The following is a 144,179-nucleotide window of genomic DNA, read 5'->3' as shown; positions in this document are numbered from 1 at the left end:
AGCATTTCAAGCTTAAACTTCCACAGCTGGTAGTTGGTATTGTTGAGCTTTGCTATTGTAAACGTCATATCTGAAGCACTTGCCATCTTTCAGTGAATTGGTAGGATTGTAAATGCAGCAGTTACTTGCTTGTAGTTTTCCTTTTTCCAGTGTCTGGAGCTGGGCCCATAACCTGTTGGTTATGTGTTAGAGAAGACACTGGTAGTGATAGCAGAATTCAGACTTTACTTGTGTGGCTTAAGTTGCAAACATACAGAGCACATTTCTCAGCAGACATATTACAGACTCATTACTTCCTGAAGAGATGATAGAGAAGAGGAACAAACAAGTTTTCAGATATACACAACTAGTAACCTTTAGTGTATAGTGCCATCTACTGGTCAAGTGATATTAACACAGAATACTGTATATAGTACATTATAGTACATGCTGTTGCATTCCCAACACTCCAAGAAACTTTGGTACCTTCCCATAAAGTTCTTCTACCACCTCTCCACATAAAATTGGGATTGATGAAGCAATTCGTAAAATCACTTCCAAGAGATGGAGAATGCTTCAAATACTTGGTCACCAAGTTTCCAGGCCTGTCGGAGGCAAAATTGAAGGAAGGTGTGTTCGTTGGACCAGACATTAGAAGGCTTATAGTTGATCAAGAGTTTGTCAATACCATGACGGATGCATTTAAAGAAGTCATACAGAAATTTTTAGGCAATAACAAAGATACTCACTACAAAAAGATCGTCAGACAAATTCTGAAAGCATTTCAATCTTTAGGTTGCCTGATGAGTTTGAAAGTGCATTTCCTCCAGTCCCACCTTGACTACTTTCCTGAAAGTGTGGGAGCTGTGAGTGAGGAACAAGGTGAACAATTCCACCAAGACATTAAACAGATGGAAAGGAGATACCAGGGAAAATGGAGCATTACAATGATGGCAGACTACTGTTGGATGCTTCAGAGAGACATTCCAGATGCTACTCACAAGCGCACCAAGAGGAGCCTCACAGGGAAGAAGAATTGAGTTTAGTGTGTGTAGGTGAGCTCATTTCAGTTCAAAAAAGGATTTTCATGAAAAAGTTGTAATAAAACTTTAATTTTATAAGTCTCTTTCCATTTATTTTGAGGTATTGCCTTATTTAACATAGTTACCTAAATTGTCAGGAAACGTGATGTCCTATGACAAAATGGAGGTAGTTTTCGGATTCAGCACACCAAAAAACATAAAGATTACGTGGAATAACCAAAACAGCTCTTGAAAAAAAATTTTTTGCAGACCTGTGTATTTTTTACTTTCAGCTATAAAAAATATATAGTAAACTCAAAGTTAGTTATAAATTTAGGCCAAAATGTATTCTGCTACATGTTTTTGGTAAAAAAAAATCCCAATAAGTGTATATTGATTGCTGTGTGTGAACGTTATAGCATCTACAAACTATGGTATAGATACTGCAATTTACACCATTTTTTTTGCTATACAGCGCTGCGCTAGTTTAACGGACAATAGCGTGGTCATGCAATACGGTACATAAATGAAATTTACAACCTTTTTTTCCCACAAATTGAGCTTTCTTTCAGTGGTATTTGTTCGCCTGTGCGTTTTTTATTTTTTGCGCTATAAAAAAAAAGGCTGACAATTTTGAGGAAAAAAAAACAATATTTTGGACCTTTTGCTATAAAACATGTCCAGTAAAATAAAATGTAAAAATCAAATTTAGTCATAGATTTCTGCCAAAATGCATTCTGTGACATGTCTTTGCTAAAAATTAATTGGTTTACATGAAAGTTATAGCGTTTACAAATGGCGGGAAAGATACTGGGATTTAAATTTTTTTTTATACTAATAATGGCGGTGATCAGCGACTTTTGGTGGCGATCAGTGACTTATGGCGGCGATCAGCGACTTATGGCGGGACTGCGGCGGACATTCTGACACTGGTGGGGGAACAGTGCAAAAAAAAAAACCACTGACACTGTACTAATGGCACTGGGGAGGAAGGGGTTAACTTTATTATTCAGTGAAAGGGTTAACTGTGTGAGTAGAGTGTTTTACTAGGGGGCGGGGGTGTGTACAGCAGGGAACACCGCTGATCGGGAGAGATAAACTCTTCTCTCCCAATCAGCCTGTCAGGAGCTGTCAGGGAACTGACAGAGAGCAGAGCTACTGCAGCCCTGCTCTCTGTCAGTGATTGCCGCTAATTGCCGGGACACAGCCGATCGGCTGTGACCCGGCGACTGACATCCACGGCCGTGATTGGCAGGACAGGTAGGGCGGTGGCGCGCCTCGCGCGCGCCCCCTACCTGTTTTCAAAACACACGTTTTAAAACGTGGTTTTGCCCAGCCGTGCTGCCCTGCCAACGTATTTCTACAGTGGCTGGGCGGCATGTGGTTAATGAATGTGGTGAAGCTTTGCTAATTTCCATCACCCAATCATGTACAAGCAAAATACGTTTTTTTTTTTTTTTTATATTTTCCTTGCATCTGATTGGGTATTCTTTACAAAGTGAAGCTTTACCGCATTTATTAAGCTCCCTAGCGGTCTGATTATGTCCATATTTCTGTGCTCAAAGCGGTACTTTTTTTGCATGGAAATATGTATTTTTTTTATTGTAATTTTTAGGAATAACTCACTGAAATCTGTCCGAACAAGACTCTAGTAAACATCCCGGGTATGTTGAAATTTGAAACACAAAGTCATAAATTATAATTTAATAAATAATCATAACAAATAATAATATAATAATAATAAATTTAATTAAATAATATATTCAAACGAAAAACACTGAAATGTGAAATAGAGCGTCAAGTTCGCACATCGCTGAGCAAAGTCGCAGAATCGTTTTCAGTGTCTGATGACGAATTTCCCCACAAGTCATTATCACTCAATTCTGCAAGTGGTTCTCATTTACTATCGCTTTTCTCTAGCTCTCTTTTGACCTAAAGGGACGCTTTTTGGACGCCATGGATGTTTCTCAGTTTCAAGGCAGAAAGAACAGTAATAATGCAGGCAGGGCACAGGACAAAGCACTCGGGACAAAATGTATGTGAAATGGTTTGGTACAGCAATGTTTTACTATGTGATTTTAGTGAATTTAGTGAATGTCACTTTTACAATTTTTAAATTTCCCGCCAGTTACGTCCCCCATACGCCACGACGTCGCAGGGGACAGAACCCAGAAGACAGATGCCGTCATCGGTCAGAGGACATTGCAGGGAACACTGCAGGAGGGACATCGTGGGAGCGCAGGACAAGGTATGTGAAGAAGAGATCATGGAGCAGCACTGCAGGGTATTCCCGAGTGTAGCTCGGGACTACCGCTTGTGGTGCTGAAACTTTACCCCGAGCTACACTCGGGAATACCTCCAGGGAGGTTAAGTTCACCTCTGGGAACATGTTACATATTCCACCCATTTTTACATTTTTAAGGTGGAACATGTAACATGTTTCCATAGCTGCAGCCATGCCTGCCGCCCTCCCTCCCTCTGACAGATAGTATGGGGAGAAGTCTCCCTGCACTATCTGTCAGATTTGAAAACAGTGCGATCGTGCAGAGCTCCACCCACTCGGCCACATCATTCATTCATGGACCTCCGTGAATGTATGAACTGCAAATCCTGGCAGCCTTAGCGGCTGTGCAGCACCGTGGTAGTTAATTGAAGCTTCCTGTCAGAATATCTGCTCGGCTGTACATCCCGTACAGCAAGCAGATATTCTGACAGGTCTGCGGAGACCTGCATGGCATCAGCGATCTACTGATCACTGGTGCAATGCTTTCCAGGTTCCCTAGGACAAAAATAATAAATGCACATTTTTTTACCTGCAAAAAAGTGTGCATTTAATATTTTTTGTCCAAAAGGTGAACGTATCCTTTAAGCTCTTGGGAAGATGAATGCACTTGAAAAGTGCACAGTCTTTTTCCCTTTAGTAAATCCACCCCATATCTTCATTTGAAGAAGAAATACTTGTTGGTTGCTATTAGCATACACTTAATTTCTGCTCTGCGTTTCTTTCTTCTAGGAAAGCAGGACAATCATAATGCTTTTCTGTGCTGCAATGCACAAAATTCAGTTATTGGGAAAGTGCCAAATAATGTTAAAAAAGAAAGCTTGCCTCATATCTAAAGAATAGCTAGCAAACAATTAGGGATGTTTTACAATAATGATACTCATGGACCTGTGTCTAGACCATCACAGTAAACTGGTCTGACACCCAGTCTTTTTACTTCGGAAACCTGGTGTTCATGATGTGGCGGCATCCCACACAGAGAGTGTGCCAGCCTGTGCTATGCCCAGGCGCCCCTAGGTGGCAGTGCACCCTAGGCAGCTGCCCAGTTTGCCTAGTGAAAGCACTGGCCATTAGTGGAAGGCCCTTCCTTAAAAAAAAAAAAATCACATGATCAGTCTCAATGTTATAATAATAGTAAAATTGCTGTTGAAAGAAGTCAACCAATTGCATGAGCAGGATATTACATGTGTAGAGGTTTCTGCACAAGGTTGCCACGTGAATTTTTTGCAGCTTTGGAAAAGCATAGCTGGGTGCAGACTGAAACCAAAAAGTAATTCATATTTGTTATACTAATGTTTTTATTTAAAATGGAATGCACCTTTAAATATCAACTTGAAGGGATAGTCTCTAGCTCATTTTTAAAATGTGAATAAATATTGCACTCACCAAACAAAGTGAACATACTTTAACCATTCATAATCATGAAAGGAATGAACCCACATAAAGATAAAAGAAAACAAATGTTGGTGCACAAAAGGGCTTCATGACTGCTCCTAAAATAGGTATAGGTATTTTGTATTAGTCCGTAAAAAGTCCTTTAAATGTCCATGTGGTCCTAAATAGCCTCAGTGGCAGCCATCCTAGAGCAAACCAGCTCTGTATTAAAATAGAAAGAAGAAAAGGAAGTGCAGTATTAAAAGAAGTACTTAATACCACACAGTTAAAAACACTCACAAGATGAGGTGAAAATGATCTCTGATCACAAACACAAGAAGGGAGAGCCCACCGCCAGTCATCCACCTCCTGCGGGACCTGCCGGTGTGTATCCGTCAGCTGTAGATGGAAAGGAGAACGTATCAGAGACCGCTTCCAATACAAGCATCCTGGTGCTTTCTCCTTTCCATCTACAGTTGATGGGTACACACCGGCAGGTCCCGTAGGAGGTGGATGACTGGCTGTGGGCTCTCCCTTCTTGTGTTTGTGACGAGCGATCAATTTCACCTCATCTTGTGAGTGTTTTTAACTTTGGTCTATTAAATATTTGTTTTAATACTGCACTTAGGAGGCACTTCCTCTTCTTTCTATTTTAACCCACATAAAGCATACCTTGATGTTTGGCCCTCACTTTGTATGTTATACACTAGAAATGCTCTCCAGGGAATGGAATATTCTTCCCCTTTGTGAGTGGTAGGCATGGTTCTGATATCACATGCTCCCATTTATTACACACTCACTAGTTCAAACATTCATACATTCATACACAGTAGGTGAGTATGTTTGTCATTCATGACATCCCCTCATATTTACCAGACTTCCATGTATGCATTCCTAGTTTGAGTGAAAATACAACCCCTTTTGAACAGTATGACAGGCAAGAGACGTGAACTTGCCTCCTTTTAACTGTCACAGTCAACTAAGGAAGGTTGTTTACAGGAGGTACGCAGAGCAACACCATGGATCCCTTGGTATCGCTGAAATCAGTAGGTAGGAGGGAAAACACGTGCATGACCAAGATGGAATCTGTGCGCCATGGAAGTACAAAGGTGTACATTATATTTTATTATTATTATTATTATTATTGGAAGATTTAATTTTTCAAAAATGTTATGTTACTTTATTGACCACTACTGTGCAGAACTAATTTCTGTTCTGAAGAACGGTGCATGTTCCCCGAAATGTGTCAGGTGGTACTATTATTCACTTGAACCTACGGAATTCCATGATGGACTTGCTTCTGGTTCCATGGTTTTATACATTAAAATATTCACACTGTCTTTGTGAGTATAATGTATCATTTATCCTTTATTAGAGTGCTTGAGGTGATGCACTAGATATATGTGCCCATTGTGTTTTTGTGTTGTTTGTCAAGATAGACAGTAACCAGAGGCAAGGTTCACAGTTCAAAGCAGAGGTCAGAGAAGGCGATGTTCAGTTAGAACTGGAAAGGGCTGGCAACAGGAAGACAGCAAAGAAGACAGTAGAAGCACAAGGGAATGTGTAACTACACTCTGCAGTAGGTGTGACACAGGTGTGATGGCTATTTACATAGGCTGGTCACCAAAAACCACAAAGCATGTAGTGTGAATACCAATATATAGGCATCCACACATAAGGGAGAATATCAGAAATGGCTTTATTTTCCCACCAACTCCTGTCAGTGCAGGGTTCTTCTCTGTGCAGAAAACGTTAAACTATCCAAGACCTTTTGAGGTAGCTAAACAGGAAACTTAGAATGCAAACGGAAATACGGTATCTCCTCAAAACAACCCAACAAACGTCAAGATTCTAAATAGAAAAAACTTTCAACCCTTGAAAGCACTAATCATAAAACAATTCCAAGAAGAATCACATAGCCCACCCACTAATACATTCACCCCGAACCTCAAATCATGAATAAAAAACCTTCAAATAATAAGTGTCCATACATAAATAGTCCCAAACCATATAGTCACTCAAAATTCTGACTAAGTAGTGTCCAGTATCTCAACAATCCAAAATGATGAAGACAGATGAATATATCCCACTTATATATATCAATTCTTTAAGGTGTTGAACCCCTCAAATGGCTTCCATGAAAAACCTCAAATAAAAAGAAACTCAAAATAGTGTATTAACTTAATTACTCATCTAGAAATTCACTCCATGCGTGCAAAACGCAGAAAAAAGTGCAAAAAAAAACAAATTTTTGAAAAAAGCAAACAACACTTGTGCCAAATCAGTGATGTGCTTCACTCAGTGCAAACAACTCCAGTGGTGTAACACTTCCACTAAGTAAGGCATATGTACCCTTACCAGAGATAAAAAGAAAAACGCTGTAAAATATCAATTGAAGGAATCAGCAGACCGCTTACTCTCCTCTCCTCCACTCCTGAAGCGTATCGCTATAATATCATCCCCTCATGGTAACCCGTAAGACCTTTCCACGGTCTCCAGGCTCCAAGCAAGATTTATATGAAAAGATGATAGTAATTCCATATACCACAAGAACTTTAAACTTTAATATATCTGCTTACATGAGTAATTAAGTTAATACACTATTTTGAGTTTCTTTTTATTTGAGGTTTTTCGTGGAAGCCTTTTGAGGGGTTCAACACCTTAAATAATTGATATATATAAGTGGGATATATTCATCTGTCTTCATCGTTTGTTGAGACACTGGACACTACTTAGTCAAAATTTTGAGTGACTATATGGTTTAGGAAACTTAGAATGTTTTATGCCATGACCATGTGTTAGCATATGTCAAAGGTTATCCTCTACTTTGTTTGTTGTTTATCTACAGTGTGACATCCCATTCTTGGCAATTTATTCCAATTAGTTATGCTGACAAAGCTGGTAATGTCTGTTGTCCAATAATGTATTTACTTTCTACACTGTATAAATACAGTACCTCTGTCAGAGAACAACTTTTAGATCTCCTCTCCTGGAGAAGGTCCTTACACGAATATGCTTCAATAAATATCTTTCTGTTCACCCCAAGACAATGTATGGCACCTTACATCACTGTATCAATTATCGAGCCCTCAACAAAATAAAGATTATTATTATTATAATTATACAGGATTTGTATAGCGCCAACAGTTTGCTCAGCGCTTATATATAACGGGAGACAATACAGCAACAATACAGTTCAATACAAGAGGGATTTGAGGGCCCTGCTTCTCAGAGCTTACAATCTAGGAGGGAGGGGCTAGTAGTACAAAATGTAGTAACTGTGGGGGATGGACTGGTTGGAAGAGTAGAAGATTCCAGTATTAGCTGAGGGCAGGATAGGCTTCCCTGAAGAGACAGATTTTCAGAGATCGCCTAAAAGTGAGCAGAGTAGGCGATAGTCTAATAAATTGGGTTAGAAAGTTCCAGAGGATGGGGGAAGCTCTGGAGAAGTCCTGGAGATGAGCATGGGAGGAGGAGACAAGGGAGCTACAGAGTAGGAGGTCTTGCGAGGAGCAGAGAGTACGGTTTGGGTGATATTTAGAGACAAGATCGGTGATGTAATTTGGGGCAGAGTTATAAATGGCTTTTATACGTTATTGTTAGTGTTTTGAATTTTATCCATTGGGCAACAGGAAGCCAGTGGAGGGATTGGCAGAGATGGGTGGCAGATACAGAACAGTTAGTAAGGTGGATGATTCTGGCAGCAGCATTCATGATAGACTGAAGAGGGGATAGCCTGCGATGAGGTAGGCCAATGAGGAGGGAGTTACAATAGTCAAGGCGAGATATAACAAGGGAGTGGATAAGTTGCTTAGTGGTTTCCGAGGTTAGGAACGGGCGTATCTTGGAGATGTTGCAGAGGTGAAGTCTACAAGATTTGGACAGTGATTGGATTTGGGGCTGAAAGGACAGATGGGAGTCTAGGAGTACACCTAGTACCCTGGCATGAGGGGAGGGACTGATGATTGTGTTATTGATCTTGATGGAGAAGTCAGGGGAGGGGGCACGGGCTGGGGGGAATACTAAGAGCTCAGTTTTGGAAAGATTGAGTTTGAGGAAGTGGAGTGACATCCATGCCGATATGTCACATAGTAGGATAGTGATGCAAGAGGAGACTGAAGGGGTGAAGTGAGGAGTAGAAAGATAGATTTATGATACCCAACAATTATCTCTCACTGAACTGTTCAGTTGCGTCCAAGGAGTTTAGGTTTTCTCTGAGTTAGATCTGTGGAGGGCTTACAACTATTAAACTCACATCTGCCCAGGAGATGAATGAAAAATAGCCTTTAACATTCAGAAGGGGCATTAGGAGAATTTAGTCATGTCTTTTGTATTTTAGTAAAGTATTTAGAAATGCTCTCCCTGTTTTTCAAGAATTTGTTGAGAACATCTTTTGCCAATACATTCTAGTATTTTTCCTCCATCTCTGAGTCTCATTGTTCTCCTCAAACTACAAGAGGACACTAATTACATTTTCCACCAAACTGGTTACATAATTTCTTGACGCCATAATTTTCATGTTTAGCCCTATTTTGGGGATGGCTATGAGTAATGGTCCTCACCAAATAGGATATTGCACTAAACCTGCAAGTAAATATGAACCGGTGCTCAGTGGAAGAATGGGTTAGATAATAAAGTCGGCAAGGACCTGTGTGAATAGAGGGAATTACCTTCCTGGGAAATGAATCAGTAATATAAACAAAGTAATTGGGAGCAGAAAAACTACTACAACCTGAACACAACATTAAGCATAAGTATATACTGTTTATGTACAACAGTATAGAAATAAATAAACAAGCTTTATATAAGAAGCAATTAATATTAGTACAAACAGGTATTATCAGCAAAAGGGCCAATAGAACTCCTGAATGTTGCAATAAATTCCAGATGCAAGGCCCTGTCTTTGTATCAGAGACCTGAAGACAAGATCAGAGGTCACAGATAGATCCTCTAACTGCTGTCTAACCAGTCTGGAACTGAGCTTCTCACTACCATAAACTGTGGTGTGGCACTGGAGCTCAGAGTAGCCTATCAGAGCCATCAGATGAGTAACTATGCTCTAGCCTATGCTGGTTATTGAGCCCTAAGCTAAAATTAGCTATAGAATCCTAGACCAGAAAGGATAGGGTTACCTAAAATACTAGTAGCTGCATATAAACTAAAATAACAGGATCTTCACAATAATCATTCTTATCTGGGCTTTGACTACAAGGGCCTCTTCCCCACAACCCTGACTGGTGGTTGTGAAGGTTGGTGGGAGGGGGGCGTATTGGAATCTGGAAGCCCCCTTTAACAAGGGGCCCCCAGATCCTGGCCTCCCCCTATGTGAGTATGCAGTACATGGTACCCCTACCCATTAGCAAAAAAAAAAGTGTAGTGTAAAAAATTGACAGAAGACAGTCTTTGACAAGTCCTTTATTGAAAACAAAAATTAAAAAATGTCCCTTGAAGCAGATTAACGTAATCATGATGCCCGCCGCCACCACCTACCCAAAAAAAGAAAATAAAATCCACTCCACCCTCGACACTGACTCCCACCATCTGACAGCTGCACCGCGATGACAGTTCTTAAATAGGGTGATGACCCCTGCTTCCTTGTGACATCATCATGCCCTGTGATTGGCCAAAGAATTGCACCTGAGCTGTGGTCAGGTGCAATGCTTTGGCCAATCACAATGCACTGTCAGGGCATAGTGCATTGTGGGGCGCTGTGTTCACACGAACGGCCCATGTTCGAGTCGAACTTATGAGTCGAACATGCAGCCCATCATTAAATCTGGCCACAAACCCCCCCCCCCCCCCCCCCACAGCTCCTGGTCTGGTCCTTGGCACAGGAGGTATCTTATTCAAACATCATCAGCTTGTTCCTTAGTGCTTGTGATAGTTTCTCCTTGCTGATTAAGGGCGACAGTATCTTTACTTGTTTGTTCTTGCACATTTTTTTTTAACAGATTCCTCTACTGTCTGTTACCTGCCCTGACTTGCACCACTTTTTGATAGACCCCTGCCACCATTTACAAATGTGAGGAAAAAAATAATACAAAGAAAAAGTTTCTTACCTCAAACCAGGCTTTCAGCACCCTTTCTTAGGCAAGAATAAAACCACTCAGCCTTCTGGTAGGATCATGGGAAAACTTAGAATCCCAAATCTCACAAGAATGTATTCTTGCGTTGTACTGTGGATTAGAGCATTTTTGTGTTGTTTTTAAGAAGAGAGGCGTTATTTTATTTATTGCATCAACTTGCATAGCACTATCGATTTACATATATAGTATATTGTACATTCACATCAGTCCATAATCCTCAAGGAGTGTACAATCTCAGGTCCCCAACTCACATTCATACATACACATACTAGGGCCAATTTACCTACCAGCATGTCTTTGGAGCATGTTCTCCCCAAGCAGGCACAGGGAGAACATGCAAACTCCGGACAGGTAGTGCTGTGTGTCACGATCGCGGCGTCAGACCCCAGACCTTCTCACCAAACTCGTGACCGAAGGACTAGCCGATCTAAAACCGCGATGTCACGTGCTTAACAATGCCACACCCAGCTGCACCCTGCACAACGATTTTCCAGCTATTTGGACCACAATCAATGTACCGGCAGCCTGAGCGATTGTTACTGGGTCAGGTTAATTACGCAATTAACCCTTCACACTGCCACCACCTCCTTTTTGTACAGAGAAAGAGGAAACTCGGCGATATCAGGTATAACACTATAATGGTTGAGGTAATCATCTGTAAACCACGGTTATACAGATGGTTAAACAAACACAGTAGCATTCTCTTTAGAGGCAGGAATTCGTAAATTGCAATAAAGCGCTATAGAAACAGTTCAACACTTTCAGAAGGAAAGATTTATTACTAAAAGGTCAAACGGGTGCAATACAAATATTTACAGAAAAGATGTAACTAAGATATATATATAAATACACAGAGACCAACAGCACAGCAAAGAGATATCAAAGAGAGTTGAAAGGGTTAAGGTACTTGCCAAAGTCCTGGGTTAGCAGATCCAAGTTTCAGAGCAAAAGGGCACAGGTCTCCCCAGGTGGTATTGATGTTAAAATGGGAGACGTCTTCAACTTACACTCTTAGGCCTGACAGCCTATTTTGTTGTCCACAGCAAGGGGTGACTCTGAAGTCAAGGACCAATACCCCGTTTAGGGCGTGTAGGTATGGGCGGATACCTCAACTAGAGCCAAAATCTCCCATAATTCATATTTTGGCCCATAACTTCCCATCTGCAAAAGTGACATTCCACCCGCAGGTAGATTATTAGGCAGACACGTCTGAGGATTGATTAGATATGAATTATGAAATTATGCACTGAACGGTTCATGAGATCTATTTTTCGGCTTTCCTATGTATTCGAGACAATGCGAGTGACCTACCAAACTGTTTGCCTTCTTGTGGCCAATCTGATAATAGGTCCGGTTTTTATGTAAGTCTCTCATATTCCAAGATATGAGACATAGGGGAAAAATGGATTTTAACAAAGGTTATCTGATTCTGTCACCTACACTAAGTTAGGTTTATTAGGTTGGAATCTCTTTCAACTCCTGGGAAAGCTTGCCTTATCTCTTCTGAGGTGTTACAATTTGCAAGTTCTTTGGACAGGGAGGCCTTGGCTCCCTTGGGGGGCTTTATAGCTCCTATGACCCTCCTGTGACATTCCTAACTCACACACATACTGGCCAAATGTCGCTGGGCCTCTCTGAGAGGGAAGGGGGAAGAATGAGGGAGAAATATGTTTGTCAGGATGGTTAACCCCTTTGCCAAGATGGAGGTTGAAGTCAAAATGGTTGAACCGCATCCATCTCTGGGTATACGCTGTTACACTGTGGTTGGGATTTGAACTAACGGCCCTAGTGATGCTAGGCAAAAGTGCTAACCACTTAGTCACTGTGCTGCCCTAGGCTATATTGAAGTTCCATAACTAAGTGGTGCACTAAGTAAAAGTTTAGTACTGTGGAAAAATTACAGCTTATAATGATGATATTATTATTATCATCACCATAATTTTTGCTGTAGAGACTTTTGTTGATGTTAGGAATTATAACAAGATCAAGACTGCTCTTAGAGACTATAACATTAAAACTACAGTCAGAGACCCAGTGTCCCAGGTTACTTTAGCTCCGTCAGTAGCAAAAAAGGAGAAAGGGGGTAGGAGGCAGAGAGAGAGGCAGAGAGAGAGAACAAAGTGTTATCACAGAGCAGCCAAGATCCGCATTTACTAAACAAAAGCCCAGAGCCTTGTGTACAGTACTAGCAGACATAAATATCTGAAGGTCAGGCATGGACTGTAGAATACCCAGCAGAGGTTTGGCAAGAGAGGAATAGGGGCCCTTGGAACACACTAATAGAGTGGGCAAAGTGAGAGGGTCTTCAGGCTTCATTCATACACGCACTGAACCTTGTATAGCGTGAACAGCAGGTTCTTTATCTTTCTGGAGTAGCATGGAGCTGCCAGTAGACAACCTATAGAAGTGAGTGAAGATGCAGCAGCTGTATGAACTCATATGCACAGCCAAATTTGAAAGGAACTCAGGGATGAGTGCACAGCCCCAACTCACACTGTCTGGGCCACACACAAGGCAAAATTCAATTAGTATATAGCAAGAATAAAGTTGGTTCAGCAGGGAATGGTTGAATTTGGATACATGTGTGGCCGTGTCTGCCCGAAAGAATTTGATTGTTAAATTAACTTTTGTCACACAGCTTGTTGGAAAATATGTTTTGATCAGCAGTCTGCAGCTGCTGATCAGCGTGTTCTGACAGCAGAGGGTCACCCTGTCAGAAGACAATGTCTCAATGGGCAGCATTATTCTATCTACCTCTCCTGTGTGGATGAAGTAATCCAATCATTATTTTTTTTCATTTAGCCTGCTGAAAGAAACCTACATAGTGAAGTTATGTTTAAGGACACATATAATAAGGATATTTCATATATACAGTCAGGTCCATAAATATTGGGACATCGACACAATTCTAACATTTTTGGCTCTATACACTACCACAATGGATTTGAAATGAAACAAACAAGATGTGCTTTAACTGCAGACTGTCACCTTTAATTTGAGGGTATTTACATCCAAATCAGGTGAAAGGTGTAGGAATTACAACAGTTTGCATATGTGCCTCCCACTTGTAAAGGGACCAAAAGTAATGGGACAATTGGCTTCTCAGCTGTTCCATGGCCAGGTGTGTGTTAGTCCCTCATTATCCCAATTACAATGAGCAGATGAAAGGTCCAGAGTTCATTTCAAGTGTGCTATTTGCATTTGGAATCTGTTGCTGTCAACTCTCAAGTTGAGATCCAAAGAGCTGTAACTATCATTAGGCTGAAAAAACAAAACAAACCCATCAGAGAGAAAGCAAAAACATTAGGCGTGGCCAAAACAACTGTTTGGAATATTCTTAAAAAGAAGGGTGTCACTGGTGCAGATGGAAAGTTATAGGCCAAAATATGAGTTATGGGAGATTTTTGCTCTAGTTGAGGCATCCACTCATATCTTCACGCCCTAAGCGGAGATTGGTCCTTGACTTCAGAGCCACCCCCTGCTGGGGACTACAAAACAGGCTGTCAGGCCTAAGAGTGAAAAAGTGGAAGACGTCTCCCATTTTAACATCAATACCACCTGGGAAGACCCCTGCCTTTTGCTCTGAAACTTGGATCTGCTAACCCAGGACTTTGACAAGTACCTTAACACTTTCAACTCTCTCTGATATCTCTTTGCTGTGCTGTTGGTCTCTGTATGTTTATATATATATCTTAGTTACATCTTTTTCTGTAAATATTTTTATTGCACCCGTTTGACCTTTTAGTAATAAGTCTTTCCTTCTGAAAGTGTTGAACTGATTCTATAGCACTTTATTGCAATTTACGAATTCCTGCCTCTAAAGAGACGCTACTGTTTGTTTAACCCTCTGTATAACAGGCCTGTGTTATGACTGTGTTATACAGACGATTATTTCAATCATTATAGTGTTATAGCTGATATTGCCGAGTTTCCTCTTTCTCTGTATAAAAAGGAGGTGGTGGCAGTGTGAAGGGTTAATTGTGTAATTAACCTGACCCAGTAACAATCACTCAGGCTGCCGGAACATCGATCTGTGGTCCATTAGCTGGAAAATCGTTGTGCAGGGTGCAGCTGGGTGTAGCATTGTTACGCACGTCACATCGTGGTTTTAGATTGGCTAGTTCTTCGGTCACGAGTTTGGTGAGATGGTCTGGGGTCTGACGCCGCGATTGTGACAGAAATCACTGCAACTTTTGTGTTCTGCTAGTGTGCAACAGGGCTAAAACGTTGCAACAATTTTATTTTTACTCTACAGGTCCTCTTCATTCATCAAATATATAATGCTGTGGGGGTTTAAAAGTGATATTAAAGGGATAAATAACAAACATGCCATACTTATGCTCTGTGCAGTAGTTTTGCACAGTGCAACCCCAATTCGCCTCTTCTCGGATTTCCCTCTGATGCGCCTGACCCCATGCTATAGGGCATTCGAGCAGGTTCGCTCCTGATCCACTGCTCTGCCTGTTCATTCAGATGCAGATTGTGGTTCGTCCCTGCCCCCGCTCTTTCCTCATTGGCTCACTGGCTGTAATTGACAGTAGCGAAGCCAATGAGAAGGGAAAGAAACCAGAAAGCCACTGCCTCTAGTGCACATCACTGGATCAAGATGGGGCTCAGATAAGTATTAGGGAGGCTGGGGGGCTGCTGCACGTAGAAGGTTTTTTACCTTCGTGCATAGAATACATTGCACTCCAGCCTTACCATCAGTCTTGCACAGTTGTACAGGCCCCTCTTCTGAACTGAAAATGCTCTGATTTCAGAGCTTCTCACAATGTGCATTACAAACAAGTCAAACAAAGCCCACCTCATTTCCCAGTTGAGGACATCCAGTATAATCTAGCCTTTCCTCCCCAAATTTGCTGTCCCCGATATGCCCTTTTCATACACTGGATTTCAGTTCTTTCAATTGTGGATGCTCATCATCTCATGTAGGTATTACCTAGGGCGGTCAGCTGTCAGAAACCTATCTACAGCTTCTTCCATCAGCCATGCCCTGCAGTACTGCATAGAGAAGAACAAAGATCCAATGATGACATCACTGGGTCTAAATTAAGGAGCATTTGCATGTTGATGATGGGGGCAAAAAGATGAACCAAGGAAAGTAAAATAGAAACAGAAAAAAACTTAAAGTATAACTAAAGGCAAAACTTTTTTTTTAGTTTTGGATAGAGTAGAGAGGGATTAGAACACCTGTCAGGTTTTTATTGTTGTCTGTGCCGTTATCATTGAAAGTAAAAGAAACTCCCAAATTTTGGTTGTCCCAAGAAAAGTAATAGAGGGGAAATCTTCCATTAGGGACACTAGTTCTGGTGACCTGGGGGTCCCCAAGAAATCCCTTAATCTGCAGGGAATCTTTTGGCTATGGGACTGGAAGTCAAGGGAAATACCCGCAATGGGACACAGGTGGCGAAAAAAAAAAATCTGACAGGGGACAGGGGTTATAACTAGAGATGAGCGAATTATTCAAAAATTCGATTCGGCTGATTCGGCGAATTCGCGGAATAAATTTGATTCGAGTCGAATATATTCGCTGCGAATTTAACTTATAAAAAGGGTGTTTCTAGGGTTCAGAGAGCCTTTATATTAGTGCAGAACACTGTACCTTTAATTTAAATGCCCTTGGAGTCTGCTGGGGAAGAGAAATAATACTGTCAGTCAGTATGACATGCAGATGAGTGCCGTCGATCTTAGAATCACCGCACACTTCACTCATTTGGGCAGTCACGGGGCCAAAACCAGAGTGTGGAGCCACAGTGTGGCGGTGGAGGCAGCAGCAATGGGAGTCCATACAGCACCCTATGAAAAAATGGAACCCACCAGCAGTGTGAGGAGACCTGAAAGTGGCACATGGCAGAGTGTGGCGATGGAGACAGCAGCAATGGGAGGCCGTACAGGGACCCATGACACACTCTGGACCTGGCAGCAGCATGAGGAGGCGGTACAGGGGCCCATGACAGATTACAGGCCTGGCAGCAGCATGAGGAGTCGGTACGGGGACCCATGGCAGATTACGGGCCTGGCAGCAGCAATGGGAGGCCATACAACACCCTATGACAAAATGGAACCCACCAGCAGTGTGAGGAGACTTGAAAGTGGCACATGGCAGAGTGTGGCGATGGAGACAGCAGCAATGGGAGGCCGTACAGGGACCCATGACACACTCTGGACCTGGCAGCAGCATGAGGAGGTGGTACAGGGGCCCATGACAGATTACGGGCCTGGCAGCAGCATGAGGAGTCGGTACGGGGGCCCATGGCAGATTACGGGCCTGGCAGCAGCAATGGGAGGCCATACAGCACCCTATGACAAAATGGAACCCACCAGCAGTGTGAGGAGACCTGAAAGTGGCACATGGCAGAGTGTGGCGATGGAGACAGCAGCAATGGGAGGCCGTACAGGGACCCATGACACACTCTGGACCTGGCAGCAGCATGAGGAGGCGGTACAGGGGCCCATGACAGATTACGGGCCTGGCAGCAGCAATGGGAGGCCCGTAATCTGCCAGCACTCTATGACAAAATGGAACCCACCAGCAGTGTGAGGAGACCTGAAAGTGGCACATGGCAGAGTGTGGCGATGGAGACAGCAGCAATGGGAGGCCGTACAGGGACCCATGACACACTCTGGACCTGGCAGCAGCATGAGGAGGCGGTACAGGGGCCCATGACAGATTACGGGCCTGGCAGCAGCATGAGGAGTTAGTACGGGGGCCCATGGCAGATTACGGGCCTGGCAGCAGCAATGGGAGGCCCGTAATCTGCCAGCACCCTATGACAAAATGGAACCCACCAGCAGTGTGAGGAGACCTGAAAGTGGCACATGGCAGAGTGTGGCGATGGAGACAGCAGCAATGGGAGGCCGTACAGGGACCCATGACACACTCTGGACCTGGCAGCAGCATGAGGAGGCGGTACAGGGGCCCATGACAGATTACGGGCCTGGCAGCAGCATGAGGAGTCGGTACGGGGGCCCATGGCAGATTACGGGCCTGGCAGCAGCAATGGGAGGCCCGTAATCTGCCAGCACCCTATGACAAAATGGAACCCACCAGCAGTGTGAGGAGACCTGAAAGTGGCACATGGCAGAGTGTGGCGATGGAGACAGCAGCAATGGGAGGCCGTACAGGGACCCATGACACACTCTGGACCTGGCAGCAGCAAGAGGAGGCGGTACAGGGGCCCATGGCAGAGTGGCGAAGCGTAAGCAGCTTAAATTGAAGGCCATACAGAGGCCTATGTTAAAAATAATAACATGTTTGGGGCATGATTCATGGCGGATTTAGTCAGTTGTGTCAGGAACTGGTGGTTTGAAATCCAGACTAATCCACGCCTGATTCATTTTCACAAACGTGAGTCTCTCCACACTTTGGGTGGACAGTCATGTCCTCCGCGGAGTTACAATACCTCCTGCCGCACTAAACACGCGCTCCGATGCCACGCTACTGGCCGGGCATGACAGCCTTTCAAGGGCAAATTCAGCTAGTTGGGGCCAAAGGTCAAGTTTCGTTGCCCAGTAGTCAAGGGGATTGTCTACCTCGGTTGGCAGGATGCTGTCCAAGTAGGCCCAAGCCTGTTGTTTGAGGTCCTGCTCCAGGTCCACCTGATGCTGCTGCTGCTGCGGCTGGTTAGTAGTTTCCTCACTGCGCTGGTGAAGAAAGCTACTCATCATCGACTGCAGACTGAGGCAGCCGCTGCTGGTGGAGCTGCCACTGCTCCTACCACCCCACCCCTCCCCTGATGCCATGGCAGCGGAACGCGAGCGCACAGGGCCCACAGTGTCTGAGGATGGACGTTGGCGCAGAAAGGCAGAGACCAACTGACTACATAGGTGGTTTTTATAGTACGTTATTTTGGCCTCCCTCTCAGCAGGTGTGAAAAAGGCCACCATTTTTGAACGGTAGCGAGGGTCCAACAAGGTGGACAGCCAAAAGTCATCCCTCTGTCTGATGGTTATTATTCGGCTGTCGCTACGCAAGCAAGCGAGCATGCTATGGGCCATTTGTGCCAAGGAATGCGAGAGACTCCCTGCCTCCATCTCCACAGCATACTGCCACGGTGCGTCTGGGTCCTCCGTCTCCTCCTCCTCCTCTACCAGATGCTCCTGCTCCTCCACTCCTGTCCGCTGAGTGGAAAAACCACCCATTTCACTCAATAATTCCTGAGCACCAATGTCCTCCTCTACCTCCTCCTCTTCTTCCTGTCCTGCCCCCACAGGGGTCATGTGGCGTTGAGATCTGTGCGCCACGTCTACCGCACCCTGACCAGCCATTGTTAACAGCATTTGTTCCAGGACGTGCAACAGCGGAATGACGTCGTTCATCCCATAGTCCTGCCGACTCACGAATAGCGTGGCCTCCTCAAAGGGCCTGAGCAAGCGGCAGGTGTCACGCATGAGCTGCCAATGGCTGACATCTAAGTTACACAGGGGAGTACCTTTATCCGCTTGTAACATCAGGAAATCGGTGATGGCCTTTCGCTGTTCGTAAAGGCGGTCTAACATATGTAGGGTTGAATTCCACCTTGTTGCAACGTTGCAGATCAGGCGATGCTGTGGAATTCCGTTCTGCCGCTGCAGCTCAAGGAGGGTGTGTTTTGCGGTGTAGGAATGGCTGAAATGCATGCAAAGTTTACGTGACATTTTAAGGATGTCTTGCAGTGGGATGGTGGATTTTAGGAACCGCTTGACAACCAGATTGAACACGTGAGCCATGCATGGCGCATGGCACAACCTTCCTTGGCGCAGAGCAGACACCATGTTCTTTCCGTTGTCGGTCAACATGGTTCCGATTTTCAGTTTGCGCGGAGACAGCCATCTGTCGATTTCTCTGTTCATTACACTCAGAAGTTCCTCCCCTGTGTGACTACGTTCGCCAAGGCATACCAGGTGCAGCACAGTGTGACACCGTTGCGCCCTGCACATGTGATATGCCGGTTGGGTAATGGGACTTGGCACGGGGGTGGCGGCTGAGGACACGGCGGAAGAAGAGGTGGTAGAGGCGGACATCTTTGCTGGACCAAGGACGTGCAAACGTGGAGGCAAAAGCGGCGTGACCTGTCCAAGTTGCTGGTGCGGCTGTGCCGGCACCACGTTCACCCAGTGGGCCGTAAATGACATGTACTGTCCCTGATCGTAGTTACAGCTCCACACGTCGGCGCTGCCGTGCACTTTGGCAGAGACCGACATGCTCAAAGACTGGCCCACCATCTCTTCTACATGTGAATGCAGGGCTGGCACTGCCTTTTTGGCGAAGAAATGACGGCTTGGCACTCTCCACCGCGGCGCGGCACAAGCCATCATTTCTCGGAAAGGTGCTGAGTCCACCACTTGGAAAGGGAGGGACTGCAGCACCAGCAACTTGGACAGGAGGACGTTCAGCTTCTGCACCGTCGGGTGCGTGCTCGCAAACTGTTGTCTCTTGGAAACGGATTCCAAGAAAGACTGCTGACGGAATCCGTGAAGAGGAATAGCAGGAGAAGGAGCATCTGAACGAGCGGAAGATGCCAATGAGCGACAACTCCCCTCAGCAGAGGTGTTGGAGCCTTGACTGGCTGATAGAGGGCGATTTACGTCGGGTGATGGAGCAAGTAACGGAGCGGGTGATGGAGCGGGGGCTGGGGCAGGCAGAACCGCCGTATCTTTATCACGGTTTTCCCAGGCCACCGAATGGCGACGCTGCATATGCTGATGCAACGCTGTAGTCCCAACATGGGCCCCCTGGCCACGCTTGACTTTCTGGCCACATAGTCGACATAAGGCTACGTTTACTTCCTCGGGCGGCTTGACGAAAAATTGCCACACCGCCGAGTAGGAAACTTTGCCCCCGCTATTCCTCACTGGCTGACTGCTACTTCCTCCGTGCACACCGGCACCACTACTGGCCGTGGTGGTAGGCTGCAGTGGAGCTGGTGCTCTACTCCGTGGCCGTTTGCCTCCACTGACACTGCTGCGACCCTGCTGCCTCCTGGGCAACCCACCGACTGTTTTGCTCGCTGGCAAGCTGGCACCCTCTTCTCCTGATGATGCGGAAGCAATAGCCTGATGACGACGAGGCTGCCAAGTGCGATCAGCCTCATCATCATCAATTAGGGTCTCCGCCTCACTACTAGCCCCCTCGGCTGCGTGTGGGTCAGGAGACAGACCTGTCTCTAGACCGGCTACCGAGCCACTCTCCTCGCCAGTACTTCTTCGCCTGGCTGCTGAAGAGGCGGATGTCTCCCCCCGTTCCTGACCGCCCTCTGTTAGCTCTTCCTCACTGTACAGTGGGGCTGAGCCCACAGCATGCGATACTTCGCTTGGTGAGGGAACACCAAAGGACAGGGGCAGGTAGAGGACACGTGATTTCAGTGGGCTTGCTCCCGGGCCATGCCAACTAACGGTTGTGTCTGACGTACCCACCGACCGTTGGCTGTAGGTGTCAGAGGTGACCTGGGAAGAGGAAGACGACCGAGCCAACCAATCGATGACGGCAGGGTTGTCGGTGGAGACACGACCGCTGGATGACACCGGGAGCACTGGCCTCTGGCTGCGACTAGTGCTGCCTCGACCCCTTCCTCTGCTGCCACGTCTGCTCGCTCCTGAAACATTGCCTCCTCTGCCACTCCTCTGCGTGTTGTCTGACATACTCTTTAATTCAATGATTCTGTGTCCCTGAGTAACGATTCTGTGTCCCTGAGTAACGATTCTGTGTCCCTGAGTAACGATTCTGTGTCCCTGAGTAACAATTCTGTGTCCCTGAGTAACGATTCTGTGTCCCTGAGTAAAGATTCTGTGTCCCTCAGTAACAATTCTGTGTCCCTGAGTAACGATTCTGTGTCCCTGAGTAACGATTCTGTGTCCCTGAGTAACGATTCTGTGTCCCTCAGTAACGATTCTGTGTCCCTGAGTAACAATTCTGTGTCCCTGAGTAACAATTCTGTGTCTGTCCCTGAGTAACAATTCTGTGTCCCTGAGTAACAATTCTGTGTCCCTGAGTAACGATTCTGTGTCCCTCAGTAACAATTCTGTGTCCCTGAGTAACAATTCTGTGTCCCTGAGTAACAATTCTGTGTCCCTGAGTAACGATTCTGTGTCCCTCAGTAACAATTCTGTGTCCCTAAGTAACAATTCTGTGTCCCTGAGTAACAATTCTGTGTCTGTCCCTGAGTAACAATTCTGTGTCCCTGAGTAACGATTCTGTGTCCCTCAGTAACAATTCTGTGTCCCTGAGTAACAATTCTGTGTCCCTGAGTAACAATTCTGTGTCTGTCCCTGAGTAACAATTCTGTGTCCCTGAGTAACAATTCTGTGTCCCTCAGTAACGATTCTGTGTCCCTCAGTAACAATTCTGTGTCCCTGAGTAACGATTCTGTGTCCCTGAGTAACGATTCTGTGTCCCTGAGTAACGATTCTGTGTCCCTGAGTAACGATTCTGTGTCCCTCAGTAACGATTCTGTGTCCCTGAGTAACGATTCTGTGTCCCTGAGTAACAATTCTGTGTCCCTGAGTAACGATTCTGTGTCCCTCAGTAACAATTCTGTGTCCCTGAGTAACAATTCTGTGTCCCTAAGTAACAATTCTGTGTCCCTGAGTAACAATTCTGTGTCTGTCCCTGAGTAACAATTCTGTGTCCCTGAGTAACAATTCTGTGTCCCTGAGTAACGATTCTGTGTCCCTCAGTAACAATTCTGTGTCCCTGAGTAACAATTCTGTGTCCCTGAGTAACAATTCTGTGTCTGTCCCTGAGTAACAATTCTGTGTCCCTGAGTAACAATTCTGTGTCCCTGAGTAACGATTCTGTGTCCCTGAGTAACAATTCTGTGTCCCTGAGTAACGATTCTGTGTCCCTCAGTAACAATTCTGTGTCCCTGAGTAACAATTCTGTGTCTGTCCCTGAGTAACGATTCTGTGTCCCTGAGTAACAATTCTGTGTCCCTGAGTAACGATTCTGTGTCCCTAAGTAACGATTCTGTGTCCCTAAGTAACGATTCTGTGGCCCTAAAGTCTCTGTGGCCCTAACTCTGTCCCTAATACACAGAGGTCTGTCTCTCTTGAATGACCGGAGGCTAATGGAGAATTCTAAGATGGCCGCGATTTATAGCTCCACCATTACACAGTGCTGGCTGGCTGGCTGCTGATTGGCTAATGCGATCACATGTCATGAATGAATGCATTATGGGTCAGCGCGCCTTGTCTGCGCGCCTTCCCAGAGATCCCCGCTCCGTCGCCACACATGTCACCGCCATTTTTGGGAAAATTCGATTCGTGCATCCGAAGTTTGCTCATTTTCGGATTCGGCGCGAATCGAATATTTCCTAATCTTCGAAACAAATTCCACTTCGTCATGTTCGATTCGCTCATCTCTAGTTATAACTGTCCCTTGCTCTTTGAAAATGAAAAAAAAATTGCCTGTAGTTCTACACTACACTGCATCTAAACATCACAAATCAAAAACACTATTTCATTAATTTTTTGTATTCAAAGCAAACTCCCACACCCAGGTCCGCATGCTTTAATTTGTTGAAAAATCACTTTGAAAAACACCCCCTCTAACATTTCTGGCTGTGGCCAACCTGAGTAAGGGCAGATAAATTTACTTCCTGGAATCTGTAATCCATCTGCCTTAGCTGAGAAAGCCCCTTCTTCTCTCCTGAAGACTCCTGGGATGTATGACATCATTTGCCTAGACACAGAAACAAGGAAGTAACTGAAAAAGTGTAAAAAAAAGTTTAAAACAAGTAACTGTAATATACTTTCCTATCTATTTACTATTGCCAGCAGCATAATGATTAAAAATAGTCATTGTTGGTTGAGAAATCATTCAAATGATTTTGAAAGACAGATTAGTAACCTGCAGGACAAAAAAAACCTGCTGAACAACCATGACCGCTATTACCGAATTATTTTACGTAGTATAGTATAACTCTGAAAGCATGCAGCGCCACAGAGACAACCAGACCCAACCACAAAAAAAAAAAAATAAACAGACAAAAATAATACAAAAGGGGAATAAAGAACACCAAAAATGGGGGACTGCTGACACTGGGGGATTGGCTGTCCCTGTGTAATCAACGGTTCTTTGCTGTTGATGTAGCGGCTGTCCTGTCTCTTCCCTTCTTCAGAAGCTCTTGAGAAACAGAATGCAGAGGACAATGTCACACAGACAGGGCACTGTTGATTTCTAGAGATTTTTTCACATCAGTCCCTGCCCTCAGTCCCTGCCCTCATGAAGCTTACAGTCTAAGGTCCCTAGCTCACATTCATAAATACACATACCAGGGCCAATTTAGACAGGAGCCAATTAACCTACCAGCACGTCTTTTGTGTGTGGGAGGAAATTGGAGTACCTTGAGTAAACCCACACAGCAGCAGTGAGTACGTGCAAACATGCAAGTAGTGCTATGATTGGAATTCAAACAGACACCCCAAAGGGCTGCCAGGAAGAAGTGCTAACCACTTAGCCACTGTGCTTGCCCCTCCAAACTCATCTCTATCTGAAATACAGAGTCACACAGTCATTCACTGTCCCTAAGCATACTTAAACAAAGGGAAGGGATGCTAGTGATGTTAGGCCCCCGTTGACTAAATATGGGCATGTGTTCATATAAGAGCAGAAATGTCACCAACATTCCATCCCTTCATTTAATTGTGCTGCAGGGTAGTGAATGACTTGTGTTTCAGATAACTGGACTAAAAAAAGAACATGACTTTTAAGTTCGGATGAACATTTGAAAGAGTTGGCAGCACATCTCAGCACAGAAAACATTTGTTTTTTTTGGAGGTATGACCCACAATATCATGCAATAGTGCATTGGGTAAGACTGCAGTGCAAGTGCCTTGCCTAAGTGCATTGGGGTGTCATTTAAAATGGCGCACTGATACACATAACCTGCGTTACCGCAGAAGGACAGTGTGATCATATATATATAGTTTCTGCAGATTTTTCAACCAACATGGACTATTCATCAAATGGCAAAAATTTCAGCAATGCATCCAACTGTCATTTACTGTAGATGTACAATATAAAATGGCACATGCTACAACTACAGAAATATTCCCAATATTTTTCATATTTATTTAGAGAGTAATTACAGACAAAACTAATGGGGAAGGGTCAGGACTTCTGATGGGTTTTTATTGCTGGTTGAAGATACACCTTAATACATTCAGGGCTAAAAAAATACCTGTAACACTGGACAATGTTACTGAATTGCAGAACTTTCTTTGTCCATAAGATGGCGTTGTATGCTATACCTTGCTTGGCAATGATTGGGTTTACAGGTTGCAATGGAGCAGTCTGGGAAATGTAGTCTTGAAGAAGGATTTCAGCTGTAACTTTCTCTGGGCCACAACTACAAGTCCCATAAACACCTGGTGCATTAGGGGTAAAATAAAAAGCAAAAGCTCAGGAAGGAGCGGAAGTGCGTCAACTGGAGAGGAGAGAGAGAGAACTGTGCTGGCTGAGCTGTGTGGTGCTGAGCTGTGCAGTTTCAACCTGTGCAATGCCCAGGGAGAGCACAGATTGCTGTGCTTGAAACAAGAGGCTGATCCAGAGAGGGGTTGAGTCGCCATTGCATTGGCTGCTTTCTTCAGTGCCACTGTGCAAGGGGACCCTCCACCATACAGAATACTTGCTACCATCAGAGGACTGCCTTGGAGGAATCCAGTGAGAGGGTGTCTGACCCATATTCCAGTTAAAACCACCTGTTATATTTTATTTATCGCTAATCCACAGCCATTTAAGCATACATAGAGCATAAAGCTAAAGCTCTAGAACACTGACTTTACTATGCTTCTCAAAGTAATTCTTTGCTATAAGCAAATTGTGTAAAAAAAAAAATACTGATCACTTCCCCAAAGTAGCACAAAGTTACTATGGTAAATCTATACTACTTTGGTCATAGTGAAATATGAAAAAAAAAATTAAAAAAAAAAGAGAAAAAAATTTAATAAAAAAAAAATAAAAAAATTTGTTTTTAAAAAATTATTAATTTTTTTTTTGCACTGTCACAAATCAGTGTCCCTGATCACCGCCATGCCAGTTATATGATGACGCTGTACTGCACTGGTGACAGTATGTAAAAAAAAATAGTGAAAATCATTTTTTTCTTCATTTCCAAAAAATTATGACAAAAAAATGACAACTTCAAAAAACTCGCCATGCCTGTTATGAAATACGTCGGACTGTCTACTTTGCAAAAAGGGGTTGTAGCAATTGTACGTACAGAGTTGGATGCAAACCTCTATTTTGCCAAAGGCCCTCCATCTTGTATCATTTCTACTCCAAATCAGCTTCCCCTCTCTCTCTCTGTTGAGTGACACATGGTCCCTGTGTGCTGGGTTCAGAAGTGCACAGGCAATCAGGCACAGCGGGACAGCTTCAAGGTTATAAATCCCAAATTAGCTGGTGCCCGGGTGTCTGTTAGCTTCTCAATCTGAAATAATCGTAAAGCCATAAACCAGTCCTTCACTGGGCTTCAAACACATTCCTAGGTAGCCGTAAAACAGGCCTCACATTTAAAACCCACTTTTCCCTATAATTTCATATCTTAAGGTAGGAAATAATTACATAAAAATAAAGCACATATTCGGATAGCTCAGCTTAATGCGAGTCGTCTGATATTTTACACCCCTGGATTACGTATACAGGAGAGCAGAAAGCCATATAGTTCTATCTGGAATAGTGAACTATGCCATATTTGATGTCTGGACATTCGGAATATCATTCTGCAGATTATCCTACCCATGGATAGAATGTTACATCTACCTAGGGAAGGTTATTGACCCTGGTATAACTTGGTAGAGATTTTGGTTCCAGCCTGAGTCCCCTGCTTAAAACACCCCTCCCCAAATGAGGCGATTGGTTCTCTGCTGTAAGGAGACACCCTGCTGAGTTCCCAGAAAAAGGCTGTCAGGTTTGGAGAAGTTGACGAATTCTCCCTTTTTAACATCGGAACCAACTTGGGAGACGGTACCCTTTTGCTCTGAAACGTGATCTGCTTAACCCAGGACTTTTGGCAAGTACTCTACCTCTCTAAACTTCTTTCTGTTATCTCTTTGCTGTGTTATTGCTCTCTGTGTATATATATATATATTATATATATATATATAATATGCTGCATCTTTATCTTTTTCTGTAAATACATTTATTACACCATTTTGACCTTTTTAGTAATCTTATTTTCTGAAAAGTGTTGAACTGTTTCTAAAGCTCTTTAATGCAAACTAAGAATCCCTGTCTCTGAAGAGCACTACTGTGTGTTTTTAAACCTCTATATACCTCTGCCTGCGGTGACAGTGGTATACAGACGATTATTCAAACATCATAGTGTTATTGCTAATATTGCCGAGTTTCCTCCTTCTTTGTACAAAAAGGTGGTGGTGGCAGTGTGAAGGGTTAATTGCGTAATTAACCTGACCCAGTAACAATCGCTGCCAGGCTGCTGGTGCATCGATTGTGGTCCAGTGAGCTGGAAAATCTTTGTGCAGGGTGCAGCTGAGCGTGGCATTGTTACGCAAGTGACAGCTCGGTTTTAATTTGGCTAGTCCTTCGGTCACGAGTTGGTGAGAAGGGCTGGGGTCTGACGCCGTGATCGTCACAGGGGTCATTTGGGGGATCTCTGTACTGTTCTGACATTTTTGGGCCTCAAGAAATTAGATTGGCCATCAGAACTTCAGGATTTATCAATGTTCAGATATATCCCATAGTTTGTAAACTCTATAACTTTCCTACAGACTAAATAATACAGATTTGGGTTATTTTCACCAAAGAAATGTAGTAGAATACATCTCGGCCTAAATTTATGAAGAACAATTATTTATTTGAAAACTTTTATAACAGAAACAAAGAAAAATGTGGGTTTTTTCAAAATTTTCGGTCTTTTTTTGTTAATTTAGCAAAAAATAACCCCAGTGGTGATTAAATAACACCAAAAGAAAGCTCTAGTTGTGTGAAGAAAATGATAACATTTTAGTTTGGGTACAATGTTGTATGACCGCGCAATTGTCATTCAGAGTGTGAGAGCGCTGAAACCTGAAAATTGGCCTGGGCAGAAAGGGGTAAAAGTGCCCGATATGGAAGAGGTTAAAATGGTTAATAAATAATTAAACCGTTTTTTACTGTGTGAGAGGGAGGGAAGGAGAGGGGACCTTGCAGAGGGTGAAGTGTCTCTGAACAGAGGTTTGGTCCACTTCCATCACTTCTCCTCATAACTTGTGTGTGGAGGGGGCGGGGCCGGGCGGACCCCCATTGGTGGAGTGGAAGCCTCTCATTACCATGTGTATGTAATGTGTTGTAGTAGAGCCGAGCCCCGGTGAGGAGAGGACTGTCCCTGAGGTGGAGGGGCGGGCTCTGCTCTTCTATCGGCACATACGCCGCTCTCCGCACTTCGTCTACTGTACCGACCGGCTCTCCGGACCACTCACAGCAATGCGGAGCTCCCGCTGGATCCGAGTCCTGTGCCTGCTCACTGCGCTGGCCATGTCCGCTCTCTTCTATGGACAGTACTACACATCGCTGGTGACCTCCGAGAGGTAAGAGATGGGGGGAGGGACAGGGGGGACCGACCGCACTCCGTACAACTCCTACCAAGGGGTGATGGGGAACTGTACTACTCCGTACAACTCCTACCCGGGGGGGTGATGGGGAACTGTACTACTCCGTACAACTCCTACCCGGGGGGGTGATGGGGAACTGTACTACTCCGTACAACTCCTACCCGGGGGGTGATGGGGAACTGTACTACTCCGTACAACTCCTACCGGGGGGGGGGTGATGGGGAACTGTACAACTCCGTACAACTCCTACCCGGGGGGGTGATGGGGAACTGTACTACTCCGTACAACTCCTACCCGGGGGGGTGATGGGGAACTGTACTACTCCTTACAACTCCGATCATGTACTGAACTGCCGTGTACACGAACCGTACTTCATCATCAGTGCATCGCCAAACTCTGTACACTCCTAGCATGGATGGACTTTACTCCGTGTACTACTGTACTCTACATACTCCGTGTATTACTGTACTCTACATACTCCGTGTATTACTGTACTCCATGTACTCCGTGTATTACTGTACTCTACATACTCCGTGTATTACTGTACTCTATATACTCCGCGTATTACTGTACTCCATGTACTCCGTGTATTACTGTACTCTACATACTCCGTGTACTACTGTACTCCATGTACTCCGTGTATTACTGTACTCTATATACTCCGTGTATTACTGTACTCTACATACCCCGTTTATTACTATACTCTACATACCCCGTTTATTACTGTACTCTACACACTCCGTGTATTAGTGTACTCTGTATAGTCCATGTATTACTGTTCTCTATCTACTCCGTGTACTATTGTACTCTATATATTCCGTGTATTACTGTACTCTATCTACTCCGTGTATTACTGTGCTCTATCTACTCCGTGTACTATTGTACTCTATATATTCCGTGTATTACTGTATATACTCCGTGTATTACTGTGCTCCGTGTCTTGCTGTACTCTATATACTCTGTGTATTATTGTACTTTATGTACTCCGTGTACTATTGTACTCTATGTACTTTGTGTATTAGGGCTCGTTCACACTTGGCTGTTTTACCAATGCTTGCCAAACGCCCCTATAGCGTTTGGCAAGCGTTGGTCCGGCGTTTGCGGAGTGTTTTTTAACGCTCGGCAAACGCTCGGCAAACGCCGCATGCACGGTTTAGTGGCGGTTGCTAGGCGTTTGGCGAGCGTTAATAACGCCCCACAAACGCCTATAATACAGTTTGAGTGGTGTTACCGCTCCGCAAACGCCCCGCAACCGCGTCGCAACCGCACCGCAAACGCCGGCCGGGCGTTTGCGGAGCAGCACCATAGAGGAGAATGGGAGGCTTCAAAGCCTCCTGACTCGACCAGAGGCGTCCGTTTTGCCGCGACGCAACACGACGCGATGCAAACGCTCCCGTTAGAACAGCACCATGTGCTGTAATGTGCAGAATTGGCAGAGGCGTTTGGGAAGCGGTAAAAACGCTTCCCAAACGCCTCTCTGCCGCCTGCACACAACGCTAGTATGAACGTAGCCTTACTGTACTCTATGTACTCCGTGTATTACTGTTCTCTATATACTCCTGTATTACTGTATTCTATATACTCTGTGTACTATTGTACTCTATATACTTTGTGTATTACTGTTCTCTATATATTCCGTGTATTACTGTACTCTATATACTCCGTGTATTATTGTACTCGGTGTATTACTGTACAATATATACGCCGTGTATTACTGTACTCTATATATTACTATACTCTATATACTCCATATATTATTATACTCTATATATTATTATACTCTATATTATTGTCACTTCATCATCTCCTTGTATATATATCACTTTTAGCAGTTTCTTACACTTCAACTTTTATATAATACTTTTATCCCCATTCATATATATATATATATATATAGCTTTTTTTCTCAGAGAATAGGTGCAGGTACTCCCCCTTTCTGAGTCACCCCTTGTCTTTTCCCCCTACCCACCTCGGAGCACTGTCCTTGGTTCCACCCCTCACCAACCTCTGAGCACCGTCCCTTGTTCCACCCCTTACCCACCTCTGAGCACCGTCCCTTGTTCCACCCCTTACCCACCTCCGAGCACAGTACCATGGTTCCATGCTTTACCCACCTCTGAGCACCGTCCCTTGTTCCACCCCTTACCCACCTCTGAGCACCGTCCCTTGTTCCACCCCTTACCCACCTCCGAGCACCGTCCCTTGTTCCACCCCTTACCCACCTCCGAGCACCGTCCCTTGTTCCACCCCTTACCCACCTCCGAGCACCGTCCCTTGTTCCACCCCTTACCCACCTCCGAGCACAGTACCATGGTTCCATGCTTTACCCACCTCTGAGCACCGTCCCTTGTTCCACCCCTTACCCACCTCTGAGCACCGTCCCTTGTTCCACCCCTTACCCACCTCCGAGCACCGTCCCTTGTTCCACCCCTTACCCACCTCCGAGCACAGTACCATGGTTCCATGCTTTACCCACCTCTGAGCACCGTCCCTTGTTCCACCCCTTACCCACCTCCGAGCACCGTCCCTTGTTCCACCCCTTACCCACCTCTGAGCACCGTCCCTTGTTCCACCCCTTACCCACCTCTCAGCACCGTCCCTTGTTCCACCCCTTACCCACCTCCGAGCACCGTCCCTTGTTCCACCCCTTACCCACCTCTGAGCACAGTACCATGGTTCCATGCTTTAGCCACCTCTCAGCACCGTCCCTTGGTTCCACCCCTTACCCACCTCTGAGCACCGTCCCTTGTTCCACCCCTTACCCACCTCCGAGCACCGTCCCTTGTTCCACCCCTTACCCACCTGCGAGCACCGTCCCTTGTTCCACCCCTTACCCACCTCTGAGCACAGTACCATGGTTCCATGCTTTACCCACCTCTGAGCACCATCCCTTGTTCCACCCCTTACCCACCTCTGAGCACCATCCCTTGTTCCACCCCTTACCCACCTCCGAGCACCGTCCCTTGTTCCACCCCTTACCCACCTCCGAGCACAGTACCATGGTTCCATGCTTTAGCCACCTCTCAGCACCGTTCCTTGGTTCCACCCCTACCCACATCCCAGTACAGTGCTCCATTTGCAGAATACAGAACCAAGTATCATTTGAGGTGCAAAGTAATTTGTATGACGTGGTAATGATAACAAGAAAAGAGGTAAAATAGATCCCCTGCAGCCAGCAACAATAGATCCCCTAATATCAATGTAGACCTCCCCAGCAACAAAAGACTCCCCCACAACAAAAATCCCACCCAGTGACAATGGAGACCCCCGCAGCCATCAACAGTAGACCCTCCAGCACACCCTAGCACCCCTTGCCACTACATATGTAAGGCACTGAAGGTACTGGAGCTGCATTCCCCTGTGTTCCTGAAAAACAAAAAGTGTGCGTGCGTGTGTGCATGCGTGTGTGCGTCTGTCCCTATCTATCACTTTCTTACACTTCAACTTTTATATATCACTTTTATCCCCATTCAACTATTATACATCACTTTATCATGATTCTACTATTATATATATATATATCACGTTCACGTGTTTTCTTTATTATATATCACTTTGTTACAATTCAACTAATTATTATGTATCAACTTTTATCACCATTCTACTATCATATAGTATTTTGATTCTGCTAATATATATGTCTTCATCATAATTCCTTTATAATGTATCACTTTATCACCATTCTACTATTTATGTATAACTTTATCATGAACACACACACACTTATTATGTATATCACTTTGTCACCATTCTGCTATTTTATATGTATATCACTTTATCATGATACTACTGTTACAGTATATACTGTGTCTCCTTAAAATTCCTCTATTATATATAACTTTATTATAATTCTACTGATATATATCAGGGAGTGAAGAGAGTTTGGTTCCAACATGCTCTGATCATTACCATGGCCAGACATATTGTTTTTATTCTGATCAATGTTATTTTAACATGTTTCTAATAAATTACATTTTAAGATGTACTGTATATGTGTGTATAAGCAGAATGCCTGAAAAGTCCCATCTAAGCATAAAAATGTATACTTACAGATTTAGCCCTGGTTCACACCAGTGAGATTTGTCATGAGACCTGACAGTTCAAAATCACATGCCAAGCCACACCCCATTTGTGGCAATGGAATTGTTCAAATCGGTGAACTCAAGTCTCAGTGACTTTGAATGAAAATCCTGTACTATTTCTGTGCGACTTCATTGTAACTTGCTTTGATATCTGTTAAATGAAGTTGCACAGAATGTCAGCAAGCTGCAGTGAAATTGCACTGAATGGTCGGCTTTGAAGTTGCGCTGAGTAGCACAGCTTCAAAGCCGCATCAGTGTGAATAGGGCTAATAAATGACATTTAACAGATTTATATGTGCGTATAAGCAGAATGACTGAAAAGTCCCATGTAAACATAGAAAAGTATATTTAAAGATTCAGGGATGTTGGCATTCATAATTTGAGGTGTGACCACCTACTATTGTTTTTCTGTTATGTGTTCCTTTATCACTATTTTAGTATTGTATATCACTTTATTGCAATTACGTTATTATATATTTATATCACTTTATTACAATTACGTTATATATATATATATATACCACTTTATTACAATTACGTTATTATATATATATATCACTTTATTACAATTACGTTATTATATATATATATCACTTTATTACAATTACGTTATTATATATATATATCACTTTATTACAATTACGTTATTATATATATATATCACTTTTTTACAATTACGTTATTTTATATATATATATATATCACTTTATTACAATTACGTCATATATATATATATCACTTTATTACAATTACGTTATTATATATATATATCACTTTTTTACAATTACGTTATTATATATATATATATCACTTTGTTACAATTACGTTATTATATATATATATCACTTTTTTACAATTACGTTATTTTATATATATATATATATATATATATATCTCACTTTATTACAATTACGTTATTATATATATATATATCACTTTGTTACAATTACGTTATTATATATATATCATTTTATTACAATTCCACTATTATACAGTATATCTCTTTATCATAATTCTTCTATAATATATAACTTTATTATAATTCTACAAATTTATATCACATTTTCAGTAATATACATCACTTTATTACAATTCAACTATTATATACTGTATATATCACCACTCTATGTTTATATATCACATTTTTGCTATCATATATAATTTTACTGATACGTATCACTGCAGACATATGCCATAAATTTTCTGCAATGCTTAACATATATACTATACATTCACATCAGCCCCTGCCCTTAAGCAGCTTACATTTCAAGGTCCCTGACTCACATTAGGACCAGTTTAGACAGGAGCCACTTAACCTACCAGCATGTTTTTGAAGTGGGGAAAGACACCCACACAGGCAGAGGGAGAACATGCAAACTCCAGGCAGCTAGTGCTGTGATTGGGATTCAAACCAACAACCCTAGTGCTGCTAGGCAGAAGTGCTAACCACTTAGCCACAGTGCTGCCTATAAATAGCACTCTATCACAATTTTAGTATTATGTATCAATTTTTCATGATTCTGCTGTTATATCGTATATCTCTTTACCATAATTCCATTTGTTTATCTAATTCTGTATCTGTGTCTCAGTTTTTTCTGTGTATCCCATTAACAAGATTATACTTCCTTATCCTAAACCTGGGTACACATGGTTTGTTTTCTTTCCATTCAACCAGCAGGCTGAGAAAAAAAACAGTTTCTGGCATCCACATAAAGGTAATGCAGGAATCTCTCCTGATGTGCTATTGTATTCTGACAGGAGGACTCCTCCGCTGTCAGATATACTGATTACAGCTGCAGCCAATTGGCTGCAAACCGCTGATTGAAGGAGGTTTTCCAGCAGGACTGTTCAGCAGAAGCCAATCCAACAATCGGCTTCTGTCGAACCGGGAGGGCTACACACAGATCACAACTTGGACCATCCCTGCTGAACCAGCTGACTTTGGATCTGTGTGTACCCAGCTTTACCTATCCGCTTATCACATTTAAACTTCCTAAAACTATTGTCATGTAAGAACGCAAATTAAAAAGTTTACATACAAATGAAAATGCTAAGTGAACAAGAGACTGAGGCTCCATGCACACTAGAGTTTTTTTAAGCTCCTAGAAGCTTTGATTAGCATTCTCTTTTCTGCTCCCAGAAGCTAAATAGTGTCCATATGTGGCCATGCGTCCATGCACACTACTTTAGACTGTTATCATTTTGTGAGCTTCAGCGTCTAGGAGCAGAGAAAAAATGTTTTTGTAAAGTTTTTTGGAGCGTTTTTTAGGCAGAAAAAAACAATAAACGCTACTAAACTGCTCCTAAAGCTTTTTTCTAGCTTTTTAATTGTTTTTCCTCTACATGTACTGTAAAAACACAAATAAAACGTTAAATGCTACTAAATTCTTCAGAACAATACAGAAACGCTATTAAAACAGTACTAAAATCGCTATTACCAGCGTTTTTTTTTTCCATCATTTTTTGAGTTTAAACAAAAATGCTAGTGTGCAAGGAGCCTGAAGGAGGGTTCCCAACAAATAAATAAACAAATGTTGTTTAATTTTTTTTCACACAGAACAGGAATTAATGAATGAAAGCTAGAATAGTAGCTTTCTTCTATTTATATAGCACTGATAGTTTACACCAGTGCCTGCTCTCATGGTGCTTACAGTGTAAAATACATGCATTCTTACATAAACGGTATTAGAGCCAATTAACCTACCAGCATATCTTTAGAGTGTAGGAGGAAACTACATGCAAAGAGAACATGGAAACTCCATGCAGGTAGTCCTAACTTAAGAACTGTACTGGGGTCTGCAGCATTGCAGGGCAGAAGTGCTAACCACTAAGCCACTGTCAATATACAGTGAATATACAGTATAGTAAGCACCATTCTTTCAGTTTTGCAGAATCCTCGAAAAAACAGAACACAGCCACAATCTCCCTGTGTAATCCGCAGGAGTGAGCTATCACATTGATTGTCCTGTCCTGCACAGTACAGGAGGCAGCCAGGTGATGCAGAGGCAGCATGTTACCCAGTACGTGTGTCTATGCTAACACTGCTGCAGCTCATCTCTTCTCTTATCACAATTTCACATCCTTATCTATCCCTTTATTGCAATTCCTTCCTCAGGTATCACCTTATCACAATGTCACTTCCTTACCTATCTCCTTATCACAATGTCACTTCCTTACCTATCTCCTTATCACAATGTCACTTCCTTACCTATCTCCTTATCACAATGCCACTTCCTTACCTATCTCCTTATCACAATTCCACTTCTTTACCTATCTCTTTATCACAATTCCACTTCTTTACCTATTTCTTTATCACAATTCCACTTCTTTACCTATCTCTTTATCATAATTCCACTTCTTTACCTATCTCTTTATCACTATTCTACTTCTTTACCTATCTCTTTATCACAATTCTACTTCTTTACTTTTCTCCTTATCACAATTCCACTTATTTATCTATCTCTTTATCACAATTCTACTTCTTTACTTTTCTCTTTATCACAATTCTACTTCTTTACTTATCTCCTTATCACAATTCTACTTCTTTACTTATCTCCTTATCACAATGCCACTTCTTTACCTATCTCCTTATCACAATGCCACTTCCTTACCTATCTCCTTATCACAATTCCACTTCTTTACCTATCTCCTTATCACAATTCCACTTCTTTACCTTTCTCCTTATCACAATTCCACTTCTTTACCTATCTCTTTATCACAATTCCACTTCTTTACCTATCTCTTTATCACAATTCCACTTCTTTACCTATCTCTTTATCACAATTCCCCTTCTTTACCTATCTCTTTATCACTATTCTACTTCTTTACCTATCTCCTTATCACAATTCTACTTCTTTACCTATCTCCTTATCACAATTCCACTTCTTTACCTATCTCTTTATCACAATTCCACTTCTTTACCTATCTCCTTATCACAATTCCACTTCTTTACCTATCTCTTTATCACAATTCCCCTTCTTTACTTATCTCCTTATCACAATTCTACTTCTTTACTTTTCTCCTTATCACAATTCTACTTCTTTACTTATCTCCTTATCACAATTCTACTTCTTTACTTATCTCCTTATCACAATGCCACTTCCTTACCTATCTCCTTATCACAATTCTACTTCTTTACCTATCTCCTTATCACAATGCCACTTCCTTACCTATCTCCTTATCACAATTCCACTTCTTTACCTATCTCCTTATCACAATTCCACTTCTTTACCTTTCTCCTTATCACAATTCCACTTCTTTACCTATCTCTTTATCACAATTCCCCTTCTTTACATATCTCCTTATCACAATTCTACTTCTTTACCTATCTCTTTATCACAATTCCACTTCTTTACCTATCTCCTTATCACAATTCCACTTCTTTACCTATCTCTTTATCACAATTCCCCTTCTTTACCTATCTCTTTATCACTATTCTACTTCTTTACCTATCTCCTTATCACAATTCTACTTCTTTACTTATCTCCTTATCACAATTCCACTTCTTTACCTATCTCTTTATCACAATTCCACTTCTTTACCTATCGCCTTATCACAATTCCACTTCTTTACCTATCTCTTTATCACAATTCCCCTTCTTTACTTATCTCCTTATCACAATTCTACTTCTTTACCTATCTCTTTATCACAATTCCCCTTCTTTACTTATCTCCTTATCACAATTCTACTTTTTACCTATCTCCTTATCACAATTCTACTTTTTACCTATCTCCTTATCACAATTCCACTTCTTTACTTTTCTCCTTATCACAATTCTACTCCTTTACTTATCTCCTTATCACAATTCCACTTCTTTACTTATCTCCTGATCACAATTCTACTTCTTTACTTATCTCCTTATCACAATTCTACTTCTTTACCTATCTCTTTATCACAATTCCCCTTCTTTACTTATCTCCTTATCACAATTCTACTTTTTACCTATCTCCTTATCACAATTCTACTTTTTACCTATCTCCTTATCACAATTCCACTTCTTTACTTTTCTCCTTATCACAATTCTACTCCTTTACTTATCTCCTTATCACAATTCCACTTCTTTACTTATCTCCTGATCACAATTCTACTTCTTTACTTATCTCCTTATCACAATTCTACTTCTTTACTTTTCTCTTTATCACAATTCCACTTCTTTACTTTTCTCCTTATCACAATTCCACTTCTTTACTTATCTCCTGATCACAATTCTACTTCTTTACTTATCTCCTTATCACAATTCTACTTCTTTACTTTTCTCTTTATCACAATTCCACTTCTTTACTTATCTCCTTATCACAATTCCACTTCTTTACTTATCTCCTGATCACAATTCTACTTCTTTACTTATCTCCTTATCACAATTTTTATCACAATTCCACTTCTTTACCTATCTCTTTATCACATTTCCACTTCTTTACCTATCTCCTTATCAAAATTCAACTTCCTTACTTATCTCTTGATCACAATTCCTCTTTTTTTCTTATCTCTCTACCACAATTCTGCTTCTTTACTTATCTGTCTATCACAATCTCACTTCTTTAGCTATCTCTTTATCAAAATCCCACTTCCTTACCTATCTCTTTATTACATTTGCACTTTTTTACTTATCTCTTCATCACATTTCCACTTCCTTATGTATTTCTTTATCACATTTCCACTTTTTGTTTTACTTATCACTTTACCACAGTTCCACTTCCTTGCCGTTCCCTTAATTGCTTCATTGTCTTGCTTTTCCCATTTGTTGAGAGAGTATTGTAAGAATTGACAAAGTTGAACAGCTTTACCTTGTCCAAATAAAGCCTGGTACACACTAGCAGGTTTTTTGTTTTCATTCATCCCAGCGGGCTGAACGAATAAAAACTGCCGAGCTCAGGAGGAGCCGCTGTACTAACAATCCGATGTTAGGACAGCGATCTCCCTCGCTGAGCTATTGTGTTCTGATAGGGGGATGGCACTACCGGCCTCGCCAGAACATACTAGTCAGTATTTTCGGTCATGCCCCTTCGACAGGAGTTGGCCTCTGTCAGATCGGCCGCCGTACATGACGTTCCTCAATGCATTCTACTGGTAACACTCTCCCACACCTTCAAAAGCAAGCTTGCTGTGGAAAGGAGACATGGGATTCTCCATTTCATGGTGGTTCTCAAACATAATTTAAGTACAATTCAAAAAAGGAAAACACATTTCTTGTTGGCTAATGGACTATGAGTATGCTTGTTGTGTGTACAGATTACATCCTCTGCTAAAGATCATCACTATTTTTTTTTTCTATAGCATTTTTTTTCTCTGGGACTCAAAGTACTTTATCTGCTGTTTGGGGCAGATGATAAGGCAGCAATCTCAGGGGCACTCAGTAAAGCTTCTTACTAGGGTCATTTTAGATACTGTAGGTCGGGGGGGGGTCAAACTGGTGGCCCTCCAGCTGTTGCAAAGCTACAAGTCCCATCATGCCTCTTCCTTTGGGTGTCATGCTTGTAACTGTCAATCTTGCAATGCCTCATGGGACTTTGGCACAGCTGGAGGGCCACCAATTTGACACCCGTGCTGTAGGTTATATCAGCATGTTTGAGTGTGGAAAGAAAGAGTATTACCATGCAGACACAGGGAGAAATGCAGTTAGTCCTGATCAGAACTGGAACTGAAGGCCCTTGTGCTGCAAGGCAAAGTGCTGTCCACTAAAACACGTTTTTCATGTTTTCTGATGATCATGGATGAGCAGCTCTTGTTGGATGATTCTGCAAGCTATCAGAATTTATTAGTTTTACATTTTCAGTTTTGGATAAAGGGAATAAAGGTTAGAAAAGACATTCTCAGTGGGAAGACATTCTCAATGAGAATTCACCTTCCATGGTACCTGCCTAGTTCAGGGCCAGTGCCACTTGGCAGAGATGGCTGCATGACACCAAGGATATTTTTAGCTGTCTGTAAGGGTGGCATTTTGAATGCCCCTGTAAGGAACATTCTTCCCACTGACCACCAATGTAAGAGGGCATTCTTCCCACTGACCACCAATGTAAGAGGGCATTCTTCCCACCCACCACCAATGTAAGAGGGCATTCTTCCCACTCACCACCAATGTAAGAGGGCATTCTTCCCACTGACCACCAATGTAAGAGGGCATTCTTCCCACCCACCACCAGCGTAAGTGGCATTTGTCCATTGACCTCCTGATGAATTAATTCCCCTGAAAATGATTCCAAGGATTCTTCTGGAGTAATAAGGTTGTGTTGTTATTATTATTATTATACAGGATTTATATAGCGCCAACAGTTTGCGCAGCACTTTACGATATAAGGGAGACAGTACAATTACAATACATTTCAGTACAGAAGGAATAGGAGGGCCCTGCTCCTGGAGCTTACAATCTAAAGGAAGGGGGAGGTGATACAAAAGGTGATAGCTGCAGGGGATGATCTGGCGGAGGTGATTCAAGTGGAGTTCTTAGGTGGAGGTGGGGTAGGCTTCCTTGAATACGTGAGTTTTCAAAGATCGCTAAAAACAGACAGGGTGGGGGCTGACCGGACATACTGTGGTAGGGAGTTCCAGAGGACGGGGAGGCTCTGGAGAAGTCCTTGAGGCGAGTGTGGGAGGAGGTGATGAGGGAGCTAGAGAGGAAGATATCTTGGGAGGAGCAGAATGGGCTATTTTGGCGGAATCTGCGGATGAGGTTGGCAGTGTAGCTAGGGGCAGTGTTGTGGATGGCTTTGTAAGCTGTGGTTAGTATTCTGAATTTTATACGTGTTAGAGTGTCTAACTTTTTATTTGGTGTCTATCAGGAAGATTTCCCTTCCCTTGCTGTGAAAGAGACAAAGCAAACATGAGTAAAAGCCCCTCCCAAACAGCTGTGATCAGAACAGGTGTCCATTGGCAGATGCAAAGTATCACCAGCAAACCACTTGTAGAAACACAATAAATAGGACGTTTGTCTGCCACCAAAAATGTTTCAGGTGCAAAACTTTTCTGTTTGGTGGCAAATAAATATCCGGTTTATTGTTTTACTACATGTGGTGTGTTGGTGATACTTAGTATTTTTGAACTGTTATACTGATGGTGCCAGTTGTCATTTCACACAAACTCTCTATGATGCTTAGCTGTAAGGAGTACACTGGACCTTATGGACATACGGACCCATTGAAAGATTTCCCCTTAATTGGGTTTCTCAGCAGTTTCTTTACTGGTCATTGGGACACACAGTCATAGAGACACAAATTTCTCCAACAAAGACACTGATTTCTCCAGCAGAAACACAGACAGCAATAAAAGTGATCACTTCTCTTTTCTTACTGTTTTTGAATGGAGACTTTCAGCAGTCTCTACATGGATGGCAAACAAAAGCAAGTGTTTCAGAGTGACCAAAATGTATTTTTCTGAACAAAAATGGCCATTTATTTCACTGGTTTGGGTTCTTAAAATAGTTCCTCTGCTCATGCTAAAAACAAATAGGCCCCATTAACATCTGAGTGTTTTGTAGTGCGACGCTTTAAGCTCTAAGATGCTCAGGGAGAAAAAAAAAAAAATCAGTGCATTCCTATGGTAGTGGTTCTCCACTCCAAAACACCTGAAGCTCAGAAAAGTTTTGGAATTACTTTTGTAGCTCAATCTGGACAGATTGGTGCATTTTTGGTATGTTTTCCCATAGAAATGTATTGAAACGCTCAAGTTTTATGTGTGTTTTTTGCACATGTTGTCAGACGTTAAGACGTCATTTCCAGGAACCGTGTGTGCGTTAGTTCTGGTCAACAGATCTCATTGACCGGCATCTCACGGAGGCTGTTGGAACCCACAGGGATTTACAGTGATTTCTGGCAGTGGTGACACTTCGTTTTTTTCTATCTACCTCCCGTTGGCCACGGGATTAGGGTCATCCATCGGTGGATGCTGTCCGGCACTGTCAGGTTCAGAACATCCATGTCTGTAAGCAGCCTCCTCTCTGGAAGTTTTTAATTATGATCAAGTTGCTTGGTCCTAATAATTGTTGCATATGTCATTAATCTCTTGGGCTCTGTTTATGATACTCCTGCACTTGGAACGGCGCTCCTTGCTGATCTTTGTAGTACTTTTCCATTTAGTTTTCATCTGGTATCTGTGAGCTTCCTTCCCTGTGGTGTTAAGCAATAGTATTCTAGGGCAGGGGTGGGCAACTGTGGCCCTCCAGCTGTTGGTGAACTACAAGTCCCATCATGCCTCTGCCTTTGGGAGTCATGCTTGTAACTGAGTTTTGCAATGCCTCTTGGGACTTGTAGTTCTACAACAGCTGGAGGGCCACAGTTGCTAACCCCTGTTCTAGGGACATCTGTTTGAGTGCCCAGTTGCTCTGTTTTCTCAAAAGAATACATCACTATCTTTCTACGCTTTTGGGAAATGATCAACATCCAGCAGTTTTTTTGATCTACCATCTTATTGGTTAAAACTTGTATGATACAGATATCCTTACTAGAGTGTGACAAACTGATGACTAGTAATAATACCTCCCGACTCCCCCCCCCCCCCCCTTCATGTTCAGGTTTTTTAAGTTATACATTTTTGTTTTTTTCCAGAACTGATTTTCCTGAGGGTCATATAGAATGGACCTCTTGTCCCAGCAATGGCTCGTCCCCTGCTGATCAATGTAGGACAGTTTTTAGCAGATTAATGTCTTTGTTACATCTACGGCTCCATCAGACAAGTGTATTCCAGTACAGCATAGCAGCAAGATTATGTTTCAGCTCTATTAGGCATGGTACATGGTTACACAGTAATTATATAGCAGTACCGTATATTGAATAGCTACAGTACAATACTAGTAGGATTTGCTAATCAGTAGCACATTTGTGTTCAAGGTATATCAAAGATATGATAACATTGGCTCAGTCATTTTCAGCCTGTTGACTATTGTTGCATGTGAACCTTAGCATGTCAAATGTTAGTTCGTGCAAAGTATTGATACACTTTGGAACACTGCACAGTGTGTAAAGAGTTTATTCACAATGGAAAGGATGATGTGACACAAACTATGCCTAGCTGAAACTTTTTGGCTGTCAGAATACAATAGCACAGTGGGAGAGATCGCTTGTGTTAATGCAGCTATCTGTCATTTTTTTTTTTTCCCTCAACCCGCTGGTTGAATGAAAAAAAAAAAGATGTATGTGTATACCCTGCTTAACTGCTCTGCTTTATTCCATAAATACTTACCTCTCACCAATCCTGCACTGTCCCAGCTGTAGCACCACTCCTCTCTCTTCCTCGGTTTGCATGAGACTCTGAGAGCAAAGGGAGCCGAAGTCTGCTGCTGCTGTCAGACATCGGTGAGGAGGGAGCAGTGGGCCTGTCTTGCTGGCGCTGTGTGTGTCTGAGGACGCACACAGCACAGCTCAGGAGCACTTGCAGACAGATCCTCCCCTAGCAGCTGTCTTGCTTTGGGAGCACTCGGAGGAAGAAGGAGAGGACAGTCCCTGTGGGGGACTGCCAAAAAAGGAGATAGGTGAAGACTCTGTGCAATATCGTTGCACAGAACAGGTAAATATAATCCCCTTTAAGGTAAAAAATAACATTAATATCACTTTAATGTCTATAGGCACCCTACGCTGATCTCACATTGTCCCAATCATTCCCTCCAGTCTGTAATTTCATTTCTACCTGCAGAAACAAGCCACAACTCAATTGAATCCCCCCTAGGATGAATATGTGGGGCATGGAAAGCATTGTATGTATATAGTTCAGTCAATCAGTCCTTGTAATCCCTTCCGATCTGCTTTGCTCTTGTAAAGCCTCCTGCAGCTATCGTAACAAAACCCCAGGACAGATTTTGATCATCATTACCCAGCAACAATAACCAAGGTGATGTTTTCTTCACCCTTGTCTCAAAGCTACTACTAATATTGACACTTCAGCCTCTCTACTACCTGGATTCTAATTTCACAGCTTAGTATTCATGAGCAATGCATCTACAGCAGCAATTCATTGTAAAGAAGGCAGATCTCAGACCACATTGAGGATGAACAATATCACCAGTGCAACTGCTGGCGTTTTGCACCGTCAAATCCTCCCAGAGATCTAGTATTGGTTACACTGTGCATTTACTATATACAGTGAGGAACAGAAGTATTTGAACACCCTGCGATTTTGCAAGTTCTCCCACTTAGAAATCATGGAGGGGTCTGAAATTCACATCGTAGGTGCATTCCCACTCTGAGAGACAGAATTTTTTTTAAAAGATTCAGGCAATCACATTGTATGATTTTTAAAGAATGTATTTGTCTTGCATTGCTGAACATAAGTATTTGAACACCTAAGAAACAGCAAGAATTCTGGCTCTCAAAGACCTGTTACTGTGCCTTTAAAAAGTCCACCTCTACTCCACTCATTAATCTAACTTAGTAGCACCTGTCTGAGCTCTTTAAAGACACCTGTCCACCCCACAGTCAGTCGGACGCCAACTACTACCATGGGCAAGACCAAAGAGCTGTCAAAAGACACCAGAGACAAAATTGTGGACCTCCACAAGGCTGGAAAGGGCTACGGAGCAATTGCCAAACAGCTTGGTGAAAATAAATCAACTGTTGAAGCAATTGTTAGAAAATGGAAGAGGCTAAAGACGGCTGTCAGTCTCCTTCAGACTGGGGCTCCATGCAAAATCTCACCTCATGGGGTATCACTGATGATAAGAAAGGTGAGGAATCAGCCCAGAACTACAAGGGAGGAGCTGGTCAATGACATGAAGAGAGCTGGGACCAGAGTTTCAAAGGTCACTGTCAGTAGAACACTACGCCGTCATGGTTTCAAATCATGCATTGCACGGAAGGTTCCCCTGGTCAAGTCATCACATGCCCAGGCCCATCCGAAGTTTGCCAGTGACCATCTGGATGATCCAGAGGAGGCATGGGAGAAAGTCATGTGGTCAGATGAGACCAAAGTAGAACTTTTTGGTCTAAATTTCACTCGTGTTTGGAGGAAAAAGGATGAGTTGCATCCCAAGAACATCATCCCTACTGTGAAGCAAGGGGGTGGTAACATTATGCTTTGGGGGTGCTTTTCTGTGAAGGGGACAGGACGACTGCACTGTATTAAGGAGAGGATGAATGGGGCCATTTATTGTGAGATTTTGAGCAACAACCTCCTTCCCTCAGTCAGAGCTTTGAAGATGGGTCGTGGCTGGGTCTTCCAACATGACAACGACCCGAAGCACACAGCCAGGATAACCAAGGAGTGGCTCTGTAAGAAGCATATCAAGGTTCTGGAGTGGCCTAGCCAGTCTCCAGACCTAAATCCAAAAGAACATCTTTGGAGGGAGCTGAAACTCTGTGTTGCTCAGCGACAGCCCCGAAACCTGACAGATCTGTGTGGAGGAGTGGGCCAAAATCCCTGTTGCAGTGTGTGCAAACCTGGTCAAGAACTACAGGAAACATTTGACCTCTGTAATTGCAAACAAAGGCTTCTGTACCAAATATTAACACTGATTTTCTCAGGTGTTCCAATACTTATGTTCAGCAGTGCAAGACAAATACATTCTTTAAAATCATACAATGTGATTTCCTGAATTTTTTTTTAAATTCTGTCTCTCAGAGTGGGAATGCACCTACAATGTGAATTTCAGACCCCTCCATGATTTCTAAGTGGGAGAACTTGCAAAATCGCAGGGTGTTCAAATACTTCTGTTCCTCACTGTATGTTTAGGCTATCTTGATTTGATTATGTACAATGAATAAATACTATTACAGAATCAAGCTTTCATAGTACTGCTTTATCATCGCCGTGTTTGTGCTGTAAATAAACAGATGCCCCTGGCACTGAGTTGCTGGCAGAATGGCACCTAAAATGTCATTGATCTGCATCTAAGACCCCATTCACACCTGAGCAATTTTTTGCGTGTTTCTTATTATTTCGAATGGTGCCCTTTCCCACTTGAGCGTGGGGAAAAGTAAGTGATGTTTTTTTTTCAGTCAGAATCTCACATTTTTGGCAACATAGACTTCATTTGGAGTTCGTAAAAATGCACAACATTTTTTTTGGCACATTTTTAGCACCTAACAACCAATATTTTCCTGCTAGCAACCTCTAGCCTGTGAACTAAATAGAGGATTCAGGAGTGGATGAATCCTGGATGCACAGGCTTTCATCTGCCTTGCAAGGACCCACAGAGACCTCTACAGCCCCAATTATGTCCAATTCAAGAATCATTGCAAGAGGCAGAGGCAGGAAGAAATAGACATAGGCATATTAGACATGGCTCAGGAGGTCCCATATTAGTAGACACCACAACATTGCAAATAAAAATCAGGAGCAGATACAAGGATGACAACCACATATGGTGTCACAGATGACACTGCTCTTTGCTGGCCAAAACAAAAACATACACATAGAAAGAACATGTTTGCATGTGAAAAAAAATTGCGTTAAATTTTCCTAAATTGCTCATGGTCAATAGGAGCCAAGGCTGCTTACACACTTTATTGGAGGTTGGATGTACAGAAAAGATGTAAACAATTGTATAGGGTTGTAGATAAGGTAAGCTCAGATGCTTATGAGGGTACTGGGTAGGAGATTTGCATATTGGCTGGATAGCAGATAAAGGTGTTACCTAGTTAGATATTGAAGCTTCCAGTTTTTATCTATATACTACATTGGGTCTGGATTTCTGTCAAATAAAATGATAGTTTAACCAGTTGCCCTCTGCCCTATAGCATAAGTACTGCTGCAGGGAGCCAGGACTACGCAAAATTACACACATATATATGACTTGCATTTCCAGGTAGGGGACCTGCGCGCATGTGCCGCCCTACCCATGCCGCTATTGGCAGAGATGTCAATGACCGGGTCCCAGCCAGAGATTCTCGTCCAGCACTCTGCACAGCAGAGAGATACAAAACAGCATGTCTCCCTAGTAAAACACAACACACAATAAAACGCACACAGTACAACACACACAGTACACAGTAAAACACACGCAGCACACAGTATAACACACAAAGCACACAGTAAAACGCACACAGTACAACACAAGCAGCACACAGTACAACACACACAGCACACAGTAAAACGCATGCAGTACAACACACACAGTGCACAGTTAACCCTTTGATCGCCCCAGATGTTAACCCCTTCCTGCCCAGTGTCAGTGTTTTTATTAGCACTGATCACTGTATTAGTGTCACTGGGGATGTCATTGGCAGTTAGTCAGTTCCCCCCAGTGTCAGAATGCCCGCCGCAGTCCCACTATAAGTCGCTGATCTCCACCATTACTAGTATAATAAAAATTAAAATTCCAGTATATATACCGCAATTTGCAGACGCTATAACTTTCACGTAAAACAATTCATTTACATGTATTGGGATTTTTTTTAGCAAAGACATGTAGCAGAATACATTTTGGCCTAAATTTATGAAGAAATTTGATTTTTTTTTTTTATTGGATATGTTTTATAGCAAAAAGTAAAAAATATTGGGGTTTTTTGTTTTCGAAATTGTTGGTCTTTTTTGTTTATAGTGCAAAAAATAAAAAACGCAGAGGTGATCAAATACCACCAAAAGAAAGCTCTATTTGTGGGAAAAAAATGACATAAATCTCATTTATGTACAGCATTGCATGACCACACAATTGTCAATTAAAGTAACACAGCACTGTATCGCAAAAAAATGGCCTGGTCAGGAAGGGGGTAAATCCTCTGGAGGGCAAGTGGTTAAATACAGCCGATTTTAATATGTAAAACCAAATTTTTTTTGTATTAGATTGAAGAAGGATTAGAAGCTCTGCTAAGTTTTTATTACTGTGTCCCTACTGGGGATATTAACTCTCACAATGTGTCCTGTGACCACTGCCACCAGTAAAGATGAAGAGAAATTGAAAATCTTATAGCTGTCACCAGAACAAGAGGTGGGGGTAAATTTTCCATTAGGGATTTATTTTCCAATCATAACTGTCCAAGAAGGGAATTCCCCCCACTTTCTAAAGATATTGAGGCTAATTTAATAAGGTAGTTGAAAACTCTATGCAAGATTTAGCTTCTTTGCTGCCAGTGCTGTTTTTGCATTTTTTGCACGCATCTTTAAAAAATTATTTTAGGCCTAAAGATTGCCTAAACTTCCAAACCATTATATATTTTCTGAAAACAGACACCCTAGAGAATAAAATAGTAGTAGTTGTAACTTTTTATGTCACACAATATTACTGCAAAGGTGTAGGAAATGCAAAATTTCAGTTACAAATACACAAATGTTAATTTTAGGGCACACAAACACAAGAAAAAAATTTTTTTGGTAAAATATAAAATATGAGGTTGTACCAAGTAAACAGATACCCAACATGTCAAACCTTAAATTTGCTGCGCCGGTGAATTGGCGACAAACTTTTGTACCCTATATTTTACATAGGCAGCACTTTAAAAGCCCCATATAGGTCATCAGTTTGGTGTTACGGAGGAGATCTGGTGCTAGAAATATCGCTCATTCCAGGGTGCATAGCTATATGTGTGTATCACAATCAACGTTTTCATGAGTAGATGCCCTGACGTGTTCATTTATGTTCATATGTGGAGGTGGGGGGGGGGTCTCAAAAAATTTTGGGAGGGATTTTGTGTTCTTGACTGTAACATTAATTTTTACAATAAAACATTTTTGTTTTTACTCTTTTTACTTTGTTTTTACTTTATTTTTCATCATATAGGGCACAAAAAGGTCCCCTATGTCATGATTGTTTTTGGTTACAGGTTCTCTTTAATGAGACTCTGGATGTCTCCCTTGTGCTCCACTGAATCTAATGCAGTATGATCTGCTGATCTATTGGCCAGGGACACTGACATGGGGACCTGGAAGTGACATTTTACACAGTGCTTTTGCGTCAGCAACAAGGAAGGGAGGAAAGTGGATGTGTGTGCACTCTGCTCCCTTCCTCTACACGGTGGCACCCACTGTCCCAAGCCCACAGATGGGCAAGCGGAGCACGGGATACCTGCTGGGGGCGCGTGGGGGAAGGGGGCTGCACAATACCAGGGGTGTGTGAAAACAATCGGGCAGCAGCGCAGCCTCCAGAATGTTTCCATCTGACAGGCAGGAGTCTGCTTGTCAGATGTACGCACAATCCTGGTTGCTGCAGCCACCGGGAGTGTATGTAAAACCTCAGCGCTGTCAGGTCCATACAATGTATGGACTTGGCAGCGAAAGGGTTAAACTTAATTTAGACTTAAATTCTTTAATCGTGAATGTCTGTGCACATGACTGGGTATTCAAAGTGAGCTTACAGGTACAGTTTATTGTGAAAAAATTCTGAACTCATTTAGTACTCATTCACATGGTCTTACAAGAATATACAGCTTACAAAGGAGCATGATTTCAGATTTCAGCACTTGGGTGTCAATGACAGGCTGACAGATGCCATGGCTGAATGCATTTATCTGCAGATACAAGTGGTTACATGGTTACAGGGACAGATAAGAGACCAAGATGCAGACAGTTTGCATCTAGAGTGTCTCAGCCATCCTTGTACAGACGTAAACATTTAGATGTGTGTACAGCTGTGGCATTTGTCAGCCTGTCACTGACTGGTACAGGCAGCTGCCTGTGGCTGTACACAAACACCTGGAACTCCCAGGTGAAGATATCACACTCCTTTGCATGCTTTACAGCACTCTGCAGCCATGTGAACTAGGCGCAGGTGAATCAACCTCTTGCTCTCGCTTCTTGTTACATCTGTAGGACAGGAAGTTCAGGGAAATCTCCCAGACAGGACACAGACAGCAAAACATAAACTGAACTGCTTTAGGAGTTCATAAAGCGGAACTCTAGGATTTACACTTATGCTTAAACATCCTGTCCTGTGCAAAATTAATTTTTTTTGCACCCTATTGGGTATTCTTTGCAAATTGAGTTTTGAACTAGTTTCACCCTATTCACTAAGCTAAGTGAAAATTCCCTTGGCAAAATGAACTGACCCTTGTTCTTCGAGAAATCAACCCCATGCACTTTAAGGCTCAGCACTCACGTGTTGCAGGGTTCTGAGTTTGAAGCTCATCATGTACAGTCTCAACACAGAATTTGTGTCTGTATGTAGTTTGTGGCTGTAATTGCATGCGTTTCTTCCCCAAAATAACCTCTAGTAGATTAACTGACAGTTGACTAAACTGTATGTGTATACATTTATGAATGTGATAAAGGATCAGAATGTACTCCGTAATGTACTGTGAGTCAATGCTACATAAATATGATGAATTAGAGTCATGTCAGTAGAACATGCTGAGCAGCTCACTAACTAGTCCCTCTTTTGCAGACAAACAAACGAAGCACAAGACTGGCTGGAGCGTCAGAAAAACAAGTTGCCTCAAGATACAGTTCTAAAACCTGCTTGGGAACTTACTAGGTATGTCATGCTATCCTTCCCTACAGCTCTTTTGTACTCTAGTAAATAGCTGCAATTACAAGCTTAAGTGAAATGAAGTTGGTTTCTTTTGATCAATAGGATATACACTATTTGTTTATCAGAAAAAGGGATGTAAACAGAAAGGGCATTAAAGTTTGCCATACATGACTTCATTTTCTCTCGCTCATCCTGCAAGCTGAACAAGAGAAAATCAGTTGATTCCTCATCCACGATAAACAGGGTAGATAGAGGAATCTCTACTGCTGGCTATAGTATTCAGCAGTTGCAGCAAACGTGACAGCCTGAATTCAGTGGTGCCGTCAAACTGATAGGATGCAGTTATTGTTTGGCTGGTAATTTTCCACCTGGCTCAGTTGGTTTTTAAAAACAAATCAACTTTTCTCAAGCCCGGTGGTGCTTGCAGGACCGAACTGTATTACTAGCAGACTCAAACTGTATTTGGGCAGCCTTAGAAAGGTGCCTGTTTTTTTTTTTTTTTTTAATTTAAACTTTTAGTTGGTTTTCAATACAGAAGGAACAACCAGACAATTACAAAAATATTTCACTTATACATATACTGTTTACCCCATTAATAACCCCCTCCCCACTCACCCTTCCCCCAAACCCGTCCTCCCCATCCACATCCTCCTTCCTAATCTGTTTCTTCTCCCGTAATTATCTATCCATATCTGACATTTCTCTCTCTTGGATTCTCCATTCTTCTGATTTCGAACTTCCCCCTCAACGCCAACCAGTTCTGTATATCTTTCAGAGGTTTTAAATTTCAACCAACTATACCATATTTTCCTAAATTTTTCCATTTTATCCTACTCCATGTGATATAGCTCCTCCATCCTATAGATATTTTCAATTCTATTTATCCATTCATTCATTCTTGGTGCTTCAGGAACCTGCCGAAACTTGGGAGTCAAACCCTTAGCCGCAATGATTAAGTGATAAAGTACTCTATTTTTGTATAGTTTCACTGAGGGCTCAAAGTTAAAAAATAAACACTTCCACGGGTCTCTCTGTACAGTTATCCCACATATTTCTTGAATATGTTGTATTATTTCCCTCCAGTAATTCTGTATTTTTGGGCAACCCCACCATATATGTGCCATTGTACCCCTTTCTCCACATCCTCTGCAGCACAGAGGTGAAATATCTACTTGTTGCCTGTGAGCTACGTTTGGTGTAGTATACCATCTAGCCATACATTTATAGTTCATTTCCACTGTGCTCATATTTGTCACCTCATGTGTTAATTTAAAAACTTTATTCCTTTGCTGTGCTTTCAGTTCTTTTCCAAGCTCCTTTTCCCATTTTTCCAAGATCCCCGGAGAATCAGTTCCTTCCATAGTCATAAGGATCTTATAAATCCTCAGGGTAACACGTTTTGGAGTTATTTTTTCATTTAACAATTTTTCAAATGGTACATACGTCCTCAGTGGTTGTGGGAGACTTGAAACAAAATGGTTTCGTTGATAATACCGCCACTCATCAAGCATGATAAATAAATCTTTATTCTTCTTTAAGTTTTGAAAAGTGTGCAATTTAATATATCCTTCAAACGTGCATTCTTATCCTTTATCCATTTCCTACTAATATTGTCCTTCCTTGGGGGAAAATACTCCGTCCCCACCAAGGGAGTCAACACTGAATTAAATTTCCATCCTTTTTGACTATATATTCTGTCCCAAATACTCAAAACGTTCCTTGTCAGTGAACTGATATTAACATCCAATGTGCAAAATTTATGTGGTATCTATAAAATCTTCCCTAACTGTGCCTTACTTAAAATCCCTTCCATATTTACTCATCCCTTCCCTTGTGAATTAAATGTCCAATCTACTACTCATGATAAAATCACAGCTAGATAATAATTCCTCACGTTAGGTAAACCTAGGTTTCCTATTTGCCCATATAAATTTAGTAATCATCTTTTTTATTATTCCAAAAAAAGACCCTGGAAGGTGAACCAGGAGCATGTGGAATTTGTACAGAATTTTTGGCATTATCACCAGATTCATCCCGGAGGCTCCACCCCTTGAAAGTCTCCTCAGCTCTTCCTTAATTTCATTTATTAGGGGGATATAGTTTGCCTGATATATACCTTTTATTGAGGGGGTTAATTTAACATCTTCTCTGACAATGAGAGATTAAAATTTTAAATTTCTGATTTTATCGGGTTTATTTAAGGTTTGATAGCTAAGCATACTGTTTTAATACCCTCATTAAGTTAGGCAACGTTATTCTAGGATTAACAATATAAAACAACATATCATTTGCATATGCGGCTACCTTACGCTCCACTTTTATCTTTATTCCCGCTATAGCTACAAACTTCCTTACCCTCTCCAGGACAGGTTCCAGAGACAGTACAAACAGAGAAAGGGGGCATCCTTGTCTAGTACCACTGTACATTCTAAAAAACTGAGAAAGAGATCCGTTAACCTTGACCGCCGCTGACAGACCATTATACATTCCTTTTATCCATTTTAGCATTTTGGGCCCTATTCCTAGTGCCTCTAGTGTATCAAACATGAATCCCCAATTAACCCTATCAAAAGCCTTTTCGGCATCAATCGATAGAAGTATTGCCAGCACTTTCTCTCTCTTGACTCTTTGTACAAGCATCAAGGATCTCAAACCATTATCCCTACCTTCTCTTTCCGGGATAAAGCCCACCTGATCCAGATGTACCCATTCAGGCATCAAGTCCTTCAGTCTTGTTCCCAACACCTTAGCATATAGTTTAGTGTCTATGTTTAATAATGATATAGGCTTATAACTGGCACACTGTGAGCTATCCTTCCCTTCTTTTAGAATAATCGTTATGTGAGCTTGTAGTGACTCCTCCCTCATTTCCAACCCCTCCCCTAGTGCATTCATATATCTACACATTTTAGGGACAAGAAGATCTCTAAATTTTTAAAAATATCCCACTGTATATCCATCTGGCCCTGGGCTTTTACCTCCAGCCGTATTAAGGCTATGTTAATTTCCTCCGGGGTGATAGGTCTTTCGTGGCTCTCTAGATTTTCTTGCGCTAATCGTGGCAACTCCACCTCACTTAAATACTTCTGTCTAATTCTTTTCTTTTCCTCTTCCATATCCTTTGATCACTAGTGCTCACATTGTCAAGTTCACTATAGTATTTTTGAAACCTCCTAGCAATATCAAAAGGTAGCATACGCTATTTCTCCTTTCCCATCTAATTTTTTCTATAACATTTTTAGATTTCTTGCTCTTTAACCTTAATTAAGTATTTTCCAGGCCTTATTCCCCCACTGGTATCTTTCCTTTGAAACCCTATTAAATATCCATCCTTAACCTTTTCTCTAGTTCAGGGTCCTGTATGAGCATTTAATTTAATCTCCATATAGTTGTTTTATCTTGACCTCCTCCTACTTGTAGTCTCATCGTGACAGGAGAATGATCAGAAATAGACATGACCTCTATGTTGGAACTAACCAATGAATCCAACTATCTATACTCTATCATTGTATAGTCCAGTCTTGAATACGAACCATGCATATGAGAGAAGACGGTATAATCTCTTTCTGTAGGATGTTTCACTTGATATTTATATAGTAAGTTCTTCAATAATTTCAATTTCCTACCCCCTTCTCTCTTTGTACATGATGACACATCTGGCTGAGGGTCCAAACACAGATTTGACTTCCCTTTTTCTGATTTTTTTTTAATTCAGAGAGTTTCCTTAGCACCCCCTCTAATAATATCACTGGGTTTTTGTTCGTACAATAAATATTATCTAGTGTATATTCCAATCCTTGTAACTTTCCCCTGAGAAACAGAAACCAACACTCTGGATCTTCCAGTCTAGCTTCTAGGGAAAAATTAAAATTTTTTGAGAGCCTGACTGAAACTCCTTTGGCCCCTTTTACTGGTGAGTCAGCATAATACCACACTGGATAATATTTCGAATATAATTTAACATTTGAATCTTGAGTTAAATGTGTTTCTTGAAGAAATGCTATTTCTATAGAGTATTGATGGATTTCCCGCCGAGAAGAGCCCGAGGAGAGAGCGAGAAAAAAAAAAATTTTCACTCTCTGCAGCCCACTCCCCGCCACGTTCCCCTACTTCTTCTTCTTAGATACCCACTGCCACCCTCCATGGAGTGATGGGTGATGATGCAAATACTACCTAGCTCAACAAAAGTCGATTTAAAAATCCACCAAGCCAAGTGGAAAATAATTGGCCTAATAGTATCTGCATACTATCAGATGCAATCACTGTTAGACAGCGCTACTGTATTCAGACAGCCACAGGCGCTGTGGCTGCTGAAAGCAATGCCTAGCAGTGGAGATTCCTCCACCCACACTGTGAATCCATTGATTTTCGAGACATGAATGGCTAGCCCCAATTTTTGAAAGTATAGCCGTGTATGGCTAGCTAAGTAATATAAATAAATTGCAGGACTCTCAAATGGCTTTGTGAACTCAGTAATGTGTACATTCAGTTGTATTTTAATATTTTTATCGTTAGGCCTTGAGTACACAGGTGTGGTTCTTTTGTGTTTCACTTGTGTTTGAAGCACGATCAGTCGTAGGTTAGCAGATTTTTATTTATCTCAATAGGGAAGTGTGGTTCACAGTTCTGAGGACAAGTTTGACCTTGTATGTAAGGTATTATTTACACAACATGCTGCCCTAGGATGATGTCCTTTTGTACATGTCCTGTTCCAATGTCATGTCAATATTGTAAAAACTGCTGCTAGGTAAGGTGGTTCTGCTTTACATTCCTAATTAATTTTATATCTTAACTGAATACGTTTCCAAAGATGTAGAGGTGGGAAATAAAATTAGGGAAAACTTAAAGGATAAGTTCACTTTATAGAAAAGAATAATAAATGCCCATTTTTTTTTGCAGGTAAAAAAAATGTGTATTTACTTTTTTTTTTTCTTTTTGAGCCTGGACAGCATTGCACCAGTGATCAGCAGATTGCTTGTGCCATGCAGGACTCCTGCAAACCTGTCAGTATATCTGGTACATGTGACAACAATCTCCCGTATTCTTCATATGTCTGGGCTATGGGGTAGAGTGACAAGACGGAAGCCTTTTCTTACAAAGAAAAACGTCCAAGGCCAGCTAAATTTTGCAGTAACATATCTGAAGTCTCCCAAAAGCATGTGGGAAAATGTGTTATGGTCTGATGAAACCAAGGTTGACCTTTTTGGCTATAATTCCAAAAGATATGTTTGGCAAAAAACAACACTGCACATCACCAAAAGAACACCATACCCACAGTGAAGCATGGTGGTGGCAGCATCATGCTTTAGGGCTGTTTTTCTTCAGCTTGAACCTGTGGCCTTAGTCAAGGTAGAGGGAATTATGAACAGTTCCAAATACCAGTCAATATTGGCACAAAACCTTCAGGCTTCTGCTAGAAAGCTGAACATGTTTCAGCATGACAATGACCCAAACCATACATCCAAATCAACAAAGGAATGGCTTCACCAGAAGAAGATTAAAGTTTTGGAATGGCCCAGCCAGAGCCCAGACCTGAATCCGATGGAAAATCTGTGGGGTGATCTGAAGAGGGCTGTGCACGGGAGATGCCCTCGCAATCTGACAGATTTGGATTGTTTCTGCAAGGAAGAGTGGGCAAATATTGCCAAGTCAAGATGTGCCACGCTGATAGACTCATACCAAAAAAGACTGTTGTAATAAAATTAAAAAGTGCTTCAACAAAGTATTAGTTTAAGGGTGTGCACACTTATGCAGCAATATTATTTTAGTTTTAGTTTTACTTCCCTCCACCTCAAAGATTTCAGTTTGCTGTTCAACTGAGGTGTACAGTTTATAGGTTACATTAAAGGTGGAAAAAGTTCTGAAATTATTTATCTTTGTCTAATTTTTTTACATCACAGAAACCTGACATTTTAACAGAGGTGTATAGACATTTTATAGCCACTGTATAGTGGCAATAGGGGTCCACGCAGGGGCCAACATGGCTGTAATCATAATGTGTCAAAAAGAATCTTGATCCACATAGTGGTAATACAGTAGACAGCTGAGTGTACTGGTACATCTCAAAAGGAAGAGAATGCACACCCGCACATCATGGTAGCAGTTGTATAGGGTGGGGCTTAAAAACTTTCAGTTGAGGAAACTTAATTATAAAGATGGAGCTGTTTGACAAAAGACCGAAAAATATTGTAAGGTATTGTCCCTTTTCAATATGTGGGTTAAATTCATGTGGGGGCTCCTGGAATGTGAAACACAGGAGTCCCAGTATGGAGCTTACCATACACTAGCTCCAATAGAAAAAAAAGAGGGGAAATAGGAAGGAGAAGGAGAGAGAGAGCAGAAAGAGGTGGGGGGGGGGGGGCCTTTCGCCACGGGATGTTAGCAGATGTCCTCCTGTCCCATCAAAAACAGGGAAGAGAGGAAGGAATTTCAGGAGGAAGATAAAACCTGAGCGTGCAGGGATCACAGGGGAAGTAATCAAGTTTTAAAATGGGATACCGGTTGGTAATCTTGCCAAGGCTGCCAGACAGAGAAAATTGGACATGTTTGTCTTCCAGTATGGCCGTTAGCTTTTCATTAATTAAAAAGCCGTGAACTGTGGACTTGATCTCTTCAAATTGAAGACCGGTGTCCTCCATGAACACTCTATGGTCTGTTTTGTGGCCATAAAAATAAACCTGATTATGTTGCGCGAGCACCTGGGAGACCCTGTGATCTATTGGAATAGGAGGGCCTCACCTGGATTTTTCTGCAGATTAAGTTGTGCAACTGAGTAAATCATATTATAGACACATATACATAGTCTCTGGGCCACCGGACAAGACCACCATATGTGGTTCATTAGAGCCCACAGTCTTACAGCTTCTGAAACAAAAAGCATCGTAGCCAGAGACATATTTTGATATGCATGTGAGGGTAAAATACCAGCGGGAAAGGACCTTATAGGAATTTTCTAGGGCCTGTATGTTATGAGAGCATTTTGCAACTGATTGCCAAATTGGCACCAAGTCCTCTGGTGTCAAAGTTTCCTGAAGGTCCTTCTCCCAGCACAGTACACAGGTAAGGATTCAGAAACATGGTTTCGGAGAGGTTTGTAAATAGAGGCTAAGGCTCCTGTAGTATTAGCAGATCACTTGCATAACAATTCGTAGTAGTGGCCTAATAAAATGACTAAGCTTTAAGTAGCAAAACAGCTCATTTGAGAGAGTCTGCTAGTGTTCCTGAAATTGTAGGAAAGAACGCAGGCCATTCTCTGTCAACATTGAGTATATGGTGGTGAAATTATGTACAATCCACCACCTAAAAGTGGTCTTGTCAGACTCCCCAGGAGGGAAGAGTGGACAGTCAAATATCTGCAATAAGGGGAGATGAGGGAGATTAGGCCTGCCAAGTATTTGCAGGAATCTCGTATTTTGAGATATTACTGCGGCAGACTCAGTTTTCCGCATCCTCCAGCTGGTTCTTTAGTTGGTGGAGTTCTACTTGGATCTGTTCAATATCATTTTCATGCCCGTCCAACACAGTTGTGGCATCATCCATTCTGTGTTCCAGGAGAGCCTCCCGTTCACCCACCTCCTTCACTTTCTGCAGAAGCTTGCTGGGGAATTTGCGAGAAATCTCTGATTGAAAAGCAGAGGGAAATTGATTGAGGCTGTCCACCGATCCCACTGAGAGACAGCCGTATGGTCACCTAGCCGGTGCCATCAATGATTCATTTTTTTAATTCAACCAGCAGGCTGAACAAAATAAATGACTTGACTCCCCCTTATCCACATCATGCTACTGTGCTTTTGTATTCACTAAGTATTATCTGCTGTCCTTCTATAATGTCAAGGGTCGAACTTGAGACTTCCTTTATCAAAGTTGCTCACTATTGCAATAGACCACCCCCCCAAAATTGATATGTAAGTTCGTTGTCAGGGCTGTGGACCGTGTAACAATGCTTCAGTCTGGTGACTGGCCACTGGCTATGAATGTAGGAGAAAGCGTCATATACCTGGAAGTACCATCTTTTTTTGCAGGGACAACTATAGGATGGTGGGAGAGTGAGAGAATGTACTAGCACCAGGTCACACCTGACTACCCAGTGATCAAATACATGTTTACTTTAAATCTAATAATGAGCTGAGTTGTATTAGCTGTGTTGTGTCCATTGCACTCACATCAGTAGTAGAACATTATATATAATTATACACACCTCCTCCCTGATTAGGTATCTGCTTAGTCATGATCATTTTGTCAGGGGCTGCCCTGGAGATTTTTTACTACTACAGCTATGATTTTGTGTGTTCTGTAATTGAAGCAGCTTAGATCAGCAATTATATCACATTAATGGCTATGTTTTACCCAAACATTAGTATATAAAGTATACTAGCCTACTAAACGATAAACATAACTGTTAGTATATATCCTTATGTCAAAGCACAAGATATGCTGTCTGTCTGGGGCAGATTTACTAAAGCACTCAGAATCTGGTGCAGCTGTGCATGGTGGCCAATCAGCTCCTAACTTCAGCTTGTTCAGTTAAACTTTGGTAATAAAACCTGGAAGCTGATTGGTTTCTGTGCAGAGCTGCACCAGATTTTACACTCTTCAGTTTTAGAAAATCAACCCCAGTGTGACCACTGTATGTCAGAACACATCATCTGTCATTATTTCTGAGCACTCCATGTACTCCAAGTCCTTAACAGAGAATATTATGTGATTGGTGTGCCACTGGAATAGCGTGCAGAGCGATCAGCATGCCTCAGACAAAGTGCTTCTTGTGCTCAGAATGTCATTAACAATGTGCTTCATCTGCTTAGTATTTTCCTGGAAAAGGGTGCCAAGTGTTCAACATGTGCCTGGAAGAGAATTGTGGTCAGCCTATCCCTGATAGCAGGTTTTTGTCCCAAACAGAGTGTAGCGCCTGCTTACATGACCCTAGAAGAGTGCTCATTTTTATTTTAGCTAAGTGCCCAGCATGTTCCTGTCAACAGTTCTCAATGTGGTGTCTCTTATACTCTGTATGTCCCTGGCAGAGGGTCACTAATTCTCAGCAAGGGCACTTTTGCAGTGCTTCTTGGTACAGTGTCCCATGGGTCCAGACAATTATTCCCAGCACACAGGTTCCTGGAAATGGTTGTAAGGTATGTAGGTACTGCAGAAAACACAGGCTGGGGACTGAAAACTACACAGATTAATGTCAGCACACCAGGGATCTTTAACCACTTGCCTACCGGGCACTTATACCCCCTTCCTTACCAGGCCAATTTTCAGCTTTCAACGCTGTTGCACTTTAAATGACAATTGTGTGGTCATGCAACATTGTACCAATATGAAATTTTTATCATTTTTTTCTCACAAATCGAGCTTTCTTTTGGTGGTATTTACTTGCCACTGTGGGTTTTATTTTTTGCGCTATAAACAAAAAAATGCAAAAATTTGAAAAAAAAAGTTTGTTTCTATTATAAAAATTTGCAAACAGGTAATTTTTCTCTTTAACTGATGTGTGTTGATGAGCCTGCACTGACAGGCAGCACTGATAGGCGGCACTGATAGGCAGCATTAATGAGGTGGCACGGATAGGCGGCACTGATAGGTGGAACTGATAGGCGGCACTGATGATGGGTACTGATAGTCAGCACTGATAGGTGGCACTGACTGGCGGCACTGCTGGGCTGCACTGATGGGCACAGGTGGGTGGCACTGATGGACACAGGTGGGTGCCACAGGTGGGTGGCACTGGGCATAGGTGGGTGGCACTGCTAGGCACAGGTGGGTGGCAGTGCTGGGCACAGGTCGGTGGCATCGCTGGGCACTGGTGGGCCGCACTGCTGGGCACTGGTGGGTGGAACTGGTGGGTGGCACTGCTGGACACCGATCATCAGGGCACTGATCATCAGTGCCCTGATCATCAGAGCCCTGATGATTGGTGCCGATCCCTGCTCTGACAACTGCCGGTTCTTGGCAGTACTTTCCCCACATTCTGACAGCGTGAGGAAAGTGTATCCGAGAACCGGCAATTGCATTTCCCTGTGATCAGAGTGTCATTGGACACGGCTGATCACGTGGTAAAAAGCCTGTGTGATTGGCCTTTTACCACATCACGTGATCAGCTGTGTCCGTAGCACACAGCGATCACAGAGATCACCGGGTGCGCACCCCAGGGGGCGCGCAGGAGGGCGCGTTCTGGGAAGACGTCATATGACCCCCTCCCAGAACTGGCCGGCCGCTGGGTAGCCATCATACGGCTATCTGCAGTCAGCAACTGGTTAAGTAAACATCTAGAATTTTATTAAATGATCACAATACAGTGTAAGGTAGCGACTGATAGTCCTGCATTGCCTGAAATGTTGCCTCCTTATGCTGTGATGTGATCAGTTGACAAAATTTCTATACATTTTCTCAGAGATCCCTGGTGTGCTGAGAACCGATCTTTTAAACAGTGTCCCATAGGGTTAGCATGCCAGATTGTCCCCTGTGTAATGGTTGTGCGCATTAGGCACATGAAAGCTGTAGGTGACATCCATCTTGTTCAGATCCCAAGTCTCCCATGCCATTTTGTCAGAAGAGAGAAATGACCACAGTGACTTTTTCCTTTCTCCCCCTCCCACCTCCTTTCAGCTCATACAATCTACAAAATCTAACCCCCAATATACATCACAGGGCCCATACATATGTCTGACGTAGCCGCTTAAATGACCAGAAAGTTACCTATCATTGGGTTGGAAGTCAGCAGAATACACATCAGTTATGGACTGTTTATCAGCCAAGATGCTAAAACTTCAGCATATTCCATCATTCATGAAATAATGACAGCACAGCCACAATATAGACATATTTACCTCCCTTATTGGGTAGCATTTTGAACCCAAACACCCCTATGCTAGTACGTATCAGAGTGGATTAGGCCTCCACACCCCTCCTATGAGAAATAGATATCCGAGACCTATCATATCTATATCCATTTTGAAACAAATTTCATGCTGAACAATAATCTTCATAGTAGCAGACTGTAAACAGTAGGTATTCAGAAATATTAATACTTATAAGAAACTGTATTTGGGACTTGGTCATAAACATGGTGACCCCCAGCACCCACCCCCTAAACTGGATGATTAGTCAGATGGTCTCTGTCAACACCCCTTTGATACCACAGAAAAATGGAATGTCAGGACCTTTTGACAGCTCTTGTGTACCATCAAGCAAGGAACATCTGTCAAGTTATGAGAGCCGATAACACCTTGCTTATTGACTGAACTCTGCTAAAACCAAGGACTTTGCAAGTATTCTTCATTTCCAGCTCCTTTTTAATTCTATGTTGCTTTACTGTCACTTTGTTTCTTTTTAACACCCTTTTTCTGTAAATATTTTATTTGCATCATTTTGACTTTTTCCTTATTAAACGCTATTTTGAAAAATGTTGAAATTGCCTCTAACTGTGCTAATGCAAACTAAAAGAATTCCTGCTACTGTATATGATAAATCTCTGAGTATACCTGTCTGTGGTGACCGTGTGTGCAGACGTTTATTTTTAATAGTTGTTCTTGCTAATATTATGAAGGGTTGATAGGCCCAAGCTGTCTGGAGGCAGTTTGGAGTTTGGAATACTGGGAACATTTTTTCTAGTAACTTGTAGTAACTTGAGGTACTGAGGGTAGTTTTGTAGTAATTTGTAGTAACTTGGAGTACTGCGAGATTTCTCGGGGTACTGAGGGTGACTCGAAGTACTGGGAGTGATTTGAAGTACTGGAAGTAACTTGAAGCAACTTATAGTATTGGGAGTATCTGTGAGTAATTTTAATAACATTACTGAATGGTAACTTGGAGTATGGAGTAGTAACTTACTTGGAGAACTGAATAGTAACCTGGAGTACTGGGTAGTGACTTGGAATACTGGAAGTAACTTAGAATAACTTAGAGTACTTTCAGAGGAGTGCTGGGAATGAATTGGAGTGCTGGGAGAGACTGGGCATGCTGGGAGTATAGTATTTTGAGTAACTGGAGAGTAATTTAGAATAACGAGTAGTAACTTGGAGTACTGGGCAGTAACTTGGCTACTGGGTAGTGATTTGGAATACCGGGAGTAATCATAAGTAATTTAGAAAAACTTGGAGCACTGGGAGAGATTTTTGGAGTGCGGGCAGTGATTTATTTATTTATTTCAGGTACTTGTATAGAGCTGTCAATTTATGCAGCGCTTTACATATGTATTGTACATTCACATCAGTCCCTAACCCTCAAGGGGCGTACAATGCAAGGTCCCTAACTTACATTCATACATACACATACTAGGACCACATTAGACAGGAGCCAATTCGCCTACCAGCATCTCTTAGGAGTGTGGAAGGAAACCGGAGTACCCAGAGGAAACCCACGCAGACACAGGAAGAACATGCAAACTCCAGGCAGGTGGTGCCATGGTTGGGAATCGAACCAGCGACCCTAGTACTGCCAGGCGGAAGTGCTAACCACTTAGCCACTTTGCTGCCTTGGAGTAACTGAGTAAATTGGAATAACTTGGAGTACTAGGGAGTGACGTGGAGCACTGGGATTTACTGTGAGGAACTGGAGTAGCTTGGAGTACTGGGGAAAACTGTAAGTAGAGTACCAGGAGTAACTGTTTGGGACTTATTACGAAAAGCAGGTGCGAGGGTAGTACAAGAACACTAAATTTCAAATGAGCCAACTTTTCTAAACTGCACTCGATACTACAAGATATTAAATGGGATCAAATCCTAGAACACAGAGGAAAAATGGGAGTGCTTTAGGAAGATATTAAATAAAGGTATTATCCAGTACATTCCAATGGGCAATAAATATAGAAGAGCTAAGGGTAAACCTGGGTGGCTAAACCATAATGTAAAAAGTAAAATTAAAGAGAAAAAAAGGCCTTTAAAAAATATAAAGCCAGAGAGCGCATGCGCGGCTGGCTGGATTGGATGCTGTGAACACCACTCCGCACCTTCCCGGAGCATTAGGTGGGACATGCGGCACTTCCTGCCCTCGTTTTACCAGCCCGCTCACCCGATCAGCTTGAGGAGTAGGTGGGGGACCTCTGATGCCCACCCAGCCGGCTGGAAGATCGGCGGGCGGCGCCTGCACTGCCGCTGTAAGGAAAGGATGTCGATGTTTCTTTTTTCGCCAGAAAATTCGATAAACGAACCGTCTATGGCCTGCAATACCACCTGGAGAGTATTGAAAATAAAGTTGATACTGTCCACAGAGTGTCGCAGAATTCTACCAAGATTGAGGACTTACAAGATCGCCTTGAGGAAGCTTATACAAAGATAGATGACCTTGAGAATCCTGCCCGCCGCTACATCTTTAGAATTAGAGGTCTACCAGAAATAGTTAAAGATATTGCTACATTTTCCCACTGCCTCATCTTGTCAGCGGTTCCGGATACTGACAAAATTCACACAGAGCTTGACTGCATCCATAGAGCTCTGGTCCCCTTAAAGCCTAATGGACCCCACGAGATGTAATTGTCAAGCCTCACTTCAGAATTAAGGAAGCAGTGATGCGCTATGCCAGGGAACATCCCGATTTGGAAATCAACAGACATAAGATTTTGCTGACACTTTAGGCCTGGTAGGACTTTTAAGGGGAACCCCACCTTCCACAAAACGGGGAAAAAGTGCGAGGGGCTCCCTGTAAAAGCCATACCAGGACTTTCAAGGGGAACCCCACCCCCAAAAAATGGGGGGGAAAAGTGTTCGGGACCATAAGTGAAAAATATCGAACCCATCCCTAAAAAGGAGGGGTATAACAGGGATGACTGTATTGTTAGTAAGACACAACAGGATGTACCCTTGTGGCTAACAGGCTGTGTCCAAAAAAGACTAGAAAAGCTTCACACAAATAAATCAGGACCGGGTGGCTTACACCTGAGAGAACTTAGGTTATAGCCAAGCTGTTATTCCTAATTTTTATCAACAGCATACTGAAAGGAATGGTACCAACTGACTGGCGAAAAGCCCACGTGGTACCAATATTCAAAAGGGGCAGAGATATATTCCTGGAAACTACAGGCCTGTCAATCTAACATCAATGCATGTAAACTATTTGAGGGGATGATAAGGGACTATATGCAAAAATTTGCTGAGGAAAATGGTATCATTAGATTTAATCAGCGTGGGTTTATGAAAAGCTGTTCTTGCCAAACAACCTGTTAACATTGTATGTGGAAGTGAGCTGCCATCTAGATAAAGGAAGGCCTGTAGATGCGGTGTTTCTGGATTTTGCAAAAGCTTTTGATATAGTCCCCCATAGAAGTTTAAATTACAAACTGAGGTCTGTAGGTGTGACCATAGGGTTTCTTCTTGGATAGAAAACTGGTTACAGGGGCATGTCCAAAGGAGGTGATAAATAGCATGTGCTCAGAGTGGTCTGGAATGGTAAGTAAGGCTCTATCCTGAGACCAATTCTGTTTAATTTAACCATAAACGATATAGAGGCTGGAATTAATACCTCAGTCTCAGTGTTCTTCACAGCAGCATATAGAAACGTTACAAGAAGACAATAAAATAATGGAATGGGCAACTACATGGTAAATGAGATTTAATGTTGAAAAATGTAAAGTACTGCACTTGGGAACTAAAAAATATGAACGCAAGTTACATGCTAGGGGGAGAACCTCTGGGGGAATCCAGGATATAGAAAGATCTGGGGGTTCTAGTAGATCACAGGCTCAGCAAATGGCATGCAATGCCAAACTGCAGCAAGCAGGATATTAGCATGCATTAAAAAGGGGATTTACTCCAGAGATAAAATGATAATCCTGCTACTTTATAAAACTCTGGCCACATCTGGGGTATTCCATCCAGTTCTGGTCACTAATCCTTAGGAAGGATGTGCTGCAACTGAAGGGAGTCTAGATAAGGGCAACAAAATAAGGGGACTGGAGGACCTTAGTTAAGAGGAAAGACTACAAGTACTAAACTCATTCTCCCTGGAGAAGAGACGCTTGAGAGGAGATATGAGAACAGTATACAAATACCTAAATAGTGATCCCAGTGTAGGCAGTAAATTATTCAGTCTCCGGTAGTATAAGAAGACATGGAGACACTCAATGAAATTGGAGGAGAAGTGGTTTAACCTTAAAGTGGTTGTAAACCCGAATGCTGAATACTGTCATCCATAAATACCTTTGAGTGCTCTGTGTCTGATCGCCTCTTTGTGAAGTTTTTCTGTCACTTAATTTTTGAGATGTAGCCCTCCAAAGTTGTTCCTTTCTGTGGGCGTGGTGGCAGTCCGGAGCTTGAGAGGCATAGTAGTGATGTCACCGGAATCCCCTCTACACTCTACACGCCCTCATCCTCGTGCTCATCCATGGCATAGTGGTGCACACTGTGGGAGTGCTGCCTACGTCCCCTGACGAGTTCTGTCCAATCAAACACCTGGATCCCCACCATCTCCCCTTCCACAATGCTGAGGGACAGCTGCAAATCAAGGTGCAGCAGGAGGAGGAGGAGAGAGAGAGAAAGATCTGTGCATGAGTGCACAGGAGACATGGACACTTCTCGTGCTAGTGCATGAAAAGTATTATGTAGGCTGTCAATCAAAGGAGAGGGAGCGTGGCAACACCAATTTATGGCCTGTGACAGTTTTGTTCAATGAGGGACAAAGGAAAATAGCAGAAGGGGGGTATGCATTGTCCTGCTGTGCAAATTATTATTATTATAGAGTATTTATATAGCGCCAAAGGGTTTGCTCAGCGCTGTACATTAGAATGGGTAATGTGATTATCTAAATTATATTTTTGGGGTTTACAACCGCTTTCAGCTGTGCAAGGGGTTTTTCAGTGCTAGGGCTGCTAGGATATGGACCTCCCTTCCACAATTGGTGGTGTCAGCAGAAAGTATTGATAGTTTAAATGACTGTTGGACATGCATCTTAGTGAACACAGTATACATAGATATAGGAAATGCTTCACACACCCACACAGGTTGCACTGGATGGAATAGTGTCTTTATTCAACCTTACCAACTATGTAACTATGTAAAATCTTTGCAGGGTGCAACTGAGAGTGGCATTGTTACAGCATGACAGCTCAGGGTGAGAGTGGCCAGTCCTTTGCAACGAGCTGGTGAAAAGGCAGGAGTGAGGCACCGCGATTGTCACACCTTGTGCTTAGCGTTTCCTGGTACAGTGCTTCATGTGGTCAGGACAGAGCATTTTCTGTGCCCATAATGTCCCTTACAGAGTGCAGAATGTGCTCAAAAACATCCTGGTGTCAAACTGGCGGCCCTCCAGCTGTTGCGAAACTACAAGTCCCGTCATTTCCTTGCCTTTGGGAGTCATGCTTGTAACTGTCAATCTTGCAATGCCTCATGGGACTTGTAGTTTGGTAACAGCTGGAGGGCTGCCAGTTTGACACCCGTGTGTTAGAGAATCCCATGTGTTCAGTATACAGCTTGCAGCGGGTGTCTACCTTTCAGCATCTCCTTATTGCATGTATATATCTGACAGTAATTCCGTAGGCCAGCTTCTTGGGCACCATGTTTGATACACCTAAGAGCCATTTTTCCATAGAACTTTCTTGACAAATATTTAACATGGTTGACTGCTAGGTCTTTCCTCAATTGTTCTCCAATTGCTCGGCTTGGTCCTGGCATGCAGAATGTGATAACACACATACATAGGCAATTTGTTTACATATACTAAGGTCAATTTACACCTACTAGCATGTCTGTGGAATGTGGAAGTAAACTGGAGGAAACACACGCAAACCTAAGAAGGACATTCTAAACTCTTTGCAGATAGTGTGCTAACATTGAAATCAAGGACCCCAATGCTGCATGACATAAGTGCTAACCATTGAGCCAATGTGCTGCCCATCTCCTTAATGCAATGCTTCAAATGCTCAGCATGCCCCTTCCAGAAAATCTTATATGTTAACCTCCTTGGCGGTATGATTCTTCCCGATTTTTTGTGCTGAAAGCGGTACCATTATTTTGCATGGAAATATGTAGTTTTTTATTGTAGGCTGTAATATTTAGGAATAACTCACTGAAACCTGTACGAACAAGAGTCTAGTAAACATTCCGGATATGATAAAACTTGAAACACGAAATCATAAATTATAATTTAATAAATAATCATAAAAAATAATAATATAATAATAATACATTTAATTCAATAATATAATCAAACCAAAAACACTGAAATTTGAAATACAGAGGCAAATTCACACATCGCTGAGCAAAGTCGCAAAATCGTTTTCAGTGTCTGATGACGAATTTCCCCACGAATCATTATCACTCAATTCTGCAAGTGGTTCTGATTTACTATCACTGTTCTCTAGCTGGTCTAAAACCGCTTTTGAGATAAAGGGACGCTTTTTGGACGCCATAGACTTTTCTAAGTTTCCAGGCAGAAAGAACAGTCAAAATGCAGGCAGGGCACAGGACAAAGCAGTAGGGACAAAATGTATGTGAAATGTATTGAAACAGCAATGACAGCAAAAATGAATTTTTTTTTAAATTTCAAATTTGCCGCCGGTTCCGGCACCCGTACGTCTCGACATTACAGGGACCGGAACACGGAAGCCGGATGCCGGCATTGGGCGGAGGAGATGGCCGGGGACGCTGCAGGGGGCACATAGCGGGAGCGAAGGACAAGGTAAGAGCTGCAGGGACTCCCTGAGCAACGCCGCATGGTAAGCCCGAGTGTAGCTCGGGGTTACTGCTTTTGGTACTCAAATTTTACCCTGAGCTACACTCGGGAATACCGCTAAGGAGGTTAAGTGTGATCCTGGACATATTACAGAAGGGGATGTACTATATGTTCCAATCCTAGTTTTTCCTGGCTGCATGACAATAATACTTTTTACCACACAGATGTTATTGCTGCAACTCCTGCTGCCATCCTGCAAATCAGAACTTGTAAGAAACACATGTGGTACAGTTTTTAAGAAAGAGTGTTGCTAAAAAGCCATATAGTATAGCTTAAAGCAGTAGTAAACCAAAAAACTAACATTTAGTATATTACAGCTTCCCAATTCTTAAATGTGGTGGCTGCATTAGTTTTTCTTTTTAGTCTTTTTTTTTCTTCTGTTTTCATCTGGTCGTCCAGCCAATAAGTCTGTTGTTTTTCAAAAGAACAAATTCTCTTCCAGATGTATCAGTTAACAGGGATGGAACTAACCATTCAACACTGGCAGGGGTTCTTAAAATGATCAGCTTGTAGTTATTTATGGAAAACCTTCATCCCAAAAGGGGAAAAAAACTGTTTGCTGTAACTGGATATAAAGTGTTAGAGTTTGGCTTTAATTTGTTGGTGTATTTAAATCTTCTAGTCCATCTAACACTCCCCTCCTCCCAGACTGACAATGCTGCTGTCCAAAGGTGCTCCTTAATGCAGAGTGGGGGGACACTCTAATACAGGAGGTGTGTTACTGGCCAAATCACCAGGTGAAAACACTGGGGAAAAAGCCTAAAAAGATAAAACTAAGGGATCATGTACTCTGCAGCTCCTAAACTGACATTCAGGAGCTGTTCAGTGGTTTTTTTTTAGCAGCCCCTGAATGCTCCCTAATGTTTTCCTATGTATCCATGTACACATAGTCATGTACAGTAATTTACAGGCAATTGAGTTTACAGTAGTTTTTTTGAACGCACCAAACTTGCATTCAGGAGTAGATTTTACTGATGTTTCAAATGCCAAACGTGCGTAAACGTGGTTAACGACGTTTAGAAGCGTTTTTTAACTGTTCCATGTCCAGATGCTGTCCAGAGCCTTTTTTCATCATCAGAAATGCATGCAAAGCGTTTTCCATGAATTCAAATGGGCCCAGTATACCAGCGCAGCCAGTTCCAGGTTTCGCATGAAGGAAAAAATGGTAGAACATGCTGCATTATGCTCATGATGGGATCCATAGTGAATACAACCAGAAAAGACAGGTCATCTCAACACATACTGCTCTCTCTGCTTCTGCTCTCTCTATTCCTCTTAAAATGTCTGAAATAGTTATTTACTATTTTTCAGTGCATTCTGGGCATTTGGGAAGGTCTCTTGAGGTTATCTTTTAAAAACGCTTCTAAATACAAACGCATATAAACGCACCTAAACGCGGTATGCAAACGTGGCTAAACTGGCGTTTTTTAACCTAAGTTTTCCAGCAGTCAGTTTCCATCGTTCACAAGAGTTTTCCAAATGCCCCGTGTACATGAGCCCTAATGCAGCCACCACGTCTAATGATTGTTAAGCTGCAATATATAAACTTTTTTGTTTTATAATGCATAAAGCATGGTAAATAGAGTCTGTTTGGGGAAACTTTTTTTTTATCACAGAATTTTTAATTTAATATTAAGGTAACATAGGTAACAAGATGTCCTACCTGCAGCTAGCTTTTGCCATGTAACCACCTGCTTCCATGTTCAAAGAGATTGTCAGAACGCTGTAGACATATTACAGGAGACTGTCAGGCAGTACATTAAAAAAATACAATGAAAGTCAAATTAGTTTGCTGAACCAGGTAGCAGAGTAGCCAAGGTGGCTGGCAACAATATAGGGACTACAAAACTGACACATATGCGTGGTGATACAATCAGATAGGTGCTGCCAGGGGATTCTGCACTGCAGAGCTGTGCATTGGAAGCAGCTGAAGGCTGGCACAAATCACACTGATGCTTTCCCATGCATCCCCTGTGCTTTGTCATGCGTTGCCAAACAACGTGCTGAAATGTAGAAATGCACTGGGAAACATCACTGGCCTCTATGACGCCTTCCTTGCTTCACTGTTTTACAGTGAAACAATGTGATAGCACCTCTCTTCTTGGCTCTCTTCATAATAAAGTAAATGACATCATGCTCTGGGGATGCTAAACCTTTTCCCAAAGGTATTCAAGCGCTGGCATGCCTCCCCCCAGCACTTGCTCCTACCTGAATAGATAAGTTATACACCTGGTAAAGATCATGCATTTCTGGTATGCGCCCTTCAGCAATATCTATCAGTACCCACACAGCAGCCATAATTCCATTTGGAGAGTGCTTGTAACAGAAGAAACTTATACACGGTGTAGTGCAACCTGTGGAAGTTTTCATAAACCACTCATGTGGGGAGTCCAATTGTACAGAAAATGTATCCAAAGGTATCCGTTATCACAGTCACTCTACTCTTTATCAGCGATTTCAGTATTGTATGTAGTGTGACATCAAAATACGAATTAAATCATATGTCACTACATCCGAATACTATTAGTACATAGATCCCTGCTACCCAGCCTGTGGCTCTTGGCGCTTTTTGTTTGACCCTCTGGCCCCTGCAGACAATAGTCTGTGTGTTTACCTTATGTATAGTGAAGGAAATAATTATTTGATCCCCTGCTGATTTTGAATGTTTGCCCACTCACAAAGAAATGATCAGTCTAATTATCGAATGGTAGGTGTATTGTAACACGGAGGGACAGAATAGCAACAAAATTTCAGAAGAAATGCATGTCTAACAAATGATGCACTGATGTGCATGTTCATGAGGGAAATAAGTATTTGATCTCCTTCACAAAACATGACTTAGTACTTGGTGGCAAATCCCTTGTTGGGAATCACAGAAGTCAGATGTTTCCTGTAGTTGGCCACCAGGTTTGCACACATCTCAGGAGGGATTTTGGCCCACTCCTCTTGGCAGATCCTCTCCAAGTCATTAAGGTTTGGTGGCTGACGTTTGTCAACTCGAACTTTCAGCTCTCTCCACAGATTTTCAATCGGATTAAGGTCTGGAGACTGGCTAGACCACTCCAGGACCTTAATGTGCTTCTTCTTGAGTTTGGCTGGCCATAAAGCCAAAGATTTTTTTTGTTCAGCCTGCAGGCTTAAATGAAAGAAATCCAACAAATTTCTCCGGACATGCTAACAGCACAGATCTCCCGCTTCAGCGGCACCAGCTGTCAGAATATCCTAATGCTCCTGGATTTGATTGGATATAAGAGCTGTTTGGTCAACAAAGTCCTGCCCAGCTTCTTTTATTTTTCAGTTGAAGTTTGTCAGTCATAATGATGCAAACAAGTTACTATTACTAGCAAGGCACACAGTGAATGACAAAAGTGATTTTTCCCTCCTGTTAGCTGGGTGTCTCATCATACAGCGGAAGCAAACAAATGTTACATCACTTCCAGTTTCAACACAAAACATGTCACTTTCAGTCCTCATGCACACTGGACATTTTTACAGCGGCTGTTTTTGGCTTTTGCCGTTTTTTTCTATAGCCAGTAAACTCCCCAGCATGTTATCCTATGTGTCCAAGCACACATAGACTGTAATCGTTTTTTGGCTGGAAAAAAAAAACAGAACTAGTGGGTGTCTAGAGGAGTTTTTTTTAGCTGTAAAAATGCTCCAACGCTGAAAAACACGTCAAAACGCGGTAAAATGCTGCAATCCAGCATTTTTGGACTTTTTTGACGCACTAAAAACCTCAAATGTAGAAAATGCTGGAAAACACCGCTAAATATGGCAAAACGCTGCAACACGCTCATGCAAAAACGCTAAAAAAAGCTGAAAAACTCGTTTTGTAACTTGACTTTACACAGCTAACGTTACCAGCTTTATCAAACCGCCCCGTGTGCATATATATATATACACATACATACACACAGTGGTACCTTGACCTACAAGTGAATTAATGTACGAGTTTTCCGAGGTACGAGTTGTCACTCGGTCGATTTTTTGCTTTGTTACGCAAGCCAAAAATTGAGGTACAAGCTCGAGACACTACTGCTAGATGGCGTAGTGAGCAGTGACGCCACCGCATCCCCCAGCCTCCAACACGTTCTCTCGTTCTCTCCACGTGTTCACCTCGAAGAGTAAACACTGTGATTCGTTGTGCTCGCGATTTCTTGCTTTGTGCTTCATGTTTTGTGCGAATTCCTTCTTCTAACTTTCTTGTAACCATGTCTCCTAAGAAAGTAAGTGCACTTTCCAAAACAATTAAGTTTAGGGATACGTAGTGTACAGTAGTGATAGCAAAAAATTAGTCTTCCATCCTCCTCCGTCTATCTCCTCTACCCTACACCTCTGCCAGCATCTTCGTTAGCTCAAGTCGTCTCATCTCCAAGGTAAGTACACTGTATAAAACCTTATTATATCTTTACATACTCTTTCTATATGTTTTATTATACAATATTTGTTATTTAGAAATGTATTTTCCATATTTAATAACATGAAACATAAAAATATGGGGTGGCATTTTGAGGGTTGGAACGGATTAAGGGCATTTTAAACGAATTAAACTTGTAGGTCAAGGTACCACTGTATATATATATATATATATATATATATATATATATATGTGTATATATATATATATATATATTTTTTTTTTTCTGTCCATCAGTTTGGTGATGTTAAGGCTCTTTATATCAACAAAGTTGACCACCACTGCCACACAGTTTAAATGGATGATTGTGTATCTTCTTGCCTAATGCGCATAGACACCTGGGGCTGTAGATCCTAAAAGAAGGATGTATTTCCTTGCCTTGGAGCCAAAGCTGACCACCTCATGTGGTAAAAACACAAAGGTGTTTGTTTACCTGATGTTTAACCAGGAAATGAGTTATATGGTGACTACTAAAATGAACCCTTGAATGAAGCTGATGACCTACTGAGTTGTGTGTTTTGTTGTGACCAGGGTGCCTTTGCTACCTGATGGTTTGTTTTAGCTTTTGCTATCTGCTGTTACTTTGTTTCTGACTCAGAAAACAAAAGGTTTATAAACCTCAAGGATGGGATGAAATCAGTCATTTGTAATGGATTTCCAAGGATGAGCATCAAAAGCAATGTAAGAGATAAGCAAACCTGGGCATATTAATCTGATCGTGTGATGAAAACTACTATGAACAAAGGTTACCTGTAAAAAAACTGCTTGTTAGACAGATCAGAGATATAGACAGTTGAATTTTTATTAAATCCAAACGCAACCTGAAAAGTTGGTAGTTAGGCTTGTCTTCATCATACTTCCCAAGCCATCTATTTTTCGTTCAGTGATTTTGCTGACCCTAGAAGGCTGGTAGAGGTAAAATTTGACATTTACAGGAACTCAAGATTTGCATATTAGTCAGTTCCCAGTATATGTAGATATGCTGTTTGTTTTGCTCCTGGCTGCTGAGTGCATTTAAAGTGGTTGTTACAGGCTCAAGGTATTTTTCTAACTTCGTGCATTCTATCCATGGATGTAAAAAATCTGTGTGCAGCAGCTCTCCCAGTACTTACCTGAGCCCCATCGCAATCCAGTGTTGTGGACGAGAGCCTCGGCTCTCCAGGGACTCTCCCTTCTCATTGGGTAAGACATTGGCTCCCACTCCTGTCAATCACAGCCATTGAGCCAATGAGGAGAGAGAGGGGATTGGGGGTGAGGCACAGCTCTGTGTGTGAATGCATATGCAGGGCAGTGGCTCAGGGGCGAGCCTGCTTCGGTGCCCCTGTAGCAAGCTGCTTGCTGTTGGGGCACTCAGAAAGAGGGAGGGGCCAGGAGTGTTGATGGGGGATCCAAGAAGAGGAGGATCAGGGCTGCTCTGTGCAAAACCACTGCACAGAGCAGGTAAGTATGACATGTTTGGATTTTTTTTTAATGCTTTTAAATCACTTTAACACGACTGTATATTTTGGCAGTGAATCTTGCATTTAGATGCAACTATTCAAAAACTTTTATAAGTGGAGATTTTGCCCTCAATTATTTCTTTTAACGTGGATCTTTGTGTACCCTGAAAAATATGTGAATTTTTTGGCTCATAAACATGGACGTTTTCATGCATGCGCGAGTCAGCTACATGCACCAGTTGCAGCTACCCAGGCACTGAAAGGTTCTGGGATTTTTAAGTTAGATATTTAAATCCGTACAATTGTTCTTGAGCATTTATCTTAAATTTCTGCTGAAAAAAATCTCAGAGTACGTCCTGGAATATGAGAGTGCCTAGGTCCTCCTGTGCCTACAGCTTCATAGTGGTATATCTGTAAAATTTAAGGCACCACTGCCTCTCACTGCTAGTCTCAGGAGATTTGGGGTGAGATTTGGTTACTCACTGTTCTCCTTGCTGGAGGATTTGACCTGTAGAAGCAAACCCTGCCTTTACCAAGATGGCTTTCTCCACAGAGAGACCATGCAGTACAAGGCTTGATAAGTCAATGATTGACAAAAGATTATCTGCAAGGAGACTTTTTCTTTGCTCTCTACCTGCCTTTTTTTTTAGCACAGCTTGCAAAGTTTAGTTCGTCCTTAAAGTAGACCTTCATCCTCTTTACTCACTTTCCTTCATACAACTGCAGCCCCCTTATCTCTCAAGTCAGAATTTTTTTTTTCGGTTGGGGAACACTTTTCCGCACTTTATGGATTCTTTCCCCTAGTTAAGAATTACAAATTTAGGAGAGACGTATTTAGTTGCCCTCAGCCTCCTGGGATACTGATGTCATGAATTCCAGGAGGTCTTGCAATACTTTGCAGTGTATGAACCACCGCACGTATTTAGGGGGCTTGCTGTCTCTTTTCTGATTCTTGCAGCTGACCCCTTGAAGACATGTGCATGCGTGTTATCAAGGGGCTGGCTGCAAGGACCCAGAAGCCAGGCGACTCTTGATGATGTCAGAGATGATTGGTGTAAGACCAGGTGAGCAGTGGATCAGCAGATCCCTACAGAAGAATGCTGGATTTATTGATCGTGTGAGTGTGTTTTTTTGTGCATAAATCAGGCAAAACAGTATTTTTGGTGCATTTTTTGGCACAGTTTTGTGTTTAACCACTTGAGCTCCAAACGATTTTATTCCCTTCTTGACCAGGTAATTTTTTTCTATTTAGCACTGCGCTACTTTAACTGGTAAATGCACGAACATGCACTGCTGTACCCAAATTTTTTTTTTCACACAAATAAATATAGCTGTTTTGGTGGTATTTGATCACCACTGGGTTTTTTATTTTTTATCATTAAAAATTAAAAAAAGACCAAACATTTTGGGAAAAAAACAATAATTATTACTTTCTGTTATAAAATATGTCTAATAAAACAATTTAAAAAATCTAATTTCTCCATTAATTTAGGCCAAAATGTTTTCTGCTACATGACTTTGGTGAAAAAAAAATCCACATAAGCACACATTAAATGGTTTGTGTGAAAGTTATAGTGTCTTCAAACAATAGTATACATACTGGAATTTTTGTTTTATACTAGTAATTGCAGTAATCAGCGACTTATAGTGGGACTGTGATAGTCTGGCGGGCAATCTGACACTAACGGACACTGACTGGGAAGGGGTTAACATTTAGGGCCAATCAAAGGGTTAACTGTCTGCCTAACAATGTTTACTGTGTGTACTGTATGCTGTTTTTACTAAGGGTTGTGACTGTTTTTACTCCATGCTTTGCAGGGATAAAAAAATAACTTTACATTGCTGTCTGTAAAGACCCTGTGTTTTTACCAACACAGGGCTCCCTTCTGTTATTTTCTCAGACAATCAGTGGGTCCCAGCCATGTGAACGCTCCCTACCTGGAAATTCCAGATCAAGGACATGTATGTGATTTGGTGCAGGAAAGCCGTCGGCCTGCAGTATATCTGCTTGGGCCACTCAGCAAGCAGTTAACAATCAGTCATTGCAAGTAGGCTGTTCGGAACATAGAAATATTTTAGCAATAGTGCCTGCTGTCCCTGTGACATTACAATTGGCTAGAAAAAACAGCAGCTTTGTAGGTTATTTATATAACAACAAAAAGGAAAGGTTAATAGGCAATGAGATCAAACAAATGTAGCCATTGGAATTTCCCACTATACCCTCAGGACGTGAGCATTCTTTCCTTTACTCTATTTAGTCACAGTGACATCTGAGTTCACACAGTTGGCTGGATGTGCAATAAAGATATCTGAGGTCAGAAGTTATTTGTTTACAGGTACTTATATAGTACCATCAATTTACATATACCTCGGTTTACGAATTTAATTCTGCAGGACTTTTCATATTGTGAAAAATTCGTAAATTGAAATGCAGTTTCCCATAGAAATGCACTGAAAAACAATTAATCCGTTCTGGAGGTCAGAAAAAAGTTAAAAAAAAAATCTTTTATCTGTTCAAAACACTTTATAAAGTGCACTTTAGAGGCATAAATACTGTACAGGGACATGATTAAAAATTAATTTGTAAATGCATTCAAAACCAATTAATCCGTTCCGGAGGTCAGAAAAAAGTAAAAAAAAAGTCTTATCTGTTCAAAACTCTTTATAAAGTGTAAAGGCATAAAGGGACATGATTAAAAAACAATTCATAAATGCATTGAAAACCAATTAATCCATTCGTATTGGGAAAAAATTTGTAAACTGAGCCATTATTTTCATTTGTAAACTGAAAATTACGTTAATCGAGGCGTTTGTAATCCGAGGTACGCCTGTATATATATATATTTTCTACAGTCACATCAGTCCCTAACCCTCAAGGAGTGTACAAACTAAGGTCCCCAACTCATATTCATACATACTAGGGCCAATTTAGACAGGATCCAATTAACCTACCAGCATGTCTTTGGAGTGTGGGAGGAAGCCCACACAGGCACAGGGAGAACATGCAAACTCCAGGCAGGTGGTGCCATGGTTGGGATTTGAACCAATGGCCCTTGTACTGGCAGGTGGAAGGGCTAACCATTTTGCCACTGTGCTGCCCACTAACACTTCTAAATTTACCCTGTCCCTGCAGGATACAAAGATGCTAATGTACTAAAGTGGAGATTGCTCATCCTATAGAAAACACTTTATTAAAATAAAGGAAATTTAAACCCCAATTGAGTGATACTTATTTTGCTCAGATGCAATTTTTTTGCACTTTTTTTTAAATCCTTGTTCATATAAGTGTGCTTCTGATCTTTGCCAGCCTCTTTCAGCCACTTCCTGCCTATATGCACTCACTCCAGCACTGACTGCACATTATTGCTCTGGACCAGCTACCTGATAGTGACAACAGTGGACCTTGCAAGTGTAGTATGTGTCAGCATGGCCATCAGTCCCTCCCCTCAAGCCAGAGTACTTGGTGTCATCCTAGACTCCAATCTGTCCTTCCAGCCCAAGGTCCATTCGCTGAAAAACTCATGTAGACTTCACCTCTGCAACATCTCCAAAATACGTCCGATCCTAACTCCAGAAACTACAAAGCAACTCATTCACTCCCTTATTATATCACGCCTCGACTACTGGAACTCCCTCCTCTTTGGCTTACCTCATCGCAGGCTATCCCTGCTTCAGTCTATCTTGAATGCTGTGGCCAGACTCATCCACCTTACTAACCGCTCCGTATCCGCCACCCCTCTCTGCCAATCCCTCCACTGGCTTCCGATTGATGGATAAAATTCAAAATGCTAACAGTGACGTATAAACCTGTTCATAATACTGCCCCAAACTACATCACCGATCTTGTCTCCAAATATCACCCAAAACGTACTTTCCGCTCCTCACAAGACCTCCTACTCTCTAGTTCCCTGGTCTCCTCCTCCCAAGCCCGTCTCCAGGGCTTCCCCCATCCTCTGGAACTCCCTACCACAATCCATCAGACTATCACCTACTCTCCTCACCTTTAGGTGCACTCTGAAAATCTCTTCATGGAAGCCTACCCCGCCCCCTGCTAATTACTGAACTCCTCCACTCTTCCTACCACTCCATCCCCCACAGCTATTTCCTCCTGTACCACTAGCCCCTCCCTCCTAGATTGTAAGCTCCAAGGAGCAGGGCCCTTGAACTCCTCGTATATTGAATCGTATTGTTACTGTACTGTCTTGTGTACTGTCTCCCTTTATAATGTACAGCGCTGAGCAAACTGTTGGTGCTATATAAATACTGTATAATAATAATTGTAGCCTCAATCAGGAGAACTTAACAGGGTGACATTGGAGGACCACAGTTGTCACACTATAACAGGAAGTGCCGAAAGAAAATGATTGAAAATTATTTGGCATTGGCTGGGAGCGCTGATCGGAAGCCTATTGTCAGACCTTTTTTGGTCATGCCCCTATCACAGAAGCCAGCGAGCTGGACAACTTCTGTCGGACCTTCTGCCATACACATGGGACGAATGTCGTTTGGTTTCTATTGAGCTGGCTGATGCCACATGTGTGTACTAAACTTAAAAGGAGCCAGAAATTTTAGAAAACTAGTAGACTTTCAAAGTGCACTTATCCCGTTCGTCTCTTTACACAGGAAAAGTGCACTTTGAAAGTGATGTATAATTACCAAGATCTGACACCTGGTAATTGTTTACATCCTGCCCAGCAATCCTCTGTCTCCTGGGTAATCTGTCTTTGTCTCTTGGAGAGAGATACACAGGGAGACAACACTGACTTCAGCAGCTGATCGAATAAAAGTTTTCAATAGAAGTTGATCTACCCATCAACTTCTGTCAGGGAGGGCAGTAGTGGATTGTGATAGACAGTCCACGTTTTATTAGATGATCAGTAAAATGACAATTTTACAGTCTTGCTACTTTCTGCTTCTTGCTCTTTAAAATTCTTTACTCTCTGGTTAAACAATCAGATATAGGTTGACAGAACAATGATGATTATTAAGATGGCGCCTTCATGCGGAGTCTCACCGTAGGTGACTCATTAGGAGAAAAGTATCTTTTAATGTAAACAACCCCCATAAAAGGGAATGAGTCTTTTTGGGGATAATGATTGGAAGATATCAACACGGATGGAAGAACACGCAGAAACCCAGTGGACTTTTCACCCAATCAATGTATATGTTTTGCCTGCATCATAAGCCCTATAAATGATACTGTTAGTTCCTCAATAAAACAGAATTTTAGGAAGTTGACAAACTGCAACAGTGTCAGTGTCTTTCTTCCACGTGCACGTAATTCTATATTAATTTGGCTCACTGGTAGATCACGGTAAATGGTCTGTAAGTGACCGAGTCCAAAACAGGGCAAACACAGATGGAAATTTGGCCAGTTCAGCAGAAGTTTCAATCTGTGTGTACCCAGTTTGGGGACTCTCTGTCCACCCTTTAATGTGATGTCCATGTGACGGTGCTGGTGTATGAATGGTCAATCACAAAGCACCAACGCTGTTTCATGGGATTTCTGGAAGTGTGTTTCTGTACATGCTGTTCTATACATAGAAGTTATTTCTGTAGACAGAACAATGGGAAGAGCAGAGGGAAAGTGAGAATGAGCGGCTGTAGGGAACGACATTAAGATGAACCTGCTACTTTGCCCAGCATGGAAAAAGCACAGCTTCACTTTAAAGCAAATCTGTTACTAAGCAAGCCATACTTGTAAAATGAGACTGCAGATACTTACCTTTCCCACTGCCTGAACCATCAGCTGTCTTTATTCTCATGAATATCTGTAGACTATGACCAGTTTAAAAAGGAGAGTAGCCCAGAGTATTGGATTAACCTGGAAAAATGACATGGGAGAAAGCACTTGTGGATGAAAGTGAAGTTAATCCATTTTAATTCTATATATGAAAAAAACTTAATCTTATTCTTCCAGATTTAAATTTTTATTCTATTTTAGTTTTTGATATTGTTTTATAATCGGGAAACAAAAAATAGAAAACATTCAATTTTCCATCCTAACTCCACAGCTCGCCTTTCCTGCTGGTTTTGTTATTCAGTGTCCTAAGTGCAACAGCTATCAGCCCAGTCCTCCACCTGTTCCCCCTTGGTTTAATCCAGCTCGCAGACGCACAGCAGAACAGAATTCCTAACAGATGGGTTTCATAACTCACCCCCTTCTCATTCCTCTCTTCCAAATGTCACACATCTAAGTCTTGATGTCCCCTCTTAAGTTACCCCATAACATGTGTCTACCAAGCGCCCTGCCAGATCCCTGTGTCTTGCCAAGCCTGCCACCTTTTATCTTTTTACAGGGCTCAGATATATTGACATGTCATTTCCTCAAGGCCAGCAGAATGTGACACTAATAGTGTCAGAAATGTGGGCAATGTCAATACTTTTCACATAATATTGTACTAGCTAGACACATTGGGATAATGTCAGACTCAAATGTACATACATTGGACAACTTGGAACTCAATGCCTGACAAGTCTTATGTGCTTATAGTTAAACTATTATAAAAGAAGTATTGGGGCAGACATTTTTGTCCTCATTCTGAAAATGCTAGCTGCTTGGCTATCATACTGATACTCTGGCTTCAGTACTGTAAACTGAAACATGTATGCAGCTCAGAACATTTTCTTGGCTGGTGAGCAGAGCAGGGATACATAAAGGGTTTTCAGGGTGATATGATAAAGTTGTGTCATGATAGTGATATTGTTGGAATTATTATAACGTTGATTATTATAATTGCAAGTTGTTTTTGATTGATACTTAAAAGATGTTTTATGCTTTGCAGTGATTTCTGGGGAGGCCCTGGTCCTTTGACAGCATTAAAAAGATTGGATGGAAGCCTGAATTCTCCAACCAACCAGGACAAGAAGAAATGGTGCGATTCCACAATCAGATAAATTCTTTGTCTTGTACTATTTCACTGTATTCAATACAAACTAAGACATACATGTCTGTTCCTTTTAGGAAAAGTGACATTCAGAAGAATACAGCATTGCCAAACTTGGTGACAAAAGCCAAGGTGAGTAGTACCATTGAATAATGGTGATAATTTTACATTGATGATGTTAAAGCATATCTAAACACAGGAACAACCATTTGATGTATAGCAACTTACCAGTCTTTAGGTTTGGTGGCTGGATTGGTTTTCTTTTTTTTACCTGGTGATCCTGGCACTTAGAAACTTCCTGTCGTAGGATGACAATGCTCTCTCACTGCACTGTATCTATGAAGGAGAAGTGTTGTCACCTTAGAACAGAATACCTCCCCCTCTCCATAACATAGGTGAAAGGTTTTCTGTAGTCCATACATCAATAGTGTCAGGGTCCAGATTTGAACCTGGGACCTCGGCAGCATCTGGCCGTATCTCGTCTTGCTGTGCCACCCGCGGTGCTAGATTGCCCCTGTCTGATCCTTCAGACAATCTTGCTTTGTACCTTGTTTCTGGTGAACCCTAAAACGGTTTCTTCCTCCAAAGAACTACCTGGTTTAACCCATGTCCCTGCACTTCCCGTTTGCCAGATTATTTCTTTATTGCTGCCATCCATATCTTCTCTATTATTGTTGCTGACTTTTGGCTTGTTCTACAACTATTCATCTGCTTGATCCCAACCTGCAACCAATCATTACCAACTTTTGGCTTGTTCCCGTGACTACACTTTTGCTTGATCTTTACCTGCTACATCTGCTGCCAGACCTCAGCTTGCACATCTCCTGGTGGGTCAACCTTGAGGACCGTGACCTGGCACTAGCATGCAGCAAAACCCATCCCCACTATCAGGAGCTCTGGTGAAGACCAGTTAGTGCTTAGACCACACACCTTGGGTGAGTCAGCATCATCCTCCAGGGTAACCTAGTCCTGTACTTGTCCTTCTGATTGGTGGGAATCCCTCTACTGCTATAGGTCCTGGTCTCCAAGCCTGACCCCTGTCTGTGACAAATAGGCGCTGTAGCAAACTATTCTCCAGTAGCAGCCAAGGTTTCCAGTCATTATTTCACCCTTTTCTGCACTGTTTGTGGTGTGGTTTTATCAAGAGGAGTAAGTCATCACATGAGCACTTTATTGAACTGTATTAATGTTTTTTGTACTTTTTGTGTGATTTTTGTAATCTACTTATAATATTTATGTTATTTTAGCGCTGCACTTTTTTTTCACAAGGTAGGAACCATCATAACTTCTAAAAGTGTTGAAAAGGCAGAGAGCATAGGAAGTTACCAGCTTACAAGATTTCTGGCAGGATCTACAGGGTTTTTTTTTCAGTTATTAAACATTTAAAACAAAATTCAAAACATGCTGTACACCAATATCATCTTAAAAATGCAGTTAGCCTTATTGAACAAGTAAGCTACAGCACACACTGTAAGCCTTCCACCTAAGGCCACCCCTCTAATGCATTTCACCCATAGTAGGACTTAAAGCAGTATTAAACACAAAATATAATATATGGCAGCTTACCATTCATTTGATGAGGTGGCTGCATTGGTTTTATTTTTTAGGCTTTTTCCTTCTGTTTTCACCTAGTGATCTGGCCAGTAACACACCTCCTGTGCCTCCACTCTGGATGAATGAGCACAAGGGGGCCCATTTGGACAGCAGCATTGTCAGTCCGGGGAGAGAGGTGTGTTAGAAGTACTAGCAGGTTTAAATACACTAACAAATTAAAGCTGAACTCCAGGGTTTACACAAATAAATAAAAGCTGATCATTGTAAGCACCTCTGTCTGTTTGTCTCATCCCTGTAACTGCAAGAGAGCTTTTCTGTTGAAAACCAACATGCTTACTGGCTGGATCACCAAATGAAAATAGAAGACAGAAAACCTAAAAAAGAAAACCAATACAGCCATCACACCTAAGAATTGGTAAGCTGCAATATAATAAATGTTTGCTTTTGGGTTTAATACTGCTTTAATCATAGAGATCATTCTCTATGGTTAGGTCCTGCTGTGGACGAAACATGGTAGGGGGTGGCCTCAGGTGGAAGGTTTGCAGTGTGTGTTATATGACGTTTGCTTGTTTAATAAAGCTAGCTGGATTTTTAAGACATCATCGGTGTGCGACCTGTTTCTTTTGAATTTAGGTGCGATGTGGATCATGAATGAGCTCCTGGGCTTCAGCACCTGGCTGGTTCGCAGGATAGAAGAGAACATGGGTAGCTTTGGAGCAGTGGGACCCACAGAGATCGCCTAACCATTTGTAACAAATTGTTTTGAATTGTATACTTAGACCAAATGGAGCAAATAAGAGAGGTTGTTAGGGATTACATATATTTTAAAGTGCAGCAACTTATAGCGATCACATTTCAGCAGTCCAACTGTTTGGACAACACAGGCAATTTCTGTTTCCGGATTTTGGAAAAATTGCGCCCACTGTGTTAAATCTATACATGATGTTACAGATTCAGACAGTGCTTGCAATAATCAAGTACTAAAAGAAGGCTCAGTAGTGAACTGTCAAAAGTCACAGATACTGGTGGCTTCAGTTTCAGGTCTAGGTAACTGTAAGGAGCCTTTGAAAGGAGAGCCATTACAGGAGGGAGAAGAACTTTGTTTTCTGTGTTTATCACTGGCAATTCTCATATCTGCCTTTATAAGTAATAACAGACCTTTTGTCTTTGGGCAGATTGAGAGATGGTCTGATGTACTGAATTCAGTATAATAACCCACACACATGCCTGTATAGGTCAATAGTCAAAAGCATCTTTTACTTTACCTGTTACTCTAATCTGAGTGCTGGTATTTTTACCAACAGACTAGTGTCTTTGTGGCAGCCTGAGTGAGCATTCTCAAGGCATGAATAAATGGACATATTAAAAAACCTTGCCCTTTAGCTGTGGATTCCTTGAGATAATTTGGCGCCAGGATTGTCTGCATGCAGTTCCCACCTTCATACCCCAATACAGTAAATCTAGGTACTTGCATGGCCAGAGCATTCTTGTCTCTAGTACATAATGGATGTTATTTACTAAAACTTGAGAGTGCAAAATCTGGTGCAGCTGTAAATGGTATACAATCAGCTTCTAACTTCAACTTGTTCATTTAAGCTTTGACAATAAAACCTGGTAGCTGATTGGTTTCTATGCAGAGCTGCACCAGATTTTGCACTCTCATGTTTTAGTAAATAAGCCCCACTGTGAGCTCGTTGGTTCTGAGCATATATTGATGTCTATGGCCAGCTTCTGACACAATGCTTTTCTATTGAAGCCATACCAACTCTTGTGTCTTACACACTTAAACTAATTATAATAAATATGTAATAAACAACTACAAGATTATGTCAGTGATGAAAATCTACTGATTCATCCAAGACAACTTAACTGTTTTATACAAAATGTGAGCATCTGATTTGCTGGACATCCAACTAGAGAGATTTAGAGAGACATTTAGGGTTTTTTTTTTAACAAAGCTGGAGAGTGCAAAATCAGGCTCACTTCTGCACTAATAGAGGAGATAGGGTCTTCTGAGTGTTCTGATCCTTTGGACTCACTGTTAGTAATCCTCGAGTCCTTTGTCTCCTGGATGGAGGTAGCATTCGGGCGCAAGGTGAGCAAAAAAGGTCCCCTGCCATTACGTGTACAGTTTTCTCTGTGTGTCCAGAGGATGCGATCCCCCATTCCTCAGATAGTGAGGATGATTCCTTTGCTACTGTTGCTGTGCGGGAAAACTCTCTGGTGGTCACGCTTATTACCTCAGTGTGGGATACATTAAAGATTAAGGGTTCTTCTGGGGCTGCCAAGGAAGTCACTTTCCCCTCATTCTATTAAGATTTTTCCTTACCCCGCATATTTGGATACATTTGTCTACAAACACTGGAAACGCTCAAAGCATCCTTTGTGGTCCCAAAATGTTTTTCAGTGCATTACCCCTTTGAGAAAGCCCTTTTGAAGAAGTGGACCTCTCCTCCTGTTGTGGACCTTCCCATCTCTAGGTTGAACAAGACAACCAAGATACCTGTGGAAAAGTCTCCTTTCTTAAAGGACCCTAAACTATGTTTATGATTGCTGGCTTGGCACTGTGTCCAATTTGTTCATGACCCTTACTGATTGGGCTAAACTCTTACTGATCCAGATACTTACTGATTGAGCTAAACTCTCACGCCATGGTTTGGGTAAGGAGCAAGTGTCTCTGGTTTATGTGGAACTGGCAGACCACATGGTCCAGGGCCTAAAGTATGTGTGTGGCACGTCTATGGGTGCAGACCCATTGCTTTCCAAGCTCTCTGTCTTGGCGGTAGTGCTTTGGCGAGTTCTTTAGCTCAAGTGTTGGTCTGTTGACCAGACATCTAAGAAAGCTCTGACAGACTTACCCTTCCAGGGCGAATATCTCTTTGTTACCACACTGGATGACACATCATTAAAAATCTTACCAGTGGAAAGAATACAGTACCTGTATTCATACCCCTTGAAATTTTCCACATTTTGTCATGTTACAACCAAAAACGTAAATGTATTTTATTGGGATTTTATGTGATAGACCTACACAAAGTGGCACATAATTGTGAAGTGGAAGGAAAATGCTAAATGGTTTTCAAAATTGTTTACAAATAAATATCTAAAAAGTGTGGCGTGCACTTGTATTCAGCCCCCTTTACTTTGATACCCTCTCTCTAGTGACTTTGGTATCGTCTCTTCAGGCCAGGAAGTAATTTCTCCCACTCCATTGGACGATGGTCATGACGGATGCCAGACTGTCTGGCTGGGGGGATGTCCTGGAGCTTTTGGCAATCAGGCTATATCTGATCAGGATCCATGTGGACAACGCCATGGCAGTGGCCTATGTCAACCAAGAGGAGTTCAGTGGCTGTGCTGAAGGCCTCACACATTGGGTGTGTTGAACTTCATGTGCCAGCTCTCTCCATTGTGTATATTCCAGGTGTGGTCTACTATTCCAGGCGGACTACTTTAGTTGTCATATGCTGGATCAGGGAGAGTGGTCTGTGCACTCGGATATGTTTAATCAAATCTGTCTGCAGTGGGGCACCCTGGATATGGATTATCTGGCATCCCATCTCAACGGAAAGGGGTCGAGGTTTGTTGCAAGAGCAAAGGACACCCTGGCATACATTTATGCATTTCCTCTGCTTAAGCTTCTCCCTTATCTCCTACACAGGATAGAAGCTGAAGGGATTCTAGTCATTCTGGTGGCTCCTGATTTGCCACATTGACCCTGGTACACCAATGTGGTGAAGCTGGTCTTGGACCTTCCCTGGAGGCTGCCTTTGTGGGCGGGTCTTCTTTCCCAGGGACCAATCTTCCATCTTGCTTTACCATCACTGGCTTTGAGGGCCTGGCTATTAAAATCCAGGTTCTAAGTGACAGGGTTTGTCGGGTTTGTGATCTCTACCATGTTAAGGGTGCTTCACTAAAGGTTTATCATCGCACTTGGAATGCTTACATCTCGTGGTGCAAGGATGCTGGTGAGCATTCATGCTGCATCTCAGTGGCATGGGTTTTTGCTTTTCTCCAACAAGCGGTTAAAGCTTTTTTTAAGTATCATTGAGGGCCAGATTTTTGGGCTTGCAGTTTTCTTTCAACAGCCACGCAAATCTTGATTACTACTTTCATCCAAGGGGTTTGGCATGTGGCCCATCTGGTGCATTCTCCATTGCTGCTGTAGGACCTGAACCTGGTTCTTTTGGTCCATCAGCAGCCTTCTTTTGAGGATAGTAGTTTCTTACAGGTTGCCTTTTTGGTTGCTATCACTTCTGCATGTCGTGTGTCAGAGCTGGCGGCGTTGTTTTGAAAGTCTCCTTATTTGGTCTTACACAGGGATAAGGTGATTCTCCGCCTGTGCACATCAGGTGGTTTCTGGCTTTCACCTGAATGAAGACATTGTCTTGCTTCCCCTGTGTCCACACCCTTCGCATGCTAAGGTGCTGCACTCTTTGGATGTAGTCTGGGTAGTTCACGTGTACCTGTCTGCTGAAGCTTCCTTATGGAGGTGAAATTCCATTTTTTGTGATTGTGGATGGCAGTTGGATTTGGCAGACATTTGTTCAGACTTATGCCATTGGAGTCGAGCTCCTCCCTTCCCCATTAGGACACCAGTGCGATTAGTGCCTCCTGGGCATCCTGACATAAAGCATCTGTGTCTCAAGTTTGTAGTGTGGCTACCTGGTCATCTGTTTACACTTTTACAAAGTTTTACAAAGTTGGCATGTTTGGATGTGTGTTTTGTAGGCAGCTATTCGAGGGTTCTTGTTCCTCTTCTGAGGGATTCTCGGGAGGCTGTGTGTTTTCTTTCTTTTTTCCACCCCTCATTGGGGGAACTGCTTTGGAATATCCCTATGATCGAGAATAAGAAGAAGCTGTTTCCATCAATGAACATAAGAGAAAACAGAAATTTTTGTTACTCACCAAAAATGTCTTTCTCTGAGTTCATTGATGAACAAGCACCCACCCTTCTATTTGGTTGTTTTTTGCTTGTACTGTTTTGAGCAGCCTATAGCAGAGAGGTGGTTTATTTTTATTTTTCTGAATAGTGTCCTACTCCTGTAGAAGGTGCTATAAACGCTATGGCTGAGAATAATGTCTGTAGATGATGCCGACTCACCCAAAAGTGGAAGGTAGTGCTCTCAGGACCAGGGGCGGACTGGCCATTTGGAAACTCGGGCACTGCCCGAGGGCCCGGGGTCAGTAGGGGGCCCCATGAGATGCCCCTGGTATCTTTTTCATAGGCTTTTTTGAGTTTCCATGCATAATAGGGGGCCCCATGATCCCCTATTGCCCGGGGGCCCCATGAGTTGTCAGTCCGCCCCTGCTCAGGACCAAACGCATACAGTAGAAAAAATTGCCAGTGGGTAGAGCCCCCTGGAAAAGCTGTCCTCAGGAGAACAGTCTGCGACCTAAAACATCATGTTTATTGATATTGTAATAACAAATGACCTGCAGTTAGAGCACCCTCCACCTGATACTTGTAAAAACAATGACAATGTTGCCATGAGATTAAAACACCCGTACCGGGATCCCAGTCAAACCACACATGCACATGCAATCACCATACACTAAGCAGGAATGCCAAAATGGAATAGCATAATACCAAAGAGGTCATGTAATTATGGATGGTAAGAATGACTGACATATCATAGAGGGCCTAATGGAGAAAATAACAAGATCAGCAGCAAAAAAAATCATCAAAATCATCAAAAAATCCCCAGTTCAGAGATGTATCCAGATAGCTCTGATATATAGATTGATCACCAGATGGCCCAAGTTGAACCCTTAGGATAATGGGCGTGAATGAATGTGCAGTGAGGCTATATAATGCAGTATGACAGCCCAATCAGCTATGTCGGTGGCACCGCCCGGGTTCGGACTTAGGGCAATGATGATATAGCCTCATTGCACAAGGGAATTTTGTAGGTCTGGAAGAAGCTGGTCACATGACAAATATTTCCTCTTGATTTTTTTTGTTTTTATTCATTTAATTGCACTTAAATTTTTAATTGCGTTTTAAATTTGTAAGTTTTTTTTTTTATAAATATGCACTGTATTTTTTTTTTTTTCAAAGCAGCAGCACGGCTCTGTTAATCCCACGCCATTGCTTCTGGCTGCTAAACTGATGCCTGCATTGCCTTTATGCTATACGTAGACTCTTCTAGACTCTGTCCTGAATTCTTTTATCACTGCCAGTACACAGTCAATGATTAAGGGAGAGTTGTGTACCTCTGAAACGCGTTGGTTGCACTCTTCAGAATACATAGTAAAGATCAGCTGAATTACTAGCATGTTTCTGCCGACTCATTCTGTCTCTGCAGTAATGTTGCAGTGTAGCATCCAAGTGCATCTAAAGAACAATAATGTGTGCATGTGTGTTGCAGCTTACCATTTCTTGTGTTAACTACAGTAGTTGTTTTTTTTTTTCACACTTTTTTTTCACCTTTTGATCCTGCCAGTAACACAATTCCTGTCATGGAATGACAATGCTCACACCTAGGACAGGAAGTGTGTTGAGACTACAGAACGCCTCCCCTTACAGTCTTCTCTGTAACATGGGAAGAGGGTGTATTGTAGTGAACAAAGACAAATGGGGACAATGCCAACTGATAACAGCAGAGTCAAGTGTACAGGAAGTTCAAAGCTCACAAAGTTTCTGACAATCTACAGGTATTTATTTTGCACTTTTCAAACAGATATAAAAAAAATGCTTCCAATGGTATATTTAACAGACCAAAATGGAGCAAATACAAGAAGTTAATTGTCAGGGTTTAGATACACTTCTAACTCTTTCTGGCACAGTCAACAATTATCTGCAGCGTCCAGGCACAGATTTGTGAGTTTTCAACTCCTTGCAGCATTAAAATGTAATACCTGATATCAGGCTACAATGAAAATTATGAAAATTGTTGATTTTCCACTGCCAACTAGCATGGAGTATTTGTCCGTTCTTCAAACATCCTCAAATTACTACTTATAGTACATCCAGTCATAAATATTTTTACATGATTGTCTGGACAGAAATGAAATGTTATCTCCACTTGTCATGCATTTGTCTGGAACACTGTAGTGATATAATTGTTTCAGCTCTTCAGCCAGGCTGAATGACATGCACAATTAATGTGGGACATACGCTGAAATTATCTACACTTTCAGACATTCCAGCTCTTCTGGTCCACTGATTCAAAGCATCTGTGACCTTCGGACTCCAACAATTGCAGTTTTGGCAGATTGAATATTAATCTAACATTTCTTGCAGTGTAGTGTCACGGCTTTGAAGCTTTCCACAGAAAAGAGGTAAAAGTATCACATCCACATTGGGTTACAACCTCATGTCAGTGATGCATGATGGGAGAAGCCATGGATAGGACAGGTTAGAACACCTGCTCTGCTCACTATTCTTCCCTATGAGATGCCAGCATCAGCTTCCACTCTACCACCTCCAATCTCCATAGGGCCAAGCTGAGTTTGCAGGACTGTAACCCACTCTGCAGTCCTCTCATCCTGAGAGTGCTTAGATTGCATCTGGTTGTCCACCCACTTCTCAAGTCTTTGGCCATTCTAATGCAGGCCATAGACGGGTCAAAAACCGGCCGTTTTTAAGAAAAAAATTAAAAATCGGTCATTCAATAGGCCGACGTTACCACCAACGGTAAAAAAAAAAATCGGCCGATTTTTGTCCCATCTACGGCCAGCATTTAATTACTTCTGTCCCTGCAAAGAGCTCTGCTATTATATTTGACAGGAAAAAGTATTGCGGTTGCAACAATGTATCCATTTGTATCCATTTCGGATACAGATGTTTTTATTCGGATACAAATAGATACATTGTTGGAACCACAATACTTTTTCATGTCAAATATAATAGCGGACTGGAATTCTTTTTCTTCTTCTTCCTCTTCCTCCTCCTCTTCTTCTTCTTTTTCTTCACGGCTAATGCACAGATTTTTTATCGGTAAAAGGATCGACCGATTTGCCTATCATTGCCGGGAAAATCGGCAAAATCGGCAACTTCACTGATAAAAAAAATGTGCCAAAATCCCGAAAAATGGCCAATCAATTAACCCACTAACGGTGCGAAAATCGACCGATTTACTACCCGTCTATGGCCTGCATAAGGGGTTGACATGTACATATGTGTCCATTTGTAGAGTAAAAGCAAAACTCTGAGGGAGTAGTGTGATGACCCCAGTCTTGCCAGACTTTTTATTGCCTGTTAGGGGTTGAGTTAGTCTAAAATGTACGTTCGCTCAAAACTGAAAACTCCAATACTGTCGGGGTTAATCATATGACAAATATATGTAATCCCTAAAAGTACATTTGTTTTTTGCTTCTTTTGGGTGTGGTAAAGGGATATTAAAGGAAACAGCTCCCGCTACTTTGTCTGTGCCCTATGAGGAGGGAGAGAGATGCTGCTTTCATGCACATTGCTGGATCAAGATTAAGTTCAGGTAAGTATTAGGGGGAGCTGGGCAGGGGGGATCTACGCACAGAAGATTTTTACCTTCATGCATAGAATGCATGAAGGTAAAAATGTTCAGCCTTTAGAACCACTTTAAATGTACAACAGAGGGCCCATTCACATTTAGCCTCAGTTCACGCTGCTGTGACTCCATTGACATGCAGATTCCAGAGCGACTTTCATGCAACATTAGAGTCTATTACTTTATTTGCATTGAAGTCACATCAGATTAGTGCAGGAACCTTTTTAAATGTTGAGTTGTATTGATTGGAATGGCCACCATTACAATTTATGTGTTTTACTTGTCATGTGACAGTTGCAAGTCGCATCAGTGTGAACCGGGGCTTAAGCAGTCTATTGTGGTGCTTTAATGCACATGTGTTAGGGCGCATTATGGTACATGTTAACATGCAGTGCGCTACGGCAGCCTGTTTGTTATGAATGGGCTGCTAACCCACCACAAAGGATGCAAAAATGTGCAGAACTCTTTTTTTAACAATGCAGCACACTCCAACACACAGTATATGCATTGTGGTGCACTATGGTGAATTGTGCTCTGCTGTACAGTGCAGTGTGGTGCTGTTCACAATGAATGACACATAGGGGTTGATTTACTAAAACCGGAGAGTGCAAAATCTGATGCAGCTCTGCACAGAAACCTAAAAAATAAGCTTCCAGGTTTTTAATATCAATGCTTAAAGGGGAGCTACAGTCAGTTTTCTGAAAATTAAATGTTAGCAGCTACAAAAACTGTAGCTGCTGACTTTTAATAATCAGACACAGCGCCAGCATCCTAACCACTTGCGCTCCTGAGGATTTACCCCCCTTCCTGACCAGGCCATTTTTCCTGCTACGGCACTGCGTTACTTTAACTGACAGTTGCGCGGTCATGCAACACTGCACCCAAATCAAATTTATGTCCTTTTTTCCCACAAATAGAGCTTTCTTTTGGTGGTATTTGAACGCCTCTGCGTTTTAAATTTTTTGGCGCAAAAAAAGACCTACAATTTTGAAAAAAAAAAACAATATTTTTGACTTTTTGCTATAACACATCCAGTAAAAAAAATTTTAAAATAAAATTTCTTCATAAATTTAGGCCAAAATGCATTCAGCTACATGTCTTTGCTAAAAAAAAAAATCCCAATATGTGTAAATTAATTGGTTTCCATGAAAGTTATAGCATCTACAAATGGCGGTATATATACTGGAATTTTTATTTTTGTTTTACCAGTAATGGTGGCGATCAGCGACTTATAGCGGGACTGCAGCCATTCTGACACTAGGGGGGGGGGGGAACTAACTAACTGCCACTGTCATTCCCAGTGACACTAATACAGTGATCAGTCCTAATAAAAAGCACGGACACTGTACTAATGACACTGGGCAGGAAGGGGTTAACATCTGGGACGATCAAACGGTTAACAGTGTGCTGTGTGTGTTTTACTGTGTTGATAAGCTGCTTTGTATTGCTCTGCTATGTAGAGCAATACAAAGCAGTCTGTTTGTGCTGACAGGGAAGAGATCGGTGTTGTTTACATACAGACCTCTCCCTTGTCAGTTCCGCTGACAATCACCGAGTCCCAGCCGAGAATTGGTGGCCTGGACCCAGTGATTGACATGCCGAGGAGCCAATAGTGGCACGGGTAGGAAACGCGTGCACCCCCTACCCAGGAATGCAAAATCACACATATATATATATATATATATATATATATACATACTTCTGCTATAGGGCGGTCAGGTAGTGGTTAAATGTGGGCATCCGGCTGTTACAGTTGGGTGCCCACTGCGCATGTGTGAGCGGTGCTGCGCATTGTAAATGGTCCCGCAGTTTTTTGGGACCTGCCACGTGTCCCAGAAGTCTGCAGGGAGGAACAGGGGCAGGAGAATTCCGCTTCCGATCACCTAGGCAGTCTAAGCAGAGGGGGGAGTGGGTCCCTTTCAAAATTAGGTACCTGCTCCCCAAAAGTGCCAATTCTTTACCCGGAGTATTGGAGGAGGCTGTAAAACGGAACTTCCCTTTTTGGGTGGAGCTCAGCTTTAATTGAACAAGCTGAAGTTAGAAAGTGTTTGGCTACTATGCAGAGCTGCACCAGATTTTGCACTCTCCCGCTTTAGTAAATCAATTGTGCAATTCTATGCATTGTAGTGGCACGTAGTAACACTTGCGTTGCTACAAAGCACAAGTGTGAATGGGACTTGAAAGTGTTTTGTTATATCTGTTTGATAAGTTCAAAAACCTGTTGATCCTACCAGATATCTTGTAAACTGAGCTTAGTGAGCTGCACTCTTAGGCACAAAAAGTCGAAAAGTGAACGTTCTGTCGGTTGAAAAACTAAAATGTCACATACGATTTTTAGAAACAAAATCCAGCATGTTAGATCAGGCACTTCTGGTTGCAATACGAAAATCGCTTGTTGCAGCTGCCACACTAATGATGCAAAAAACGAATGACCAAGAATTGTTTCTCGGTTTTGACTCCTCTATAGCCTGCTTTACATTGTTTCTAGCTATTGTTGAGGTCTACAAAAACTGACTGGAGGCAGGCACTGTTGGACCAAGAATTTTTTCCATCCGGCTTCTTTGATAAAAGTCAATAACACAATCAGCTTTTGTTGAGTCTGGTGGTGCAGACAGGGTAACCCAGGGAAGGTATTTCTGCCAATTCAGCAGGTATCAACTGAAATTCGATCTGTGTATGGGCAGCTTTAGAATGGAAATAATTTGATTCCTAACACCTCATTGAACGTCTGCTGTATGAATTTGGAAAATAGCATGACAGTCCAGGGACAACTCATGGGGCCCCCAGGCAATAGGGGATCATGGGGCCCCTGTGTCCTTGCCCAAACTCAAAAAAGCCTATAAAAAAGGTACCAGGGGCATCTCATGGGGCCCTCTACTGACCCCAGGCCCTCGGGCAGTGCCCGAGTTTCCAAATGGTCAGTCCGCCCCTGCGACAGTCAAAGATAGCATTGTCCTACATATTGTAAGTCATTTTCATATATGCATGAAGAAAAATATTATCTTGGACAAACAATTCAGTGGTTTCCCAGGAACTCCGTTGAATGCAATAAACATGTCTTTTTTAACTACAATAAGAATGAGCTGTATTTATTTTTCTCCTTTTTTAGACTCAGCTCCCTGCACCGGCCTGCCCCAACAATCTCCGTACTCAAGTGCAGGAAACTGCTTTCAAACAATTGTTCAACTTTGACATCCCGGTACTAATGTGGGACCGTCATTTAATAGAGGAGAAAAACCTTACCCAGAAGCTACCGCCATATGGATGGAAAAATCTTTCTATAGAAGGTAATCGATCAACATTTGTTTAGTTTGTCTATCAGGGTAGCTTAGGAAATCCATTCTCGCAGGAGATACTGTACATTTTTACCCACCTCTGATGTGCTGGGATTTCCTCTGAACAGTACAAATCTCATTTCTTACCCATTAAACTCCACATAAACAGCTAAATGCACAGTGAATTATTATACATGCCAAAGTATTTGTTACTCTGTTCAGCCAGTTGTGTGATTCAGTGACCATAACCAGGACTCGGACCTCACTTTTCTTCATTATGTAATACAGATTGGTCCACAACCCACCCTGGCCTGCTGATTGGCCCTTGAAGGGGCAGTAGTATATAAGGTCATCCCTGTGCATTTTCATCCTTAACCATGTTTAGGCAGTACTGGGCTGTACAACAGAGAGCGCTGAACCTCCCGGTTTGAGTGCTACTGTGTACTGTGCAGGGGATTTCAGAATGCTAAAACCAATTTTCCAGTACTTGTCATATTTAAAAATACATTTAATATTTCTTAAAGTTGAACTCCAGGAAGTTATAGGAAGCATCAATTAATTAATGTTATGTATTCATTGAGAAAAACACATTAATTGTACAGTATTTCAATTGCAACGTATTTAGATGTAGGAATTTGACTTGACTGCAGCCTTGTGAGTAGCAAACACTCCTGTGTAACACAGCCAGCTGCGCTGCGAGAAGATACTGTCCGATGTACAGCTGAATGCCGCTAATCAATGCCCTGTACATCAGCACTCTGGGAAAAGGAGGGTCTGTAGTTAGGGACAATCCTGTGTCCTGCATTCACATGTGCTGATAAGAAGAGAGAACAGAGTGACGACTTCATCAGTCTGTTGCCACTTCATCACTATCCAGTCACAGGCTGACGACAGGAGGTGACATGGCTGTGTTGTTTAACTGTAGTAGAGAAAAGTCAAGTCACCCGGCTGGATGTGCTATGTGTCAGAGCTATATAAATCTCAGGACTGGATTGACAGAGACACAATTGTTTTGGCAGGCAAGTCAGTTCTCATATATGTTGTGCAACTGTGGATTTAGCTGTGTGCCTGGAGTTCAGCTTTAATGGACACATAACTGCAAGTCACATAACTTGTAAGCAGGATACCCAGGACTCTGTCCTCGGACCAGTTATGTTTAACCTTTTCATAAAGGATATAGAGGTTGGTATAAATAGTTCAATCTCAGTGTTTGCTGATCATACAAAACAGAGCAAGGCAATACTTCACAAGATATAAGGGTTACTAAAGACAAATAGACTGTGCACTTTGCAAATGCAGTTGTACTCTGCAAGGGAATTTGCTCCAGAGCTTTGTAAATGAGATGAAGATTCTCTTTGCAAAGAATACCCAATCACATGCAAGGAAAATAAGAACAGCAAAATCAACCCCATAGAAACTTTGCAAGAAGACCTAGATAAAATAGAGTGGTTGGCAGCTATATGAGAGATGAGGTTTAATGTGGAAAAATGTAAAGTAATGCACTAATAATATGTATGCAAGTTACACGCTTGACCTCTAGGGCAGGAGCAGGCAACCCTAAAGAGGTAGAGGTCTACCTGAACAACATGGAAGAAGTCAAAGATCACAGAGGCATAGTGTCGCCTCCTCACACCTGATTTCGACCTCTACCGTGTCACAATTGCTTGCATTATGCAACAATCCTGGGTTTAAATCAGGTGATGAGGAGGCAACATATCACCTCCTCGCCACTTTGTGAATGAGCCCCCAGCTGCAATCAGCAGCAGCACCTATAGGGCTCATTCACATGTAAAGTTGGGGGGGGGGGGGTAAAACCCTATGGTTGAGTTGCAGTTTTACCACCCCCAATCCCTACCCCCTTTAGCTGCTGTAGCAGCAGCCACAGGTGTACACATTCATCAGCAGGAATTTGCTTTGGTGGGTGCTACTGCCTGCCAACCATGACTTATTCAAGTAAATGGGGCCACTCTGCAATCACCCTGTAACTGTATGGAGTTTTGGTGCGCTTTCAGAAAGTGTGCCAAACCTACAGGATATAATAAAAGTCTATGGCTAAACGCAGCAAATCCGCAGGAAAGCTGCTGGTACACTGCACTGCACCCGTGGTGTGGGTAAACCGCAGCACATCAGTGTGAAAGCAGGCTTATACTATTATGCCCAGTGTATTGCTTCACACTGACCTAAAGATCTCTTTTTTTCCTGCTGCCGACGCCACTCTGGAGACCACTAGCTGGGATAAGAGGTGGAGTGCAGTTGGTCTCACTCCACATGGAACAGGAGCCGGCACTACAGAGGAGGCATTGGCTCATGCAGCTCTTGCTCCCTACTACAGATCCAATTTCTAAGTAGTCACTTTGCATAACACTCTGTTTGATGGCAAGTGGATGGCGGGTCAGCAAGCCCAGAACATGATCTATCAGACACCTGGCTGCGATCTACTGGTTGCTGACCCCCGTTCTAGGGGAATCGAGAATATCTAATATCCTAGTAGAGGACAACAAGGTTAGCAGACTGTTAGCATGCATTAAAAAGGTTATTTACTCACGAGAAGAACTATAACTCTATCACTTTACAAAACTCTGGTTTGGCCACATCTTGAGTATGTCATCCAGTTCTGGCCACCAGTCCTCAGGAAGAATGCGCTGGAACTGGAGAGAAGGACAACAAAGCTAATAAGGGGACTGGAGGATCTCAGTTATGAGGAATGGCTACAATCACTAAACTTATTGTTCTTGGAGAAGAGACGCTTAAGAGGGTATATGATCGGAATATACAGATCTTTGAATGGTGACTCTAGCATGAGGAGGAAACTATTTAGTCTCATAATGAAGACAAGTGGCCACACAATGAAGTTGGACAGGAAATGGCTCAATCTTAAATTGTGTAAGGGGTTCTTTACTGTTAGAGCGATAAAGATGTGGAAACCCTTCCAAAGTTGGTGGATTCAGTGTGGAGTGCAGATAAATTCAAAAAACTTTTAGATTTATTTCTTAGCAAACACAATGTTCAGGGACATTGGAAATAATAGAAACGTAAACACACATGCATTGAATTGGATGAACTGGTGTCTTAAGTTAATCTTGCAGACTATATAACTATGTAACTAAATCAGGGGTGCTCAACCTTCTGAAGAGCGAGGGCCACATAAGTGATTTGGTAACCAGTCGCGGGCCTCAATGAAATTAAAATGGTTCCCATTTTCATTTTTTTTTATTTTGCTATTTTAAATAGCATGATCAACATTTTCCTCTTGCAGCCGCTGAATGGCAGTGGGAGAGAGAAGAGGAGATGCCGGCTTTCAGCGGTTGCAGGAGGAAAATGGAGAGGATCGGTTCCAGTATATACTGCCCCTCCTTTCCAAGTGTGAAACAGAATGCAACAGGGAGGCTGTACAGACCCCCTGGAGCATGGGTTAGGTTCGCCATTGCGACCCCTGATGCTACAACAGTGGTTGAGGTGGGAGGTAAAAACACGTCTCAACTATGGGGTTTTACTGCCCTCCAAACTACAAATGTAAACAAGCCCTTACTGTCCCGAGCCCTCTATAAGGCTGCTTTCACACTGATGCACTGCGGTTTACCTGTACTGGGGGTGCAGTGCAGTGCACCTGCGGGTTAAGTGAACTTTGACTTTTATTATATCTTGTAGGTGTGATGCACTTTAGGAAGCACACCCAAATTCCTGCATTCAGTTAGAGGTGTAGGGCCACACCAGAGGGGTTTGAGGGCCACCTGAGCTAAATGATCTTCTTTATGTCTGCATTGAGTTTTGCAGTAGGAATGACAACTAAAGCAGGGAAAAACAACTGCTATCTCAGAGTTCATGTATTCTGTATGCAGGAATTTAGGGACCATTATCCCCAAACCAGATGACTATTTTGAGTGGCCTGGTCTATGTTCCATAGTCTGCTGGGTTTATAAGGGTCACTAATTAGAAGGGTGCTGAATTCTCCCAGTTCTAAATTTCTGAGGCTCCCATAACCTTGGCTGAATTCTTCATTTGCTCTAGTGCAGGGGTGTCAAACTGGTGGCCCTCCAGCTGTTGCCAAACTACAAGTCCCATGAGGCATTGCAAGATTGACTGTTAAATGCATGACTCCCAAAGGAACAGGCATAATGGGACTTGTAGTTTTGCAACAGCTAGAGGTCCGCCAGTTTGACACCCCTGCTCTAGTGTGCATGTATGGCATTACATTGGGCAGGAGTGGATGTGATTTGGTCCTTTCCAACAATGTATCACAGTACTAGACTATTTCTCCATCAGAAATACATGAGGTCCCTATAGAAGAATGTAGAACATGATTTTTCTAATTTTTTTCTACCTGGTGTCTCTATTTTGAGTGAGTCTGGGCCATCCACCAGTTACAGTAAGGCAAAAAATAATGCAATCCTCTCCCAACACGGCACATACAATACGAATATAAAATCCATATATATCCTTCCTAATGTGAACTTTTTATACAGTCTTGTTTGATGGTGTTATTAGCTCACTGACCCTTCCCACTTATTCAAACCGCTTGCACTTACACATTCATTTAATCGGATCAAAGTACAAATTCCTAACAGACCTCTACCACATCCTAATGTGTAATATTATCCTGTTGACACCAACACAAACCCAGAGGAGAATCCATCTTCAAATATGGAGACAGCAGAATAAGACTGTGACATTTCAGTAGAGCATATCAGATCTGTGAAACAATGACATTACTTATTTTTGGTGGAACCACCCGCTGAAGCACACAAAGTTTCAGTATCCTAAATTCCCTGCGGTGGAGAACACAAAAAGCTGTATTGTGGGTGTTGGAATTAAACACATGAGGGGAGGATAATGTGCTGCGCTGCATTTTACTGACACTGACAGATGTCACTAGTTCATAGAGTGGTAACCGATATAAACTGCACTCAAAATGTTAGGAAAAATTATTGCATTAGCTATTATAACCTGGGAATTATCACATAAAAGTATTTTTGTGTAATTCACAATTTTCAGAGACCATAGTATTAATTGGCACCTTACATAGTTACTAATGGCTCAGTTCACTAATGAATATTGCTTGTGATATTTGGATCATGGGACTCATTTGATCCAAACTATCGCATGTGATATTGAAAAAGTGAATTTACGATCAGTTTATGTGGTATTTACTGCAAAAATAACAAATGTATGGTAAATACTGCATAAACTGACATTCACTTTTCTGATGTTTATCAGCGAGCTTACAAATGAAGAGGCCATACATAGTGTGATACTGTAGGATTAAAAAAACTAGTAACACATGGTATTAATACTCACATCTAAATTGTTCAACAAAACATCCAAAATATCGTCAGGGAACTACAACAGTGAGTAGCAAACACTGCTGTCTGTGTCTAACACAGCCAGCCGCACTGTGAGAAGACTCTGTCCGATGTACAGCTGAATGCCGCTAATCAACACACACAAAACTTGACTCCACCCTCCCCATAACAATTGCCAAATCAGATACAAAAAATATATATATAAATGCATACAAAGTAAATATAAAATCATAACATTTCATGAATATACACAAGGTGTAAAAAAAGAATACATTGGTGAATACTGGGCATAAAAAAGAACCCAAATGAAATTTATGTCCTTTTTTTCTCACAAATAGAGCTTTCTTTCGGTGGTATTTGATTTATTTTTTGCGCTATAAGCAGAAAAAGACTGAAAATATGAAAAAAAAAAACAATATTTTTGACTTTTTGCTATAAAACATATCCAGTAAATAAATTTAAAAATCAAATTTCATCATAAAGGTTGGCCAAAATGCATTCAGCTACATGTCTTTGCTTAAAAAAATCCCAATACCTGTAAATTAATTGGTTTATGTGAAAGCTATAGCATCTACAAATGGCAGTATATATACTGAAATTTGTTTTTTTTTTATTCTAGTAATGGCGGCGATCAGCGACTTATATAGGGACTGCAGCCGGCATTCTGACAGGGAGGGGGGGGGGGGACTGACTAACTGCTATTGACATCCCAATGACACTAATACAGTGTTCAGTTCTAACAAAAAGCTCTGACACTGTATTAATGACACTGGGTGGAAGGGGTTAACATCTGGAACGATCAAAGGGTTAACTGTGTGCTGTTTTACTATGTGTGCTGTGTGTGTTTTACTATGTAAACTTGCTGTTTGTACAAGCAATACAAAGCAGCATGTTGGTGCTGACAGGGGAGAGATCTGTGTTGTTTACACACAGACCTCTCCCCTGTCACTGTTTCTCGGCGATCACTGGGTGCCAGCGGGGAATCTACAACCGGGACCCAGTGATCGACAGCTGTAGCCGCCAAATGGCGGTGCGGGTAGGGTTGCGCACGCACACACTTCCTACCCAGAAATGCAAAATCACATATATATATATTTATACGTGATTTTGCACAGCCCTGTCGCCCTGGTTAAATAGAGTCAGCAGTTTACGCAGCGCTTTACAACATCAAAAGCCCCCTAAAGGTCATCAGTTTAGGATTACGGAGCAGGGCTTGTGCTAGAATTATTGCTCTCACTGCAGCGTGTGCGGCAATATGTAACCTGTATCGCAATCAACGTTTTCATGCATAGGCGCCCCAGACACGTGCGTTCACATTTGTACGCGTGTAAATGTGGGGTGGGGGGCCTGAAAATTTTTATGGGAGGACATTTTATGTGCTTGAGTGTAACTTTTATTTTTTGCAATTAAATAAAACATTGTTTTTGCTTAACTCTTTTTCATCACATAGGGGACAAAAAGTCCAATAATAACACTCTCCTGTAAAAACAATATACAAATACTTGCCAAGCCTAGCAGTCACAGACCCAATACCATTCACTATTGGTCTACGTGATGGCCTAGTCAGGTCTTTATGGATTTTAGGTAAGGAGTATATAATGGGGACTCTGAAAATCAAAGTATAGAGATAGGTAGCCTCTTTTGGGGTTAAAACCTTCTCCTTTTCCCCTTTTTTTGCCAATTCATTTCTTTTTCATACATTTTTCTATTGAAAATTACCACTCTCCCCCTTTATCTGCTGGTCTCACTACAATAGATTTTTTTCCTTTGTCTAGGTCACTAATACCTTTCTCAAGATAACCTGGATTATCATACTTTCCAGGCCAGAGTTTTTAATTCTTTTGGTACCATGCCTTTAAAGGCTTCCACATAATGATTATGGCTAATCTGGGGATTGAAAGTGGATTTGTGTTCTCAAACCACCATGTACTCCATTTTGCGCCACCACCTCCCTCTACGTGCTCAGTAAAGGATTTCCCAAAAAGTACTTTTTTTAGGTTCAATTTTCTAAGATAATTGTGAGTGCCAACATAAACCTCAAATTTGTCCAGAGGCTTTCTGGGTGTACATTTGAGGCCCATATTGAACATGTTCAGTTTATGTTTATTTAGGCTAGCCTGACTAAAGTTAAATATTCCACTCCTTGCTGTGATTTGTTTCTTTCTACTTGCCCTATACCCCCTGTATTTATTTTTGGTCCCCATGGGTCCTTACCCCGTGTTGCCATATTCCCGTCTTTCTCTGTCCTGTCTTGGTGGTCCTCCTCCCCAACCATTCTTCCCACCTGTGTGCATCCAATGTATTGTGCTTGCTAATCAGGATCTCAAGATGTATGCACAACATATAAACATTGTTCCTGTTTTTTTACTGAGAAATTATTTTAGCTGTTTGAATTTTGACTTATTCCTAAAGCTTGCCATAAACAGTCTTTTTTTTTTTTTTGTTCAGGGAAAAACAAACAGATTCCTCCAACTACACAAATGAGGTGGATGTAGGAACCCTCCCTGCCAGAACACTGTTTTCTGATAGCATGACCCAATGCTCTCAGAATACATCGATCAGCCACAAACATTTTCCAGTTTGTCTATTTGAGAGAGGTCGATCTAACGATTGACTTCTGTCATACAGGGAGGGCTACACACTGCTAAACTGTCCGAATTTCAATCTGTCTATGGCCAGCTGTAATGTCTTGTAGAACAGTTGTCCTGCAGGCAGTCTACTAGCTGGCCACGTTTCTGCTGGGGTTTTGTAATAACCGAGACTTAAGGTGGCCATAAATGGATCAAAATTTGGCTGGTTCATCAAGGAGCGACTGAATTTCCATCCATCTATGACTGCTTGACCGTTGAAGAGCAGTCAATCCAAGGAACAGCAGCTCTCAGAAGGGCTTGTTGGAAGTGTTTTGCTCGATCAGCTGCAGCACTGATCAGTGTATTTTGATGGTATGCATAGGAGCCCCGCTATTGGAATACATGGGTACAGCAGGAAAGATTCCCTCATGCACCTTGAATAGGGGAATCAGTTCAGTTTTTTTTTAATCAAAATAAAAAAACATTTTATGGCCAGCCTTAGTAATGATTGAAATTGAAGGAAATAAACTTGACACTGTCTTAGCTGAGCTGAGGTCATGGAAATTGCAGCATGACCAATTGATCTCTGCAAAAAAAAAACTTTTTACAACAGGCTGTTTACAAGATTAATTATTCCACATTTATTTATGACTCCCCATTTCTGCAGTCCAACAAAATCGATTTGCTTTGCAAAATGTGTAAGACCTGTATCCTAGCCCTTTGTCTGTATTTCTGCTTTTCTGATAAAATAAATTAGAATATATCTGTTTTACATAACTGGTTATGCTTTGTTGGATGCATGCTCCTAGGTTATTGCAGTTGTTTTGCCTACACCTATCATAAAGCACAAAGCTGTATTACAGTTCTGCACAATACAAACAGAAACTACTGTGTTATATCACCAATGCAAAGCTGTTGTGTATCAGATTACCAATGGCAAACATTTCATCTGACAAATGCAAAATTAAATGTGGCACACTGTTTTGCATTATGCATATTTGGCAATAACATGAGCTCATAAAATTTCCGTTGCTGTATTGTCTATTTTAGTTATTATTGTTTACTTTGTTTCCTACTAACTTTATAGTTATTTCTAGAGAAATCTAAAATTGGTTTATATTTTTGAGTAAGAAGATTTGTGATCAAAAATGATTACTTCCCTTAAAGTGTTAGTTCAGTTTTACAGAAAAAAAGTAAGCGTACACTTAACACCAGACACCCTCCCCACCCCACTGGTCCTTGATGTACTTAACTCCGGGGTTGCCGAGTTGTCAGCACCCCTGCAGCCACTCCAGCAGTCCACGTATTTGGAACCCTCACTCTTCTCCCTCCTCTCTGTCAGTGCTTCCAGAACAGACAAAATGGATTCTGATTGGTCAGCACCGTCTCTACCTGCTAAAGGTTTTGTTCAGTCAGTCTTTTAAACTGATTTAAACACATCCCCCCATCATGCATAACTGTTTCACTGTCCTATCCAGGTGTGCATCATACAATGAATTAACCTTATCATCCTGTATTTCAGAAGTGTAGTTAGCCATTTCCCTGGAGTTTTTTTTTTTTTTGAAGCTTAAAGTGTTATTAAAGTCAGATTATAAAAACGCTCATTAAACACTACATAACAGAGTGCACATACTCACAAAATCACTTAAGCATTCATTTTGTGTAGAGTGATATATACCTGGTTGATCCTGCCTTCAGCTGTCCCTCCCATCTTCTCTATGTCCCCACCATTGCAGGCTGAGGTTGTGTAGACCAGCTGGTGTCCTCTGCTGAGCATGCTCCCGTTTCCATTCCTTCCTAAGCTCTTTATTTCCTACTTTTTCTTAACTGTGCAGCCCACATGCCTATAGAGTCACACATATGGGCGTATACACAGGGATAAATGACACTCCCCTCCCTCCACCTTCATGTCCTGCTAAACACTATGGTGGGCAGGATATAGTATGCTGATTGATTACATTAAGAAACTCACAAAAAGCTTAGTGTTAATATAAATCAGTATTAACTATATCAAATGTAATTGCTAATACCTGTAAAGTAAAAAAGAGCCTTGGATGCAGGTGCCATCTGAACAAAATGAAAGCTAGTGTTAGTCATCTTTGACTCTGCCTACACCATATTAATGCAAAAAAAATACACATTTCATGTTCAATAAAGATTTATGGGGAGCTGTAAAACAGGTTTTTTTATATTTATAACTTCATTTGAATTGCTGTATTGACACTGTTTTTCAAAACAGGCACAGCACCAATCAGGGCTGTGCAGACTCAAACTCATACTGTAGTGAGCCTTTATCACCATAGTAATAGAAGCCCGTCTCAAGGATCCTTCCCTGCAGATGCCATAGAACAGGGAAAGATCATGTGACCACACAACAGGGAAAGATCATGTGACCACACAACAGGGAAAGATCATGTGACCTCACAACAGGGCTGCAGGAATAAGGTACTTGGAGGATAAAAACAAATACAGTAAATTAAATATGGCAATGAACACTTCTCTTTTTAGCATCACTTTAAATCCAAGTAAACAGCCAAATACACAGATAAATAAAGGAACTCTCCTACCTGCCAAAGGACTTCTGTCCCTTCAGTCCCGAGATTTACACAGATATATCACATTGCACAACAGTCTTGTCTGAACAGAAATGAGCATATTAGTCTGCTGCTTCTCTTTTTAATGTACAGTCACCAGCTGGTGGAGGACAAAACCTGTAATTGTTACTAAACTGCAGAAGAATCTTGCTTTTGCTTTAGTTTTTCACTTCTGAAGTTTGGTAACACTTAGGGCTCATGTACACTGCAGCTGATAAACTCACGTTTAGGAGTTTCTGCATCTTTTTCAGCAGCCCCTGAACTCAGCCTAATGTTTTTCTATGTGTCCATGTACACATCTTTGTTTACAGGCATTTGAGTTTACAGTCGTTTTTGTGAACGCACCAAACTTACGTTCAGCAGTCGATTTTATCAGCGTTTCAAATGCTAAACACGGTAATTCGCGTTTATAAGCGTTTGCGTTTGAAATTTTTTTGAACTCTGCCAGTTCCCAATGCTGTCCAGAGCCTTTTTGAAAGATGAAAAATGCATGCAAAGCGTTTTCAAGGTGCTTAGATGGACAAAACACTTAACAGAGGCTGTTCCTACCAAGCTTGTCACACATTGTAATGACCAATTCACACCTCAGACCTCTCCCACCCTTGGAAACAAAAGATATGTTAATGACCATTCCTCATGAAGACCCCCTGCCAGGTGGCCTTAATGACTCCCTCCACCAGACACCTGTCCCACCCTAGGAAACAAAAGAAATGTTAATGAGCAACTCACACCTAAGCTAATGTCAACACATGCTGCTGTGTCTGCTTCTACTCTCTGTATTTCTCTGAAACAGTCTGAAATAGTTAATAATTTACCACTTTTCAGTGCATTCTGGACATTTTGGAGGTTCTCCTGTGCTTTTCTTTAAAAAGCGCTTCTAAAAGCAAACGCGCATAAACACGGTATGCAAACTTGGCTAAACAGACTTTTTTTAACCTACGTTTTCCTGCAGTCTGTTTCCATCGTTCAGAAGTGTCCTGTGTACATGGGGCCTTCCAGGTCTCATTCCACCCCTAACTTGTGAATAGACATTGAAAGGACAAGCAGCAGAATAATGAGCTCATCACTCTACTATCTCATCTTATCAACATTCTCCTTGTTAGCACTTCAGCACTACTGACTAGCTGCTTCTCCCTCCCTGTGCATGCAAGGGAGTGACATCATAGGTGGTTTGGCCATTCAAGCAGCCGCAGCACGGGAACCTGGAAGGAAGAACTGGTAAAGATGGAAGCCTTCTTCAGCAGTGACAACGCATCGCTGGAGAGCTTCGTTCTAAGGTAGGTCTTTCATAATGTGCTAGTATGCAGTGCATACTAGCACATTGTGCTATTACTTTGCAGCAGGGGACATTTTTTTTTTTGCAAATGATTTTACTACCGCTTTAATGATGTATTCATGTATACAGAGTTGCATTGATTTGTGTATGTTATAATTTAGTTTTGACCAATCTCAAGTTAATATACCATTTGCTGCTTTTATAGATGTTACCTCTACGTTAAAGCTACTCAATGATTCTGCAAACAGGGGACTTTTTGACTGGCAGACACCAAAGGGGTGTATACGTTGTGCTGTGGTTGGAAATGGTGGAATCCTTAATGGTTCCCGCAAAGGGGAAGAGATAGACCAACATGACTATGTTTTCAGGTAAGCGTTGAACTGACTAGACTGTGAGGGCCCATTCACGTCAGTATGCAGGGGGCATTTTTATGTGTTAAGTGCATTAACTAGACTGCAACACACCAAAAAAAAGGACACCGTGCATTGAGGTGCAGCACATGTGCACTCTGGAGTTGCCCTGGGGTATCATTCACAATATATGTCACCAACACATCACTGCATGTTGAGGCATGAAAGCTGTTCCATACAACTTAGTAAGGGCCTGACCTTGCTTAGCATTGTTTATTATCAAGGATTGCTGCATTGATGGAGTAAGGTGCAGTTTCACACAGAAAGGGGCATTCAACACTGCTGTCTGCTAAGACAAACTATAAATACAGTGCCTTGAAAAAGTATTCATACCCCTTGAAATTTTCCACATTTTGTCATGTTACAACCAAAAAAGTAAATGTATTTTATCAGGATTTTATGTGATAAACCAACACAAAGTGGCACATAATTGTGAAGTGGAAGGGAAATGATAAATAGTTTTCAAAATGTTTACAAATAAATATTTAAAGAGTGTAGCGTACATTTGTATTCAGCCCCCTGAGTCAATAATTTGTAGGACCCCCTTTCGCTGCAATTACAGCTGCAAGTCTTTTTGGGGATGTCTCTACCAGCTTTGCACATCTAGAGAGTGAAAGTTTTGCCCATTTTTCTTTGCAAAATAGCTCAAGCTCTGTCAAATTGGACGGAGAGCGTCTGTGAACAGCAATTTTCAAGTCTTGCTAAAGATTCTCAATTGGATTTAGGTCTGGACTTCGGCTGAGCCATTCTAAGACATGAATATGCTTTGATCTAAACCATTCCATTGTAGCTCTGGCTGTATGTTTAGGGTCGTTGTCCTGCTGGAAGGTGAACCTCCGCCCCAGTCTCAAGTCTTTTGCAGACTAACAGGTTTTCTTCTAAGATTGCCCAGTATTTGTCTCCATCCATCTTCCCATCAACTCTGACCAGCTTCCCTGTCCCTGCTGAAGAAAAGCATCCGCACAACATGATGCTGCCACCACCGTGTTTCTCGGTGGGGATGGTGTGTTCAGGGTGATGTGCAGTGCAAGTTTTCCACCACGCATAGCATTTTGCTTTTAGGCAAAAAGTAAAATTTTGGTCTCATCTGACCAGAGCACCTTCTTCCATATGTTTGCTGTGTCCCCCACATAGCTTCTTATAAACTGCAAATGCGACTTCTTATAGCTTTCTTTCAACAATGGCTTTCTTCTTGCCACGCTTTCATAAATGCCAAATTTGTGGAGTGCACGACTAATAGTTGTCCTGTGGACACATTCTACCACCTGAGCTGTGGATCTCTGCAGCTCCTCCAGAGTTACCATGGGCCTCTTGGCTGCTTCTCTGATTAATGCTCTCTTTGCCCAGCCTTTCAGTTTAGGTGGACGGCCATGTCTTGGTAGGTTTGCAGTTGTACCTTACACTTTCCATTTTCAGATGATGGACTGAACAGTGCTCCGTGAGATGTTCAAAGTTTGGGATATTTTTTTTTATAGCCTAACCCTGCTTTAAAGTTCACAACTTTATCCCTGACCTGTCTGGTGTGTTCCTTGGCCATCATGATGCTGTTTGTTCACTAATGTTCTCTAACAAACCTCTGAGGGCTTCACAGAACAGCTGTATTTATACTAAGATTAAATACACACAGGTAGACTCTATTTACTAATTAGGTGACTTCTGAAGGCAGTTGGTTCCACTAGATTTTAGTTAGAGGTATCTGAGTAAAGGGGGCTGAATACAAATGCACACCACACTTTTCAGATATTTATGTGTAAAAAAATTGGAAAACCATTTATCATTTTCCTTCCACTTCACAATTATGTGCCACTTTGTTTTGGACTATCACATAAAATCCCAATAAAATACATTTATGTTTTTTGTTGTAACATGACAAAATGTCAAGGGGTATGAATACTTTATTAAGGCATTGTAGTTGGCATTCCTCTGTAAAGTGTTTTACCAGCTGGATCTGGGTGTTATTCCTGCCTGTCTAGCTGGGCAGAAATGTTTGTCAGCACAAGATAAAAGCCCTTACTTTTTGGTCAGACTTGTCCTTGCACATTCAGAATTGTAATAAATAAGTTATAGCAATGGTGCCGCGCCCTTTAAATGAATATGTATCTATATATAAAAGGTATAATTAATGAACTGCTTACAGCAATTCATTAAATTGCTTAGTAATGAGAGAAATATCAAACAATATAAACCAACATTGGTAGCAAAATAATGGTTAGAAAATAATACATATAAATGTTTAATTCATGAGTGAATACAATCAAATGTGAATCCCATCATGCTTGCGGCTTGCTCAATATGCTGTAACAAACTGCTCATACAATCCAGATAGTCTGTGCTAAGGGACTACTGGGCCATAAAGCGTGGATTTACTTTGGTGTTTTCCTTTGTAGAAAGCAGACTGGGCAGTTCACCTCCTTACTCCTGGTAGTGCTGTTATGGGTGAATCCAGGATATGGGTCCTCCCTTCAATAGGCTCTATATATTTTCGCCCTATTACTCCAGGTATACACCGGGAAGAAAAGAGAGAGAGATAGTGCCTTATCTTTGGTAAAAGGTGAATATTTATTTGTGCCAATATTGCACTCACAAGGTAAAAAATCATTCAGCGCTTTTAAAAGTGTGTCCAGCCTGAGCAGTGTGTAGACGCACACTGCCTGTACTCGCCGTTCCAAGGAGTCGGGTGCGTGGTGACGTCAGTGCCCCTCCCCAACGCGTTGCGCCACAGGGTCACGTGGCTTCGTCCGGGGGATGTAATTGGACGAACACAAGATGTTGACTCCTTATATAGTATCCAGCGCCATTTTCTTGTAGCCCTTATTAACTCCGCCATAATTTCGAAGTCATAATATGCATGAGAATCTTTTGGCGGTGATTGACATAAGAAGTGACAGAAAAGTAACAGCTTATGTTGCACTTGAATGTATAAATGTAACCAAGCACCCTATGGTTTTTAAGACAGTGTGTGAATCATCTCTCCAGGTGGTCTATTAACATACAAATGTTACTATATACACAGAAAAAACACATGTTGTTTTAAATATATATATACTACATTCTATTAACATCGGGATTGGAGCAAAATAGCTAAAAAAAATATATATATATATTTCCTATGTGGAATGTATAGATGGCAAAAAAAAAATATATACATTCAGAAAAATAACATATAAAATATAAATAAAAACTGATAAGAAATAAATGTAACCTATTCTTCATTAGATTACAATAAAGTAAAAATAAGAATGCAAATAGAAATAAAAATGCATAACCAGTGCAAAAAAATATAAAAATAAAATAATAATATATAAAATTATTTTAAAATACAATTAATACTTAAAAAGTTTGGAATCCTAACTATTCGTTGAAAAATACTCCTCCCTAAATAGAGTGCACTTGGAACATAAACAGGTGTACTCATCTGGATTAGGGAGATATTAATAATCACTGATAAAACACGAGAGATCAAACTCTTTATTGAGGCCTTTGGGTGCCAAGCTGTCCAATTCATATATCCAATATGATTCCTTTTTACTAATCTCTCTGACTAAATTATCCCCTCTCCAGTGTTTGATATGCTTTTCTATACCCCAAAATTCTAGTCCTATGGCTTGTTGTTGATGAAATTGACGAAAGTGTAGTGGAACATTGTGATATTTATATCCCTTATTGATATTGGAAACATGTTCTTTAATGCTTTCTTTTAATGATCTCTTTGTTCTACCAATATAGATTTTATTACAAGGGCATTTTAGAGCATATATAACTCCTTTAGTATCACAAGAAATAAATTGTTTGATTTTATATGATTTACCATTAATGGGATTTTGAAATTCCAGCCTTCGTTTTGGATTATTTTTAGCCCTTAAACAGCTATAACATCTACCACATTTATAGAAACCTATTCCTTGAAAGAAGGTGTAATTGGTATTATTACTAGGTGGGTTTAAAATGTTCTTAACCACTTTATCTCGGATGTTAGGGGCTTTTTTGTATATAAATTGGGGTTTAGTTGGAATAATATCTTTTAAATCTTTTATCTAATTTTAATATATCCCAATGTTTGATAATAATTTGTTGTATGTCTTTATACTGCTTGTTGTATGGCATAATCATAGCTACATTATTTTTATTCATGTTCGATTTGATTTTAGTAGTGGGTTCTAAAAGTTGTTTTCTATCAAGTTCTTCAATTTGCTTTCTTACCTGTTCTATATTTTCTCTCTTGTATCCTTTATCTATGAACCTTTTGACTAAGACGTTGCTTTGTTCTCTATAGTCTCGTGTGTTGGTACAGTTTCGTCTCAAGTGCAGAAATTGGCCTCTAGGGATATTATTATGATTGATTTATGTTGGTGTCCATTATTAGATTCTGGTGTATAATCATTCCTGTACTCATTTCTGTAATTATTTCTGTAATCATTTTTGTACTGTGGTATATAGTGCCTTCCTTGTGTGGGGTAATACTGAGGGCCTCTATTGTGATTGCCTCTTTCTGTTTTTGAAGTATGGTCTACCTCTAGATTGCATATATGGAGGTGGATTTCTATTGTGGTAGAATTGGTTTTGATTATTCCATCTATAATCATCTCTTTGATATTGTGGAGATCTATGCTTGCTGGAATGGTTGGATGGTGGGAGTGGGTGATTACTATATTGTGTAGATTTTTTATTAGAAAATCCTTTTGGTGAATGGTTAATGGGTGCTTTAGGTGTAGCATTTTTGAAACCTATAGATTTTTTCATTATAGGTGGTTTGATCATTTCTATGGGTTTAGTGGGTGTATTTTCTGTGGATTAATGTTAGAATGTTGCCATTTATAAATTTGTTAGAGATTAAATTCTTACACAACTTTCTGATATTTTTTCTTTTTCTTATTTTTAATTTCCAAATCTTTGATTTTGACAATTTTATTCAATTCAGTCATATATTTATTGAACTCTGGATGATCTTTGTATACCTCCACTTTTTCTTTATATTCTTTCAGGGCTGATTCAATTTTCCTCATTTTTCTTTGTTTCCTTTTGCTAAGAAATACTAACAATTCCATACTTTTTTCACTGAAAAAATTAAACCATTCAGTGATATCATCCTCTTCTAATAATCCATCAGCTCTGGGTAGGTCCCACCGTAATTTTTTGGGAATAATCCTCTCTTTGAGGTATTTTTTTAAAGTGGTTAAATCCCACCAAGCATTAAGCTTTTTTTCCATAATGTGTGTGGTTTTTCTAAATAGATTATGTATATTAATATCCACTTTTTCATCTTTAGTGAAAATACTATCTATATCAATAGTTCTATCTTCCAAGAAGGAAAAAACCTCCATTGCGTTTACTAACAGGTGTATGAGTATAGAGAATGAACTGTAGTGGAGTTACCTGTGAGCCACTAGGAGTAAAAATGTGAGATCTGAATAAGTTCTCAGGCTCCTCTTTACATCCTCATATATATGTATAATAGTAATAAATAAGTTATAGCAATGGTGCCGCACCCTTTAAATGAATATGTATCTATATATAAAAGACATAATTAATGAACTGCTTACAGCAATTCATTAAATTGATTAGTAATGAGAGAAATATCAAACAATATAAACCAACATTGGTAGCAAAATAATGGTTAGAAAATAATATATATAAATGTCCAATTCATGAGTGAATACGATCAAATGTAAATCTCATCATACTTGCGGCTTGCTCAATATGCTGTAACAATATATATTTTACAATATTTATATTTTACAATGTTTATATTTTATTTTTATTTGCACTTTTATTTTATTTTTGTATTTTTTTGCACTGGTTATGCATTTTTATTTCTATTTGCATTCTTATTTTTACTTTATTGTGATCTAATGAAGAATAGGTTACATTTATTTCTTATCAGTTTTTATTTATATTTTATATGTTATTTTTTTGAATTTGTATATATTTTTTTTTTATTTTGCCATCAATACATTCCACATAGGAAATACTGTATATATATTTGTTTTAGCTATTTTGCTCCAATCCCGATGTTAATAGAATGTAGTATATATATATATTTAAAACAACATGTGTTTTTTCTGTGTATATAGTAACATTTGTATGTTAATAGACCACCTGGAGAGACGATTCACACACTGCCTTAAAAACCATAGGGTGCTTGGTTACATTTATACATTCAAGTGCAACATAAGCTGTTACTTTTCTGTCACTTCTTATGTCAATCACTGCCAAAAGATTCTCATGCATATTATAACTTCGAAATTATGGCGGAGTTAATAAGGGCTACAAGAAAATGGCGCTGGATACTATATAAGGAGTCAATATATGGTGCTCGTCCAATTACATCCCCCGGACGAAGCCACGTGACCCTGTGGCACAACGCGTTGGGGAGTGGCACTGACGTCACCATGCACCCAACTCCTTGGAACGGCGAATACAGGCAGTGTGTGTCTACACGCCGCTTAGGCTGGACGCACTTTTAAAAGCGCTGAATGATTTTTTACCTTGTGAGTGCAATATTGGCACAAATAAATATTCACCTTTTACCAAAGATAAGGCACTATCTCTCTCTCTCTTTTCTTCCCGGTGTATACCTGGAGTAATAGGGCAAAAATATATAGAGCCTATTGAAGGGAGGACCCATATCCTGGATTCACCCATAACAGCACTACCAGGAGTAAGGAGGTGAACCACCCAGTCTGCTTTCTACAAAGGAACACACCAGAGTAAATCCACGCTTTATGGCCCAGTAGTCCCTTAGCACAGACTATCTGGATTGTATGAGCAGTTTGTTACAGCATATTGAGCAAGCCGCAAGTATGATGGGATTCACATTTGATTGTATTCACTCATGAATTGGACATTTATATGTATTATTTTCTAACCATTATTTTGCTACCAATGTTGGTTTATATTGTTTGATATTTCTCTCATTACTAATCAATTTAATGAATTGCTGTAAGCAGTTCATTAATTATATCTTTTATATATAGATACATATTCATTTAAAGGGCGCGGCACCATTGCTAAAACTTATTTGTTACTATTTTACATATATATGAGGATGTAAAGAGGAGCCTGCGAACGTATTCAAATCTCACATTTTTACTCCTAGTGGCTCACAGGTAACTCCACTACAATACATTCAGAAGTGTGCTTTTTCATGGTGATCAAAAATTAAATTCAACACTCTGCTTTCTTATGTACACACGAACATATTGTAAATCAGATGCATGGCTTATTGTTTTTATTGCAGAACTACTGAAATTAGTGCAGCTCTTTTACAGAGTTACTTTTTATACCTCGTGATCTTACCTGGAGCTGGAACTCCATGACCTGTTATGTTTTGGAAACACTGGGATTTCATAAAGTTTAAATGGTATTACCTGTCTGTACAGCTCCTTGTGTACTACTGTCAGCAAACAGTTCTTTCTTGTACTTTTTCAGACTAAATGGCGCAGTGATTAAAGGCTTTGAGAAGGATGTTGGTACAAAGACTTCATTTTATGGCTTCACTGTCAATACCATGAAGAATTCACTGCTTAGATATTATGAGGATGGCTTTACTCAGACACCAAAAGGAGAGGTAAGATACATAGGTAGCTGCCATTACATGATCATTGAACCCCTTTGCTCAACCTCTCACAATAAGGCGCTCAACAATCCCCCCTTTACACCCAGGCAAAGACTAGGTTCACACCTATGCAGGTTGCATTTAATGCGTTTCTGCATTGCATTTTGCATTTTTGCACTTGCGTTTTTGCCACATTTTTGATGCATTTTGTTTTCATTTTTTTTATTTTTCTTGTTGCTAGGCAGATTTTAAAACAAAATGCATAAAAAAGGCAGCAAAAACGCAATACATGCTTTTCTTCAGCGTTCCCATTGAATGTTTTGCATTAAAAAAAGTCCCTTTCCAAAAAATGCACTAGTTGAAAACCCAGAGATGTGAACCTGTCCCATAGGAAATCATGTTAAATGGACTGTACTGCATTTCTGCAAAAAACTACAGAAACCGCTTAGATGTGAACCTAGGGTAAGGAAGAGTGTACTTAAAGTGGTTCTATAGGCTTAAAATTTTTTACCTTTATGCATTCTACGCATGAAGGTAAAAAACAACGTCCGTGCGTTGCTTCCCCCACAGCCCCCCTATAACTTACCTGAGCCCCCTCTCGATCCAGCAATGTACACGGGAGCCTTGGGTCTCCCTCTCCTCATTGGCAGAGACACAGCATTGGGAGCTATTGGCTCCTACTGCTGTCAATCACAGTCAGTGAGGAGACAGCAGGGGGTGGGGCCGAGCCACGGCTCTATGTGTTTTATTGACGCATAGAGTGGGGCTTGGGAGCGAGCATGCAAGTGGCTTGCTATTGGGGGCACTGGTCAAGGGGAAGGATCGCCAGCGGGGGACCTGAGAAGAGGAGAATCGGAGGCTGACCTGTGCAAAACCACTGCACAGAGCAGGTAAGTATGACATGTTTGTTATTTTAAAAAGTAATGAACCTTTAGTATCACTTTAGAGGGCATGTCCAGGCATTATCCAGATTTAACTCCACACCACCCTCCCACTCAACCCTCCTGCTTTAGATCATATCTTAGCATTGCTGTTTTTCCTGTAGCAAGAAACAGCTTTTATTATTCCTTGTGAACTCATCAGCAGGCTTGGAAAATTCTTGGAGGGACAGCATTTGGGAGGTCATTTTATATTGGTGGAGGCATGCCCCCAGATCTCCATCTACCAAGACCCCTTTCCCTGCACTCAGTGTGGGAGGGCTCCTCGGTTTCAAGGCAGCAGCATTGTTTTGCTAGGAAAAACGAATTAAATGTATGCATGTGGAGTTGGACTGAGATGGGTGGGAGATAGGTTGTAATCCAGCAGGAAGGCCTGTCAATGCCGGTTAGGATTTAGTGCTGCAGAGACAAAGGAGTTGATTTACTAAAGGAAAAAAGACTGCCTACTTTGCAAGATAATTTTCTTAACAGCTTGGTGAGTGAGAAGAAGCTCTGCTGACTTCCATCATCCAATCACATTCAAGCAAAAATGCTGTTTTTTTTTGTATTTTCCTTTTACATGATTGGGTATTTTTTGCAAAGCAAAATTTCACCACATTCAAGCTCTGTGGAAAATTCCAGTGCAAAGTGGTGGTTGTAACGGTACAAGTGTTATACCTTAATGCATGATATGAATTCTGCATGCAGCTCCCCCCCAGCCCCCTTATAAACTTACCTGAGTTTGATCTCAATCCAGCTTTCAGCATTTAATCTTGATCAACTATTAATTTGGGACAGGCTGGAGTTATTTATGGCCACCCTTAGAGTCTTTGTTTTAGTAATTCCAGAATGTTCTGCAATCTACGAATCTGAAAAGCCATAGTTAAACTGACAGATCCAAGAGAAAAGACACGTTCACCAATTTTTCTAGTATCTTTACATGGCTTATTATTGCCTGGTCAGGGCCATCTTTAATATTGATTGGACTTTGGGCAAACATTTTCTTGGGCAGTTTCACTCTCCACCCCAACAAAAAACAAAAACACACATAGACCTATCTAAAAAAAACTTTAATAATGTAAACAAAAGAACTGGTCCACACTCACTGACTGATTCTGACTCACTGTTTGGTTGCTAGAGGTTACTGCACATTTTTTGTATTGCTAATGTGAATATATAGAAACTGCGCTTGGTGCCCAAATAACTTGAACTTGAATTCCAAAATGATACAGCTGCACTCAAAAAAGCTTGAAAAAATACAAATAAAATAATATAAAATACTAACATAACACTAATATTGTTGAGTTGTGTGAGAATATATACAAATAAACTATATAAATCAGCAAGGATAACAATTAAATGTTGTATAAATTAAATAAAATCACCAAAATCGTGATAACTGTGAAAGCAATAAAGTCCATATAAAGCAATAGTCTGTATATGTATGTGGTCAATGAAAAGTGTCCATCATATCCTTTAGATGCAATATAAAGTAACCAGTGCGCCCACCACTACTAATAATACAGCCTCTTACCAGATCATTAGACCCCAAAATAGAGGTGGTCTAAACTGGCATGTAGCTGCATAGGTCTTGCTCCATGTGTTTATTCATATAGGGAACACATGCGGTGTTACCATATTACACTCCACTCCAGTCTCCCTTCCTGCTCCGTGTGATCGCTCAGCCAGAAAAAATGAGACTCCAATAATGTAACACCACTAAATGCTTAATAGGATCAAATAAAATTCTATATAAGTATATAAGCACAAATCTTAAAAATGCTGCTGGTGCTGGCTCCAGACTGCCGTGGGTGATGTCACCACAAACTCCACCTTGCCCTGACGTACATTTCGTCCAAACAGACCTTGTCAAGGGGATCAGCCTATGCAGCTACATTCCAGTTTGGACCACCTATAATTTGGGGTCTAATGATCTGGTAAGCGGCAGTATTACTAGTGGTGCTGGGTGCACTGGTCACTTTATATTGCATCTGAAGGATATGATGGACACTTATTTTCATTACTTTCACTGTTATCATGATTTTGGTGAATTTATTTGTTTATATTTAGAGACAACATTTAATTGACATCCTTACTGCTCACTGATTGGTTGCTAGAGGTCACTGCACATCCTTACCACTCACCCATTGGTTGCTAGAGGTTACTGCACATCATTACCACTCACTGATTAGTTGCTAGAGGGTACTACACATCATTACTGCTCACTGATTGGTTGCTAGAGGTTACTGCACATCATTACTGCTAACTGGTTGCTAGAGGTTAATGCACATAATTATTGCTCACTGATTGGTTGTTAGATATTACAAAAGATCACTACAGTTCACTGATTGGTTGCTAGAGGTTACTGCGCATTATTACCACTCACTGATTTGTAGAGGTTACTGCACATTATTACCGCTCACTGATAGGTTGCTCTAAGTTACAATGCTTCATTATCACTTACTTATTGGTTGCTAGAGGGTACAGCACATCATTACAGCTCACTGATTGCTAGAGGTTACTGCACATTATTACCGCTCACTGATTGGTTGCTAGAGGTTACTGTGCATCATTACCAATTATTGGTTGCTAGAGGTTACAGCACATCATTACAGCTCACTGATTGGTTGCTAGAGGTTACAGCACATCATCTCCTCACTGCCTGCACACCATGGACTGGGGAAGTAAGGGGACCCACTAATAGATAGAAACTCCTAGAACTTGTTATTAGCAATGAGCAGAGCACACACAGCTATGAAGGTTAACTGAGTGCAGGTAGGAACAGAGCCCAATGTGGGCAGTATCCCTGAGGATGGGCTGCCAGGAATAAATGACTAGTAATGCCACCTGCAGTAGAAGGTCCCTGTCAGGAACCATCGCGACGCATGGGTCTACACATGCGTAGGTGTCTGCCGAGACGTATAGGTGGCAGGGCACTAGGACCCAGGCGTACCTGTCGTCTGGACAGTACTAGACAGGCACTAGGACCCAGGCTACGCCTGTCAGGTGCAGGGCGGCCTATTTAAGCTAGCCCTGCACAGACACTTGTTGCCGAATGGTCTTTGTATCCTGTTACCTGTGTGTGAGTACTTCTGATCTGGATTGTTTTGACCTTGTTGCCTTCTCCCGTCCTGACCCCTTGGCTTGCCTGACTCTGCTCCCGGATGTTCCCGTTTAGATCTGACCTCCTGGTATTGACCCTGCGTGTGACCCGACTATCCTTTGCCTACCGTTTTGTACCTTACCGATCCTCTAGTTATCGTCCCGGCCTGCATGACTCTGATTTAGCTCATCCATCCATCCACCCCGCAGGGATCACTAGGCTCCCTTACATCAGACTCCTAGCTCTCTGGAGCCCCTGTCAGACTCCTCTACCCCTGTTGGAGATACCTGGTAGTTGCGACCTGGTACCGGAGCGCTCCAAGTCCATCCCCACCATCAGGGGCCCTGGTGAACAAGTGCTCCGGTGCTTAGACTCCGCACGCTGGGAAGGCTCTACCGGGGGACTGATAGAGGTGCTGTCAGGCGGTCCCTTACAGTCCCACTGGGAATAGAGACGTCATACAGGACAAGTTGAACTAACACAAAGTTTGTCCTCGTGCAGCTTGTTGTCGGGTGTCCAGATGTATCCAGCACCTCTCTCTCCTCCGCCATCACCTTCCATCCCCATCGCCAGCTCAACCCACAAAAGTCAGTGTTTCCCCAGCCAGGTATAGCAGCACTCCGGAGCCTGTCCTCTTGTCCACCAACACAGGCTGCGGCCACCCTGCTATATGAGCCAGGCCACCACTTTCATTGGCCCTTTGCTCTCTCCATCTACCACTGGGCCGCTGCGGATTGAACAAGACGCTGTAGACTCCCATGGTGAAGGCTGCATGTGTTGTGTGTCCTCACATTGCGGAATGTGCGCAATGAAAATCAAAAGCTGGGATAACTATATGCTGGTAGCATGGGCTCTAGGGGCAGCTGCTTTGGACCTCACAACAATGACTGGGCCCGGAGCAGCTGCCCCTTTTCCTCCACGTGCCTAGTCTTACTGTAATTTAGCTGTGTCCTGGTGTTTTCAACATTTCTCTATTGCTATTCTACAAATATATACATGATATAGAAAGTTTTTAAATGATAATAGATTCCCTCTTTTTCCTGCATGAAAATACAGGGACTTCGCTACATCTTCATACCTTCAAATAAGAGAGATTATGTCATGCTGCGCTCCAGCATTTTAGGAGTTCCTGTTCCTACTGGAGTTGACAAGGGAAATAAGTAAGTTGGTACCATGTGTATTCTATCTAAAGCACAAGATTAATTCAGTACCACAAATAGAGATGTAACATCAACCATGGCAGAAAACAATATGAACAATCTCCTGTGCTCAAATGTAGTGCTCAAAGACCAATAGATTTCCATAGCTTAAATTCCAAAATGAATGTTACCACCATGCTTTGCTGCCTTCTTAGGACTGAGGTTGTCTCTTTATGCATAGCACTGAAAAACAGAAAAGAGGGCGCACCATATTACCTTTAAACTCCATTTATTGATGCATAAAACCAATCATTATACTCACAAATAATACAAGCTGCCTGGTTCTGATGAAGAGAGGTTACCCCTTGAAACACGTCAGCCATATTAGACCTGGATGGTTTCTTCCCATATTGAGGAGCAAGTGCTACAGATTTGGCATCTGTCACTTTGAATATATTGGTATGTTTGTGAACTCATTTGTTTGTGAGTATAATTATTGTGTTTTATGTATCATTAAATTGTGTTTAAAGGTAACCCTGCTGTTGTGTGATCTTTCCATTGTTTTTCAGTGCATGGCAGAAAACAATGAGACCCAAAAGGTACATAGCCTATGTGGACTCGATATACAGTCAGGTCCATAAATATTGGGACATCAACACAATTCTAACATTTTTGGCTCTATACACCACCACAATGGATTTGAAATGAAAATAACAAGATGTGCTTTAATTGCAGACTGTCAGCTTTAATTTAAGGGTATTTACATCCAAATCAGGTGAACGGTGTAGGAATTACAACAGTTTGCATATGTGCCTCCCACTTGTTAAGGGACCAAAAGTAATGGGACAATTGGCTTCTCAGCTGTTCCATGGCCAGGTGTGTGTTATTCCATCATTATCTCAATTACAATGAGCAGATAAAAGGTCCAGAGTTCATTTCAAGTGTGCTATTTGCATTTGGAATCTGTTGCTGTCAACTCTCAAGATGAGATCCAAAGAGCTGTCACTATCAGTGAAGCAAACCATCATTAGGCTGAAAAAACAAAACAAACCCATCAGAGAGATAGCAAAAATATTAGGCGTGGCCAAAACAACTGTTTGGAACATTCTTAAAAAGAAGGAACGCTCCGGTGAGCTCAGCAGCACCAAAAGACCCGAAAGACCACGGAAAACAACTGTGGTGGATGACCGAAGAATTCTTTCGTGGTGAAGAAAACACCCTTCACAATAGTTGGCCAGATCAAGAACACTCTCCAGGAGGTAAGTGTATGTGTGTCAAAGTCAACAATCAAGAGAAGACTTCACCAGAGTGAATACAGAGGGTTCACCACAAGATGTAAACCATTCGTGAGCCTCGAAAACAGGAAGGCCAGATTAGAGTTTGCCAATCGACATCTAAAAAAGCCTTCACAGTTCTGGAACAACATCCTATGGACAGATGAGACCAAGATCAACTTGTACCAGAGTTATGGGAAGAGAACAGTATGGAGAAGGAAAGGAACTGCTCATGATCCTAAGCATACCACCTCATCAGTGAAGCATGGTGGTGGTAGTGTAATGGCGTGGGCATGTATGGCTGCCAATGGAACTGGTTCTCATGTATTTATTGATGATGTGACTACTGACAAAAGCAGCAGGATGAATTCTGAAGTGTTTCGGGCAATATTATCTGCTCATATTCAGCCAAATGCTTCACAACTCATTGTGCACAGTGCAGAAGGACAATGACCCAAAGCATACTACAAAAGCAACCAAAGAGTTTTTTAAGGGAAAGAAGTGGAATGTTATGCAATGGCCAAGTCAATCACCTGACCTGAATCATGCATTGAGCATGCATTTCACTTGCTGAAGACAAAACTGAAGGGAAAATGCCCCAAGAGCAAGCAGGAACTGAAGACAGTTGCAGTAGAGGCCTGGCAGAGCATCACCAGGGATGAAACCCAACGTCTGGTGATGTCTATGCATTCCAGACTTCAGGCTGTAATTGACTGCAAAGGATTTGCAACCAAGTATTAAAAAGTGAAAGTTTGATTTATGATAATTTTTTTGTCTCATTACTTTTGGTCCCTTAACAAGTGGGAGGCACATATGCAAACTGTTGTAATTCCTACACCGTTCACCTGATTTGGATGTAAATACCCTCAAATGAAAGCTGACAGTCTGCAGTTAAAGCACATCTTGTTCGTTTCATTTCAAATCCATTGTGGTGGTGTATAGAGCCAAAAATGTTAGAATTGTGTTGATGTCCCAATATTTATGGACCTGACTGTATATGGAGCACCATTTCACTAAAATTCACCAGAAAGTTTTTTTTAATGTAATTTTTGCGGGTGACGTAAGGAAACACACCAACCAGAACAGGAAAAGAAAAGTAATCTCTTGTATGGGAACACCAATGATGGCATTTAAAATTTGTCGAAAGAATATATTTAACAAGGACAGAGACAGCATTCAGACCTTGTTGACCAAAGTTTTAACCCTTCCTCGCTCTATCCACATATAAGGAAAAAAATTTGAGCTTTATATTTTGAAATGGCAAAACCAACAATAATTTTTTTCCCTCCCTCTCTTCAGGCCTTCGTTTTTCTTTGGCCCTGAAGCAACTCCCAAGAAATTCAAACTCTTGCACCCTGACTTTCTGCTGTATATCCGAGACAAGTAAGGAAATACTTTTTTCGCTTTCCATTCTCTTTAGTGTAACATTTTTTTTTAAATGGTACCAAAGGCATTCTAGCTCTTGTGCTGTTTAGTCTTTGGCTCTTCTGTCATCTTAAATTGACTGATGAGTTTGTTTTATGTAATAAAAAAGTGGTAGTAAAACTTTTTCCTAAAGAAAACCTATACTAGTCTCATACCTGCAAGACAGGCATTGATATCCATTAGCAGTTATCACCAGGTGCCTGCATGCAGATTTATCCCATTCTCAGAGTTCCCCTAAAATTATGGACATTTTAACTTCACCTTAGAATTTGGCATATGGCCCAATTCTTCTGTGCATAGTGTATTCCTATTGGCCCACCATTATGATGGGCAACCTCACTATGAAATAGCTGAAGTTGAAATTTGCATAATAGAACACCACAGGCTTCGGAACTGTCAAGGTGCTCTTAGACAAAGTTGATTCTGTCTGAAAGCATTTGGAGGTGGCAGCTAATGAATGAGAGAGTGTCTGTTCACCAGGTGAGGTATATTCATAACCTATCACATGTTTATTTAGAGAGGTTGCTACATACATTTCGGTATTTCCAGTAATCGATTCTGAGAGAACTATTGTCTACCTACATACCATTCAACAGAACTCTCACAATGCAGCAACCTGACAGTATGGTGTCATGTCTGGAATTCAGCTAGGCTTGTTCATGGCTTTATACAGTGATGGCATTTCAGATAAAATCAAAATATGTAAGGAAGTGCAGCACACAACTTTATCATTGATGTCTTTGGGACAGGAAATAATTAGAAATAAAAAAGCCAGCAGAGGAGATAACCATTTTCTCCTATAACTAAAATTTAAAGGGAGACTATATTGCGTTAATCCTATTTTTGCAAAGGAACATTTATTGTGGGGTAGTCAAATAACGTGAGATTCTCAGAGCACTCTGGATTTTCTAATTATAAACAGTTGTCATTCAGATATTCTGTTTCTGTTTGAACCTTTGCTGACCGATTTGAGGGGGTATAAGAAGAAAGAGCCAAGAGTAAATGTGAGTCCTCACATTTATTTAATAGAGAAAATGCACAAAATCAGCATACATTTAATTAAAAAGGTTGTGGATGAAAATAACTTTTGCAGTAGATTTATACAATACCTGAGTGACATTAAAGCGAAGCTCCACCCAAACGTGGAAGCTGCGCTTTAAGGGCTGCTCTCCATTAAGGATTGGCACCGGCAGGGGGGGGGGGGGCTGGTACCCGAATTTGACAGGTACCCGCTCCCACTTCCGGTCCGATCGCCTAGGCGATCAGAAGCGGAAGGTGTCCTCCCTCCCTGTAGTCTTTTGGGACGCGTGACAGGTACCAGAAGACTACAGTACCATTCATGAAGTGCAGCGCTACATGCACATGCGCAGTGGGTACCCGGCTGTGAAGCCGCAAGCTGTCACAGCTGGGTGCCCACACTGAAGATGACAGCCGGTGAAACGGGCTGCGCGGGACACACCATGGGATCGAGTGACAGGTAAGTGGCTGGTTTTTAAAAGTCAGAAGCTGCAGTTTTTGTAGCTGCTGACTTTTATTTTTAGACAGGGTGAGTGGAACACCGCTTTAAGATTGCTAATGCATTGTACAGTGTGTGTCAGCACAGCCCTTTGCAGTCTGCATTAGGAGTGTGTGTGACAGGGTGGCAATGCAGGAGCACAATTCGGAGATAGCTGTCACCCTATAGCTATAACAGCAAGATTGTTAGATCAGTAGGTATTATTTTAAAGCTGGACTCCAAACACATACAAAAGGCTGAATTGAGTGCAACTCATTAATATATAATTACATGTATTTTTGTTAAATGCAGGCAGTGTAAATTCCTGAATTTGAATGGTATCAGCCTCTTGCAATTTCCTATACAGTAGAGCTCAGAATAGGAGAGGGAGAAGCAGCACAAGTAGTCAGTCAGTTGTGCTGACAATTAACATGCTGTTAGGAGAGTAGAATAACAGAGAAGTGAGATCATCAGTCCGATGTTTCTGTTTCACTGTCCATTCGCTGGATGGGTAGAAAAGGGGAATACAAAAGCTGTAAATGTTTATGAGCAGCAGAGAAGAGTCAAGTCTCCTGCTTGCCACACAGGACTTTGCTGTATGGCAGAGTGGTGTAAAGCTCAGAACTGGATGGACAAAAATGCAATTCATTTGTCAAGTAAAACTGATCCCTTATATGTACTTTATCTGTGATATTTGCTGTATGCTTGGAGTTCAGCTTTAAAAATGTGGAAAATAACTTTTAAATATTACACTAATATGTTAAAGGTTAGATGAGCATTTAGGAACTGAATTGGATCTACTTTAACCTCTTGTCCACCAAGATACATGTAGAAATGTCCTGATATTCAAGGGGTTAAGGCAGTGTTTCTCAACTCCAGTCCTCATGGACCCCCAACAGGTCATGTTTTCAGGATTTCCCTCAGATGAAACAGCTGTGGTAATTACTAAGGCAGTGAAACTGATCAAATCACCTGTGCAAAATAATGGAAATCCTGAAAACATGACCTGTTGGGGGTCCATGAGGACTGGAGTTGAAACACTGGGTTAAGGCGAACTCATGGCTGCCACTGCAGTTGTGAAAATGGTATTGATTTTAAGAGCCGACAAAGGGCTCTCATGTAAAAGAGACCCAGGCAGCTCTGGAGCCATTCAATCACTTGTACGAGGCTTTGAATGTGTGACCCCCACACCACTGTAGCTGGAGAAGCAGCAAATCAAGCATGATATGTGCTTGATTAGCTGCAGTGGAGGGCAGGATTGACATTGACCATCTAATAGATACTTCATGTATCCATAAAAAGGATTTGCACATGCTATCGCATAGGAGTCTTGTTAGACCCCTTGTGATAGCAATAAAGTTAAATAAAAGGAACACATTTTAAACATTGTTTAAAAATTATAATTAAATACAAATAATAAAAAAGATAAGAATAAATAATAAAAATAAAATTTAGACGCACCGCTGTCATTCCCATACATTCCCCAGTGCAAATGTGTAGTGTAGGGCATGCATGTATTTGTAAACATAAATTGTGCCATACAACTGAGGTATCACCACAAATTTTGGAGTGAAAGCAATAATTCCAGGGGCATAATTCACTGTTAACTAAAAAATTATACTCACCAATGGCTTTTAAAGCATCGCCTATGTAGAATTTCAAGAGTGCATGCAGTTGTAAGGCTTTCTATGTTTGGTATCGATTTACTGGGCACAATCCCATCTTTTTTATTTTGCCCAAAAAACTTTATAAAATATTGTGTTTCTTTCACTAAAATTTATTCTAGTGCACTTTCCCTGATAATATGCATTTAACCACTTCAATACCAGGCACTTTTACCCTCTTCCTGCCCAGGCCAATTTTCAGCTTTCAGCGTTGTTGCACTTTGAATGACAATTGCGCAGTCATGCAATACTGTACCCCCATGAAATTTTTATAATTTTTTTCACACAAATAGAGCTTTCTTTTGGTGATATTTAATCACCCGAGTTTTTTATTTTTTGCCTAAATAAAACAAAAAAAACTGAAACTTTTGAAAAAAAAATGCATTTTTCTTTGTTTCTGTTATAAAATTTTGAAAATAAATAACATTTCTTCATAAATAAAATGTATTCTGCTACATTTCTTTGATGAAAATACCCCAAATTAGTTTATATTATTTAGTCTGTAGGATTCCACAAACCAAGGTATATATACCTGACAATTGATCAATCCTGATGTACTGACGCCCCATCTCATTTCTTGAGGCCCGAAAACGCCAGGATAATACAAATACCCCCCAAATCACCCATTTTTGGAAAATAGACAGGTGTATTTAGTAGGAGGCATGGTGAGTTTTTTGGAGGTTGTAATTTTTTGTTACAATTTTTTGGAAAATGTGGAAGTTAAAAAAAAAAAAATCACAATTTCTTTTTTTTTTTTTTTTACATATCGTCACCAGTCCAGTACAGTGTTATTATATAACTGGTGTGGTGGTGATCAGAGACACTGACTGGTGACAGTATGTAAAAAAAAAATAATAATAGAATTTTTTTTTTAAAAAATGCAATTTTTTTATTTTTATACATAATTTTTTTTCTTTTTTTTCTACTATTTTTTTTCAACACACTGTGACCAAAGCAATACAGTGTTAACATAGTAACATTGAACTACTCTGGGCAAGTGATCAGTATTTTTTTTTTTGTAACACATTATGATTGATAATACCAATGTATTTCATTGATATTTGCAATCATTGTTACTGAATGAAACTGATTATGTTGTGATTAGCTGTGATTGGGCAAAGCTCATCACATGATACAGATGGGCTGTGATTGGCCCTGTCTGTATCATGTGACTGCTTTGACCAGTCACAGCTAACAACATAATTGTATACAATGGATGGCATGATAGGAAGCCATCCCTTGTATACAATTGCCATGTGATCTGCTGTGATTGGTCACGGCAGTTACATGACACTGGCAAGGGGCCTGTGTAGTGATGTCATTGGCTGTATCCCGTGGACACAGCCGTTGACAGATGGTGCCACTGCACGGGCCCCGCGGCCGCATGAGCGTCTCGTTTTGACAGGACGTCATATGGCGCCCAGTCACAACAAGAAGTGTTCCTCCCGGCCGTCATTCTGCTATAGGCCAGCCAGGAAGGTCTTAATGAATAGCTGAGCAAATATCGTGCAACATAAAAAATTGTAGCTGTCACCATTTTATTCCTCATGGTCTCTAAATTAATTTATAGCAAAACATGCAGATTTTAAGATGTGTGCAAAAAATTATGAAATTGCCCCAGTAGACAAGTGATTAAGCAAACAAAAGAGGGCACCAGCATCTAAGTGTAGAAGATATATTAAAAGGGTTAAAATGCGCTCACTGCATGGAAGGGGTTAAGCCGCTTGGCATCCAAAATAGGGTGAAGCCATCTAGGGAGCCGTAGGAGGTTGCAGAGGTCGGCAGGGATGCAGCTGGAGAATACCAGCTGTGCCCGGAAGCTTCTGGTCTGAGGACACTGTCATCCAGTCTGAAATGCAAGCCTGTAGTGATGTGGCAGGAGGGCTTCCGGGATGTGTCAGCCGTCCGCACCAGGCTTGGTTCCACTCGGCTGTAGTTGAATGGGTTCAGGTGCGATGCCACGTTCCATGTATCACGTGTGATGGGCTTGGTTACAAGTTTCAGGACTAAAGAACTACAATTTGCCAAACCAAATCTCCTGAGGTTTTACTTCTTTTAACTGTTGAGTTTTATTTCTTGTAAATACTGGCAACAAAGGTAAATGTCTTCAGTTTTATTCTGTTTGTGCCTCTCACAGACTTCTAAAATCAGAGATATTGGATACACAGTATGCTAACGTGTACATGCCAAGCACTGGGGGACTGATGCTGCTTACTGCCCTTCATACCTGTGATCAGGTAAACAGAAGACCGATGCATGCTGTTCTTGTATCAGATACAGTACATCTTCTATCCAGATCCTTATGTCTGTTTTTTTTTCTTTAGGTTGATGCATATGGATTCATCACCTCGAATTATAACCACTACTCAGACCATTATTTTGATAAAACAAGGAAAGAACTTGAATTCTATGCCAATCATGACATGCTCTTGGAAATGTACTTGTGGCAGAAGTTGCATAAATATGGAATAATGAAGCTGTACTATAAATGAAACGATACCGGTACTTTCCCATGGAACGCCTGTGCTGCTTCATCTGAGATAACCCCTATGGGGCAAAGACTTGATGGGGGAAAACTAGATACAATGAACCCAGAGACTTCTGTAGGAGAAGACTTCTTGGTCTGCAGTTGCCTCACCATTGCTAGGACTATGAAGACTTGTATGAACAGGCCCATAAATTAGGTCATCCTTGCACTATAAGCCAAGTAAAATTCATTGGCTTGGTAAATGTATTAATTACATTGTATAATTATTTAAGAGCCCATCCAGAAGATATAGTTTTGATCATATGCTGGCAGGACCTAGCATTAAATATATTTTTTCATGCTAAAAGATGTGTAGGTATAACAGAACTTCTGACAATGCCTTCACTGCTTTTCTCCCCAGAAGGATGGAGCAATCCTTGTTTAGCCATTGTCCAAAATCAGCATCTCTTTTCCCAGACTGAGAAGCTGGCCTAGAGATGACACAGTCTTGTAAATCCTGATGCCTGTACAGTTATTTTCTTCAAAATTCAGCCCCTGCTGCAGTCTTTCTTTTGATGACTTGATACAAAATTACAATGTTTGATCACTGGAGGAGAGACTGAGGAAATGCATACTCCTGCCTGCAGCAGATTGCTGACATCATTTCAGCCTAGGCAAAGTCACTGGTCTGGAGCTCAAAGCTAGTTGTTAAAGTTAGATTTTTTAAAACATTTCCTGTTGATGTTTATTGTGATATGCCAACAGTTAATTCATGTAGGCTAAAGATACTGAGAAATCCACTTTAATCATCCATGCGATGTTTACATATCTTACGGAATCCAACAGAGAGATCATGATCTGGGTTTAAAGATCATCTTCCTCCTGCAGTCATTATGAGAGATCTATTTCTCCCTGTTGAAATTTTAATTTCACCAAATCACATTATGCTGGATACAATGGGAGAAATTGGCCATTTCTCACAGAAATGTGTGAAACTGCAATGAAATGTGTGGACTGCACATCCTGCTGAGAGATTGCTAGAGTTCATAGATTATAAAAATAAGCAATTGAGAAATTTAATCCAAAAGCTTCCATTTCTGGCCTAAAGTGGAACTGAAATTGTAAATAATACACATATATATATATATATATATATATACATACACATACACACACATATATATATATATATATATATATATATATACACACGCATTAGGGAGAGGAAAGGGGATCAGTGGGGACAAATTAATGATAATTTAAATGCCATATGATAGATATCACTTTTGGGTTGGATTGCCCATTTAGCAATAGAAAAGAACAACCATGAAACTAGGAGAGTGAAAAGCAGGCTACAGTTACAAGAGAAATACTTTTGCACGTAAAATGTGTCTCCTTTATCAGTTGAAAACAAGGGGCTCTTGTTTGACAACCTTTTCTCCCAGTCAGTGTTCTACAACTCTGGTTACTGGATTTAAACAATAATTTACCATGAACACTAATGGGCTAAGAAAAAAAGTACTGAGCAGGAATGGCTAAGGCTGTCCATGTATAAGCAAGGATTATTATCCAATCAGTCTGTTAACCGAAAAACAGTTGTATGTTTACAGACAGTTTTACAAGCCCCCAACTCCTAGTCATCTGATCTCTAAGGAAAAATTGTTCACCTGTAATGGGATTTTCATGGATGATCGCTGTTGTTTACTGAAGATAAGGACGTTGCATGGGGTGGCCCCAGAATTCAGATGGAACAGTCAGTCATGTTTATGGAAAGAATTTTTATGTGAAATGTCTCACGACACTTCGGTGCTTCGTTTCATGTCTGGATTTGGGACTGTCATGTCACAATGAGATGGCAGCATTTGTACTACTTTACCGATTTCTTTTGGTATGTTGGTTTCTTGATGAAGGACTTTCCGGTGCGAAAACAGGAGAAGAAAAAAGTGTTTCCCCATACTGTCTGATGCCAGCCTTGATGAAAACGTAATCTCATCTGAATGCTTAACCTTCCCTTCATCTGAACACTAAAACATAATTTAATAATTAAATGAGAAAAATAATGTAATATAAATGACTTTCTGTGGGCAACTTGGTAAAAACTAGTCTTGAACATGCAATAACTATATGGCTGCTGGGGCTACCACAATCCACTAGTAAGCTGTCTCTTCTGCCGGAGGAGTAGGAGCAACTTCCTTTATGACATCATCCGTTCCTCCTCTTCACCTCGGCCAATCAGAGCCCGTCTAGTATTCAATGACAAACAATACAAGGCAGTTCCCATGTGGCAAAAGGATAGGAATGCCCAACTTTTTTATGTTTTATGCAGCAGAGGGAAGTTGCTTCTACTCCTCCAGAAGAGCATGCAGCATACTTGATGTATAGAATGTTAATACAGTGGATTGCAGGATCCCCAACAGCCAGTTATGGCATGTGCAGGATCAGTTTTATCAAGCTGAACCACAGTAACTATGTTATGTTACATCATTAATGGAGTTCTATTAGGGCTCATGTACACTGCAGCTGATAAATTGACGTTCAGGAGCTTTTTTGCATTTTTTTCAGCAGCCCCTGAACTCTCCCTAATGTTTTCCTATGTGTCCATGTACATTTACAGACAGTTGAGTTTACAGTTGTTTTTTTGAACACACCAAACTTGCGTTCAAGAGTAGATTTTATAAGTGTTTCAAACGTTTATAAGCATTTGCGTTTGGAAATTTTTTTAAACTCTTCCATTTCCAGATGCTGTCCAGAGCCTTTTTTCATCATGAAAAATCCATGCAAAACATTTTCCCGGTACTCAAATGGACCTGGTACACCATACTTTGAGGTTTCACATGAAAGAAAATATGTCAGACACTGCTGCAATAATTTCTGCACAGAAATGAGCTGGAACACATCCTAACACCACAAAAAAAAAGACAGCTAATCTCAACAAATACTGCTCTCTCTGCTTCTGCTCTCTATTTCTCTCAAAATGTCTGTAATAGTTAATTTTTTACTGTTTTTCAGTGCATTCTGGGCATTTTGGAAGGTCTCCTGAGGCTATCCTTAAAAAATGCAAACACTAATAAACGCGCAAAAACGAGGTATACAAACGCGGCTAAACAGATGTTTTTTAACCTACATTTTCCAGCAGTCAGTTTCCATCATACAGAAGTGTCCCGTGTACATGGGGCCTTATGCAGGCTATAGACGTTTACAGTCGTTTACAGGCAGTTGAGTTTACAGTCCTTTTTTTAGAACGCACCAAACTTGCGTTCAGGAGTAGATTTTACCAGCATTCCAAATGCTTGTAAACGTGGTTAACCGCGTTTAGAAGCGTTTTTTAACTGTTCCATGTCCAGATGCTGTCCAGAGCCTTTTTTCATCATCAGAAATGCATTCAAAGCATTTTCCAGGTACCCAAATCAACCCAGTACACCAGCGCAGTCAGTTCCAGGTTTCGCGTGAAGTAAAAAAATGGTAGAACATGCTGCATTATGCTCATGATGGGATCCATAGTGAATCCATAGTGAGTACAACCAGAAAAGATAGGTAATCTCAACACATACTGCTCTTTCAATTTCTCTCAAAGCTCCTGAAATAGTTAATTATTTACTATTTTTCAGTGCATTCTGGGCATTTGGGAAGGTCTCCTGAGCAGGGGCGGACTGACAAGTCATGGGGCCCCCGGGAAATAGGGGATCATGGGGCCCCTGTGTCCTTGCCCAAACTCAAAAAAGCCTATGAAAAAGGTACCAGGGGCATCTCATGGGGCCCCCTACTGACCCCAGGCCCACGGGCAGTGCCCGAGTTTCCAAATGGTCAGTCCGCCCCTTCTCCTGAGGTTATCTTTTAAAAACGCTTCTAAACGCAAACGCACATAAACGCGGTATGCAAACGTGGCTAAATGAAACCTTTTTTAACCTACGTTTTTCAGCAGTCAGTTTCCATCATTCAGAAGAGTTTTCCAAACGCCCCGTGTACATGAGCCCTTAACCTTCAACCTTCTCCATAACACTTAAAGTGAAACAGTACTTCTCTGCAATGGCAGCATATAAACATCTCTCATGACAGGTGTACTTTAACTGAACAACTAGTCTAAATGAACTGCTGCAAACTTTTTTAAATTCCTTCTCTTACACTGAGATTTAACAAACCATGATCCTGCTTTCTGTGTGCCTTATCTATTTTGTACTTGCCACTACTGAAGTTGTAAATGTGAAACTGATGACCTTTTAAAGGATATCCAATACTAAAAAAAAAATACAAAATATATAGAATCTTGCAGTTTACCAGTCCTTAGATGTGGCAGCTGCATTCGTAGATGCAGTGGAGAAGTGAGTGACAAAAAGGACAAGAAGTTTGCAGAATCACCAGGTGAAATTCAAGGAAAAACCCTGAACATTTTAATTGAACACCACATCTGAGGACCGATAAGCTGCGTTATATTACATTTATATTTTTGGGTTTAGATGCACTTCAACTACTGTTGCAATAAAAAGGTAACCTTAGGGATAATGTATTTTTTAAGTTTCCTCTTCATCAGTGTTTTAGGGAAAAAAAACTATTTTTAAATAAATATGTAAATAAGTAATTGTTTGTTTGATTTCTCGAAAAGAACAAATGAGCCTGTATGGAAAAATTTCTTTTTGATGATGCAGAATATAACAACGAATTTGTGGATGGATACCAAAGGGCTAAAAGAGTGGTCTTTATACCAGCTTTTTTTATAATAAAAATAATAATGTATGTACACCTTTAAAATCTGAAAAAACCTCTGACTATGGGCAGCGTAGGTGCAAGGTGAGTATATAGTCTTGGGGAGGGGAAGTGAAGTAAAGCATGCAAAGGAGATGTCCACTTGTGCATTATTTGGTCCTTTAGTTTTAGTTGTAGTGCAGTGCACTTTGTGATACCTGAGGGTGTCTATGTACTCCCGTGCCTACAATCTCATAGCTGTATATCTGCAGAGTGAGATCAAAGACACTGCTGCCTCAGACTGCTAGTCTTAGGAGATTCAAAGTGGGTTTTGGTGATGTCCCTACCGTGCTGTTCACTGTTCTACTTGCTGGAGGTTACTACATAAAGAAGTAGTGGTGCACCAAAATGAATATTCTGGTACCAAAACCAAAAATTCAGGATGCACTTGGCCAATAGTTTACAAAAAAAGTAATGTGGCTGGCAATTTTGCATTGAAGTCACTAAGGGGCGTTTTTGCATTGAAGTCAATAGGACACAATTTTGCATTGAAGTCAATAGGACGAGCAGGGGTGGACTGACCATTTGGAAACTCAGGCACTGCCCGAGGGCCCGGGGTCAGTAGGGGGCCCCATGAGATGCCCCTGGTACCTTTTTCATAAGCTTTTTTGAGTTTGGGCAAGGACACAGGGGCCCCATGATCCCTTATTGCCCGGGGGCCCCATGAGTTGTCAGTCCGCCCCTGAGGACGAGATTTTGCATTGAATTCTATAGGACACAATTTTGTATTGAAGTCTGTGGGAGGCAATTTTGCATTGAAGTCACTAGGGGGGTTTTTGCATTGAAGTCAATAGGACACGATTTTGAATTGAAGTCATTAGGGGGCGTTTTTTCTTTCAAGTCAGTGGGACGTGATTTTGCATTGAAGTCATTAGGGGGTGTTTTTTCTTTCAAGTCGGTGGGATGCAATTTTGCATTGAAGTCAGCTGGATGTGATTTTGCATTGCACTCTATGGGGTGCGGTCTTGCATTGAAGTCAGTGGGACACAACTTTGCATGGAAGTCTATGGGACGCAGCATGCCTTTATTGACACCTTTTTTTTCTGTTGGCAAAATCTCGAAAACCATATTTTTGGCTGATATATCGGTGCATCCCTACAAGGAATAAAAGCCTGCCTCTACCAAGAGACAGTGCAGAACCAAACAAAGCAAGTCAGTAATGGGGAAAAGGTCAGCTGCAGGGAGACCACAGGTAATGTTGAGATTTGTCCTTTAACCTCTTCCTGCCTATTCTGGGCACAACTTTCAGAGCTCAGCTCCTCTTTAAGGCCTCATTCATACAGACATATTAGGGATGCATAACATACAATTCTGCCTTTTTTTCTACACCCAGGAAGGCTGAGTACTGCATACAGCTGCACTTAGACATTAATGGCCTATTTAGTTATACGAATATTTTAGATACAACCACCACGCAATCAAAATTAATTAATTATAAATCCCACTAAGAATAATTTGAATAAAACACCATTAATCAAAATTACAAATAAATTCAATGTGCAGTGAAACAACAAAAGTCCATCATAATTTCTTCCACCTCAATAGAGTTTACTGTAAATTTTCCTTTCTACTATTAAATCCACCCATGTTCACACCACTCAAAAGTGCTTTCACCACTTTCCAGCAAGGCTGCTTACCCCAGATAATTGACCTGAGTTATAGGTCAAAACAGCGCCTTGCCCTTTAAGTGCACCAATCCACACCACTGTATAGCTGTCAAATCTTTACACGACTTCTCACCTCTTCATATAGATACTCATAGGAATAAAAAGAACTTCACAATATGTAAAACTCCAAATTACCGTTTATTAAATCTAAGCATGTGACACTGACAAAATAAGTGAACTATATCTAGTTCACACAGAATCAAGCGCCTCTTTAAGTTAATGTCGCCCTTAAGGCTGGGTAATGGCTTCAAATACCTCACCAGGATGGCTGACTTCCGTATCCTGTGCGTGATGATGTCATCTAGCCACACCCTTGATGCGTTTCGTCATCCAATTATGAGCCATTTGACAGCTTCATAGTGGTGAGGATTGGTGCCCATAAAGGGCAAGGCGCTGTTTTGACCTAACGCAGGTCAATTTTCTGTGGTAAGCTATCAGGAATGGACTCAGCACTGGTGGTGGGACTCACCTGCCTGGTGGGCTGCAGTACCAGAGCTGACCAGCGGGTGCTCTCAGCAGCCAGAAGCTCACACGTGCAATCAGCCAAACCTGGGGCTGATTGCAGAAAGGTGTATTTAAGGCATGACCAGGCCTGTGCTCTGGGCCTTGGTGTATGTTTTCCCATGAGCCTCTGTACCTGGTATCTTGTGTTCCTGCTTCGTTGCTGACCCGGCTTGATCCTGACCTCTGCTGACTGTCTCCTGTTGAACCCCTGGCTTGCCTGACCATCCTTCTGCCTGATCCCCTGTACCGTGCTGCCCGTGAGTTACTGAACCCAGCTTGTGACCTTGACCATTCTCGGCCTGCTCCTTTGGTACCTTGCTGCCCGCACGTTGCTGACTTGGCCCGTCTGACCACACTAACTACTCTGCCATCCATCCATCCTGCACGGATCCAGCCGTACCTGCACATACCTCTGGAGGATCCCTCTACTACTAGCAGGTGTACTCAGGGGCCGCGACCTGGTTCCTGTCTGCTCCAAGTCCATCCCCACCATCAGGGGCCCTGGTGAATAAGCAGACTGGGACTTAGACTCCGCGCCCTGGGGAATCCTGTCCTGAGGACCGCTAGAGGTACCACCAAACAGTCATTACAGAACCCTACGGCCGGCCTGACCGTTCCACCTCTCCAGCCCTGACTACGCCTGTGTTCCTGCACCTACTAAGATTAGTGGAAGGTTGGTTTGTTCACTGTGCGTTTATATATATATATATCTGGGTGGCTAATAATAAACTGTATTATACTGTACCTGAAACCTGCGTTTCCCTGTGTCAGTCCACACCTTTCTGGTCATTCCTAGATTCCTGACATAAGCGGCCTCACTGGAAGGTGGTGAAAGCACTTTTGAGATTAAGGAGCAGTGTGAACACGGGTGTATTTAATAGTGGAAAGGACAATTTAAAGCAGACTCAATAGAGGTGGAGGAAATTATGATGGACTGTTGTTGTTTCACTGCAAATTGAATTTATTTATAATTGTATTATCTTGATTAATAATGTAATTTGTTTTATTCACATTATTCTTAGGGGGATTTACAATTAATTCATATTGATTGCTCAGTTTTTGTATCTAAATTAATCAGATATTTTGGGTGTGGGATCACATGACATTAGCTGTTGGAATCAAATCAATATATTGAGTATGGATATGCACTAAATTTATATATACATTTATATTTTTTAGTGGCAGCGTGGGAGATTTTGAATCTGTTATTTCTTTATACACTGGCACACGCATTAACCCATGTGTAGTGTACTGACATTCCTTGAATGCAGTCTTTCTGTGTTTAGGAATTGTGTCCATACGCAAGTTTTCTGTGTGTACTGGGGCATAACCACATACAGCTATGCAAAGCCATTCATGTCTATGACCAGCTTTATGAAACACCTGGACTAAGTATTTTACATTTTATGCCCCTAATGTGCCCATATCCATGAGCTCAATTGTCAGCCTTGTACGTATGCAAATAACAATGCAAATACCCACAGCATATTTGTAACTATTAAAATTAATACATGAACCAATCAAAACAGCGATGCCAAATATATAACAAAATGAATTGTAAGGAATAATTTGCAATATGATTTGTAAGTAATCCTGTAAGCAAAACATATGTAAATTGTAATGCTCATGCCTGGGGATCCCATTGGTATCATGTGAGTGAAGATGAAATGCAAACAACAACACAGACTATAAAAAGTAAGGCAGAGTGACAAGAATCAATATTTGTATGTGTATTTAAATACACTTTAACCACTTGCCCTCCAGAGGACTTACCCCCTTCCTGACCAGGCCATTGTTTGCGATACGGCGCTGCGTCACTTTGACAATTGCGCGGTCATGCAACGCTGCACTCAAATGAAACTTATGTCCTTTTTTCCCACAGAGCTTTCTTTCGGTGGTATTTGATCACCTCTGGGTTAAACAAAAAAAGACCAACAATTTTGAGAAAAAAAACTATTTTTGACTTTTTACTATTAAACATGTCCAGTAAAAAAATGTTTAATAAATCAAATTTCGTAATAAATTTAGACCAAAATGTATTCTGCTTCATGTCTTTGCTAAAAAAAATCCCAATACGTGTACATTAATTGGTATATATACTGGAACTGCAAAACTGCGGTGGGCATTTTGACACTGGGCGGGGGGGGGGGGGGGGACTGACTAACATCCCCAGTGACACTAGTACAGTGATCAGTGCTAATAAAAAGCACTAACAATGTACTAATGACACTGGGCAGGAAGGGGTTAATATCTGGGGCGATCAAAGGGTTAACTCTTTTACTAGGGAGGCATGCTGGTTATGCTATGCAGAGCAATACAAAGCAGTATGCAGGAGCTGGCAAGGGAGACCTCTCCCTCGTCAGTGATAACTCGGCGATCGGCGGGTGCTGGCGGGGAATCACCGGCCGGGACCTGATGATCAACAGCTGAGGCTGGCAATAGTGGAAAGGGTAGGGCGCGTGCACGCCCCTAACCGGAAGTGCAAAATCACGTAAATATACTCATAATTTTGCGCAACCCTGCCACCCTGTAGCGGTATTTCTGCTATAGTGCGGTGGGCAAGCGGTTAAAATTGTCAAACAGAATGATACAAAGCATGTGTTTAGTTAGGAGTGATACTGTGTGTAAGAGAACGATTACAATAGGACAAAGCATATCAGAAAAAACCAGCAACAGCCTGTATGCCATTCATTGACAGCTGGTGAAATAATGTAACAAACGGCCTCAGAAAAATATCCATGTACCATTTCAAGTCCATGGGAGTTAGGACTGTTTTTTATTCTCATGATAGAAATGCACTGTTCAAGTGAATAAGTACAATAGGGATTTCAATTCTGTCCTGTCTCTTACTTTTTACAGGTATACAAAGCGAAGAAAACTGGTGCTACAAGTTCTAGGGATTGCTGAACCTGTACAGGCATATGGAGTCATGTCCCAACACGAGGCAATAGGATACATCAAATAGGAGTTTCTGACTCCAGGATGCTTAAAAGGTGTTTGAAGTGAACCTGCTCTTTGCCCATTTAAAGCACAATAACGGGTTTACTCAACCCCTTCAATACTAGGCACTTTCACCCCCTTCCTGCCCAGGCCAGTTTTCAGCGCTGTTGCACTTTGAATGACAATTCTGCCGACATGCAACACTGTACTCATATTACATTTTTATATTTTTTTTTTCACACAAATAGAACTTTCTTTTGGTGTTATTTAATTATCACTGGGTTTTTTATCTCTTGCTAAATAAACAAAAAAAGACCAAAATGTTTGGGGAAAAAAAAAATTTCTGCTATATATTGACATCACTTAAATGCCTATACCATCAGAGGGGGAGAATCTGAGACCAGACCAGGTTCCGTTGAGGGGAGATCTCCAGGCTGATGTTTATAACCAACGTGCACTACGATTGCGCTTCTGGTGAGTTTGCAATGCCACTAATCTGTCGCACACCACTTCTCACTTTATGGTATATTTCTGATTCCCAGATTATTTACGCACAGCCTGCTGGGATTTCATTTTGAATAGCACCTTCACACCATAAGAGCTAATCAATAAGACTTATATGTGTTTTTTATTGATTTCTGGTTGTTTATAGATATTTATCAGACACTTAGCAGTTTTATCACATGCGCTGCACTTTTCCTTGTTTTATTTGGTTGGGAAATGCATGTTGCCTGACCCAAAACTTAAGCAACTCCTAAGGGGGTAGTGCTACACATACACTTTAATATTTCTAGTTTAGAGGACACAGACAACAATAATATCAATTACCGGTACTAATGTGTTTTTGCTCATTTCCGTCTTGATAGGAAGTAAGGGCAAGTATGCCAAAAGGGACACAGCAATTAAAAACCCTTTCCAACTTTATCCCGAATTGTATAAAAATGTTGGGCTGGATGTGGGCTTTAATAACTTGAGCAAGCAACAGTTAATTTTTCGTGACCTAAAATAAAAAAACAAAAACGCCAAACAACCGTTTCAAGGATCCATAATCGTTTATTGTTGATAGCAACGTGACAACAGGAGGAAAAATGGTATTCTCTTCTTTTGAAATCCAAAAGTCCCCATCGTCAGGGCTTTGGCTTAATATCAGGGTTTCTTAAATGGACTCTGTGGTTCCTGGAGGACAATCTCTAGCAGGAGAAATAATTTTGCTGTCTTAATTGACTTATCATGGGAAGGGATCTCCATTACAGTCAATTGAGATGGGATGGTTATTTTGGGTATTTGTGGGTGACGCTCTATGTTTAATGTTTGAGCATGTTAATACTTCAAGTTGTACTACCATCTTTTATTTGATGGCATACACCTGATCAGTGTATTCTGACAACGACGGAGTCCTTGCTGTGTATACTGTAAGGCCAGGCATACACCATCACTCCATTTACATCCCATCCCATCCGGTACAATTAGAGGTCAATATTTTCCCTGCATTCTGCATTGTACCCAACGCCTTTATCTGTGAGCTGTACTATCATTAGCGTCTATTGACCAAACCCTATTTAATTAAAGTTAAGCAATTCATCTCTGATATTTATTGTCCCTGCTGGTTTGTCAAACAAAGAGACATAATGGCTCACACCCAAAACCAAGAATAAAAAAAGGCACTGACTGACAGCAAAATTCAGCCTTCAGTTAGACAGTTGGGTACTGTCCAATAAAATAATTTGCACTTGTTTGCGTTTTCATTCAGACGGGTGGTGAATATATGTGGTTGGGCGGTGGATTTATTGCTGCACATTAACCTAACATGGAAGCCAGACAGGGTGGTTCCCATGCCAGGGCATGCAAGACCCCGTGTTGCATTCGGTAGGCAGTACTACCACCAAAAGTGAATGGGGCTATGCTACAACTGGCCTGTACTATACGAAATGCATGCTGTTTTCGCATGGTGCTACTGTCTGGTAAAAGAGAGGGGTGGTAAAACACCACCACAAGTGTAAACAATTTCTTGAGCCATTAAAGGGCTACGGCTACATGTAGCGAGGTAAGGAGAGAGGCAGAGTAGCTGGGCCAGCACAGGGAGCAATTAGAGGGCTACGGCTACATGTAGAGAGGTAAGGAGAGAGGAAGAGTAGCTGGGCCAGCACAGGGAGCAATTAGAGGGCTACGGCTACATGTAGCGAGGTAAGCAGAGGGGCAGAGTAGCTGGGCCAGCACAGAGAGCAATTGGAGGGCTTCGGCTACATGTAGCGAGGTAAGGAGAGAGGCAGAGTAGCTGGGCCAGCACAGGAAGCAATTAGAGGGCTACGGCTACATGTAGCGAGGTAAGGAGAGAGGCAGAGTAGCTGGGCCAGCACAGGAAGCAATTAGAGGGCTACGGCTACATGTAGCGAGGTAAGGAGAGAGGCAGAGTAGCTGGGCCAGCACAGAGAGCAATTAGAGAGCTACGGCTACATGTAGCGAGGTAAGGAGAGGGGCAGAGTAGCTGGGCCAGCACAGAGAGCAATTAGAGGGCTACGGCTACATGTAGCGAGGTAAGGAGAGGGGCAGAGTAGCTGGGCCAGCACAGGGAGCAATTAGAGGGCTACGGCTACATGTAGCGAGGTAAGGAGAGGGGCAGAGTAGCTGGGCCAGCACAGGGAGCAATTAGAGGGCTACGGCTACATGTAGCGAGGTAAGGAGAGGGGCAGAGTAGCTGGGCCAGCACAGGGAGCAATTAGAGAGCTACGGCTACATGTAGCGAGGTAAGGAGAGGGGCAGAGTAGCTGGGCCAGCACAGAGAGCAATTGGAGAGCTACGGCTACATGTAGCGAGGTAAGGAGAGGGGCAGAGTAGCTGGGCCAGCACAGAGAGCAATTGGAGAGCTACGGCTACATGTAGCGAGGTAAGGAGAGGGGCAGAGTAACTGGGCCAGCACAGAGAGCAATTGGAGGGCTACGGCTACATGTAGCGAGGTAAGGAGAGGGGCAGAGTAGCTGGGCCAGCACAGAGAGCAATTGGAGGGCTACGGCTACATGTAGTGAGGTAAGGAGAAAAGCAGAGTAACTAGGCCAGCACAGAGAACAATTAGATACCCCCAGAAGAGGAAAGGGCTATGGCTTGTAAGAAAGAAGGGTGTTGTGGAGCGGAAGTGGGAGCAGGTACCTGTAAAAACCAGATACCTGCTATTCCCCGTGCCCCTGAGGCCATAAAACGTAACTTCCCCTTTTGAGTGAAGTTCCGCTTTAAAATCCCTGAAGATTAACACCCCCAAAATATTATATATTTTCTGAAAGCAGAGACCCTGTAGAATAAAATGCTGCCAATATGTCACATAATTGTGCTGCTGTTTATCAAATCTATATTTTCAATAAAAAAATACACACAAATTAAATTTAGTGCACACAAACACAACATAATACCCATTTTGTAAAAAATAAAATGTAGTTATCAGAGAAAAAGGGTTAAAAGGGCAACTACATGTTTATTAATAAAAAAAAAATCTCAGAACTCCCTATCCTTACCTAATCTAAGTCACCCCCCTCCACTGACCTAGGTATCTACTTACCTCTTCCTGCTGGCAGCAGTCTCCTCTTGTGGTTGCATCCTCACTGCTGAAATCTCTTCCTCCACCAGCTGCACTTATGCAGTAATTCCCCATAGACCCGAGTTAAACTGTACCCACAGCACCACTATGGTAGGAGTATGGCCCTGTCAAGGTTATAGAGAGTTAGACAAGCCATACAATAAAATTCTCTATAAAAAATGCATCTAAATGCCAATGGTCAAAAAGATGTGATACAATGGTAAACAGTGCGCTATTCGTGAGAAATGTTAAAGCACACGTAAAGTCCTCATCCCAGATCAGTGGTGATAAGAGAGGTGAAAAATCCTAGGAACAGATAGAGTGCGCACTCACCAGAGGTGCGTTTAAATAACGCATGTAGAGAAGTATAATCTGCATAAACGCTCCAGCATCAAGGCTCTGGTCAGACCGCACTCCGTACTATCCTCTGTTTCACCGCGAAGAACAGTAACCGGGATTCATCAAACCGTGTAGGCGTCAAAGATACTCCTTAGTCCAGATAGGCACTGTGGGAGGTGGTGCTCTCAAAGAGAGCCCAATAAAGGACGCCACATAGTGTGATGCTGTATGACTAGGGTTTATTAGCCAAAAAGGGTGAAACAACAAAAAGTACTGACCATACAATGTTGGCCACATATAGTGGCTAGATGTCCATAAGCTGTAGCCCCCCTAAGGGGGTCATGTTAAAAATGTGAGTTTTTTAGCGTTTGTGCATTAGCGTTTTCACGCGTTTTTCTGTATTTGCATTTTTAGCATTTTTTTTTTCCAAAAACAAAATTTTTTGGAGGGGTAAAAAAAGTCCAAGAACACTGGTGTGCGGCGTTTTACTGCGTTTTTCATCACTACAGCGTTTTTACAGCTAAAAAACTCCTCTAGAAACACACTAGTCCTGGGGATTTTTCCCAGCCAAAAAACGTCCCAGCCAAAAAACGCTGATTCCAGTCTATGTGTGCATGGACACACAGGATAACATGCTGGGGGGTTTACTGGCTGTAGAAAAAAACATCAAAAGCCAAAAACAGCCACTGTAAAAACATCCCGTGTGCATGAGGACTAAAATGAATGCAGCCATCATATCTAACAACTGGTAAGCTGCAATATATTTCTTTTTTGTATTTGAGTTTACCACTTTAACCACATGCAGTCCAGCCATTGTATAAATACGGTGGCAGGGCAGCACGGCTGGGCACGTGTGTTTTGTAAACAGGTAGGGGGCGCGCGCGAGGCGCGCCACCGCCCTACTTGTCCCGCCGATCACAGCCGCGGATGTCAGTCGCCGGGTCACAGCCGGTCGTTACCGGCTATGTCCCGGTGATTGGCGGCAATCGCTGTCAGAGAGGACAGCTGCAGGAGCTGTGCTTTCTGTCAGTTCCCTGACAGCTCCAGGACAAGCTGATCGGGACAGAAGAGTTTCTCTCTCCTGATCAGCGGTGTCCCCTGCAGTACACACCCCCGCCCCCTAGTAAAACACTCCCCTCACACAGTTAACCCTTTCCCTGAAAAATAAACTTAACCCCTTCCTCCCCAGTGTCATTAGTACAGTGTCAGTGTTTTTTTTTTTGCACTGATCACTGTATTGGTGTCACTGGGGATGTCAGTGACCCCAAGTCAGTACCCCCCAATGTCAGAATGTCCGCCGCAGTCCCGCCATAAATCGCTGATCGCCGCCATAAGTCGCTGATCGCCGCCATTATTAGTATAAAAAAAACCTAAAAATCCCAGTATCTTTCCCGCCATTTGAAAACGCTATAGCTTTCACGTAAACCAATTAATTTACACGTATTGTTTTTTTTTTTTGTAGCAAAGACATGTCGCAGAATGTATTTTGGCAGAAATTTATGACTAAATTTGATTTTTACAGGACATGTTTTATAGCAAAAAGTCCAAAATATTGTTTTTTTTCCTCAAAATTGTCAGCCTTTTTTTTTATAGCACAAAAAATAAAAACCGCACAGGCGATCAAATACCACCAAAAGAAAGCTCAATTTGTGGAAAAAAAAAGGATGTAAATTTTATTTATGTACCGTATTGCATGACCGCGCAATTATTCGTTAAACTAGCGCAGCACGGTATAGCAAAAAAATGGCGTAAATTGCAGTATCTATACCATAGTTTGTAGACGCTATAACTTTCACACAAAGCAATCAATATACACTTATTGGGATTTTTTTTACCAAAAACATGGAGCAGAATACATTTTGGCCTAAATTTATAACCAACTTTGAGTTTACTGTATATTTTTTATAGCTGAAAGTAAAAAATATTGTTTTTCTTCAAAATTTTTGGCATTTCTTTGTTTATAGCGTGAAAGATAAAAAGCGCACAGGTGATCAAATACCACCGAAAGAAAGCTCTATTTGTTTGAAAAAAAGACGTAAATTTTGTTTGGGTTTAGCATTGCATGACCGCGCAATTATCAGTTGAATTAGTGCAGCGCCGAGTAGCAAAAAGAGGCCTGGTCATTAAGGGGGGTAAATCCTCAGGAGGGCAAGTGGTTAAGGTTTACTCCAGGCAGATAATAATACATATATAAAGATATATTCCATTTGGCCTATTCTAAGCTTTTAAGCTGAAGGACAGACATAACTGGAATGTGTTGTTTGTGTTACTGTTGATGTGTTTATTTTTGCTATATACTTATCTATGTTGCTTTTGTAGTCCTAGTCTCTCATGGATTTCCCTGCAAGGTAATTCCACGACTGTTCCGTTGTGTACCATAAATGTTATTATCTTCAAAGGATGCCTCATTGGATTGATTTTTAGCTCATGTACACATAGCAGAACATCTTGTTTACAGGAAACAATGCATGTATCTTAGAGACAATACCGCAGTGTTTCTCAGCTGCTGCGTTTTCAGGGCCAGGGACTTTTTTAAACACAGGATGGTGTAGAAAGGCGCATTGTTGGTTCAATAGACTTCAATGGAGACACTGCAGAAAATGGATATAGTGCTTTTTTGACACGATTTTGATGCTTTTTGTGTTTTTTAATATGCTCAGCAACAAGTTGCCCCCCCCCTGCCAAAAAACATAAAAAATCAAAATGCAAAAGAAAAACGCATCAAAAATGCATGTGCAGCACTGCAAAAGGAACAGATCAAATACAAACTGCATCGGTGTGAACCAGGGGCGGACTGACAACTCATGGGGCCCCCGGACAATAGGGGATCATGGGGCCCCTGTGTTCTTCCCAAACTCAAAAAAGCCTATGAAATAGGTACCAGGGACATCTCATGGGGCCCCCTACTGCCCCCATGCCCTTGGGCAGTGCACGAGTTTCCAAATGGTCAGTCCGCCCCTGGTGTGAACCAAGCCTGAATGGGGATTGTTGTAGCAGTTAACCTTGGCAGTCTCATGTAATGTGTTTGCAGTCTCTGATAACTTTCTGTATTATTACATTTATGAAATATTTGTGCAATCCTCTAGTGAGGCCGGAGTCCCCACTTGAGGCTCCCGACATCAAGTAAGTTGACCACTACTGTCCTCAAAATTCTTTTGTTGATATCAGACATTAGGTCTCATTCACATAGCAAAAATGTGCCAGCAATGACAAGACTACAGAGCATTCCTGAGGCTGGATGTAAAGGTGGATATGGACAGTTGTATCTGCTGAGTCCATATAAATCAATGACAGGCTGACAGCTGTGTGGGCGGGGCCACCTATTCACACCAGAAGTGCCCACTACTGGCTCCATGGGGCCCCCCCCTAGCATACAAGGCTCACCCAGTTTCACTCACTGGCCATGAGTAGCAAGCAGAGCCCTGGCAGATTTATTCATCTGGCCGCCATCTGCATAATGTGCCAGTGACAAGGGGGGCAAACTGCAAGCCCAGTTACCATGCTCCTGGTTTTTCTTGAGAACCTCATATCTCTGTGCTGGGGATACCAGATACTTCACGCCTGAAGATTTCTTGTGGTTCCAGGATTGTTGGCCTGGGAATGAGACTCGCAGTATGTAATTTTTCATACTGGGAAGGGGAGAAGCAGCACAAATGAGTCAGTCAGTTGTATTGCCATGCTCATATAATAAAATGGAGAATGCTGATAGGAGGAGAGAGCAGAGTGACAGGGAGATTACCTCATCACTTTGCTTCTTCTCCTTCACTGTCCAGCCACAGGCTGTGGAAGGGACAAAACCTTTAGTCCTCATGCACACTGGATGTTTTTACAGCGGCTGTTTTTGGCTTTTGA

At 41.6% G+C, this 144,179-nt stretch overlaps 1 protein-coding gene across 1 annotated transcript; it reads left to right on the top strand.

Annotated features, from left to right (window-relative positions):
* Positions 1-28,013: 28,013 nt before the first annotated feature.
* Positions 28,014-131,148, top strand: ST6GALNAC2 (ST6 N-acetylgalactosaminide alpha-2,6-sialyltransferase 2). The gene is made up of 11 exons (XM_089682660.1): positions 28,014-28,250; positions 49,593-49,682; positions 79,982-80,071; positions 80,161-80,215; positions 93,218-93,395; positions 105,329-105,491; positions 112,962-113,100; positions 118,165-118,268; positions 120,821-120,904; positions 126,243-126,342; positions 126,430-131,148. The coding sequence occupies exons 1-11, from the start codon at positions 28,147-28,149 to the stop codon at positions 126,595-126,597; spliced, it is 1,275 nt and encodes a 424-aa protein (XP_089538786.1). The 5' UTR covers positions 28,014-28,146; the 3' UTR covers positions 126,598-131,148.
* Positions 131,149-144,179: the final 13,031 nt, after the last annotated feature.

This window comes from Staurois parvus, unplaced genomic scaffold, assembly GCF_062004578.1.
Source record: "Staurois parvus isolate SC_StPar_1 unplaced genomic scaffold, SC_StPar_1.0 ptg000293l, whole genome shotgun sequence".
Classification (NCBI taxonomy): domain Eukaryota; kingdom Metazoa; phylum Chordata; class Amphibia; order Anura; family Ranidae; genus Staurois; species Staurois parvus.
This window is presented reverse-complemented; position numbering and strand designations above follow the sequence as displayed.

Coding starts and splice junctions, on each gene's coding strand:
- ST6GALNAC2 (XM_089682660.1), top strand. CDS start 28,147: ATGCGGAGCTCCCGCTGGATCCGAGTCCTGTGCCTGCTCACTGCGCTG. Junction 113,101..118,164: donor CTCAGACACCAAAAGGAGAG/GTAAGATACATA, acceptor ATGAAAATACAG/GGACTTCGCTACATCTTCAT. Junction 126,343..126,429: donor CCCTTCATACCTGTGATCAG/GTAAACAGAAGA, acceptor TTTTTTCTTTAG/GTTGATGCATATGGATTCAT.